Below are 144,179 nucleotides of genomic sequence, written 5' to 3' on the forward strand. Positions count from 1 at the left end.
AGGGTTTTCTCATGTTTTTTGTGACGTGTTTTTTTTATTTGTCATTTTCTGGTTGTTTTCTTCACTCCATTGAATAATGAAAAAAAACTAAATTTATTTTATAAGAAAAAACAATGCCAAAATGCTCCAAAAAAAATTCTGGTTGTCTTTTGAGCTTTCCCATTGACTTGTATTATGAAATACTTCCGAACAGAAAACGTCAAAAGAATGGACGTCACTTTTTTCAGGTGGTTTCTGCAGCTGAACCCACCTGAAAAAGACATGATTTGTCACATAAAGAAGCCTCCTGTTCTTATCCCTGCTCGGGACCCTCATTACTTTTCTACTCAACATAATTTCAGTAGGAACATACATAATACAGGGTGGAAATGAACTATTATGTATGCATTGCATAAATTCTTGCACCCTACACTAGTGTGTAACTTTGTGTCCACACCCTTCCATTACATTGTTCTTTTGTTATCCCCTGACTTACACCAATGTCCTGGAGGCGAGAAGGTTAATGGTCTTCTGGGGACATTAAATTGCACACCAAAAACAATAATCCGACCTGTATGGGGCATCTTGGCCGTCCCCTGAAGACGGATGGGGTCATGTATTGCGAGATTTTGGCCAACAACCTCCTTCCCTCAGTAAGAACATTGAAGATGGGTCGTGGCTGGGTCTTCCAGCAAAACAATGACCCAAAACATACAGCCAAGGCAACAAAGGAGTGGCTCAAAAAGAAGCACAGTAAGGTCATGGAGTGGCCTAGCCAGTCTCCAGACCTTAATTCCATAGAATACTAATGGAGGGAGTTGAAGCTCCGAGTTGCCAAGCAACAGCCTCAAAATCTGAATGATTTAGAGATGACCTGCAAAGAGGAGTGGACCAAAACTCCTCCTGACATGTGCGCAAACCTCATCATCAACTATAAACAACGTCTGACTGCTGTGCTTGCCAACAAGGGCTTTGCCACCAAGTATTAAGTGTTGTTTGCCAGAGGGATCAAATACTTCTCACTGCAAAATGCAAATAAATTTATATAATTTATACAATGGGATTTTCTTGATTTTTTTTGGGGATATTCTATCTCTCAATGTTAAAATTAACCTACCCTTAAAATTATAGACTGTTCATGTCTTTGTCAGTGGGCAAACTTACAAAAACAGCAAGGGATTAAATACTTATCTCCCACACTGTATACACTGGTGCGAAAAAGTGTTTGCCCCCTTCCTGATTTCTTATTCTTTTGCATGCTTGTCACTTAAATGTTTTAGATCACAAAACAAATTTAAGACAAAGATAACACAAATAAACACAAAATGCAGTTTTTAAATGAAGGTATTTATTATTATGGGATAAAGAAATCCAAACCTACAGGGTCCTGTGTGAAAAAGTGATTGACCTCCCCCCACCCTTAAAACATAAATTAACTGTGGTTTATCACATCTTTGGGAAGCTGAGTTCAATTTCCCTAGCCACACACAGGCCTGATTACTGCCACACCTGTTATCAATCAAGAAATCACTTAAATAGGACCTGCCAGACAAAGTGAAGTAGACCAAATGATCCTCAAAAGCTAGACGACATGCTGCGATCCAAAGAAATTCAGGAACAAATGAGAAACAGAGTAATTGAGATCTGTCAGTCTGGAAAAGGTTATAACGCCATTTCTAAAGCTTTGGGACTCCATCGAACCACAGTGAGAGATATTATCCACAAATGGCAAAAACATGGAACAGTGGTGAATCTTCCCAGGAGGGGCCGGACGACCAAAATTACCCTAAGAGCTCAGCGACAACACATCCAATAGGTCACAAAATACCCCACAACAACATCCAAAGAACTGCAGCCTCACTTGCCTCAGTTACGGTCAGTGTACATGATGCCCCCATAAGAAAGAGATTGGGCAAAAATGGCCTGCATGGCAGAGTTCCAAGACGAAAACCACTGCTGAGCAAAAAGAACATAAAGGCTCATCTCAGTTTTCCCAAAAAACATCTTGATGATCGCCAAGACTTTTGGGAGAACACTCTGTGGACTGACAAGACAAAAGTTTAACTTTTTGGAAGGTGTATGTCCCATTACATCTGGTGTACAAGTAACACAGTATTTCAGAAAAGGAACATCATGCCAACAGTAAAATATGGTGGTGCTAGTGTGATGGTCTGGGGTTGTTTTGCTGCTTCAGGACCTGTAAGACTTGCTGTGGTAAATGGAACCATGAATTCTGCTGTCTACTAAATAATCCTAAAGGAGAATGTTCGGCCATCTGTTCGTGACCTCAAGCTGAGGCACACTTGGGTTATGCAGCAGGACAATGATCCAAAACACACCAGCAAGTCCACCTCTGAATGGCTTAAGAAAAACAAAATGAAGACTTTGGAGTGGCCTAGTCAAAGTCCTGACCTTAATCCGATTGAGATGCTCTGGCCGGACCTTAAAAAGACGGTTCATGCTCGGAAACCCTCCAATGTGGCTGAATTACAACAATTTTGCAAACATGAGTGGCCCAAATTCCTCCAGAGCGTTGTAAAAGACTCATTGCCAGTTATCGCATACACTTGATTGCAGTTGTTGCTGCTAAGGGCGGCCCAACCAGTTATTAGGTTTAGGGGGCAATCACTTTTTCACACAGGGCCCTGTAGGTTTGGATTTATTTTTCTCTCAATAATAAAGACCTTTATTTACAAACTGCATTTTGTGTTTACTTGTATTATCTTTGTCTTATGCTTAAATTTGTTTTGTGATCTGAAATAGTTAAGTGTGACAAACATGCAAAAGAATAAGAAATCAGGAAGGGGGCAAACACCTTTTCACACCACTGTATATATATGTATGTTGTTAGGAATCGTGGTTCTGTGCTCCCACCTGAGAATGGAGTACCACCACATAGAACTTATGACTGTTCCATCCAGCTCATTGGTAAAGTTACCTAAGGGCAGAGTTTTTAACCTGTCAGAACCCGAGAGGCGAGCCATGAGGGAATATTTATTCAGGAAAATTTGAAAAATGGGTTTAGTCGTCCTTCTAAATCCCTGGTTGGAGCAGGGTTCTTTTTTGTGGTCAAAAAGGATGGCGGTTTGTGACTGTGTATTGACTATTGTGAGCTCAATGGCATAACTGTACGTAATCAGTACCCTTTCCCACTCATCCCTGACCTCTTTAAGAAACTGGTGGGGGCAAGCTGGTTTACTAAGCTGGATCTCCGGGTGGGAGGGACTAAAAATCTGGTTCGTATTAAGGAGGGGGATGAGTGGAAAACAACCTTCAATACCCCCGAGGGTCACTATGAGTATTGTGCCATGCCCTTTGGGCTCTGTAACGCTCCATCTGTGTTTCAGACACTTGTAAATTATCTTTTACGTGATCTTTTGGGTATATATGTCATTGTTTACATCGATGATATCCTTATCTTCTCCAGAGACCTGGCTGCGCATGGGGACCATGTGCGCACCATCCTGAAAAGATTAGAGGATCATTTCTTTATGTCAAAAAAGAAAAATGTGCTTTCGAAGTGCAGGAGTTAGGGTTTCTGGGACTCACTCTGTCCCCCACGAGGTTTCAGATGGACCCCGAGAAGGTGAGGGCGGTGTTGAAGTGGGCATAACCGGTTAACCTTAAGGGATATCAGCGTTTTTTGGGGTTTGCCAATTATTGCTGGAGGTTTATTAAGGGTTTTTCCAAGGAGGTGAAACCCCTCACCGATCTTACCCATAAGGCGGCAGACGTGTCTAATTGGGGACTGGAGGCCATTAAGGCCTTTAATACCTCCACTCCAGTTTTTGTCCAGCCTGATGTAAATAAGCCTTTTGTGGTGGAAGTGGATGCCTCTGAAGTAGGGGTGGGGAGCGGTGCTCTCCCAGGGTTCCACCAACCTATCGCACTTTGAGGCCTTGTACGTTTTGTTTCTCAGAAGTTCTTACCTCCAGAGCTCAATTATGAGATCGGCAATTGTGAACTTCTTGCCATAAAGTTAGCTCTGGAAGAGTGGAGGCATCTCCTTGAGGGAGCTAAGCACCCATTCACGGTGATTACTGACCATAGGAATCAGTTTTTTTTAGCGAATGCTAAGAAACTGAACTCGAGACAAGCCCGATGGGCCTTGTTTTTTACCAGATTAAATTAATCTCTTACCTCCCTGGGACCAAGAATGTTCGGGCAGATGCTTTCTCACTGAGTCTTTGTTCTAGTGAGTCTGAAATTACGGAACCTGATTACATTCTTCCAAAGGGCATTGTAGTCTCTTCTGTCAATTTTGACAACAAGCTTGGGAGGTGGTTAAGGCTGTGTCATGACTCGGTCACACTGGGCCTCTTGGGCATTAAGGGGACTTGTCACCTGTTGAGAAGAAAGTATTGGTGGCCGTCCTTGGGTAAGGAAGTTGAAGCTTATGTTAAGACATGCGAGATCTGTGCCAGGAACAAGATGCCTAGCGTCGCCCTGGCAGGGAAACTTCTCAGGGCCCGAAGAGGGATAGAGATGAGGAGCTAGAAGGCGACGAGATTCTGGATTTCAGCCAGTTTGCTGCTGCTGTGGTCGACGCCCAGGAGACCAGAGAGGAGCCGAGGCCCACTCAAATTCTGGGCCGCTCAAGAGACGAGTGGATACATCTGCAACAATCCGACCCAGAGCTGGCAAAGCTGAGAGAATTGGTCGCCCTTGGTCAAAGACCCGACCAGGAAGCAACGGCCGCTTCCCTTCCAACTACCCTACAAATCCTAGGCCAGTGGGAGAGGCTCTTCCTGAAGGATGGCTTGCTATGCCGAAGAATCCAGCTACCTCGAGAGTTTGATGTTACCTGGCAGGTAGTAGTTCCAGAGGCGCTGGTAACGCAGCTAGCCCAGAAAGCTCATAGAAGAGGTGCTCACTTCGGTGTGGAGAAGACCTTTCGGTGGTTGCAATGGCTGGTGTATTGGCCTCAACTGTGGCAAGAAGTCGAAGGGGTCTGCTGAACATGTCGCCAGTGTGAGTTGAACAAGCCCCCAGAACAAAGGGCTCCCATTCAGACCATCCAAACTTCTGCACCCTTGGAAGTCCTGATGATTGACTATCTGATGATAGGAACTTCATACAATGGTTACGGATAGTGTTGAGCGAACATGCTCGACACTGCTCGGTACTCGCCCGAGCATCACGCTACTCGGGATGTTCGGCGAGCACCGAGCATTTCCGGGTTACTCGGGCGGGAGCTCGGGTCTCCGCCCTGCAAGTTTGGCGCTCTTTACAGAGCCAATGAACATGCAGCGATTGCCAGCCAGTCACTGTAATGCCGCAGCCATGTTGGTTGTGGGCATTACATTGATTGGCTGGCCGCACAGCGTCACCTCGAGTATTTAAAACCGGGCACCGCCATCTTGGACACAGAAGGCTGGGATCAGACAGTGTAGGGACAGCGCTGCTGATTTAGGGAGAGATATGTACTGCGAAATAGTTAATGTGGGGTCTGTAAAGGCTGCCAGATCAAGCAAACAGTCCTTCTCAGGACTAACATCCATCCCAGATATCAGGCAGGCAGGCAGGCTGTATAGAAGACGCAGTGGTTATACCAGCAAACGCTGCATTACAGTCCTGTGTGCTCCTGTTGCTGAAATTGCTGGACTTAGCTTCAGGTCTCGGGGGCCAGGAAAAATCCTTTTTTTTTCATCTAAATCCTCTTTTTTTTCCCTCCTTCACACTGTACAAATACCCATCTTATTAACCTTTTGGTGTCCCCCCCCCCAAAAAAAAAAAAAAAAGGGTGTCTGTGACAGTTCAGACACAAATATCTTTTTTTAAAAGAGTCTGGTGTAGGCCAGAGAAATAGAAGTGTGGTTTTGCAGTTTCACGGTTCAAACCTCTGTATTATCCACTTTTGGGCCATTTTTACCTAAAAAAAAAACAGTTTGAGTGTGTCGTCCACTGTTCAGCCGCAAATACAGTACAGACCAAAAGTTTGGACACACCTTCTCATTTAAAGATTTTTCTGTATTTTCATGACTCTGAAAATTGCACATTCACACTGAAGGCATCAAAACTATGAATTAACACATGTGGAATTATATACTTAACAAAAAAGTGTGAAACAACTGAAAATATGTCTTATATTCTAGGTTCTTCAAAGTAGCCACCTTTTGCTTTGATGACTGCTTTGCACACTCTTGGCATTCTCTTGATGAGCTTCAAGAGGTAGTCACCGGAAATGGTCTTCACTTCACAGGTGTGCCCTGTCAGGTTTAATAAGTGGGATTTCTTGCCTTATAAATGGGCTTGGGACCATCAGTTGTGTTGTGCAGAAGTCTGGTGGATACACAGCTGATAGTCCTACTGAATAGCCTGTTAGAATTTGCATTATGGCAAGAAAAAAACAGCTAAGTAAAGAAAAACGAGTGGCCATCATTACTTTAAGAAATGAAGGTCAGTCAGTCCGAAAAATTGGGCAAACTTTGAATGTGTCACCAAGTGCAGTTGCAAAAAACATCAAGCGCTACAAAGAAACTGGCTCACATGAGGACCGCCCCAGGAAAGGAAGACCAAGAGTCACTTCTGCTTCTGAGGATAAGTTTATCCGAGTCACCAGCCTCAGAAATCGCAGGTTAACAGCAGCTCAGATTAGAGACCAGGTCAATGCCACACAGAGTTCTAGCAGCAGACACATCTCTACAACAACTGTTAAGAGGAGACTTTGTGCAGCAGGCCTTCATGGTAAAATATCTGCTAGGAAACCAATGCTAAGGACAGTCAACAAGCAGAAGAGACTTGTTTGGGCTAAAGAACACAAGGAATGGACATTAGACCAGTGGAAATCTGTGCTTTGGTCTGATGAGTCCAAATTTGAGATCTTTGGTTCCAACCACCGTGTCTTTGTGCGACGCAGAAAAGGTGAACGGATGGACTCTACATGCCTGGTTCCCACCGTGAAGCATGGAGGAGGAGGTGTGATGGTGTGGGGGTGCTTTGCTGGTGATACTGTTGGGGATTTATTCAAAATTGAAGGCATACTGACCCAGCATGGCTACCACAGCATCTTGCAGCGGCATGCTATTCCATCCAGTTTGCATTTAGTTGGACCATCACTTATTTTTCAACAGGACAATGACCCCAAACACACCTCCAGGCTGTGTAAGGGCTATTTGACCAAGGAGGAGAGTGATGGGGTGCTACGCCAGATGACCTGGCCTCCACAGTCACCAGACCAGAACCCAATCGAGATGGTTTGGGTGAGCTGGACGGCAGAGTGAAGGCAAAAGGGCCAACAAGTGCTAAGCATCTCTGGGAACTCCTTCAAGATTGTTGGAAGATCATTTTCGCTCATCAAGAGAATGCCAAGAGTGTGCAAAGCAGTCATCAAAGCAAAAGGTGGCTACTTTGAAGAACCTAGAATATAAGACATATTTTCAGTTGTTTCACACTTTTTTGTTAAGTATATAATTCCACATGTGTTAATTCATAGTTTTGATGCTTCAGTGTGAATGAACAATTTTCAAAGTCATGAAAATACAGAAAAATCTTTAAATGAGAAGGTGTGTCCAAACTTTTGGTCTGTACTGTATATCTATTTAAAAAAAGTCTTGTATACACCAGTAAATTATAACTGTGGTTTTGCTGTTCCACAGTAAAAAATCTCTATTATCCAGCTTTTGGTATTTTTTCTGTAAAGACAAACTGTAATAGTGTTTCCTGATTGTTCAGACACCAATATATCTGTTTAAAAGAGTCTGGTATACACCAGTAAATTATAACTGTGGTTTTGCCATTTCATGGTGAAAAATCTCTATTATCCTGCTTTTGGCATTTTTTGCCGTAAAGAAAAACAGTAATAGTGTCTCCTGATTTTTCAGACACAAATATATCTGTTGAAAATAGTGTGGTGTAGGCCCGAGAAATAGAACTGTGGTTTTGCAGTTCCACGGGTCAAATCTCTGTATTATCCTGCTTTTGGCATTTTTTGCCGTAAAGAAAAACAGTAATAGTGTCTCCTGATTGTTCAGACACAAATATATCTGTTTAAAAGAGTCTGGTATACACCAGTAAATTATAACTGTGGTTTTGCCGTCCCACGGTAAAAAATCTCTATTATCCAGCTTTTGGCATTTTTTCCGTAAAGAAAAACAGTAATAGTGTCTCCTGATTGTTCAGACACCAATATATCTGTTTAAAAGAGTATGGTATACACCAGTAAATTATAACTGTGGTTTTGCCATTCCACGGTAAAAAATCTCTATTATCCTGCTTTTGGCATTTTTTGCCGTAAAAAAAAAAATTTATTAGTGTCTCCCTGATTGTTCAGACACAAATATATCTGTTGAAAATAGTGTGGTGTAGGCCCGAGAAATAGAACTGTGGTTTTGCAGTTCCACGGTTCAAACCTCTGTATTATTCACTTTTGGGCCATTTTTACCTAAAAAAAAAACAGTTTGAGTGTGTCGCTCACTGTTCAGCCGCAAATATATCTATTTAAAATTGTCTGGTATACCCCAGTAAACAATAACTGTGGTTTTGCCATTCCACGGTAAAAAATCTCTATTATTCAGCTTTTGGTATTTTTTCCGTAAAGAAAAACAGTAATAGTTTCTCCCTGATTGTTCAGATTGTTTAAAAGAGTTGGGTGTAGGCCAGAGAAATAGAACTGTGGTTTTCCTCTTCCACGGTTATAATCTACTTTTTATTACCCTTTTTCCATTGATAGTGCGAGTGTAAGCTATTTTACTTCCTTTACAATGGGCAGGGGACGTGGAACTGGACGTTCTGGTGATGGTGCGTGCAGAGGATGGGGCCGTGGCCAAGATGAAAATGTGCCACAACCAACAGCCACATCTTCTCGCTCCCACTTCTTGACCGAATTACTAGGGAAGCACAGAACAACACCAGTATTGCGAACTGATCAGTGTGAACAGGTTATTAATTGGATAGAAGATAATACTTCCAATTACCTGGGCACAACCACCTCTGGTTTGTCTTCCACACGGTCAAATCTTAGTAGCCGTGAGTCTCGACCGCATACTCCTCCTCACCCTGATGCTCCTTCCTCCCACCATGCCAAGTGTCGTCAGACAGCTACTGATCCCACACTTGGGCACTCTGAAAAGCTGTTCACTGGTCCATTTCCAGATTTGTGCCCCTCGCCTGCTCCGCTTGAAGTGGTGGAAGAGGAGATCTCATGTAGCGATGCCCAAATATTTGAACAGCCACGACCACAGGAAGTCGACGCTGGCAATTTGTCACAAGAGGTGGACGATGACGAGACACAATTGCCAGGAAGTGAGGAGGAGGATCGTGGTGCGCAAGTGGAAGAGGAGGAGGTGGTGGATGATCTAGTAACTGACCCAACGTGGCAGGAGGACATGCAGGTCGAGGCCAGCAACACACAGGGTGAGGGAGGCAGAGTACCCCAACAGGCAGGAAGAAGCAGTGTGGTGGCCGCACACAGAAGGCAGGCAACAGTTCCCTGTAACACCAACACGAGGGACGTTGCAAGTACAACCTGTAGGTCTTCCAGAGTCTGGAATTTTTTTAAAGACTCTGCTGATAACCCCAAAAAGGCCATTTGTATCAACCTGCCATGCCAGCAGCAGCAGGGGTGACAAAACTACCAGCCTGACCACCACCAGCATGATCAGGCACATGGCATCAAAGCACCCGACTTTGTGGGGTGAACCCCAGGGTCCACGACCAGTGTCAGCGGGTGTCACCACTGCTTCTTCCGCTGTTGTACGTGCAATAGAACCTCCTGTTGTGTGTGCAAGGCAATCCCCTGTCCATACTGCATACAAAGATGCCCCCTCCTCTCAGTCTTCACTTGTTATGGCAGTTTCTCAAGAAACAGCATCAACGTCCACGTTGACGTCCCATCGCAGCGTTCAATTGTCCATATCCCAGACCGAAAGCGGAAATTCGCAGCCAACGCCCCACAGGCCACAATCCTAAATTCGCATATTTCACGACTGCTTGCGTTGGAAATGCTGCCTTTTAGGCTGGTGGAGACGGAATCCTTCCGCAAACTTATGGCGGTGGCTGTCCCTCGGTACTCGGTTCCCAGCCGACACTATTTTGCCCGGTGTGCCATCCCCGCACTACACAAGCACGTGTCCCAAAACATCTGCCGTGCCCTCAACAACGCAGTTACTGGGAGAGTCCACCTGACAACGGACACGTGGACAAGTGCTTGTGGCCAGGGACGGTACATCTCCCTGACGGCACACTGGGTAAACATAGTGGAAGCCGGGACTCAGTCGGACCTTGGGACGGAACACATTCTCGCCACACCGAGGATTGCGGGCCCTATGTCAGTCAGAGTTGCCCCCACAGTGTACAGCTCCTGCGCATCATCCTCCTCCTCCTCCTCATGTTCAGCCTCCATCTCAGATATCACCACATCAGTTACAAGCTGGAAGCACTGCAGTACTGCCTCCGCCAAGCGGCAACAGGCTGTGCTGAAACTCATAAGCTTAGGTGAGAAACCTCACACTGCTTGTGAGTTGTGGACAGCTGTGAAAGAGTAGGCAGATCTGTGGCTGAGACCGCTGAACCTACATCCAGGCATGGTCGTGTGTGACAATGGCCGTAACCTGGTGGCGGCTCTGAGGCGAGGCGAGATCACACACGTACCATTCCTGGCTCATGTGCTTAACCTCGTGGTTCAGGGGTTTCTTAAATCGTACCCCGAGTTGCCAGATCTGCTCGTCAAAGTACGCTGCCTATCAGCTCATTTTCGCAAGTCGGCTACAGCTTCCTCCGCCCTTGCTGTGTTGCAGCAGCGTTTGCAGCTTCCGTCACACCGACTGGTGTGTGATGATGTCCCCACACGTTGAAACTCTACCCTCCACATGTTGCAAAGGATTTGTGAGCAGAAGAGAGCAGTTGTGGAGTACCAGCTGCAACAAGGCCGTCGATATTCAGGTCAGACTCCACACATAAGACCTCAGGAGTGGACCTGGATGTCTGACATATGTACCATCTTGACAAACTTTGAGGAGTCCACCAAGATGGTGAGTGGCGATGACGCCATCATTAGCGTCAGCATTCCACTTGTCTGTTTTTTGCAACGCTCTCTGCAGAGAATTAAAGAGGAGGCATTGCAGCCAGAGTATGATGAGATGGATCAAGAAGCCGTAGCAGTCGATTACACACAGCCTAGCCTCATCTCATCCCAATGTGCATTGGGGTACAATGAGGGAGAGGAGGAGGAGGAGGAGGAAGAACAGGAGCTTGTATCATGCGCTGTAGACGGTAGTACCTGTACAACTGTCATACCGTCGGTTCAGCATGGGTGGCCTGAGGACAGGGGGGAGGAGGAGGAGGAGGAGGAGGAGGAGGAGAGCATGGTCAGTCGTCATCTTGGTGAGGACACGGAAGTCTTGCCCGTTACCAGTCTGACACGCATGGCTGACTTTATGTTACGCTGCCTTAACCGTGACCCTCGCGTTGTCAAAATGTTGGGTGACAGTCATTACTGGTTGGTGACACTTTTAGACCCCCCGCTACAAGGAGAACTTTCACTCTCTTATTTCTGAGGTGGAGATGACGCGCCCCCTGGGCCAGTGTTGTTAGGGATACCCGGAGCCGGATCAGATGGGGGTTGTAGTCTCCGAGTGGCGGTGACCCGGTCCGTGCCCAGGGTGTCAAACTCAGTGTGTGGCAGTCCTTATAGATGTTACTAGATGTTCTTTTGTGTCGACTACGCCACCCGTTGAATTGCGGTCAATACGGCCGCCGCTGCAGCAGGGTCCACTGAGGCTGGTGATGTGTGTGCAGCTTAGGTAGTATAACCCCCAACGGGAGGGGTATAGCCTCAGGGGGTCAGCCGTGGAGGATGGTGGTTGTGAAGGTGCAGCAAGGAGACTCAGAGGCATAAAATGCAGTTCCAGGGTTTTACTTACTGGTGTTGCTCGGGTCACTGTGTACAGCAGTGACCACCCAAGCCGTGCTGCGTCCACCAGGTCCTGGACTCGGTCAACTCCCAGGCAACTCCGGAGTGTGGTCCTGAGCTCCTTTCTGTCTCTCCCTTCTTCTGGCCGTTCCCACCAGGGATCCACCTAAGTCCGGCTCCCTCGGGCCTCTTGTTGGTCAAGCCTCCTCTGGGCTCCCTGACCCTATTCTTGGTCTGCCTTCCGGGTGGATTTAGTGGGTGATCGTGGCAGATCCTGCCCACGACCTCCGGTTCCTGGCTAAGGTGTGCTGTAGCCTCTGCCAGCTTGGGATCCGGTACCCTGTTGCCGACCCTTCACCCTATTAGCTCTCTTATGGGCTCTTGGGGTCCCCTCTGCGCCTCTGGGTCTCTCTCTCTTCTCCTCTGCTCTGCTTCTCAGGTTACACTCTGACAGACTGACGTCTCACAGACTGACAACTGACTGACTGACCCTGATCTAAGATGGTGCCCACCTTATATACTCCCTCTATGTGTGAGCTCAGGTGACCAGCACCCAATGAGCTCCTAGCTTTACCCAGGCTGCTCCCCCTATCTGCCCCTACACTACTGGGATGTTCCACCCCCCTCCCACTCCAGCCAGGAACAGACACTGTCGTACCTGCACATTTCTCTAGTGGGAGTACCATCGGTCTGTTCCCCGGAAATGGGATGTGTGTAGTGCATGCAGCCTACTAGCTCAGTTCCACACTCCATCCTTACCCGGGAGTGGAATACCACACCTCTGGGTTGAGGTGCAATACCCCTGTAGCAGCCGAATCCTCAGGGTGCTACAGAGAGGTCTACAAAAATGGGGTAGTACCAGAAGGCCCTTGCTGCAGAACTGTTCAAAAAATTCCCATCTGAACACGCTAGCGGCAGAGGTCACAGTTCGTTGCCCAACCAAGGCGTACATGCGAGTTAGACGCAACTCCAATCCAGCAGAGGCAGGGGAACACTGTCAACGTTCTGGGACAGTTTTCTCAGACCCTCCCTTCGAACAGACCCTTAGGCGCAGGGTACTCTCACAAGGAGTGGAAAGTTTCAAAAGATGGTGAGGGAGTACGTTGCCGACCGTACTAGCGTCCTCCGTGATTCCTCTGTGCCTTTTAATTATTGAGTATCCAAGCTGGACACTTAGAATGAACTCGCTCTGTACGCCTTGGAGGTCCTGGCCTGCCCTGCCGCTAGCGTGTTATCGGAGCGTGTTTTTAGTGCCGCTGGTGGAATTATAACTGATAAGCGCACTCGCCTGTCAACTGACAATGCTGACAAGCTGACCCTTATCAAAATGAACAAGGGCTGGATTGGGCCAGACTTCTCATCACCACCAAATGACAGCAGAGTAACATAAAGTCAAATCCACTGTGTTATTTCGGGAGGTGTATTCACATGCACCGCTTCACACCCACACATGGGTATACGCTTCCTCATTTCGGCTGTTTTATGTTCTTCTCCTTATCCTCAGCCTCCACCACCACTATACCACCAGGGTGACCGTGGTCCGTGTTGCCATTATTGAAAGTTCCCTGTCCTTATTTTTGTCAGCTTTTGCTTGGAAGGCATAAGCAAAGACTGTGGGAGACCCACTCCCCAATAATGGGAATAATATTTTTAAGATGCTGTGCTGTATGGCTCTTGTAAGGGGCATTAAAACCGTCTTGTTAAGCTACTGCGACCTCCACGTTTCTTCCGAGGGGCATTAAAAACATCTTGTTAAGCTACTGGGACCTCCACATCTCTTCCGAGGGGCATTAAAACAGTCTTGTTAAGCTACTGGGACCTCCACGTCTCTTCCGAGGGGCATTAAAAGCGTCTTGTTAAACCACTCTGAACTCCACAGCTCTTCCAAGGGGCATTGAAATGTTGTTTTTAATTAACTCTAACCTCCACGACTCTTCGAACGGGTATTGCATTCCCTTCTAATTTTTGGCAGCTTTTGCTTGGAAGGCATAAGCAAAGACTATGGGAGACCCACTCCCCAATAATGGGAATAATGTTTGTAATATGCTGTACTGCATGGCTCTTGCAAGGGGCATTGCAAGTTCCTCCGTCCTAATTTTTGGCAGCTTTTGCTTGGAAGGCATAAGCAAAGACTATGGGAGACACACTCCCCAATAATGGGAATAATGTTTGTAATATGCTGTACTGCATGGCTCTTGTAAGGGGCATTGCAAGTTTCTCCGTCCTAGTTTTTGGCAGCTTTTGCTTGGAAGGCATAAGCAAAGACTATGGGAGACCCACTCCCCAATAATGGGAATAATGTTTTTAAGATGCTGTACTGTATGGCTCTTGTAAGGGGCATTAAAACCATCTTGTTAAGCTACTGCGACCTCCACCACTTTTCCAAGGGGCATTCAAACCGTCTTGTTAAGCTACTATGACCTCCACCACTTTTCCAAGGGGCATTCAAACCGTCTTGTTAAGCTACTGCGACCTCCACCACTTTTCCAAGGGGCATTCAAACCGTCTTGTTAAGCTACTATGACCTCCACCACTTTTCCAAGGGGCATTCAAACCGTCTTGTTAAGCTACTGTGACCTCCACCACTTTTCCAAGGGGCATTAAAACCGTCTTGTTAAGCTACTGCGACCTCCATGACTCTTCCAACGGGCATTGCATTTCCTCCTAATTTTAGTCAGCTTTTGCTTTTCAATGCATAGGCGAACACTAAGGGAGACCCACTCCCCAATAATGGGTAGAAGGTTTTTAGTACGCTGTAATCCACGTCTGTTTCAAGGGGCATTGCAGTTCCTCATAATTTTTGGAAAGCCTTTCATTCACTGCTTAGGCCAACAGTGCACAGGAGACCCAGTTGCTATAAATGGAAAAAATGGTTTCGTTAAGGCCCTCTGACCTCCATGTCACTTCCAAGGGGCATTGGAGTGCCTCGAAATTTTTGGTAGGCATTGCACTCACTGTATGCCCTATAACTGTGTAGCCGAACCACTCCTTTTGGTACAGAAACATATCCTACAAGACATGTGTGGTTGACTGGCCTGATATTGATGTGAATGGTCCCTGTTCCTCCTGCTCTTTCTCCTTTGCCACCACCTCATCCATCATTTATCACCTGAAGCTTTGTTTTAACGGGAGTCATAGAACTGGGATAGTAGCAGGAAAACATCCAGCAATCCTCGGAGGAGGTAGGATATGCGCCAAAACGCTGACCACCTCAGGCCTAGCTGCTACTACATACATGCGCTTGCATTCCTAGAAAACAAAGCAGATGCTAACTTCTATCATCATCATCATGCTCCTCACCTTGGTACTCTCAACTCCCCTGATGGAGAAGACAGGGCCCACCGGAGGTGTCTGGTTCTCTGGTGCGCTCGTCCAATGCTGCCCTAAAGCAGGCCAGGCTAAGAAAAGTGTGTGGGAAGGTGACAGGAGAAATAGGGGTGGTTGGGGACCGTTTATGGACACCCGGCCGCCCCCAGGCGGCTGGGGACCGTGTGTGGACACCCGGCCGCGGGGCAGCTGGGGACCGAGTATGGACACCCGGCCGCCGGGCGACTGGGGACTGAGTATGGATACCAGGCCGCCGAAGCAGCCATGAGGTAGTGGCCAGCTTCGGCCTCCTCCAAACTAAAAGGCCCCATTTCAAGTGCAAGGTAGCAGTATGGCATTGCAGCCTGGGGGTGGATGGGTGGCAGGCTGCACACTTACGCTTGCATTAAAAGAAAACAAAGCAGATGCTAACTTCTATCATCATCATCATCATGCTCCTCACCTTGGCACTCTCAACTCCCCTGATGGAGAAGCCAGGGCCCACCGGAGGAGTCTGGTTCTCTGGTGGGCTCGTCCAATGCTGCCCTAAAGCAGGCCAGGCTAAGAAAAGTGTGTGGGAAGGTGACAGGAGAAATAGAGGCGACTGGGGACCGTGTGTGGACACCCGGCCGCGGGGCAGCTGGGGACCGAGTATGGATACCTCGCTGCCGAAGCAGCCATGAGGTAGTGGCCCGCTTTGGCCTGCTCCAAACTAAAAGGCCCCATTTCAAGTGAAAGCTAGCAGTATGGTATTGCAGCCTGCGGGTGGGTGGGTGGTTGGCTGCATATTTGCGCTTGCATTGCAAGGAATGGGGGAGGTACAATTGAACACTGCCCTGGGACAAGGACTTGCACGGGGATAGTTGCAAGTCTGCATCTTCTGATGCGGCAAGGATCACTTCTGATGGGCACACTTTTAGGCAGTGACCTGGGAGTCAGAGATGCTTCCATGGGTCTTCCCCATGCTGTTCCCATGTCTTTTCAGCACTATATGCATGTGTCACACAGCACATGGCCAGATAAGGTTGTAAAATGTTAAAATAACATTTCCCGGTGAATGCATTTGTCACGGTTGAAAGCAATACAAAAGTGCAAAAACGCATGAAAAATGCTACTTGTGAACATAGCCCAAGGTGTGGAGGAGTATTTTTGTTTTTGGTTATTTATTTTACCTTATACACAAGTCTTTACCCTGGAAAGGAAATTCCTTAACATATTTCACAGGAAAGCAGTTTCAGTTTAGTTTTTGAACGTTTTATTGTGAGCCCGTAAAAGTTGCTTAATACCTCTGACCACGTTGTTGACAGCAGTGACCTGGGGGTCAGAAATGCTTCCAGGGGCGATCCCCATGCTGCCCCCATGTCTTTTGAGCACTGTCACTATCGTTTTGAGCACTTTTTAGGCTTTCTACAGACTGCCGGGGGTGCCACCGCAAAAATGCTGGGGTCTCCCATAGACTAACATTGTGCTCGTTGCTCGGGTCGAGCACCCGAGTATCACGGTGAGCTCGGCCCGAACTTCGAGCTCCCGAGCATTTTAGTGCCGTAAACACTAGTTACGGACAGTGTTTGGTAATGACTGATCATTTTACCAAGTTCGCAGTAGTGACGCCTACCAAAGACTAGACAGCAGAAGCCGCAGCTAAGGCCATCTGTCAGGATTTCATCTGGATTTATGGGTGTCCGAAGCGAATACATTCTGACCAAGGGGCCTGCTTCCAAGGACGAGTGATGGATGAACTATACCGTATCTATGGGATCGACCGATCCCGAACAACGCCTTACCACCCTCAAGGGAACGGCGCATGCGAGCGCTTCAACCGAACCCTGTTGCAAATGTTGCGAACACTGGAAGCGGACAAAAAGATGAAGTGGCCCGAATTTGTGTCCGAGCTGGTATGGGTGTATAATAATCGAGTTCATGCGACTACTGGCTACACCCCTTTCATGTTGCTGTTTGGAAGGAGTGGACGAGAAATTACTGAACTAGAGCTAGACTCAGAAGACTCCGGCCCGGGCAGTAGCCCGAGTACCTGGATTCGAGAGCACAAGCGCCGGCTTCATACGGTGAGAAGATTGGTCGTTCAGAAGTTTCAGGAAGTAGAGCATGCAGATCGGCCCCTGGCCTCAGGTGGATCACTCCAGTCAGGAGACCTTGTGCTGGTCAGGGCCAAACGATTTGGGAGTAAACTGGACCATCGTTGGGAGGCGATACCATATCGGGTGGTGAAGAAGATTCACCCCGACAACCCAGTCTACGAGGTCAGGCCCGAAGGGGATGACGCCGGGACACCCAGGGTGTTGCACCGTAATATGCTGCGACCTTGCTCTTCTGAAGCAGAGGCCTGTAACGAAGTTGGGCCTTCAAACGAATTGGCTGAGGAGCCGCATACAGGAAACTTGGGGGATGAAGAAGAATGGGCCACAATGCAGTTGTGCCCATCAGAACCTTCGATGCCAACCCCGAGTGTGACCCAGAATGAATCGAGAAGTGACTAGCAATCCCCAGTGGTTGACTCATCGGATATCCCGGAGTCACCTCAGCAGGAGGAGCCCCGCAGAACTGAGTGGGCTAATGCCGGAATTCCTCCTAACCGGTATGCTCAAGAAGAATTTATCTGGTCTCAGATCCAACAGAAAACGCAGGAGTGTGCCCAACTCCTGTCTGAGCTTGCACTGCCTAGAAAGAGACATCAATCCTGCAAGAAATCCACTCGCCCGAGGACTGGCGAACAAAAAGGAGGGAGGAATCTAGTAGAGGCGAGAGAGCCTTTAAGAGAACTCTTACATGATGCTTCAAAGATGGAGAGAGACTGCCATCTGCTGGCCAGACAAAGTCAAGCGGAACCAAGATATACAAGAGAAGTTGAAGGGAGAGCAGATTTAGACGCTGGACCTCTGTCAGGTGACTTTCAGGAAGGAGTTCCTGGAGATAAGAGGCCAGTGCGCCAAGCCTGAGTAGTTTTCGGCGCCAAGCAGCTGAGAGGAGCAGACGTGCTCCCTGCGTGCTGAGAAGCCCGTGTGTCAGGCCTAAGCCGGAGGCCTGCGAGGTGCCACAGCCGGGCGCCGGTGGATGAGCTCCGGATCCCTCACAGATGTGACCCGAGTGCTGTGCCTACTGAGGAGAGTCGGAACCTGCTTGCGGTGCTGAGTGAGTTCGCGGAACCCGACGTCGCCCGCCGACAGACGAGGTCTGGACCCCCCTATCCACGGCTTGAGAGACTGCCTCCAACGGCCAGGAAGAGAGGAGTTGGGAGACTGCTGAGCCAGTGGAAGCAGCTGAGAGCTGCATACGTGAACAAGGCCGTCACTTCTACTGTTCACTCACGGTACCGGGGCCAGTTGGGTTTAGGTACTCGGGTTGGGAGGGGAACAGTTGGGGCGGAAGAAGCTAAACTTGCTTTAATTGATTTTGTCCAGAAAAGACTTGCGGCCTAGCGGGAATAACCGGTGACACCCCGCAAGGGCCATATACAGAGATAAAGAACTGACGTGGTGACTCCCTTGACTGGGTGCACCACATTACTTTGAGAGACTTCGTATTTTGCTAATATTTCAAATTACCGTTCAATACCCTTGTTATCCCCTTGTTCAAAATACCTGTTTTATATATACATAAACTGTTTATAATCATCTCCGACTGTCCCTGCCTTGTGTCTCTGTTCGTTGCATTCCGGCACCTGCATTACAGCAGTGTCCCTGCTTAAGAACAAGTGCTGAGCTGGGAAAAGCTGTGTGGCTCTTTGGAGTTTTGTGGAAGTCCATGCTGAGTGGACTAGAGACTTTGTGCTGAAGGAGCCAAGTGTCGAGTGAGAAGGGAAAGAGACTGAGGAATCCATCTCTGTGACGGAGCACATGGTCGGTGGTCTGGAATAGAGTGAGTGACTGCGAGAGGAGAGAAGGGGTCCGGTGCCATTCACATTGAGAGGATACTGACAAGCCTTGTGAAGAGATCTTCCCAGACCTTAACCTGAGGCTACAGGACTAAAGTCCCCGGCGTGTGGGCTCGGCATCGGCCGACAAGACAAGGAACCTTTGCTGATTTTGTGAACGTTGCTTTTGTTTTGGCGCCAAAGTTTTCCGGGACTAGCTGCAGCCATCGCGATTCACAGGCCTGTGATAGACTACATCTGAGTTTAACGGTACCATAACTTTAAGATACCCGGGTATCCTTATAATAGGTGTATAACAGCAATTGGTATAGTTTCATGCATTGTTATTGTTAATAGTGGTAGGATTGTACTCAGTGTGCCATCTCAGGGGGTCCCTATAGACCGCCCTCACTAGGCTGACACTGTGTTTAGGTAAAATTGTTCCAGATCTTTAGAATAATTCACATAAGCTGGAAACCTTGAGATTGGCACATTGATTTCAGCTTTTGCTGATTGTGTGTATTTAGTAGGGACAGTGTCCCAGGTAGAACTTGAGACTGATTCATGCAATACTGAATTTTAGTCTAATCCCTGTTTTAGTAAAGAAAGTGTTGTTTATTTCTGTCTCTGTCTCAGTTTGTGACTCACTGGATCTCTCTTGGACCTCCGGTCATTACACGGGTTCCCAATGTTTTTCACAAGACATTATTAAAGACGTTGGCTAACCCGCTTGTGGCCCAGGATCCTCCTCCTCCTATTCTGGTAGATAATACTGAGGAATTTGAGATAAAAAGTATTGTGGACTCTCGTAGAGTTTGGAACTCCATTCAGTATTTGATTCATTGGAAGGGCTTCGATCCTGAGGAGAGGTCCTGGGTCTCGAGAGGTAATTTACATGCTAATCACCTCATCCCTGAGTTTCATAAGAGGATTCCAGAGAAAATGGGTGGTGAGAGTCGAGAGGTTTCTCCTAGGGAGGAGGTACTGTTAGGATTCATGGTTCTGTGCTCCCACCTGAGAATGGTTCAGGTCCGGTGCTACGCTACTGCGGTTGCAGGCACCGCCATTCTCCTGACCCTGGAGGCGGGGCTGCTACGCGTGCATGGAGACTGTCCCAATCTTATGGAACATCGCGTTCTGGTGTTTTAGGGTGTGTGAGGATGTGGGACGCTGTGTCTCTCACTGATTTCTCCAGTTGGCAGGCAATGCAGGACGCTGCGGTGTCTGGCACTATGTAGTAATGGGATGTTGTCCATACTGCTGTTCAAACTAGCAGGGAGTGGCTGACTGAGGATGATTGGGAGGTATTCAACACCTAATCATTAGGCAAGCTATTTAATCCTGCTCCCTGCTCAGTCCGTTGCTGTTTATTGCAGTTCCTATGTGCTTAGTGGTGAGTGGTGCTAGCATTACTGTTGCTATCTATTCTGGGGTTTTCTCATTTTTTCTTCTTGTTACACTTCCTGGGGTTCTTGCAGAGGTACTCACCTGGTCCTCGACTAGGCACCAGCCGCGTCACCAGACACCAGCTGTCCGGCGACAGTGGGCCTGGGAAGGGCTCTGACAAAGTCCCCCTCACATTTACTGGGAGCTCAGTGAAAAATATTCCCGGCCCTCAAGGGCTCACCTAACTGGATAGCTTGTGCCAAGTGCATCTGTGGCTGCGCCTTTGCAGGTTTGGTGCCAGTCTTGCTGGGTCCCTCTGCAAAACACATAACATATATATAATCAGGATGGGGGACCCCAGTCCAAATCTTGCCATCAGACTCTAGTTACGCCACTGCATACAGACATGGAGGGGGCGTTTGGTCTGTATGAGACCAGACCTCAACCCCATCCAGCACCTATAATGGAGATTGTGAACCTGGCCTCTCCCCAACATCAGTGTTGGCCTCACAAATGCTCTTTTGGATGAAGTCCCCACAGACACCTCCAAAATCTTGTAGAAAACCTTCCCAGAAGAGCGGGAGCTGTTACATCTGCAGAGGGGCCAACTCTATATTTATATCTATGGATGTAGAATGGGAAGTCAGAAAAGCTGTCCTTCGTGTAACGTGGAGGGGGCACATGCTTTTGTCCTTGTGGATTTCAACCTGTTGCTTTCCTGACATGGGTGAAATTAGATGAATTATGAAACAAAAAGTAACTGCGGTATCTGGCTGCTCTCCATGACTGGATATGTGATTTTGTCATTCTTTTCGCAAACTGATGTTTTCCGCCCTGCCCCCTCTTCCGGTCTCTCACTCTGTTTGCCTTTGGCAGTTTCATGTCTTGCAGCATCACCTGGAATCTGAGTCATCAGTATTGTCAGGAACAGTGGTCTGCAATCTGTGACATTCCAGCTGTTGCAAAACTACAACTCCCAGCATGCCCTCGCAGTCTGTCCTTCTTGGTCAATTCTGACATATGAAACTGATATTGCTGAAATTTTCATTATTGGAAACCCCCTTTAAGAGCCGCGAACCAAAGTTCAGCACAGTTTTTCAGATGTCGGGAAAGGGGAGGGGTACCGGTCCCTACTACATTCCCTTATGTCTGATTTCCAAGCCTCGGGCAGATGGAGGGGAATATTACCCAATCTTCTTGCCATCACCTGCCTTTACATTTTGCAAGAATTTTAGGTAATTACCATCAGGTTTTTATGCGATGGGATCATAATCATCATATCTACGTTCTCCGACACTGATAAAATCGAAAACTGAATGCAAAAAAAGTAAAAGAAAAGGCTCAGTAGAAAGACTACGTGGGAACTGTGTTAAAAAAAATCCTCTTTAAAGAGGACCTGTCATTTGTAATATTTTTTAGCTGGTGTAAATGCTGCTGTCCTCCTGAATCTGGCGATGTTTTTCTTTTGTTCCTGCGCCTCTCCATTCCTGAGATATGGCCTCTTCTTCCCAGTATAAAAATCTAGACAAATGGGTGTGGAGACAACTCCCACTTGGCTAAAAAGGATACAGGAAAGAGTTGGCCGTATCTCAAGAATGGAGAGGTGCAGGAAAAAAAGAAAAACATCGCCAGATTCAGGAGAAAACAGCATTTAGACCAGGTGAAAATAAAATACATATTTGTGACAAGTGACAGGTCCTCTTTAAAGAGGACCTGTCATTTGTAATTTTTTTAGCTGGTGTAAATGCCGCTGTTCTCCTGAATCCGGCGATGTTTTTCTTTTGTTCCTGCGCTTCTCCATTCCTGAGATATGACCTCTTCTTCCCAGTATAAAAATCTAGACAAATGGGTGTGGAGACAACTCCCACTTGCCTAAAAAGGATACAGGAAAGAGTAGGCCGTATCTCAGGAATGGAGAGGCGCAGGAAGAAAAGAAAAACATCGCCGGCTTCAGGAGAACAGCAGCATTTAGACCAGGTAAAAATAAAATATATATTTGTGACAGGTCCTCTTTAAAGGGGTGGTTTGGTATTGCAGCTTGACAACATTCACTTGAATTGGGATGAGCTGTAATGCCAGACCAAGCCTATGAATAAGGGTGGCACTGTTTCAATTTTCCTTTATTTTTTAATTAGGGAAGTGATCCTATACATGTGGCTGTCTTGCTGTCGCAAAACTACGACTATGCAAAAGTCAGGTCATACTAGGAGTTGTAGTTCCTTTAAAAGTTCGAGTCTATTCATTAATATGATGTCATCTCTCAGTAGGAGACTCTTGGCCTGGTATGTATTTCTTGCATTTTTACGACCTACATCATAAAAAATGTGTAAAAAAAAAATGCAGAGAGTAAATGAGAGCTGTTGTCTTGTGAGGGGCCGGGCCTGGAGGATTCCTTCACAATGGTAGGAGGACGGAGTCAGCGATGGTTGATATCATATTGTATTATTATATTAAAGCAATCTTCTATCTTCTTCAGTCTTTGGCCAGAAAACTTTGAGCAAAGGCAATCGCTACAAACTAGTGGTAAGTGTCTGACGTCTGGAGGATACCACCAGTCCTCAATAATGGGAGTTGCACCTTGAGCAATTTTCTGATATATTGCCATTAATAGGTCTTCTCTGCGCTATGTTACCAATTTCCTACCGCCATCCTGTGCCACCATGCACACTGTGTACGGCAGGCAATATTATGTAAATGAGCTACCCTGCAGTGTGCCAGTGCCATCTTTACTGTGCCTACAAGACCGGAAGAGGATTATATTTTCTCATAAGAAGCAATAGATTATATTAGGAAATTGCCCATAATGTCTAATCCTCACACTTTGATGATTTGCTTGTGACTGCTACACACCTGTCCCGGGTATTCTGGGTTCCGCTTCCTTCTCCTGAGTGCACTGCCCTCTGTTGTGCTCCACGTCTGGTTTTATAAGTTGTCCGGTGTGTATCAACAACATCATTTCCCCAGACCTATTTAAGGCTCATTAAGACACACACCTGTGTCTTGGGACTGAGACTCTAGTCCTATGTTTGGTGTGCTCCACCACCTGTGCTTTTTATTGGTGTTTGTACTTGCATCTATCCCTGTTGGGTTCCACTTTAACTGTCCTACTGCTCATGAGATTGCCGTGTGTGCCAAATCCTCGCTGTCCATGTGCCTTCCTGCTTGCTGCATCAAAGCCCGGGGTCCGTATGCCCACCCAGACCTAAGGCTTAGAGGATACCTCACCTGTTGAGCCTTAACAGAATTCCAACAGTGCCAGGGAGGAGAAATTTTGACACAGGTGTCCACCACCATTTGGCAAGCGATGGGTCTAGTCCCTTCTCCATGCTTCAACTGCATGAGTGCTAGACCTCCATGCTTCAAACTGGCACCTTGATTCTTTAGTTAAATATTAATTATCTGTCTTGAAACATTGCACCACCTATCCATTTTAAAGGGGAACTGTCACCAATGCAAAAGTATCCAATTTTTGCTGTTATTTCATTCCCGCTGCTCCCCTGATTATTATGTTTTTTGTTTTTTTTCAAATCTGCCATACGGGTCCAAAGATATGGGCCTTCTTATTTAGGCTATGTGCCCACGTTGCATTTATGCAGCAGAAAATTTCTGCTGCATAAATGCAAGTTCTCTCCCGGAAAAACGCATGCGGAATTCCGCACGCGTTTATCGCGCATTTTTCGCGCGTTTATCACGCGTTTTCCACATGCGGAATTGCCTTGCGTTTTTTATGCATTGGACAAAGGCAATTCCGCTTGCGGAAACGCAAAATTAAATGACATGCTGCGGATTTTTGAACGCGGCATAAACGCTGCGGAAAAATCCGCAGCATGTGCATAGAACTTGCGGAATCCCATTGGGGAACATGGGGTGCGGATATACATGCGTTTTTCAAGCGTTTACGCTGCGGAAATTCCGCAGCATATACGCTTGAAAAATGCTACGTGGGCACACAGCCTTAGTGCTTTTAAAGTCTGTACTAAGGGGGTGTGGCTCACAGGATAAAACATGCAACGTAGCCTAAAGACACGCCCCCAAAGATCCCTATGAGCCACACCCTCTTAGTAAAGACCAAAAAATATAAAACTAAACAAAAAGGCTCATATCTCTGGATCCGTATTACGGATTTGAGAAAAACAAAAAGTGTAATGCTCAGGGGAGCAGTGTGCACAGCAGTCATCAAAGCAAAAGGTGGCTACTTTGAAGAACCTAGAATATAAGACATATTTTCAGTTGTTTTATACTTTTTTGTTAAGTATATAATTCCACATGTGTTAATTCATAGTTTTGATGCCTTCAGTGTGAATGTACAATTTTCATAGTCATGACACTACAGAAAAATCTTTAAATGAGAAGGTGTCTCCAAACTTTTAGTCTGTACTGTATATATATATATATATATATATATATATATATATATATATATATATATATATATGTGTGTGTGTGTGTGTAGCACCCTGAGGATTCGGCTGCTACAGGGGTATTGCACCTCAACCCAGAGGTGTGATATTCCACTCCCGGGTAAGGATGGAGTGTGGAACTGAGCTAGTAGGCTGCATGCACTACACATGACGCGCCCCCTGGGCCATATTCTTTTAGGGGGAATATCCGGAGCCGGATCAGATGGGGGTTGTAGTCTTCCGAGTGGCTGTGACCCGGTCCGTGCCCAGGGTGTCAAACTCAGTTGTATGTGGCAGTCCTACAGATGTTATTAAGTTCTTTATTGTCGACTACGCCACCCGTTGTATTGCGGTCACTATGGCCGCCGCTGCAGCAGGGTCCGCTGAGGCTGATGGTGTAGGTGCAGCTTGTGATGGTATAACCCCCAACGGGTGGGGTATAGCCTCAGGGGGTCAGGTGCAGAGGATGGGGGTTGTGGTGGTGCAGCATAGGTGTTAAAGGAAGACAGAGTCGGGTTATGCAGTTAAGGGTGTTTACTCACTGCTGATGTTCCGGTCACTCTAGCTTCAAGTGACCACCCGAGCCGTGCTGCATCCACCAGGTCCTGGATCCAGCCAACCCCCAAGCGAGTCCGGAGCGTGACCCTGAGCTCTCCTTCTGTCCTTTCTCTGGCCGTCCCCACTATTGATCCACCCAGGTCCAGCTCCCTCGGGCCTTCTGTTGGGAGACCCTTGGCCTTGGGTTCCCTGACCCTCCACGTGGTATGCCTTCGTGGTGGATATGGTGGGTGGCCGTGGCAGACGCTGCCCACGGCCTCCGGTCTCTGGCTGGGGTGTGTTTTTGCCCCCACCAGCTTGGGTTCCGGTACCCTGATGCCGACTCTTCACCCGTGGATTGGATTTGGGGTCTTAGAGTCCTCTCTTCTGCTTCCCCCTCTGGGTCTCTCTTTCTTTCTCCTCTCTCTCTCTCTCTTGGGCTGCTCTGCTCCTCTGCTTCTTGCTCTGACAGACTGACCCTGTTCTTAGTTGGTGCCCACCTTATATACACCCTCTATGTGTGAGCTCAGGTGACCAGCACCCAATGAGCTCCTATCTTTACCCAGGCTGCTCCCCCTATCTGCCCCTACACTACTTGGGATGTTCCACCCCAGGGGCGGACACAGACTGTAGTGGGCCCCTGTGCAAGAAATTTTTTGGGCCCCCCCCCCCTGCGCTTCATAAGGCAACAAAGTTATCTAAACATAACCCCCCCCATGTGCATCTCTCGCCCCCCCATGTGCAGCTCTCATCCCCCCCATGTGCAGCTCTCATCCCCCCCATGTGCAGCTCTCATCCCCCCCATGTGCAGCTCTCATCCCCCCCCATGTGCAGCTCTCATCCCCCCCGTGCATCTCCCATCCCCCCCATGTGCATCTCTCATCCCCCCCATGTGCATCTCTCAACCCCCCCCATGTGCATCTCTCATCCCCCCCCATGTGCATCTCTCATCCCCCCCACTCCTAGTTAACTACTTGTATTTAAAACAAATAAAACTTGTTATACTTACCCCCATGCGATCCCTGCAGAATCCTGGCGCTCGTCCACGTCGCTGCCACCAGACGGTGCCACATGCATAGCCATCAGCTTTTGTTTTGGCCAAAAGATTTTTAAAGCCGCCACCACGATAAGGTAGACTCTTCTGGCAGGGCCCTACTCTAACCTATTAAAATTTTCTTAAAATATCCAATACTCTTTTTAGATATATTTTTATTTAGTTTTCTTTAAGGGAATGTGTCATATACATTTTTTTTTAAAAATGACCAATAATACCACATACAGGGAATACTGCCACACCATGAACAGACCACATATTACCACAACATAGTGACCGAATAATACCACACAGAAGGGGGAAAAACTGCCACACCATGACCAGACCACATATTACCACCACATTACTAATATTACCACCACATTACTAATATTACCATAAGTGTCATTATGCACGGGAGCTCTATACATGGTATGTATAATGTAAGTGTCCAGGTAATCTAGTGATCACCAGTGACATTATACACAGGAGCTCTGTATATAGTGTCAGTGTACAGGTAATACAGTGATCACCAGTGACATTATACACAGGAGCCCGGTACATAGTATATAGTGTAAGTGTACATGTAATACACTGACTCACTGGTGACGTCTCTAGGTGAAGTCCTTCAGCTACGCTTTTCTCCTTCATCCAGCACAGACCGCCATTACGTCTTCCAGCCAGGACTCGTCTCTGCATAAAATAACACAGTTATCTAGAGCACATTCCCCAACTTCTACATTACGCAGCTGAATACAGACGTGTATCCACCATCAATATATGGTTAGTTATTATACAACCTACCATTCCAAATATAAATTGTAATCCACCACGGTGCCCCCATTAACTGTAAATAGGCACTTAATATATAATTTAATTAGAACCTCTACTCTTTCCGCCAATTTGTTACCAGTTACACTCCTGCATCCGCAACGCCCCCTACTCTATACTTCCTGCTCCCCGCATTCATTATTTACATGCACCCCCTGCCCCAATTCATTATATCATGTCCTGCTCTCCCCACCCCATCATCATTTATCATTTACTGTCCCCCACCCCACATTCATTATGTGCAGCTCATTATCCCCCTACTCCCAATTCCCCCATGTGCAGCTCATTTTCTCCCAATTCCCCCATGTGCAGCTCTCACCCCCCCATGTGCACATCTCTCATCCCCCTCCCCCACATGTGCCCCTCTCTCATCCCCCTCCCCCACATGTGCACCTCTCTCATCCCCCTCCCCCACATGTGCACCTCTCTCATCCCCCTCCCCCACATGTGCACCTCTCTCATCCCCCTCCCCCACATGTGCACCTCTCTCATCCCCCTCCCCCACATGTGCACCTCTCTCATTCCCCCTCCCCCACATGTGCACCTCTCTCATCCCCCTCCCCCACATGTGCACCTCTCTCATTCCCCTCCCCCACATGTGCACCTCTCTCATCCCCCTCCCCCACATGTGCACCTCTCTCATCCCCCTCCCCCACATGTGCACCTCTCTCATCCCCCTCCCCCACATGTGCACCTCTCTCATCCCCCTCCCCCACATGTGCACCTCTCTCATTCCCCTCCCCCACATGTGCACCTCTCTCATTCCCCTCCCCATGTGCACCTCTCTCATCCCCCTCCCCCACATGTGCACCTCTCTCATCCCCCTCCCCCACATGTGCACCTCTCTCATTCCCCTCCCCCACATGTGCCCCTCTCTCATCCCCCCCATGTGCACATCTCTCATCCCCCTCCCCCACATGTGCACATCTCTCATCCCCCTCCCCCACATGTGCACCTCTCTCATTCCCCTCCCCCACATGTGCACACCTCTCATCCCCCTCCCCCACATGTGCACCTCTCTCATCCCCCTCCCCCACATGTGCACCTCTCTCATTACCCTCACCCACATGTGCACCTCCCATTCCCCCCACTCCTAGTAAATTGTATTTAAAAAAAAAAAAAAACTTGTTATACTTACCCCCATGCGATCCCTGCAGAATCCTGGCGCTCGTCCAAATCGATGACACCAGGTTCTCCTGACTTCCGTTCATGTGACGGTGCCGTCACATGACCGGAAGTCAGGGGAATCATGAAAGCGCTGCCGCAGCAGCGCAGCGCTGAGATGTTCCGGCCCCGGCGCTTAGCATGGGGCCAGGGGCCCCATGAGGAGAGAGACGCACAAGAGGGGGGCCCCCAAGGGGGCCCCTACAGGCTGGGCCCCATACTGGAGTCAGGGCAGTCATGCCCTGATGGCGGCCCTGCTGGAGGCTGAAGGGGCCCCCTCTCCCTCGGGGCCCCCGTTCAATGAACCGGCTGCACGGGTGGTAGTTCCGCCCCTGTTCCACCCCCCTCCCACTCCAGCCAGGAACAGACTCGGTCGTACCTGCACATTTCTAAGTGGGAGTACCGTCGGTCTGCTCCTCGGAAATGGGATGTGTGTAGTGCATGCAGCCTACCGAGCTCAGGTCCACACTCCATCCTTACCCGGGAGTGGAATATCACACCTCTGGGTTGAGGTGCAATACCCCTGTAGCAGCCGAATCCTCAGGGTGCTACATTCCCCCCTGGTAAATCACAGCACGTCCTCGGGCTGTAAGACATAAAACAACACCAAAACATACAAATTTTTTTTTTTTCATAAACATATAAAACATATAAAACAATATATATATATATATATCAATATAAAACATTCTCGTCGCCTCTGGCTCCTCCTCCGGTCACTGTGCAACGTGTGACCGGGTAAAGTGCGACAGTTTTTTTTCTTGAAAAATGGTTTTCCTTCAAAAACCGGTAGGGGGCGCTTTAGGACGCGCAACTATATACAGGGATAGTGGCCGCTCTCAGTCCTCGGCCAGGTATTGGGGAGGAATGACCGCTCTCAGTCCTCGGTCAGTGGGATTAAGGGAAAAACGGGTAACAGTTCACACTTGCTGGTCCCAACGGGGACTATATTAGCAACAACAGTTTCAGTTTCACGGTTTCAGTTTCAGTTTCAGTTTACGGTGCCCCGACGGGCAACTATATACAGCTTCTGCTTCGCTGTCCTTAGCGACGGCGTCCTCCTGCTCTTGCTTTTTGGTTACCTTTGGCTCTAGTTTCAGACCCGTCCGGGTCCTCTTGTTCTTCCTCCTCACACCGCAGCTCTTCCTCCGTCAGGCGATGCACATGGAGGGCGTAGGGACCTTTGGCACACTTGTGCCGGGTGAAGGTGACCTCGTCCCCGATGTAAAGGTCACGACCTCTGTGTCCCTCCGGTAGGTGGGACTCAACGTCTCTCCTGGTTACGAAGACGTCGCCTAGGGTGTGATGGTCTCGGATGAAGCCCCACCCATGCTGCAGGTTAAACTTTATCACAGTCCCGGTGGTGCGGGGACTATGCGCTGCACGGGGGTCTCTCCTGGCCCGGCTCTTCTGCTCCGCGCTCCTTATTTGAGCTCGCTGTTCCCGGACCCGCCTCTCTCTCCGCTCCCTCTCGAAGTCCTCGAGCTGTTGGCGGCAGCACTCAGCACGCTCCGCTGCAGCTGCCCGAGTTTCTTGAGTGAACCCCATAAGATCTTCTCCGGTGGGGTCCCACTCAAACTGCGCTTCCGCTAGCGGGGGCGAGATCCTCTTTACGGGCTTTGGAGCCGGGATGAGGGGTTCATCCAGGGGTCTCTCTCTCCGGAGTCGGGGATGGTGGAACTCCGGTGGCCATATAAATGGCTGCCCATCCGGGCACGTGTGCTGGGCGTACAGGTCCTCTCCCAGATGCGGCACTCTTGGTCTTATGGGCGCGGTGGTGTTAGCGCCCGGGTTGCCCGGGCCTTGCGGCCAGGCCTGGGGTATCTGGAAGGTAAAGGGCACCGTAAGGACGGCGGCGCCCTGGGCTACTTGGCCCTGCGACCAGGCCGGGGGCTCCGCGGAGGTAGGGGGCGCTGTTGGTATTGCGGCGCCCGGGGGTACTAGGCCTTGCGACCAGGCTGGTGGTACTTCCTGCTTGGTCACGCTCGGGGTCGAGGCGTGTGACGTCACAGGGGTCGCGGCTCCCGTTTGAGGCCTAGTCTGCGGCGGTGACGTTGCAGCGACGGGCACGGCAGGATAGACTTCGGGCTCTGCGACGGGGAGCTGGGGCAGGTACGCGGTTTCCCGGTTTGGGGTATAGACGTCCCCTTTACCTGCCTCCACTCGTTCGGCTCCCTTCTCGGCGCCGTCTCCGGCCTTCAATCCTCCCGCGCCATCCTCAGAGGCGGTCTGTTTCCTCATCTCGGGTGGCGTGCTCCGCTGACAGGTCTCGGTCTGCTGGGCCATCTCACGGCTCCACTCCGCCAACGTCTCTCGCTGCACCCGGGCCATCCTCCTTGCGAGGCCCTCCAGAGCGGTCTGCGCACACTCCCGGTCTCGGGGGAGCTGTGCTAGGACCTCCACTAGGCCTAGTGGGGTCGTTGTTTCCAGCAGGCTCCTGACCAACGGGTCGGTGCTGCTCTGCTCTCCTACAGTTGTCTCCAGCAGGCTCCTGGCCAGCGGGCCGGTGCTGCTCTGCTCTCCCTCCTCGGTTTCTAGCAGGCTCCTGGCCAACGGGCCGGTGCTGCTCTGCTTTCTCGCCATCTCCGGGTAAGCTCCTCCGATATTCTTCTCCAGGCTTCTTGCCTCCGGGTGCGCTCGCTCTAGACTGCTCCAGGCGGCACCCATCTTTGTTCTCTCCTTTCGTCTCCTCCCCCCTCGAGGGCGGTCCCGGGGCCACTTGGTGACTGTCAGCTCCAGGGGCAGTTCTTTCACGCTGACAGACACCTCTAGCATCACAGTCTCTGTTGGTGGGGGCGGTTTCCACTTTTGGCGCCATTTTCGGTCCCGGCCCACGATGGGAGGTGGCCTCTCGCCACCCTCTGGCACGCCCATAATGGCGTCCGCTCTTCCAAGGCGGGAAACCTTTGGAAATGGCGGGAATCGCTTCCCAGTGGCGGAAACTCTGCAGATGGCGGGAAAAAGCTGTTAATGGCGGACAACCGGCGGGAATCGACTGGTGATGGGGTCCGATGGCGGGGACCCTCCGGAACCGGCAGGAGACTTCTTTTTGAGGTAAACTCGTTCTTTTCTTCAGGCACGCAGTACCCGGTTGTTGCGGGCACGTAATCCTGCCGACTACGCCAAAGTTGACGCGCCCCCTGGGCCATATTCTTTTAGGGGGAATATCCGGAGCCGGATCAGATGGGGGTTGTAGTCTTCCGAGTGGCTGTGACCCGGTCCGTGCCCAGGGTGTCAAACTCAGTTGTATGTGGCAGTCCTACAGATGTTATTAAGTTCTTTATTGTCGACTACTTGCGGAAACGCAAAATTAAATGACATGCTGCGGATTTTTGAACGCGGCATAAACGCTGCGGAAAAATCCGCAGCATGTGCATAGAACTTGCGGAATCCCATTGGGGAACATGGGGTGCGGATATACATGCGTTTTTCAAGCGTTTACGCTGCGGAAATTCCGCAGCATATACGCTTGAAAAATGCTACGTGGGCACACAGCCTTAGTGCTTTTAAAGTCTGTACTAAGGGGGTGTGGCTCACAGGATAAAACATGCAACGTAGCCTAAAGACACGCCCCCAAAGATCCCTATGAGCCACACCCTCTTAGTAAAGACCAAAAAATATAAAACTAAACAAAAAGGCTCATATCTCTGGATCCGTATTACGGATTTGAGAAAAACAAAAAGTGTAATGCTCAGGGGAGCAGTGTGCACAGCAGTCATCAAAGCAAAAGGTGGCTACTTTGAAGAACCTAGAATATAAGACATATTTTCAGTTGTTTTATACTTTTTTGTTAAGTATATAATTCCACATGTGTTAATTCATAGTTTTGATGCCTTCAGTGTGAATGTACAATTTTCATAGTCATGACACTACAGAAAAATCTTTAAATGAGAAGGTGTCTCCAAACTTTTAGTCTGTACTGTATATATATATATATATATATATATATATATATATATATATATATATATATATATGTGTGTGTGTGTGTGTAGCACCCTGAGGATTCGGCTGCTACAGGGGTATTGCACCTCAACCCAGAGGTGTGATATTCCACTCCCGGGTAAGGATGGAGTGTGGACCTGAGCTCGGTAGGCTGCATGCACTACACACATCCCATTTCCGAGGAGCAGACCGACGGTACTCCCACTTAGAAATGTGCAGGTACGACCGAGTCTGTTCCTGGCTGGAGTGGGAGGGGGGTGGAACATCCCAAGTAGTGTAGGGGCAGATAGGGGGAGCAGCCTGGGTAAAGATAGGAGCTCATTGGGTGCTGGTCACCTGAGCTCACACATAGAGGGCTGCATGCACTACACATGACGCGCCCCCTGGGCCATATTCTTTTAGGGGGAATATCCGGAGCCGGATCAGATGGGGGTTGTAGTCTTCCGAGTGGCTGTGACCCGGTCCGTGCCCAGGGTGTCAAACTCAGTTGTATGTGGCAGTCCTACAGATGTTATTAAGTTCTTTATTGTCGACTACGCCACCCGTTGTATTGCGGTCACTATGGCCGCCGCTGCAGCAGGGTCCGCTGAGGCTGATGGTGTAGGTGCAGCTTGTGATGGTATAACCCCCAACGGGTGGGGTATAGCCTCAGGGGGTCAGGTGCAGAGGATGGGGGTTGTGGTGGTGCAGCATAGGTGTTAAAGGAAGACAGAGTCGGGTTATGCAGTTAAGGGTGTTTACTCACTGCTGATGTTCCGGTCACTCTAGCTTCAAGTGACCACCCGAGCCGTGCTGCATCCACCAGGTCCTGGATCCAGCCAACCCCCAAGCGAGTCCGGAGCGTGACCCTGAGCTCTCCTTCTGTCCTTTCTCTGGCCGTCCCCACTATTGATCCACCCAGGTCCAGCTCCCTCGGGCCTTCTGTTGGGAGACCCTTGGCCTTGGGTTCCCTGACCCTCCACGTGGTATGCCTTCGTGGTGGATATGGTGGGTGGCCGTGGCAGACGCTGCCCACGGCCTCCGGTCTCTGGCTGGGGTGTGTTTTTGCCCCCACCAGCTTGGGTTCCGGTACCCTGATGCCGACTCTTCACCCGTGGATTGGATTTGGGGTCTTAGAGTCCTCTCTTCTGCTTCCCCCTCTGGGTCTCTCTTTCTTTCTCCTCTCTCTCTCTCTCTTGGGCTGCTCTGCTCCTCTGCTTCTTACTCTGACAGACTGACCCTGTTCTTAGTTGGTGCCCACCTTATATACACCCTCTATGTGTGAGCTCAGGTGACCAGCACCCAATGAGCTCCTATCTTTACCCAGGCTGCTCCCCCTATCTGCCCCTACACTACTTGGGATGTTCCACCCCCCTCCCACTCCAGCCAGGAACAGACTCGGTCGTACCTGCACATTTCTAAGTGGGAGTACCGTCGGTCTGCTCCTCGGAAATGGGATGTGTGTAGTGCATGCAGCCTACCGAGCTCAGGTCCACACTCCATCCTTACCCGGGAGTGGAATATCACACCTCTGGGTTGAGGTGCAATACCCCTGTAGCAGCCGAATCCTCAGGGTGCTACACACACATCCCATTTCCGGGGAACAGACCGATGGTACTCCCACTAGAGAAATGTGCAGGTACGACAGTGTCTGTTCCTGGCTGGAGTGGGAGGGGGGTGGAACATCCCAGTAGTGTAGGGGCAGATAGGGGGAGCAGCCTGGGTAAAGCTAGGAGCTCATTGGGTGCTGGTCACCTGAGCTCACACATAGAGGGAGTATATAAGGTGGGCACCATCTTAGATCAGAGTCAGTCAGTCAGTGGTCAGTCTGTGAGACGTCAGTCAGTCAGCCACAGTCAGTCAGTCAGACAGTCTGTCTGAGAACCTGAGAAGCAGAGCAGAGGAGAAGAGAGAGAGACCCAGAGGCGCAGAGGGGACCCCAAGAGCCCATAAGAGAGCTAATAGGGTGAAGGGTCGGCAACAGGGTACCGGATCCCAAGCTGGCAGAGGCTACAGCACACCTTAGCCAGGAACCGGAGGTCGTGGGCAGGATCTGCCACGATCACCCACTAAATCCACCCGGAAGGCAGACCAAGAATAGGGTCAGGGAGCCCAGAGGAGGCTTGACCAACAAGAGGCCCGAGGGAGCCGGACTTAGGTGGATCCCTGGTGGGAACGGCCAGAAGAAGGGAGAGACAGAAAGGAGCTCAGGAACACACTCCGGAGTTGCCTGGGAGTTGACCGAGTCCAGGACCTGGTGGACGCAGCACGGCTTGGGTGGTCACTGCTGTACACAGTGACCCGAGCAACACCAGTAAGTAAAACCCTGGAACTGCATTTTATGCCTCTGAGTCTCCTTGCTGCACCTTCACAACCACCATCCTCCACGGCTGACCCCCTGAGGCTATACCCCTCCCGTTGGGGGTTATACTACCTAAGCTGCACTCACATCATCAGCCTCAGTGGACCCTGCTGCAGCGGCGGCCGTATTGACCGCAAATAACGGGTGGCGTAGTCGACACAAAAGAACATCTAGTAACATCATAAGGACTGCCACACACTGAGCTTGACACCCTGGGCACGGACCGGGTCACAGCCACTCGGAGACTACAACCCCCATCTGATCCGGCTCCGGGTATCCCCAACAACACTGGCCCAGGGGGCGCGTCAACTTTGGCGTAGTCGGCAGGATAACGTGCCCGCAACAACCGGGTACTGCGTGCCTGAAGAAAAGTTCACCGTTACCTCAAAAAGAAGTCTCCCGCCGGTTCCGGAGGGTCCCCGCCAACGGGCCCCATCACAGGTCGTTTCCCGCCGGTTGTCCGCCATTTGCAGCTTTTTCCCGCCATCCATGGAGTTTCCCGCCACTGGGAGACGATTCCCGCCATTTCCAAAGATTTCCCGCCTTGGAAGAGCGGACGCCATTATGGGCGTGCCAGAGGGTGGCAAGAGGCCACCTCCCATCGTGGGCCAGGTCGAAGAATGGCGCCAAAAGCGGAAACCGCGCCCACCAACAGAGACTGTGATGCTGGAAGTGTCCATCAGCGTAAGAGAACTGCCCCTGGAACTGACAATCACAAAGTTGCCCCGGGACCACCCTCGATGTGGGCGGAGACAGAACAAGAGAACAAAGATGGGTGTCGCCTGGAGGAGTCTGGAGAGAGCGCACCCGGAGACAAGACGTCTGGAGGAGAGTCCAGAGAGAGCGTACCCGGAGATGGAGGGAGAGTCAGGCAGCACCGACCCAGTGGTCAGGAGCCTGTTGCAGGTCGCCACTCCAGAAGGCCTGCTGGAGATCCTAGCACAGCTCCCCCGAGACCGGGAGTGTGCACAGACCGCGTTGGAGGGCCTCGCACGGAGGATGGCCCGGGTACAGCGAGAGACGTTGGCGGAGTGGAGCCGAGAGATGGCCCAGCGGACCGAAACCCGTCAGCGGAGCACGCCACCTGAGACGAGGAGACAGACCGCCTCTGAGGATGGCGCAGGAGGAATGAAGGCAGGAGACGGCGCCGAGAAGAGAGCTGAACGGACGGAGGCAGGTAAAGGGGACGTCTCTACCCCGAGCCGGGAAACCGCGTGCCTGCCCCAGCTCCCCGTCGCAGAGCCCGAAATTCCCCCTGCCGTGCCCGTCGCTGCATCGTCACCGCCGCCGACTAGGCCTCAACCGGAAACCACGGCCGCGACCCCTGTGACGTCACACGCCTCGACCTCGAGCGTGGCCAAGCAGGAAATACCACCGGCCTGGTCGCAAGGCCTAGTACCTCCGGGCGCCGCAATACCAACAGCGCCCCCTACCTCCGCGGAGCCACCGGCCTGGTCGCAGGGCCGAGTAACCCAGGGCGCCGCCGTTCTTACGGTGCCCTTTGCTTTTAGGGTGCCCCAAGCCTGGTCGCAAGGCCTGGTCGACCCGGGCGCCGCTACCATCAACGCGCCCTCAACATCTAGAGTGCCGCACCTGGGTGAAGACCTGTTCGCCCAGCATACGTGCCCGGATGGGCAGCCCTTTGTATGGCCCCAGGAGTATATTCAGCTGGAACTCCAGAGAGCAAGGCCCATGTGCGAGCCCCTGATTCCGGCTCCGAAGCCCGTAAGGAGGACCTCGCCCCCACTAGAGGAGATCCAGTTCGAGTGGGACCCCACCGGAGAAGACCTCATGGGGTTCACTCAGGAGACTCGGGCGGCCGCAGCGGAGCGTGCAGAGTGCTGCCGGCAGCAGCTCGAGGTCTTCGAGAGGGAGCGGAGAGAGAGGCGGGTCCGGGAACAGCAAGCGCAGATAAGGAGCGCGGAGCAGAAGAGCCGGACCAGGAGGAATCCCCGTGCAGCACATGGTCCCCCTTCCACCGGGACTGTGATAAAATTCAACATGCAGCACGGATGGGGCTTTATTAGAGACCATCAGACCCCCGGCGACGTCTTTGTAACCCGCAGAGACGTAGAAAGCCATCTGCCGGAGGGACACAGAGGTCGTGACCTGTATGTAGGGGACGAGGTCACCTTCACTCGGCACAAGTGTGCCAAAGGACCCTACGCCCTCCATGTACATCGCCTGACGGAGGAGGAGCTGCGGTGTGAGGAGGAGCAAGAGGACCCGGACGGGTCTGAAGAATCTAAAGAAGGAGCAGGAGGACGCCGTCGTTAAAGTACGGTAAAGAGACTGTACATAGTTACCCGTCAGGGTATAAGAACTGTTCTAGTTAAAATATAGTCCCCGTTGGGACCAGTCAATTGAACTGATGCCCGTGTGTCCCTAGTTCCTAATACCTGGCCGAGGACTGAGAGCGGCCATATTCCCCTTGTATATAGTTGCGCTTCCTAAAGCGCCCCCCTACCGGTTTTATAGGGAACTGTTTTCTTCAAGAGACTGTAGCACTTTACCCGGTCACAAGTTGCACCGTGACCGGAGGAACCAGAAACAAGAATGTTATTTATATGAAAAGTTTATTGCTGATATATATATATGATGTTTTCTATGTTTATGTTTATGAAAAAAAATTGTATGTTTTGGATGTTTATATCTTACAGCCCGAGGACGTGCTGTGATTTACCAGGGGGGAATGTAGCACCCTGAGGATTCGGCTGCTACAGGGGTATTGCACCTCAACCCAGAGGTGTGATATTCCACTCCCGGGTAAGGATGGAGTGTGGAACTGAGCTAGTAGGCTGCATGCACTACACACATCCCATTTCCGGGGAACAGACCGATGGTACTCCCACTAGAGAAATGTGCAGGTACGACAGTGTCTGTTCCTGGCTGGAGTGGGAGGGGGGTGGAACATCCCAGTAGTGTAGGGGCAGATAGGGGGAGCAGCCTGGGTAAAGCTAGGAGCTCATTGGGTGCTGGTCACCTGAGCTCACACATAGAGGGAGTATATAAGGTGGGCACCATCTTAGATCAGAGTCAGTCAGTCAGTGGTCAGTCTGTGAGACGTCAGTCAGTCAGCCACAGTCAGTCAGTCAGACAGTCTGTCTGAGAACCTGAGAAGCAGAGCAGAGGAGAAGAGAGAGAGACCCAGAGGCGCAGAGGGGACCCCAAGAGCCCATAAGAGAGCTAATAGGGTGAAGGGTCGGCAACAGGGTACCGGATCCCAAGCTGGCAGAGGCTACAGCACACCTTAGCCAGGAACCGGAGGTCGTGGGCAGGATCTGCCACGATCACCCACTAAATCCACCCGGAAGGCAGACCAAGAATAGGGTCAGGGAGCCCAGAGGAGGCTTGACCAACAAGAGGCCCGAGGGAGCCGGACTTAGGTGGATCCCTGGTGGGAACGGCCAGAAGAAGGGAGAGACAGAAAGGAGCTCAGGAACACACTCCGGAGTTGCCTGGGAGTTGACCGAGTCCAGGACCTGGTGGACGCAGCACGGCTTGGGTGGTCACTGCTGTACACAGTGACCCGAGCAACACCAGTAAGTAAAACCCTGGAACTGCATTTTATGCCTCTGAGTCTCCTTGCTGCACCTTCACAACCACCATCCTCCACGGCTGACCCCCTGAGGCTATACCCCTCCCGTTGGGGGTTATACTACCTAAGCTGCACTCACATCATCAGCCTCAGTGGACCCTGCTGCAGCGGCGGCCGTATTGACCGCAAATCAACGGGTGGCGTAGTCGACACAAAAGAACATCTAGTAACATCATAAGGACTGCCACACACTGAGCTTGACACCCTGGGCACGGACCGGGTCACAGCCACTCGGAGACTACAACCCCCATCTGATCCGGCTCCGGGTATCCCCAACAACACTGGCCCAGGGGGCGCGTCATGTGCATATATATTTATGTGTGTATGTATATACACTGGATGTATTACACAGTACAGTACGACCTTGGTCTGACTATACTTTTCTGCAGAGACCCAGCCTCTTATCAATCTACAGACCAAAGTCCACACCACAAACAGTAAGCAGTTCATGCTACAACCGAGCGCCAACTAATCGAGTTTCCAGTTTAAATATAGATACGTGTCCGAGTGGTTGTTTTCGCCGTCAGATACAATTAGGGGCGGTTGATTGTTTCATAGCGCCCAGCTTACTGCGTTATTTTCGCAGGAGTATAATGGATAAGTGGGTTAAAAATCTTGGCTGCGGGGCATGGTCGTCCCCAGTCACACCCACCTGTCCGTTTTCATTACCTGCATGGCTAAATGCACATTTCCACCCATTAATATGGGGCAGAGAGAGAGAATAATTACTGTGAAACTGGACAGATGTGTGTCTTGGAGACCCTAGAGATACCATTATAAATCATTAGGTAGGGAGGTAGCTATAGGGAAGAGGAACATGTACCCTGCGTCTTGGGTGCATGGCGGGGGTCCAACGAGCCAGTCTTCTTTGGCCATGGGGATTTAGATACAGGTCTTGTCTTGGACACTGAACTAAATCTTTACCCAACGTGCTGGAAAGGAGGAGACTTAATTACAAAGTACAACAAATTTACATTATGAAACTTTTCTTCCGTTCCGTCCAGTCTTATATAAGTAAAATCTAATCATAGGATATTAGGGTCCCATTATAAAAACAAAACAAAACTTTTCACTTTCTCACTGGATATTGTTGTATGGTATAGTCAATGACAACATCATAAACCTTTTTTTGTATTGTCACAACATATAGCAGCCTGATTGTACTTATGGACTCCATCGGGTTAATAAGGCTCTATGGAGATGCTTGGTTTGTTGCAGTCGCACGCAACATTCATTGCTATAGGTAAATGAATGGAGACGATATCCTTTAAGGATGAATTTATACAATTTATTTGCACAGCTGAAAAATAACCAAACATAGCAATAAACTTTTACTCAAATTTATCAATTGATTATGATCCTATAAACTGTACAAGTATTGTTCCTAGGAACGCTTGTTTCATTATAATCGTGCTCAGGGGTGGATTAAGAGTAGCAAGGGCCCCGGGCAGTTTTGAAGGTGCGGGCCCCCCCACACACACCTGATGTATCACATGTCACATGATCCCCTGTTATAGATCATGTGATAGTTCACGTGAAATTAATTTGGCACAATATTAATATATTAATTATAATAATTTCTTTTAGGCTGTGTGCCCAAGATGCTTTTTTTAAGCGTTTCCGCAGCGGCAATTCTGTTGCAGAAACACTTAAAAAACGCATGGTAGAAGGCCTGCCATGTTCCCCAATGATAATCCGCATGTGCTGTGTACATGCTGCGGAAATTTCCGCTGCGGATTATCAGTGCGGAAAAATCCGCAGCACTACCAATTATTTTGCGGAAGCTCGGCATTTTCGCCGCCATTGATTTGCATTGGAACTCATGTAATCCGCATCACTGGATCTGTACATGCAGAATCCATGCGTTTCAATGTGCGGATGGTACCCGGATCTGGAGTAGAGGAGAGTCTCCTCTGGACCCAGGTACCATAGAACCTGTAAGAAAATGAATAAAATAAAAAATATACATTATACTTACCTTCTGATGGCCCCCGGTGTCTCTATCCAATGCGTCCTGGCTTGCCGGCAGCTCGCGGTAGACTAAAGGACCTGTGGTGACGTCATTTAGTCATGTGACGGGTCACGCGACCGCTGACGTCGGCAGGCCATCAGAAGGTAAGTATATATTTATTTTTAATTTTTACAATTCTTTTACGTTCACACTATATAAATCCATGCCGGTTGCATGGATTTATATACACCGCGTGCAGAATTATTAGGCAAATGCATATTTTGATCACTTCGATACTTTTTATACATGTTGTCCTACTCCAAGCTGCATAGTCTTGAGAGCCAACTACCAATTAAGTAAATCTGGTGATGTGCATCTCTGTAATGAGGAGGGGTGTTGACTAATGACATCGACACCCTATATAAGGTGTGCTTAATTATTAGGCAACTTACTTTCCTTTGGCAAAATGGGTCAGAAGTGAGATTTGACGGGCTCTGAAAAGTCCAAAATTGTGAGATGTCTTGCAGAGCGATGCAGCAGTCTTGAAATTTCCAAACTTTTGAAGCGTGATCACCGAACAATCAAGCGTTTCATGGCAAATAGCCAACAGGGTCGCAAGAAGCGTGTTGGCCAAAAAAAGGCGCAAAATAACTGCCCATGAATTGAGGAAAATCAAGCTTGAAGCTGCCAAGATGCCATTCGCCACCAGTTTTGCCATATTTCAGAGCTGCAACGTTACTGGAGTATCAAAAAGCACAAGGTGTGCGATACTCAGGGACATGGCCAAGGTAAGGAAGGCTGAAAAACGACCACCTTTGAACAAGAAACATAAGATAAAACGTCAAGAATGGGCCAAGAAATATCTTAAGACTGATTTTGCAAAGGTTTTATGGACTGATGAAATGAGAGTGACTCTTGATGGGCCAGATGGATAGCCAGAGGCTGGATCAATAAAGGGCAGAGAGCTCCACTCCGACTCAGACGCCAGCAAGGTGGAGGTGGGGTACTGGTATGGGCTGGTATCATCAAAGATGAACTTGTGGGACCTTTTCGGGTTGAGGATGGAGTGAAGCTCAACTCCCAGACCTACTGCCAGTTTCTGGAAGATAACTTATTCAAGCAGTGGTACAGGAAGAAGTCGGTATCGTTCAAGAAAAACACGATTTTCATGCAGGACAATGCTCCATGACATGCATCCAACTACTCCACAGCGTGGCTGGACAGTAAAGGTCTAAAAGAAGAAAAAATAATGACATGGCCCCCTTGTTCACCTGATCTGAACCCCATAGAGAACCTGTGGTCCATCATAAAATGTGAGATCTACAGGGAGGGAAAACAGTACACCTCTCGGAACAGTGTCTGGGAGGCTGTGGTGGCTGCTGCCTGCACACAATGCTGATCGAAAACAGATCAAGAAACTGACAGAATCTATGGATGGAAGGCTGTTGAGTGTCATCATAAAGAAAGGTGGCTATACTGATCACTAATTTTTTTTGTTTTTGCATGTCAGAAAAGTTTATTTCTAAATTTTGTGCACTGATATTGGTTTACCTGGTGAAAATAAACAAGTGAGATGGGATTATATTTGGTTTTTATTAAGTTGCCTAATAATTCTGCACAGTAATAGTTACCTGCACAAACAGATATCCTCCTAAAATAGCCAAATCTAATCCCACTCCAACTTCCAAAAATTGGGAGGCCGCACGTAGCCGTATAGACACAGCGGGAGGCCGCACGGCGCCATCTATACACAGCGGGAGGCCGCACGGCGCCATCTATACACAGCGGGAGGCCGCACGTAGCCATCTATACACAGCAGGAGGCTGCACTTAGCCATCTATACACAGCGGGACGCTGCACGTAGCCATCTATACACAACAGGAGGCTGCACGTAACCATCTATACACAGCAGGAGGCCGCACGTAGCCATCTATACACAGCGGGAGGCCACACGTAGCCATCTATACACAGCGGGAGGCCGCAGGTAGCCATCTATACACAGCAGGAGGTCGCACGTAGTCTTCTATACACAGCAGGAGGCCGCACGTAGCCATCTATACACAGCAGGAGGCCGCACGTAGCCATCTATACACAGCGGGAGGCCGCACGGCGCCCCCCCAGAGACAGCGGGAGGCCGCATGCAGTCACGCACACACAAACATACAGTACAGACCAAAAGTTTGGACACACCTTCTCATTTACAGATTTTTCTGTATTTTCATGACTATGAAAATTGTACATTCACACTGAAGGCATCAAAACTATGAATTAACACATGTGGAATTAAATACTTAACCCTAGAACGCATACCTGGGGCCTTGCAGGCCCGCCCCGTTAATTGTTTTCTATTTTCTGCGACATTACTTTAGTTAGAATTTTGAAACTCTAGGTATTCCTCAGGTATATAGTTGTTTGTCATTTTTGTTTGAGTTATTCCATGTTATTTGCACACGGGCCTAAAAGGCCCCAGGTATATGAAAAAGTAGATTTTTATGGTCATGCGTTCTAGGGTTAACAAAAAAGTGTGAAACAACTGAAAATATGTCTTATATTCTAGGTTCTTCAAAGTAGCCACCCTTTGCTTTGATGACTGCTTTGCACACTCTTGGCATTCTCTTGATGAGCTTCAAGAGGTAGTCACCGAAAATGGTCTTCCAACAATCTTGAAGGAGTTCCCAGAGATGCTTAGCACTTGTTGGCCCTTTTGCCTTTACTCTGCGGTCCAGCTCACCCCAAACCATCTCGATTGGGTTCAGGTCTTGTGACTGTGGAGGCCAGGTCATCTGGTGTAGCACCCCATCACTCTCCTTCTTGATCAAATAGCCCTTACACAGCCTGGGGGTGTGTTTGGGGTCATTGTCCTGTTGAAAAATAAATGATGGCCCAACTAAACGCAAACCGGATGGAATAACATACCGCTGCAAGGTGCTGTGGTAGCCATGCTGGTTCAGTATGCCTTCAATTTTGAATAAATCCCCAACAGTATCACTAGTAAAGCACCCCCACACCATCACACCTCCTCCTCCATGCTTCACGATGGGAACCAGGCATGTAGAGTCCATCCGGTCACCTTTTCTGCGTCGCACAAAGACACGGTGGCTGGAACCAAAGATCTCAAATTTGGACTCATCAGACCAAAGCACAGATTTCCACTGGTCTAATGTCCATTCCTTGTGTTCTTTAGCCCAAACAAGTCTCTTCTGCTTGTTGCCTGTCCTTAGCAGTGGTTTCCTAGCAGCTATTTTACCATGAAGGCCTGCTGCACAAAGTCTCCTCTTAACAGTTGTTGTAGAGATGTGTCTGCTGCTAGAACTCTGTGTGGCATTGACCTGGTCTCTAATCTGAGCTGCAGAAGCAGAGGTGACTCTTGGTCTTCCTTTCCTGGGGCGGTCATCATGTGAGCCACTTTCTTTGTAGCGCTTGATGGTTTTTGCAACTGCACTTGGGGACACTTTCAAAGTTTTCCCAATTTTTCGCACTGACTGACCTTCATTTCTTAAAGTAATGATGGCCACTCGTTTTTCTTTACCTAGATGCTTTTTTCTTGCCATAATACAAATTCTAACAGTCTATTCAGTAGGACTATCAGCTGTGTATCCACCAGACTTCTGCTCAACACAACTGATGGTCCCAACCCCATTTATAAGGCAAGAAATCCCACTTATTAAACCTGACAGGGCACACCTGTGAAGTGAAAACCATTTCCAGTGACTACCTCTTGAAGCTCATCAAGAGAATGCCAAGAGTGTGCAAAGCAGTCATCAAAGCAAAAGGTGGCTACTTTGAAGAACCTAGAATATAAGACATATTTTCAGTTGTTTCACACTTTTTTGTTAAGTATATAATTCCACATGTGTTAATTCATAGTTTTGATGCCTTCAGTGTGAATGTACAATTTTCATAGTCATGAAAATGCAGAAAAATCTTTAAATGAGAAGGTGTGTCCAAACTTTTGGTTTGTACTGTATACAGAGATATACATACACGCATAAACACATTTGAAACACAAAAATACATATAAACAGACATCACACAATGATATCTGCCTGCACACACACACACTCACTCAATCACACATACACACACTCTCACACACACTCTCACACACACACTCTCTCACACACACACTCAGACACACACACACACTCAGACACACACACACACACACACAGACTCACCATCCCCCGGCTCCACTCCAGTCCTCCTGCTGCTCCTCTCCGGTGCAGCAGTGCAGGCCGGGCGCGCACTGCGTAACGTCACAGCTAAGAGACACGGCCGTGCACAGGGCCGTGTCTCCTAGCAGTGACGCGGCCCGGCCAGCACAGGGAAGTTAACTGCTGCAGTGCTGGCCCGGCCGGAGAAGTAGCAGCGTCCGTGCGTCGCTGCTGGGGGAGCGGTTCGGGGCCCCTCGCCACTGTCTGCCAGTATGTGCCGCAGCGCCGCACATATAATGAGGGCAATCTGGCCATAGACACCCCAGAGCCCCGGGCCACCTGGAGGCCCGAGGCCCCGGGCGGTAGCCCGGATTGCCCTCATTATAATCCGCCTATGATCGTGCTGATTAAACAGGCTGCCAATCACCTGACAAATCAATCTTTTGGTTTGCACAGAAGTTCATCATTCTCGGCAGTGCATCATCTTGTGTAAAGAGGACTTTTGTGCCGAGAACACACTGATCTATTACTGATCATTCAGTGCTCGGCAGCGCATCGTTTTGTATAACCTGGACCCGTGCTGCCGAGAACTATAGCAGCCTATGCGCACTGATCTATTTCTGATCATTCAGTGCTCAGCAGCACATCGCCTTGTGTTATCTGGACTTGCGCTGCCGAGAACTATAGTAGCCTATGCGCACTGATCTATTACTGATCATTCAGTGCTCGGCAGCACATGGTCTTGTGTAAACAAGACTCATGTTATATGCACACCACTAGGTTCAGATAGGGGTGAGACAGGTTACATGAATTTTTTGGAATCCTGGGGGAACCATTACTCAGGGCGACCATAGACCATGTGCTGCAGCTTCTATCAGGCACACAGGGGTATTGACCCTCAGGCACAGACACGTAGGTTGTTTCACTTGCTGACCAGACATACTTGACAAGAGTCTTCATAAACGGTAGAACAGTAGCATTTAATAAGAAGCCGCACAGCCAGTGCAAGTTAAGTCTTATGAGCAACAGGCTCCAGTGACAAACAGTACAGTTTCCTTAGCAGCACAGCACTTCACAGTCTTTCCAGTAGTACAGGACAGCGCAGTTCTAATGCAAAGGCACATTAATGAACACAGCATTCTTTACAGCACAGTGAGCTAGAGAAGGGGGGAGGGTTTGCTGAGGAAGATAATCCCTGTGACACCATTTCTTACAGTCCTTATCTTTCTGCTAGTTCAGGAACTCTACCTGACTTGTGCTTAGCTTCATTCTTGACTTGAATCCTTTTCACTTGCAGGGGCACTTCTGTCAGATGCAGAACACACACACCACCTTTCTCTTCAGCTCCAGACAGACAGTAAACAACTTCCCCACAATCCCCCTGGGGCTCTGCTAAAACACTCCCCTTTTCCTGTGACTGTGTTAACCCCTCTAGTTGCTGGATGCTTCTGGAGCACAACATTTCCTGTCTCATGTGCTTGTGTTACTGCTAATAGTTGCTGAATGCTTTTAAAGCAACAGCCCTACTTCTGCATGTCACACTCTGCAACAGCACTACTTCTGCATGTCACACTCTGCAACAGCACTACTTCTACATGTCACACTCGTGCTACCGAGACCAATAGCAGCCTATGCGTACTGATCTATTACTGATTGTTCAAAATGCTTCTGAAGCAAGTTCAAACATATTGACGTTTGGTGGTGGCTTGACACTCTAAATGGACCCTTAAGCCCCCCCATAAACTTTAGACTAAAATTGTCCGAATTACGCAAATATCAACAGGTTCGGCTGACAGTCTATTGTGTAAGGGGACCCTGGACAGATGATGTCGGGGGAGTTAAGGATTAGACATGTCCGATTTTGGATTGGTGATCCTTTTGTTCTCCCTGAAATAAGCCGCCACTGGAGGAATCGGCCAGCGGTTTTCTCATAGACAACATAGGAGCAAAGGCAAAGCCAGCGTTCCTATGTATGGGAGAGACGGCTGGGATGACTGCCGGTTGAACAAGCCATCTAAGGTGTATGGGGGACTTTCTTTTCTTGCACTGAAAAGCAATCAAAACAATGGAAAAAAAGATTAGAAACTTTTGAAAATGCCAATATGGGGAATATCAGAGTTTATTATCCTGTAATGTAAGGTAACCTATAAACGAGCAGCCCAGACAGTGGAATAAATAATGAATTGTCGGGACGTCGGTCTGAGTGGGTCCGAAAACGTAAACTGAGGATAAGTGGAATGTGTCAGTTCTGCGCTGGTTTACAAATAGGCAGATGTCCTGTCATCAGGCAGCGTCGTCCTCAGTTACATTCATTATTACTCGGACACTCCCTGCTTTTACCACTAATGGAGAAGTCAGAGTAGTGAGATGAGAAGACTCCACAGACACTGTCCTGCCACAGAGAACAGATTGCAACCCACTGCAGATTATCACACAGCTCCTGCAATATCTGACACCTCCTACTTGAACTATCATGATGACTAATCTGCAGTCACTGATACTGTGTTGTACCCACCCTGATACAAACTGGTAAAGTCACCACCCACTGATTACTCTACCTGGCCACCCCCAGGTGACCACACCTGGAAAAAAGCCCTGCCCAACCCAGGAGAGCAGTGAGAAGACTCAGGGCACAGTCACACTGTGAGCAGAAGTCTGCAGGGGATACTTCAAGGTCTGAGGACTTCTGGGACAACTTCTTACAACTTCCTCTCACCTGGAGTCCCCCATTGGGATGAACAAGAGGAGCTGCCATGGACTTCTGCTGCTGGGTGTCCTCCTGCAGGTCAGTCATAACTCCTTTATAACCTAATGTCCTAAATAATTTGACTATTGGCAACTTATGACCCTTGGGCCATTGACTACAGAAGCCATCTGTCTGGTCTGCTGTACTGTTGAGCTTCCTAGCATATCTGATCAAAGTATCTACTACTTTTTCAGGAAACTAATATCTACTAATATGACTCCTCTTTTCCATATATTAGGACCCTTTATTGATACGTTCAGTGTCTTTAGAAGATAATTACTGACAGATTTTATAATAATATGATTCAGTCCTTATATTCTAGACGTTATATTATAAATATATTTCATATATATGCGTCTCTGTGTAGGTATAGACAGCCAAACCAAAGAAAGACAGCGCCCCTCACCCCTCACCTTGACCAGTACCACCTTCGAACCCCAAGATAAGCTGCATAGGTTATATAAGACATGTATCTATATTGAACCCCTTTAATTTAGGTTATAGGAGTCATGTATCGATATTGAACCCCTTTAATTTAGGTTATAGGAGTCATGTACCTATATTGAACCCCTTTAATTTAGGTTATGACTCCTGTATCTATATCGAACCCCTTTAATTTAGGTTATAGGAGTCATGTATCTATATTGAACCCCTTTAATTTAGGTTATATGAGTCATGTATCTATATTGAACCCCTTTAATTTAGGTTATATGAGTCATGTATCTATATTGAACCCCTTTAATTTAGGTTATATGAGTCATGTATCTATATTGAACCCCTTTAATTTAGGTTATGACTCCTGTATCTATATCGAACCCCTTTAATTTAGGTTATGACTCCTATATCTATATTGAACACCTTTAACTTAGGTTATGAGTCGTGTATCTATATTGAACCCCTTTAATTTAGGTTATATGAGTCATGTATCGATATTGAACCCCTTTAATTTAGGTTATTTGAGTCATGTATCTATATTGAACCCCTTTAATTTAGGTTATAGGAGTCATGTACCTATATTGAACCCCTTTAATTTAGGTTATAGGAGTCATGTACCTAATATTGAACCCCTTTAATTTAGGTTATATGAGTCATGTATCTATATTGAACCCCTTTAATTTAGGTTATATGAGACATGTATCTATATTGAACCCCTTTAATTTAGGTTATGAGTCGTGTATCTATATTAAACCCCTTTAATTTAGGTTATGACTCCTGTATCTATGTTGAACCCTTTTAATTTAGGTTATGACTCCTGTATCTATATCGAACCCCTTTAATTTAGGTTATGACTCCTATGTCTATATTGAACCCCTTTAACTTAGGTTATGAGTCGTGTATCTATATTGAACCCCTTTAATTTAGGTTATATGAGTCATGTATCTATATTGAACCCCTTTTATTTAGGTTATCAGACATGTACCTATATTGAACCCCTTTAATTTAGGTTATGACTCATACATCTATATTGAACCCCTTTAATTTAGGTTATGACTCATGCATCTATATTGAACCCCTTTAATTTAGGTTATATGAGTAATGTATCTATATTGAACCCCTTTAATTTAGGCTATATGAGTCATGTATCTATATTGGACCCCTTTATTTTAACCCCCACCCATTCAGTCATGGTGAAGGAGATAATACTAAGTATTAACCACTTGTATGGTATAGTCCAGAACCCACTCCATACATTGACCTTCTGCATGTACCCCCAAATGTATCCATTGCCCAACTACTGTATAACAATTTATTGTACACCGGGAAAGTTCTGATATTAAGTACCACATAGGAGATGGAATATAGTAAAACATATATACTGTATATTATACTAGTTCTGATTGCAAACCCATGTTTGTCTCTGTGACAGATTGCTGGAGGATTGGCAGAATGGGAGATTTGTGTATTCGGATTCACGGACAAAAATTACCAATTCATCGTTCCCAAGTCCTTGGAAGAAGGAACAGTAGTGGGTCAAGGTAAGAATAGAAGTGGTGGATTATTTTTTTTCCACTTGACCAGTTGATGTCTTACAAAAATGGAAACCCAATTTCATATGCTCCATTAAGGCATGATCTGATTATTGGATAAGGCTGTGGCGTAAGCACAGCATTGAAAAATGAAATGTTTTCCATGGACGCCCTCTCTCACTTTAGTTTTTTCTGCCTTAGTGAACAAATGTTTAAATTGAACAAATCCAATTAGAAGCTCACATTTCTTATTGAAAAGTGGATTTGAGCTCTTGATCAGTTCTGGGGTCCAAGGAACCCTTTGTATCTAGGAGTACACGATTGCCATTCGTTGTTTGCATTGAGCTCCCCCAGTTGGGTTGACCCTGCCTATTAGCTAAACATGAATATAAGAGCTTATGATATAGGCTGACCCTGAAGAAGACAGAACCTATTCACATACATGATGGCCAGAAAACCAAATTGCATGACCCCCAGCATATCCTAGTGAGTGCCGATAGCCTGGTAGAACTAGTTATCACCCTGATCAGCTAGTTGGGAGGTCTCGGGTGATAAATACTGTCCCTCCTGTTTATGGTTCCTCTAATGTGTGTTATCTTCTCTTTTTGACTCCTGTGCAGCTCCACAATCCCTTAAATGCCCCCTGGTAACTAATTCAGTGTCAAAATTCCTCTGTTCTGGGCAATACTGAAAATTTAAGGTAGAGATGAAGCCTAAGATATGCACAGTGGTTAAATTTAGCACATTTTGGGGTCTTCTTCAAAGAAGGGAAGGGAGATCCATATGGAGTCCATTCTAGTGTGGATTATTGCTTCTTCTCCAATACTCCATATCCCCACCACCATCCTTCATGTATGACCAATGGCACCAACCTTACCTTCATCTCATTAGACATGACCACCTCCTCTTTTCCGTAATTACGGCACAGAGGCAGAAAGCACAGCTGGTGCTGGAACTATTCACCATTTTGGCTCGGAATTTCCACTTCTACAGCAGGTTCTCCATGGAGAATTTCAACAGTTTTGGTAAACTCTTGGGTGACTTCTTTCTATAGCTGATCACGACCAAGACCAAGACCCAACAGATATTCACTGAATGACACTTTTACGGCAAGTGCTCCACGGATAATTTCCATAGTTTTGGTCAACTCTTGGGTGACTTCTTCATACAAATGATCATGACCAAGACAGCTACCCAACAGATATTCACCGAATGCAAGGGAATTGCTTCTTTTATGGCCAGTGATCCATTTATAATTTCCACAGTTTCGGTCAACTCTTGGGTGACTTCTTCATACAAATGATCATGACCAAGACCGCTATCCAACAGATATTCACTGAATGCCATTTTTACGGCAAGTGCTTCATGGATAATTTCCATAGTTTTGGTCAACTCTTGGTCATGATCATTTGCATGAAGAAGTCACCCAAGAGTTGACCAAAACTATGGAAATTATCCATGGAGCACTTGCCGTAAAAGTGGCATTCAGTGAATATCTGTTAGGTAGCGGTCTTGGTCATGATCATTTGTATGAAGAAGTCACCCAAGACCACTACCCAACAGATATTCAATGAATGCCACTTTTACTACAAGTGCTCCATGGATAATTTCCATAGTTTTGGTCAACTCTTGGGTGACTTCTTCATACAAATGATCATGACCAAGACCGCTACCCATTCAGTCACTGAATGCAAGGGAATTACCACTTTTTTTTAAGGCAAGTTCTCCACGGATAATTTCCACAGTTTCGGTCAACTCTTTATACAATTGATCAATATTGCTATCCAAAAGATATTGACTGAATGCAAACATACTGTATCTTTGTGAAAGTAAGCCTAGGTCTGAGCTGGTGTGTGTGATAGAAAGCTTCTATGGACTTTGTATCGGGGAGTCAAAGCTTAATGTGATCATGTAAGAGCTCGTAGGACAACTTTGACCAATCTTTGGAGTAGTTGCAGCAGTCGAATTCCATGTATTGGTAGAAATTACTTTCTTCCTTCTGCCCCCAGGTCTGGGCTGGGTCAGTTTTTTTATTTTTACTGTTCCCTTACAAGAACATTACCATAGCTTCCTAGCTTCCGCCTGCCCTGTACCTGGGAGGAGCCGTGCAACTGAACATAATTATATCATATGGACATTGATGAGGTAGAGAGGAGTCGTAAAAAGCCTCGTCACGTGATTACCATGTATAATTCAGAGTCATTTTGTAACTTAGATACATTGTGTCCATTTCTATTTCTATCGTTAATGACTGCAGGAACTGATGTATGGTGCTCTCTATAAGATTCAGCTCTTCATGTACCATTTAAAGGGAATGTGTTGTCAGGAAATTACCTATTTATTTATTAATCCAATTTCAGTTCTCAAGATTTTATTGATGCTTTTTTTTATTTTCACATTGCTATACTTAAAGAGAATACTTAAATCTTAAAGTCCTCCCGCTGGTCACTGAGTTTCATAATCTGTAGAGATCACTTTTCAGCAGTCTCATTATCAACACAGAAAGAATTACACTGGTAACTAACACCTGTATATAAATAACACAAGATCCAGTATTCATAATGGGTGGCATCACAGCTCACCTCCTCCTCCTGTACAATGACTGATAACACTTCTATATACAGTAGATAACACAGGATCCTTCATTGATAATAGGTGATATCATAGCTCACCTACTCCTCCTCCTGTACAATGACTGCTAACACCTCTATATACAGCAGATAACACAGGATCCACAATAGGTGATGTTACAGCTCACCTCCTCCCCTTCCTGTACTATGACCGATAACACTTCTATATACAGTAGATAACACAGGATCCACAATAGGTGATTTCACAGCTCACCTCCTCCTCCTCCTGTACTATGACTGATAACACCTCTATATACAGTAGATAACACAGGATCCACAATAGGTGATGTCACAGCTCACCTCCTCCCCTTCCTGTACTATGACTGATAACACCTCTATATACAGCAGATAACACAGGATCCACAATAGGTGATATCACAGCTCACCTCCTCCCTTTCTTGTACTATGACCGATAACACTTCTATATACAGTAGATAACACAGGATCCACCATTCACAAAAGAAGATGTCACAGCTCACTTCTTCCTCCTCCTGTACAATCACTGATAACACCTCTATATACAGTAGATAACATAGGATGCACCATTCACAATAGTTGATGTCACAGCTCACCTCCTCCTCCTGTACAATGACTGATAACACCACTACATACAGTAATTACACAGGTTCCATCATTCACTATAGATATCACAGCTCACCTTCTCCTCCTTCTGTACAATGACCTTTGCACAGATCTCAGAGTATACCCACCATACTCTCCCATGGATGACCATGATCATGTGCAGATTATAGTTTCCTATGACCAATGTGGCTCCATAAAGCATATCTCTGAATACTGTTAGCGGCTCTGGCAATATGGCTGATGTTAGCGTTCCTAGTGTAATCATATCTCAATACAAAATGCCTGGTGAATGGGCCACCTGAGCCCATTAGTAAATATTCATGGCTGGATTATAGGGAGGGCACAATGGGCACCACCCTAATCATGACTTGTAAATGACAGGTGGCGCAGAAGCACGGACCTGCAGTTTTGTCACCTGTTGGGCCATGTGGCACTGCCTAATTGCCCAACCGCTTAATCCTCCCCATGTAACGTATCCAAGAAGTAGTCACCTGTAGTTCCGCCTGCCCTTAATATAGCCATGTTTATACAATCCATAAATAATCCAGGGCCAACACTAGGTGTGTCAGGGGCCACATGTCAGCTCGGACAACGTGCGTCCCAGCCCAGTAGGCCCTGGCATCTTCCGAGCTTTGCTTGGTGCTGCAGTACCCCTGAAGTTGCAGCACCCCTGAAGTTGCAGTACCCCTGAAGTTGCAGCACCCCTGAAGTTGCAGTACCCCTGAAGTTGCAGCACCCCTGACGTTGCCGTAGCCGAGGTTGCAGCACAGCTGAATTTGCAACACCCCTGAAGTTGCAGCACCCCTGACGTTGCACCACCCCTGACGTTGCACCACCCCTGAAGTTGCAGCACCCCTGAAGTTGCCGTACCCCTGAGGTTGTAGTACCCCTGAGGTTGCAGTACCCCTCTAAATGCCGCCATCTCAAATGAGGAAGATTTTGTTAACTCCATTTTTTGAGAGTGACTGAAGTGAGGGGACTTTTCATAGAAACTCCCGACAGATAGAAACATGATAAATCATGGATCTTTTATATCCCGTCTGATATATTTATTTCAGTTTCTATTCTGCGGACGCTCTCAACATGGCGTCCTGTCCGTCCGCACCTTCTATTTCTCCAGACCTTTGTCTCTTGGCGTGTGCAGAGACTTGTTATCACAGGCCCGCTGCGGTCATGGGTGTGTATTGTGGGCCGTGCTGGAACAGTTCTAGAAAACCAGTTGTGTGACATTCTGTTTTCCTGGGTGTCTGGGAATTAGAAGCGGAGTCCATGCCTTGCCCTAATCTGAGGGCTGCAAAAAATAATATTATACAGCTGTGTTATTACGGTATACATTAGCATAATATCAACTAAACATAATTATAGAAAGAGATGCTTGTGGATAGCCGGATGTCGGGCGATGCCTGGGAGAAGTTGCAAAGAAATTGTAGTAGCGAATAAAAGGGATGGTTTATTGGATAAAAACAACGCGTTTCGGGGCAGGATCTGCACCGGAACGTGTTGTTGCTATTCAATAGGTCATCTCCTTTATCTCCTACCACAACTTCACGTCATCCCCTCCCAGGCATCACTCGACATCCGGCTATCTACAAGTCGCGCTTCCCATCCTTGGAACGCCGGCAGCGAACAGCCCTACGGGGCAGAAGCCTACACCTGCGGAAGGTGCCCTCATCCCACCCAACCTGGCTTTATTTTACCATCCAAGACTAGCACCACCATGCCTTTTTCCATTCGAGCTTGTCCCATAGGATATTGCACAAGGGAGCGTCCCCTTTTCTTTTTTTGCCTTTTCATACAGCACATTTATAGTACAGGAATTGCTAAATATTTAGCCGGATGAGTTATGCCGGGGTTTGCCGAGTTCCCATGTTTCGCCTATGTGACGAAATCTGTGATGGCGGTTCCTATTTATGATATCAGAGCCGCCATCACAGATTTCGTCACATGGGCGAAACATGGGAACTTGGTGAACCCTGGACAAAGACATGGACAAAACCTAAGGTTCATCTTATGTAACTATAACCCTGTTCATCTATAAGAAGCTGGAGATCCACATTAATTCTCCCCGTATTCTTTTACTTTGGTTGCATCATTTCTTCTCATCGCCTCTTTTTAAGAGTCAGGCAGAGATGCAGCCTGTGAAGCTTTAAAAATCCCAGATCTAAGCAAAAAAGCTAAAATGATCCAATGTAAAAGTGAACCTGAGCGTGATACATACACTACAAGCCAAGTGTAGGATCTCATCTACAACAAGCATAAAAGCAAATTACACATGGACACTATTTAGAAAAGTTTTATTAATAATTTTCCATAAGAAATGGCTGTACACAATAAAAGTCATATATACAGTATGTAATTAACCAAAAACGAAACTAAATTGCCTTCTTAGTATCAATAACAATATATTTTCATTGAAAAATAATACACAAAATGGAAAAGAGATATAAAAACAGTAGTATGCTGGTGCCAGATACCTTTTGGTGGCAGCTTTTCTCCTGTAAGAACAAAAGGATAGGGCATATCGATTTCCAACATGCCCCACCTTTCTTCTCCTTGACATATACTTTTAGGGGGACAGTCAGCACAGCACTAGATATGTTAGATAAAAGTCTAGTCTTACCAAAATCAGTGGCGTCGGCCAGCATTAATCTAATGGACATCTCTGTGGACACGTTTTTCTATTCGATTGTCTCCTCCAACTCCAACATTCTGCATAATTTTTCCCAAATTCAATACGCCCCCTGGAACTTGCCTTAATATAGGAATTCTGGATTTCGTTTTGGATCTAGAACCTTTATTGAATTCTGTAATTCTTTGTAGGAGCTACAGCTTACATTGGGCCAATCTTTAAACTTCAGGACATCTTTGGTCATAATTACGGCCAGGTCGTTGCCATTGGAAGGATAGGTGCAGAGTTGTTTGGTCAAGATATTTCTCCGGAAAGTTTCTCTTGATCTCGGAGATTTCTTCTGGAAAGATTTTATTATTTAGAAGTGGAGACAGAATGGGGAATATCACTTTTCTTCAGCTGTTATGACTTAAAGAGTTAGAAACATAGAAAGGTAGAGTTGGAAGGAACCTCCGGGGTCATCGTGTCCAACCTCCTGCTTGATGCAGGATTCACCAAACCATCTCAGATAGATGTCAGTCCAGCCTCTGTTTGAAGACTTACATTGAAGTCCAGCCATGGGAAAATTTTCGACAAGCACAGAACATGTGTTAAAAATCTGTTAGGTCTGGGGTCTTGCTTGCCGGTGCGAGCGGTCATCATGAGACCTCAAATATGAGATTTGCAGCCTTACGGTCATGTGCCAACTAGGTTCTCGTCCTCTTCTTCTCCATAGAAGATTCAGAGAAGTGGATGAGAAGCTAGTCAGCACGCGATTTGACACTTGCGGTCACAAGATGACTGCTGGAAAAGGCAAGCAGAGCCAAGTCCTAAAAATGTGCACATTGCAGACTGTTAGGATTTGGTAACCTGCACTACTTGTCAAAAATATCCCCAGGGCTGGACAACACCTTTGAGAATCCCCTAACTTTCTATGAGGAAACCAAGCGGATGCCCATCCTCTTCTTACATAGCGAAGTCTTCAGTTTCACTTTCTCTTAGTCTCGAATTAGAATCATAGAATCATAGAATGGTAGAGTTGGAAGGGACCTCCTGGGTCATCTGGCCCAACCCCCTGCTCAAAGCAGGATTCACTAAATCATCTCAGACAGATGTCTGTCCAGCCTCTGTTTGAAGACGTCCATTGAAGGGTAACTCACCACCTCTCGTGGCAGCCTGTTCCACTCATTGATCACCCTCACTGTCAAAAAGTTTTTTCTAATATCTAATCTGTGTCTCCTCCCATTCAGTTTCATCCCATTGCTTCTAGTCTTTCCTTGTGCAAATGAGAATAAAGATGATCCTTCTAAAATGTGACAGCCCTTGAGATATTTGTAGACAGCTATTAAGTCTCCTCTCAGTCTTCTTTTTTGCAAGCTAAACATTCCCAAATCCTGTAACCGTTCCTCATAGGACATAGTTTGCAGACCGGTCACCATTCTGGTCGCTCTTCTCTGAACTTGCTCCAGTTTGTCAATGTCTTTTTTAAAATGTGGTGCCCAAAACTGGATGCAGTATTCCAGATGAGGTCTGACCAAAGAGGAGTAAAGTGCGATAATGACTTCACGTGATCTAGACTGTATGCTTCTGTTAATACATCCCAGAATTGTATTTGCCTTTTTTGCTGCTGCATCACACTGTTGACTCATGTTCAGTCTAGGATCTATTGTATACCTAAGTCTTTTTCACATGTACTGTTGCTTAGCTCTATTCCTCCCATTCTGTATATGCTTTTTTCATTTTTATTGCCCAGATGTAGTACTTTGCATTTTTCCCTGTTAAAACCCATTCTGTTAGTTACTGCCCACTGCTCCAGTTTATTTAGGTCTTTTTGAAGCCTCTCTCTCTCTTCTCTAGTGTTAGCTATCCCTCCTAGCTTTGTGTCATCAGCAAATTTAATCAGTTTACCCTCAATTCCTTCATCTAAATCATTGATAAAGATGTTGAACAATACAGGTCCCAGGACAGAGCCCTGTGGTACCCCACTTGAGACATTCATCCAACTGGATGTGAAGCCATTTACGACCACTCTTTGAGTCCGATCACTAAGCCAGTTATGAATCCACCTAACAGTTGCCTTGTCCATTCCATACTTGGTCATTTTTTCAATAAGGATGGTGTGAGATACTTTGTCAAATGCTTTGCTGAAGTCAAGATATACTATATCTACAGAATTTCCCTGATCCACCCAGTCAGTGATTCTGTCATAGAAGGAAATTAAGTTAGTCTGACATGACTTGTTAGTTACAAACCCATGCTGACTCTGGTTAATCACTTCATTCTTATCCAGGTACTTACATACATGTTGTTTAATAATTTGTTCAAAGATCTTTCCTGTTATAGAAGTCAGACTCACTGGCCTATAGTTCCCTGGGTCCACCTTCTTCCCCTTTTTGAAGATAGGAACAACATTTGCTCTTCTCCAGTCTTCTGGGTCTTCTCCTGTTCTCCAAGAATTTTCAAAGATTATGGAGAGTGGTTCTAAAATTTCTTCTACGATCTCCTTCAGTACTCTGGGGTGTAATTCATCTGGACCTGGAGACTTGAACTCATTTATGTTAGGTATATATTCCCTCACACTCTTTCTGTTATTGATAACCTGGACTCTTCTATTCCTTTAATAGGACAGTGAAGATTAGTTGATGTTACATTTTCTTTCTGAGAGAAAACTGATGCAAAATATGAATTAAAAAGTTCGGCCTTCTCAACATTCTTTCTTACCTTTTCACCATTTTCATCCAGTAAAAATCCTATAGCATCGTTGACTTTTCTTTTACTTTTGACATACCCCCAAAATCCTTTTTTATTGCTTTTGACATCTCTTGCAAGCCTTAATTCATTGTCAGCTTTAGCTAACCTGATACGTGCCCTACAGGTTCTGCAGACTGCATTATAATCTTCTTTAGATATGCCTCCCTCTTTCCATTTGATAAACATTTCTTTCTTTCTTTTTAGCATGTGTTTAAGTTCTGTGTTCATCCATCCTGGTTTCCTTAAATGCTTTCCATTCTTCCTACTTTTCGGGATTGTTAATGATTGTGCTTTGAGAATCTCATTTTTAAAAATTTCCCATCCTTCCTGGACATTTTTGTCCTTAAGGACATCCAGCCATTGGATCCTCCGATTCTCTTTCTGAGTCGCTTAAAATCTGCCTTTCTGTAATCTAACCTTGAAGTTTGAGTCTTCACATGTCTTCCTCCTCTAGTTATCCAAAATTCTATAATAGCATGATCGCTGTCTCCTAGGGTCCCAGCCACTTTTACCTCCTCAACCATTTCCTCCCTGTTTATAAGGGTTAGATCCAAAGTAGCAGATCCCCTTGTTTTCTCCCCTACCTTTTGGAAGATAAAGTTATCAGCAAGAGAGGATAAGAATTAGCTTGACCTGTTAGTTTTACTTGAGAGAGATTCCCAACAAATGTCTGGATAGTTGAACTCTCCCATGACCACTACGTCAAATTTTTTGGAGAACTTGGTCATTTGATACATAAAGAGTTCATCCATATCTTCAGTTTGCCCAGGTGGCCTGCAGTAAATGCCTACAATGGTGTCCTTTCCGTTGTTCTCTCCCTGTATTCTTACCCAAACAGTTTCCACAGAACTCCCAGTCTCTGCTTCAATCTCTGTGCAGATATACGCTTTTCTAACATACAAAGCGACACCTCCTCCTCGTTTATCAAGTCTGTTTCTTGCAAATAAGTTGTATCCTTTTAGCCTTTTATTCCAATCATGTGTATCATCCCACCAAGTTTCAGTGATTCCAATGACATCATATTTCTTTTCCAGCGTTAGTAGTTCCAATTCTCCTTGTTTGTTTCCCATGCTTTGTGCATTTGTATAAAAACATTTTAGTTTGTGATTGGTTTATCTTCCTCCCATATTTTTATTATTTAGATTTTTTTGTCTTTGTTCTTTCTTTCCACTTCCAATAGCTGAGATCTCAATAGTATTTGTCAGCTGTATAGCTTTTTCTGGCCTTTTGCTTCCCTTCCCACATTGTTCTAGTTTAATTCCAGTAAGTTCTCAAACATCAGAATGATCACAGACATAGTTATAGGGGCAGGGGTGTAGCTAGAGTGGCCGTATGGGCTAGAGTGATGCTAGGGTACCCAAAAGGTCCCTTTGACCCATATGAAAAGGCCAATAGTATTAAAGACCCCCGTGATAGCTGATCTGGTATAATTTGCATCCTAGCAATCTTAAGAAGTCATCATTTATAACCAGGATCCAAGATCATAGAGCATGAATCCAGCCTTGAGTCAATGTGACCAAAAGCTGTAAGTAGTTAAAAATCTCACATCTAAATTTCAATGTGTAAATAAAGGATCACCTTTCTCCCAGTCCTGTGTTTCCTGTAACTCCAGTTATGACAAGGGCAGGGATATGTGATTTGTTCACCCTTAGCAGGTAACATGCGGGGGCTTGAGATCGGCCAGCAGTGTCTTGCCTTAGTTGGTGATTTGGAGTCATTCATCCTCTGTGCATAGAAGCAACATTTGGGACATTGTTTTAAAGAGGTTTTCCAGTTTCGCAAAACCCCTCTACCCCTGCTTCAGTATGTTTAAAAAAAAATAAAAACATCTTCATTCTTCACCCTCCCCAGGTCCAGCATTGAGTCTCTGCCGCTGCTCTCTGTGTCTGTTTTTGTCTGGAGCGTTGCATGAGCCACTCAGAGTTGCTGAGCTCATTTTATTGGCTGTAGTTCTTTCGGCGTGATGTCAGCGCTACAGACAACAGGAGCATCAACAGAGATTCAGTACTGGACCAGGGGAGGGTGAGTAAGGCAGAGTTTGTTTTTTAAATTGCAAGAAACCCCTTTAAGGCATTTTTTTTTCAGGACCATGCTGCTGTATAGTCGGGCAAATCGCCCACATAGTAGTCAAACACCTTCTGGTCTCTTCCTTATGAACATGCAGCCAGGCACAACTTCTTGCAGCAAGGTTAAAAGTTGAAAAAGTTCAAGCTGATCCTCTTCTCCCAACATCAGCTGAACCTATAGACCCCAAAGTGTCATAGACAGAAAAAAAAAAAAAAATTAAAGGGACACTCAATTTTTCTGCATTTTAGGCAGCAATATAATATCAAAATATATAGGGGGTGGTGCCGCGACTGAAACGGCTAACGACGCAGAAGTAGCCCGCATTGAAGGGATTTATTGTCCTATATTTGGAAAAGTTGAATAGTGCTTCAGTGCTCGAAGGACGTAGTGTTAGGATTCCTGTTTGCCTGAGACAGAGAGCAATTATCAGGATTATTAGTGACACGGCTCCTGGTGGGATTCCAGCAGCTCTACAAATTCCTGAGCCATTATGAGACTCCTGCAAATTGGCCGTAGCACAGCGTGCCTGTGTAGCACCCTGAGGATTCGGCTGCTACAGGAGTATTGCACCTCAACCCAGAGGTGTGATATTCCACTCCCGGGTAAGGATGGAGTGTGGAACTGAGCTCGGTAGGCTGCATGCACTACACACATCCCATTTCCGAGGAGCAGACCGACGGTACTCCCACTTAGAAATGTGCAGGTACGACCGAGTCTGTTCCTGGCTGGAGTGGGAGGGGGGTGGTACATCCCAAGTAGTGTAGGGGCAGATAGGGGGAGCAGCCTGGGTAAAGTTAGGAGCTCATTGGGTGCTGGTCACCTGAGCTCACACATAGAGGGTGTATATAAGGTGGGCACCAACTAAGATCAGGGTCAGATGCAGAGGATCAGATGCAGAGAGTCAGTCAGCTGCAGAGAACAAGTCAGGAGCAGAGGAGAGAAGAAAGACAAAGACCCAGAGTGAGAGAGGAGAAAAGAGAGAGACCCAGAGCACAGAAGAGAAGGACTCTGAGATCCCAACTAAAAGCACCGGGGGAAGAGTCGGCATCAGGGTACCGGAACCCAAGCTGGTGGGGGTAAAAACATTCCCCAGCCAGAGACCGGAGACCGTGGGCAGCGTCTGCCACGGTCACCCATCACATCCACCCCGAAGGCACACCACATGAAGGGTCAGGGAACCCAGGGCCAAGGGTGTCCCAACAGAAGGCCCGAGGGAGCTGGACCTAGGTGGATTACTGGTGGGGACGGCCAGAGAACGGGACAGAAAGAGAGCTCAGGGCCACGCTCCGGACTTGTTTGGGGGTTGGCTGGATCCAGGACCTGGTGGACGCAGCACGGCTCGGGTGGTCACTAGCAGCTGGAGTGACCAGTACAACATCTGCAGTAAGTAAACACCCTTAACTGCACAACCCGACTCTGTCTTCACTGCCGTCTGCACTACACCACCACAACCCCCATCCTCTGCGCCTGTCCCCTCTGAGGCTATACCCCTCCCGTTGGGGGTTATCCCACCAAGCTGCGCATCCACCATCAGCCTCAGCGGAACCTGCTGCAGCGGCGGCCCCAGTGACCGCATCACAACGGGTGGCGTAGTCGACACAAAAGAACTCTTAATAACATCTGTAGGACTGCCACATAACACTGAGCTTGACGCCCTGGGCACGGGGCCGGGTCACAGCCGCTCGGAGACTACAACCCCCCATCTGATCCGGTGCCGGGTATTCCCCTCAAAAAGGAATATGTCCCAGGGGGCGCGTCAACTTTGGCGTAGTCGGCAGGATTACGTGCCCACAACAACCGGGTACTGCGTGCCTGAAGAAAAGTGCAAGTTTACCTCAGAAAGAAGTCTCCCGCCGGTTCCGGAGGGTCCACGCCATCGGACCCCATCACAGGTCGTTTCCCGCCGATTGTCCGCCATTTCCAGCTTGTTCCCGCCATCTGCAGAGTTTCCCGCCACTGGGCGACGCTTCCCGCCAAATCCGAAGATTTCCCGCCTTGGAACAGCAGCGGACGCCATTATGGGCGTGCCAAAGGAGGGCAAGAGGCCGCCTCCCATCGTGGGCCGGGACAGAAAATGGCGCCAAAAGTGGAAACCGCCCCCACCAACAGAGACTGTGATGCTGGAGGTGTCTGTCAGCGTGAAAGAACTACCCCTGGAGCTGACAGTCACCGAGTGGCCCCGGGACCGCCCTCGAAGTGGGAGGAGACGAAAGAAAAGAGCGAAGATGGGTGCCGCCTGGAGCAGTCTGGAGCGAGCGCACCCGGAGGCAAGAAGCCTGGAGAAGAATATCGGAGGAGCTCACCCGGAGATGTCCAGAGAGCAGAGCAGCACCGGCCCGCTGGCCAGGAGCCTGCTGGAAGAAGAGCAGAGCAGCACCGACCCGTTGGTCAGGAGCCTGCTGGACACCACGACCCCACTAGGCCTAGTGGAGGTCCTTGCACAGCTCCCCCGAGACCGGGAGTGTGCGCAGACTGCCCTGGAGGGCCTCGCACGGAGGATGGCCCGGGTACAGCGCGAGATATTGGCGGAATGGAGCCGGGAGATGGCCCAGCAAGCTGAAACCAAGACGCAAGCTGAAACCAAGACCCGGAGCACGCCAGCCGAGATGAGGAAGGAGACTGCCTCTGAGGATGGCGCGGGAGGACCTAAGGCCGGAGACGGCGCCGAGGAGGGAGCCGAACGCATGGAGGCAGGTAAAGGGGACGCCTATACCCCAAGCCGTGACACCGCTTACCTGCCCCAGCTCCCCGTCGCAGAGCCCGAAAGTCCCCCTGCTGTGCCCGAAAACGCCATGTCACCGACGCAGACTAGGCCCCAACCGGAAGCCGCCGCCGCGACCCCTGTGACGTCACACGCCTCGACCCAGAGCGTGACCAAGCAGGAAGTACCACCAGCCTGGTCGCAAGGCCTAGTACCCCCGGGCGCCGCAATACCAACAGCGCCCCCTACCTCCGCGGATCCTCCGGCCTGGTCGCAAGGCCAGGTAGCCCAGGGTGCCGCCGTCCTAACGGTGCCCTTCACCTTCCAGGTGCCCCAGGCCTGGCCGCAAGGCCTGGGCAACCCGGGCGCCACCACCACCGCGCCCGCACCCGTAAAACCAAGGGTGCCGCGTCTGGGAGAGGACTTGTTTGCCCAGCACACGTGGCCGGACGGGCAGCCTTTCATCTGGCCCCAGAAGTATTACGAACTGGAGCACCAGAGGAGGGTTGGGGCCATGTGTGCACCCCTGATTCCGGCTCCGAAGCCCGTAATAAGGATCTCGCCCCCGCTAGCGGAAGCACAGTTTGAGTGGGACCCCACCGGAGAAGATCTAATGGGGTTCACTCAGGAAACTAGGGCAGCTGCAGCAGAGCGTGCGGAGTGCTGCCGCCAACAGCTCGAGGAGGTTGTGAGGGAGCGGAGAGAGAGGCGGGTCCGGGAACAACAGGCCCAAATAAGGAGCGCCGAGCAAAAGAGCCGGACCAGGAGGGACCCCCGTGCAGCGCACAGTCCCCGTACCACCGGGACTGTAATCAAGTTTAACCAGCAGCACGGGTGGGGCTTCATCAGAGACAACAACACCCCCGGCGACGTCTTTGTCACGCGCAGAGACGTGGAGTCCCATCTGCCGGAGGGGCACAGAGGTCGTGACCTCTACATCGGAGACGAGGTCACCTTCACCCGGCACAAGTGTGCCAAAGGACCTTACGCCCTCCACGTACACCGCCTGACGGAGGAGGAGTTGCGGTGCGAGGAGGAGGAGCAAGAGGACCCGGACGGGTCTGAAGTAACAACCAGCTATAAGCAAAGAGCAGGAGGAAGACGCCGTTGAGTGCGGCAGAGAAGTGATGTAAATAGTTACCCGACCGGGTACCAAAGAAACTGTTGATACTTATATATAGTCCCCGTTGGGACCAGCTGAGTGAACTGTTCACCCGTTTAACCCCTTAATCCCACAGGCTGAGGACTGTGAGCAGCCATTCCCTTCCCTCTACCTGGCCGAGAACTGAGAGCGGCCAACTTCCCCTGTATATAGTTGCGCGTCCTAAAGCGCCCCCTACCGGTTTTATAGGAAAACTAGTTTTTCTAAGAGACTGTCGCACTTTTCCCGGACACACGTTGCACAGTGTCCGGAGGAGGAACCTGAAACAAGAGACGACGAGAATGTTATATGAAAAGTTTTATATATATATAATGTTTTATATGTTTTATATGTTCACATGAAAAATTTGTATGTTTTGGTGATGTTTTTTGTCTTTACAGCCCGAGGACGTGCTGTGATTTACCAGGGGGGAATGTAGCACCCTGAGGATTCGGCTGCTACAGGAGTATTGCACCTCAACCCAGAGGTGTGATATTCCACTCCCGGGTAAGGATGGAGTGTGGAACTGAGCTCGGTAGGCTGCATGCACTACACACATCCCATTTCCGAGGAGCAGACCGACGGTACTCCCACTTAGAAATGTGCAGGTACGACCGAGTCTGTTCCTGGCTGGAGTGGGAGGGGGGTGGTACATCCCAAGTAGTGTAGGGGCAGATAGGGGGAGCAGCCTGGGTAAAGTTAGGAGCTCATTGGGTGCTGGTCACCTGAGCTCACACATAGAGGGTGTATATAAGGTGGGCACCAACTAAGATCAGGGTCAGATGCAGAGGATCAGATGCAGAGAGTCAGTCAGCTGCAGAGAACAAGTCAGGAGCAGAGGAGAGAAGAAAGACAAAGACCCAGAGTGAGAGAGGAGAAAAGAGAGAGACCCAGAGCACAGAAGAGAAGGACTCTGAGATCCCAACTAAAAGCACCGGGGGAAGAGTCGGCATCAGGGTACCGGAACCCAAGCTGGTGGGGGTAAAAACATTCCCCAGCCAGAGACCGGAGACCGTGGGCAGCGTCTGCCACGGTCACCCATCACATCCACCCCGAAGGCACACCACATGAAGGGTCAGGGAACCCAGGGCCAAGGGTGTCCCAACAGAAGGCCCGAGGGAGCTGGACCTAGGTGGATTACTGGTGGGGACGGCCAGAGAACGGGACAGAAAGAGAGCTCAGGGCCACGCTCCGGACTTGTTTGGGGGTTGGCTGGATCCAGGACCTGGTGGACGCAGCACGGCTCGGGTGGTCACTAGCAGCTGGAGTGACCAGTACAACATCTGCAGTAAGTAAACACCCTTAACTGCACAACCCGACTCTGTCTTCACTGCCGTCTGCACTACACCACCACAACCCCCATCCTCTGCGCCTGTCCCCTCTGAGGCTATACCCCTCCCGTTGGGGGTTATCCCACCAAGCTGCGCATCCACCATCAGCCTCAGCGGAACCTGCTGCAGCGGCGGCCCCAGTGACCGCATCACAACGGGTGGCGTAGTCGACACAAAAGAACTCTTAATAACATCTGTAGGACTGCCACATAACACTGAGCTTGACGCCCTGGGCACGGGGCCGGGTCACAGCCGCTCGGAGACTACAACCCCCCATCTGATCCGGTGCCGGGTATTCCCCTCAAAAAGGAATATGTCCCAGGGGGCGCGTCACCTGCACTTGTCGTCACCCTGCACCCTGCTGCCGGGGATAAATAGCTTTGCTATTGACACATAATTTGTGTACGTTGATACAGATAACAAATTAAATGCAAAATGATCGTCTCAAATCCTGTAGGTTTTTTTCTTGCTTTTTATTAAATAAGAAATAGCCCAATATTTTGGTAACTTCGCCATTCTGGTCCTACAGATAGGACCCCCTTTGTTTAGCTAGATATATTGAAAATGGAGGCCAACAAGGAACGATATTGGGCTTTGACAGGTGAATAGGGACCTAGGATGTTAGGTGTATGTGTCAGTGATAGAGTTGGTGCAAATCGACTCAGTTGACCCAGTGTCTCGACCATAACAGTGGATGGGAGAACCATCTCTTACCTGACGGCATCCAGGACTCTTCTTCTTTTGATTAGCCAATGTCACTGTTACAATCTTGCAATTTTCACTCTGGCCACTAGGGCTTTTTTTAGACTCATACTTCCTGTAGTTTTAGGAAATTCACATGTACATTAGCAGCAAAAAAAACAGGCTCTGACCCTATCTGTTTTGAAGCATCTAATGAGCGTGTGCAAAAGTCATTGTGAAGGGAGGAGGAGCCGTGACATCGCCTATTGTGACTGCTGGACCCTGAGTTATCACCTGTGTTTAGAGGTGTTACTTGTCATTGTAATTCTGCCTCTGATGATAATGAGACTACTGAAAACTCAGGAGATATGAGTACAATAGTTGATTCATATGCACCATTGACCAGATTTGTGTTTATCTCAGCGGGGCCTCCAACCAGGTCCACAGCAATACAGGAATCCAAAGAAGCCGAGGCAACAAGGCAGAAAATTCCTTATAAAAACTTTATTTTTATTCCATATTAGTTAAAAAGCAAACTACGATAAGAAGACGAAACAGGCAATGTTTTGGCCATAGTCGGCCTTTCTCCAGATATAGATGTATTTTTTTAAGCTTGAGAAAGGCCAACTATGTCCGAAACGTTGCCTTTTCCGTCTTCCGTGTCGTAGCTTCGGCTTCTTTGGATTCCAAGACAGGAGATATGAGTCTAAAATAGGCCAGTATAAAAATTGCAGAATTACGATTTTTTTTTTATGCAGATCATAATAAAAAAAAAATGGCAACATTAAAAAAATAAATAAATGTAACACAAAGACCTGATTTAAACAATAGTTCATTTTCTGGTGACACATTTCCTTAAGGCTATGTGCCCGCGATGCAGAAATGAAGCAGAAAATTTCTGCAGCATTTCTGCATCTCCCTGGCAGAAAAAAACGCATGCAGATTGTGCATGCGTTTTTCCTGCAGAATACATGCGGATCCACATGCGGGTTCACATGCGTTTCCGCATGCAGATTGACAAGCACTTTCCAGGCGATAGCATCACTTGGAAAGTGCTTGACAACTAGGTCACACTGTATAAATCCATGCAAACAGCATGGATTTATACAGTGTGAACCGTAAAAATTAAAACAAATAAAGCTATACTTACCCCGAGGCCCCGGCGTGGCTGCAGCGCTGCTTCCTGGCTGGTTCCCGGCTGCCGGCATATCGCGAGACAGAGCGGTGAAGGGCCTGCGGTCACATGACTGTGTGCCCACGTAGCGTTTTTCAAGCGTTTATGCTGCGGAATTTCCGCAGCGTAAACGCTTGTTAAACGCTAGGTAATCCGCACCCCATGGTCCCCAAGGGGATTCCGCATGTTCTATGCACATGCTGCGGATTTTTCCGCAGCGTTTATGCTGCGTACAAAAATCCGCAGCATGTCATTTAATTTTGCGGAAGCGCAGCGGAACTCCCGCCATTGACTTGCATTGAGACGCACAGAAACCGCGACTGTACATTTTTACAAGCGGCTTCTATGCGTCTCTATGTGCGGATGGTACCCAGTTCTGGAGGAGAGGAGACTCTCATCCAGACCTGGGTACCATTGTACCTGTAAAAAAAGAATAAAATAACAAATAAAGTTTATACTCACCTGTCCGGCGTCTTCTCTCTGAATGCCAGCAGCGCTGAAGGACCTGCGGTGACGTCACAATCATGTGACCGCAGGCCCTTCACCGCTCTGTCTCGCGATATGCCGGCAGCCGGGAACCAGCCAGGAACGAGCGCTGCTGCACACACCGGGGCCTCGGGGGTGAGTATAGCTTTATTTGTTTTAATTTTTACGGTTCACACTGTATAAATCCATGCTGTTTGCATGGATTTATACAGTGTGACCTAGTTGTCAAGCACTTTCCAAGTGATGCTATCGCCTGGAAAGTGCTTGTCAATCTGCATGCGGAAACGCATGTGAACCCGCATGTGGATCCGCATGTATTCTGCAGGAAAAACGCATGCACAATCTGCATGCGTTTTTTTCTGCCAGGGAGATGCAGAAATGCTGCAGAAATTTTCTGCTTCATTTCTGCATCGTGGGCACATAGCCTTAGGCTGTTATCTAAGGAGTAAGGTTTCTCCTTGTGGAGAGTGACATGCCAGGTCTGGCTCACCAGTATGAGGAGACTTAAACGCCTTGCATGCTCCTCTGGCTGTTGGAAGGTATGTCTAATGTTTATGATGTGACTTGACTTATGGCAAAAAGTACAGACTGAGTGACTACCAAAGATGTCTTGAAGCTAGGAAGATGTCAATGCTGTTCTGTCTTAGGACAAAGTAGCTTTTCTGAAATAATACTATTTAGGTTCACTTCCTTTTTTTATTTTTCACACAACATCCAGACTTTTGGGTAAGTGAAGAATTTGGGAAAAAAAACATTTGTGTATGTAAATAACATGCAAATGATAGAAACTGCAATGTGATTGGCTGCTACTGATGACTCTCGGTTTTAGCTGCACAGTTTTTGGGAAGTGAAAGCAGAAACTTTTTTTCTCGAGCCTCTAACTTTCCCACTGTCTGTTTCTAATAAATTTTACATTTGAAGCAATTATCATATTTTCTTTTTCTCGCTTTTTTTTTTAAATTTATTTTTGCAAAATTTCTACTACTGTTTCCGAAACCTGGTCTATTATAAAAGTGTAAAGAAGAGACAGACGTGAATAATTAACGAATATAAGTGATTCTAGCAGAGATCATTAGTGGACACTGGAAAGTGGAATTGAAAGTTTTTCCTGTTATGAGAAAAATAGATTTAAAAGCTAAAATTAATAAAAAAAAATTTCAATATGGTTATAACGATCAATCATTCTCCTGATCTCACTACCAATATTGCAGGGAAGTGATCCCCAACAGGTGGTTCTCCAGCCACTACAAAACTGCAAATCCCATCATCTCCTGACAGTCACAACCTGAGATGTTTATATCAGATCTTGATTATTTCAATGGGACAAAATGTGCTCCAATTCAGGTTGGCATTGTCCCTGCTCTTTGTTTTCCTGCACATTCAACTTTGATGTGGTCATAAATCAGCTGAGAGGAGCTCAGCAAAAATAAAGAGTTACAAATTCCCACAGAATGAACTTACTGACAGGTTCTCAATTAACTCATTCTGCAGCCAACAATAGACAGTGTAATACAAATGATGTAGAATGCAACAGTGCAAAATTTGTAATGAAACCTAATTGCAAAACCGAATCTCAGTCTCGAATACATGCATTTAAGTTAAAAAAAATATGTCCCCTTAACTGCAACCTATGTCTGTGGTTGCTATCCCTCCTTTAGGCTAGATGCCATCTAAATGAACACAAATCATTGACTCTCCTGCTCGGGTGATATATTGAAATGCATTGGCGAAGCCATGCAAAGTGTCTGGCAACTGCTACATTTGCATCATCTGATAATTTCAGGATATGGTTTAGAAGTAAGGAGGATAGATGCATGGAATTTTTGGCAAATCCAGAGACTAGAAACTATGTGAGGCTGGAGGAAACGCTCAAGCTTCTAGTGTTTTAATTTTGGGCACCATCTTCCAATGGTCATTCTGATACTTGTAACCCTGACCGACCAACCACTTTATAATCCTCTGCTAATATCGAAACAATATAAACCTATATACACATATATATATATATATATATATATATATATATATATATATATATATATATATACTTGACTATAATTAGTGACAGCCTGCTAAGGAATGTGGTGTATCTGATATTGCACAATGCCATGATGTTGTGCCCCAAGGCGCAGGGAGGGGTATTGTGCTGCGGCCAAACCCAGGGGTTATAAAGGCAAAAACACATCTTCAGCCAAGTTACCCCACTTCAAAGAGACCTCTCCCATGCTAATGAAGTAATTGCTGAGTAAGTGGGGAAATGTTCAAAGCGGTTGGATGGTATCTCTCTGCTCACACTGTAGATCTGTATAATTACACCATATGGTAATGTGTTGTCCTGTATGACCACTGATAGGAGCGACTTGATCTAGCATCAAAAGAAACTTTTGTGAAACATTACAGCTGATATTTGGTAATCAGTCCATTATTAATAGGATGCAAAATGGGTCGTACAATTAGACAACGTACAGACTCGGTGCATTCGTTGAGAATTTTCAGTGTAAATTTCACACTATGAAAAACATACCCAAAATACTAGAAAGATTGGATGGGAACAATGTAAATCCCATACCCATGTTAAGGTGTTTTGTTTCAATGAAACTTTTTTTTAATATGCCCTATTAGTGTATTTTAGAGGGGGGGTCCTCTGTTTGAGATCCCCATCTTTTAGCCAGACTCGGAGCATCTCTTGCTCTGGAGGACCTGTCCAGTTCTACATTATGCGGGCAGCCCTTTAAAAGGGTTTTACAACAAATTCAGATATTACTCACCCTCTCCCAGTCCAGTGTCAACTTCCCGCCGCTACTCCTTTTTTTTCTTTGTTTTGGCTGCAGCAAAGATATCATGACTACAGCGCACATCACCGCTGCAGCCAATCACTGTGCTGATGTAGATATCATGAGCCAATGAGCTTAGTAATTTGCATTGTACTTGTAGCTTCACCATATGTAGCCAAATTACAGAGATAAGAGCTAGCACTTGACCAGTGGAAGGTGAGTGCTACCTGTATTTGTTTTTTTTTATTTTTATCAATAATATCAGATCATTTGGGGACCACTTTTCTAAAAGTGAAAAACCCCTTTAAGTTGAATGGATGTTGTCTAAAGCACAATTTTCCCTCTTTTGGCGCTACGGGGAATTTTAACATTTAAGACCCCAATACACAATAGATAACGATGGGCTGGACCATCACTTGGCCAACAGCTTCATGTACCTACTCCCACACACCAAAGCGAATCTGTCGGGGTAGAGTCGGGGGCAGATTTGTCGGTGGCTATACAGTTGGGTTTGGCTGAATTTGTCTTTAGTGCCAAGGTTTCACACTGAGTTCAGTAGATCAATGGAGGTCCCAGCAGGAAAACACTGTGATCAACTAGGACCCTTCTAAGTAGGAATTGTCCAAAGTGGAGAACCCCTTTAAATGCATGGCCATCATGTAATCAATAGGACTGACCACTGGACCAGTGTGCTAAAAAAAATCTGTGTGCATGGACCCTGTATGTCAACACAAATAGTTAATACAGGATTGTATTACGTACCTGCGGTATTACAGATTGACATTGAGGGCATGAGGCCTAAAAGTGGAGCTACACTATAAAACTAAAAAGATGTAATGCATAAAAGCAAAGCTATAATAATGGCTTGTCTGTAACAAATATTTTCCATCCCTCTGTCTTCAAAATTCCTGGTCTAGAATATTGAGTTTATAGGATTCTATAGGTTCAATTACCCTTCCTCACCGTACTTTCCACTTGCTTTTGTAGAGTTTATATAATGAGTAATGTTGGAGTCAATAGACTTTACCCTAGTATTTTTATAGGCAGGTAATAAAGTCATGGCTGCTCCCCGGCAGGCGCACACTTTCCCTTTATCCTCATTGCTGCCTTCATTAATCATTAACTTCCCCATAGTTGATGTTTAAATGAAAAGTTCCTCTTTGACTTCATGATAAGGGTGTTTTTTAGAGTTATTTTCCCAGGGTTGTAGAGAGCTAATCTATGCCTTTAAGGGTCATTCCACATTTTTATTTATTGCATTTTAAGTAGTATATCTGTTCCTACTGTCACTATTGAAGAATGATCAATTTTGGAGCCGAATATGGTCTGCCCCCTCTAACGTTTGGGTCACTTTGATTATTGTAGAATTCTGTATCCTCGTTTGCATAATGTGTCATTGGAATTTTTTAAAACGCCAAAGGACTTTAAATTTTTATTATTTTACATTTATGTTATTGTTGTGTGCAATGTATAATAGATGCAAGAACGTCATCTCGTTTTGATAAAAATCCTACAAATTTTAGCTGTGAGAACAATTATTTAGTCCATATAGAAAGCTGGGAAAAAGAAGTTATCACCTATACACAGGATAGATTGGTGGGTGTCTGACCATTGGGACCCGCATCGATGGCAAAGAATGAGACATTTTTATCCCTGTTAAAATGGAGTGGCAGTACGCATGCTCAATCGCGGCTTCATGCATTCACTATTGGTTTGCTAAGCATAGCGCTTGGCCTTTTCCGGCAGTCCTATAGAAAATGAATGGAAGGGCGGTTGAAATTGTGCACTGCCACTCAATTCTGCCACATTCTGGAAATCTGTGGACATCAGATCCCCACCGATCCCAAGGACAGTCATTGGACAACCCCTTTAACTTGGTGCAAGTTATAGCTTTATGTTCTCAGTGGACTATCCTTCATTGGAAACTCCCCATATGGAAATACATCAGAAATTTTCACTTTTGATAAGCAGCTGAAACTTGTGCAACTATATACATACTAATGAATGGCATTAATGTATTTTTTTCTAGAATTCTAATGTTGTGGGTCCTTTAAATTAACATATAAGCCGATTTAAATATGTTTTTGTATCTGAAAATATCAATTATTTCTAACAAGTAATGGTGCTTTTGAGAAATACCTATTACAGAACGTTGTTGTAATCAATACTGTGTAATACATTACTGGCGTGTGCACTTAAGAGACTAGTCCTATAAAACATCTACTTATGGACAAGAAGGAAAGAAATGCAATTACTTAGTCAGCAAATGTAGGCTCTGTATGACTATTGTCTCTTTTTTTTTAAGTTATTTTTCTCTTTTCAGTTTGTTTTCATCGTATTCAATGTAGAAAAAAATCTGTTTCTACCCGGAAACCATCAACAAGTGACAAATTAGTTATGGCTCTATTTACGCTGCATCTTGTTGCATGCACCCAAAACTCCACTTGCCGTGATGCCTTACCACTGTACGGTTTGGAATACAAATCGTATGGTCCTTGTACAGGAAGGGGTTTCTGACCCAATGTAACAAGATGCAGCGTCTGCCATCACCTTAGATAGTTAGCGTAATTAGCGCCATGACTAATTTGTCTTCTTGTTGATGGTTTCTAGGTAGCAACAGATTTTTTTTTTCACTTTACGTTATAAAAATCAACTAAAAAGAAATAAAAAATAACTATAAAAGAATTTCATACAGATACTTCTACTCATTAACACACAAACATCTAAATAGTCTGACACTTGATTTCCATATTAACCAGTTAATGTGAAAGACTGCAGAGGTAACGTACTTAACGGGGATATGTAATACAAATAGCAGATCTGTCAATGGTAGCATGGTGATGGTTTCCACCATCACCAGCAAAATAAGCTTTTTTACAAAGTAAGAAGTAAACATCAAAAAAAGGTTATAAATGATGTAGACATTACATTTGATGAGCTTTATTTTAAGATGCATTCATCAAAAGATGGCTGGGGCTTCACTGAGACTATGGTCGCGATAAAGATTACCATATGGCGTTGCTATGCTGAAGCATAGGGGTCCCATTGCGACCCTCAAGGTACCGCAACGAGCAAATTGCAAAAAGTCGAATTTTTATTTTTGCAACTTGCTTGTCGCTGTCGTGATACCTTATGGACCACAATGTGACCTCATTCACTTGCTCATTGTAGCATACTGAAATCTTCGGCAGTGCGGCCTGTATCGCCATATAGCCCCAGCCTAAATAGTAGATTATTGGTGTTTTATACCCATCTGGGGGACACGGTTTAAGGTCTATCCACCTTGTTTTTGAAGTCAGGAGGGTCTGTATATTGCTTTTATTGCCCAACAGTCTTTATGGATTTTACTACTAGAGCAGTAAAGCACCCGCCACATAGTAAGAGGTGCCAAACTATAACTCCCAACGTCTCATGAGCATGAATTAATTATGAAACACAATAAACGACGTTAAGCCTCCCGGAGGATGACTCCTGCCACGGATCAGTCAGTTCTTGTGAAGTGGTTGTGTTAGCCCAGCGCTGACACATTAATATATACAAGCTCTCAGTCATATGCAAATATTATGGCTCTTCAAAGCACCTACATCGCCATACAATGAGCTGAGTCAGTGTGGGACATAAATATTTAATGGCCACCTTATTGTGTAGGAAGGGACAAGGGTCGGCCTCCAAGTACAATTGTAATGGTAGAAGGAGTAGGAGGAAAACACAATGTGCTCAGTGTGCATGCTGAGATTACAACAATTTTAGCAAATGTGGAATTTCACTTTATGACAGCTGACGTTTGGTACAATGTGTCAGTGGAAGGCTTCAAGCATATGGCAAAGCTGTGTGCACCGTGCAAGCACAGTGGAGCATAGGCTTGTCATAATTCTGTATTACGAAGCTTCAGACGCTACCTATGGTGCATGTATTTTCTCTAAATGCATACAGCAATATGGCTGCTGTATAATTGTATCTCTGTAACCTATAATTTGGTTGTGACCAGTGGCGTAACTTGAAGCTCATGGGCCCCAATGTGAAAGCTCCAACAGGGTCCCCAATTTTTGCAAGTCTTTAATATTATTAGTCTTTTCATACAGGCAAAAGGGACTGTTTGGGCCCCTTAGGCTCCAGGGCCCGGGAACGATTGCAACACTTGCACCTATTTTAGTTACGCCCCTGGTGGTGTCTCTGGGACCAAAGTGAGGGACATCAGCCTGGGGCTACTCATTGTGAACTGCTTAGATTAGTAATAACTAGTTGCAGACAGAGGTCTGTAAAGCTTTTGAGTATAAACGTGAATATTTCCATTCACTAACAGCAAACAGAGCTAGAAAACAATAAGGAAAAAAGGCCTATTTTATTAAATCAGGCCATATTGCCCTTAGCAACCAATTAGAGCGCAGCTTTCATGTTTGTGAACCAGATATTGATATGAAAGGTGAGCTCTGATTGGTTGCTAGGAGCAACAGGGCCTATTTTCATAAAGAAGCCTTAATTGATCAAAATGGTGGGGCCTTGCTGCCCTTAGCAACCAATCAGAGCCCAGCTTTCATGTTTGTGAACAAGATATTGAAATGAAAGGTGAGCTCTGATTGGTTGCTAGGAGCAACAGGGCCTATTTTCATAAAGAAGCCTTGGATGATCAAAATGGCGTATGCCAGAATTATAAATTTGGCGCAGCAATCCAGACATATTTATCCTCTTATGCCAAGTGATGACTAAAAGGGTTTTATACCAATATTATGAAGCAAAAAAATAAACCAGACACATACTGTTAATAAATACGACCGCTTTGGTGTTGAGAAAGGTGTGAAAAGTGTGTAGAGGACATAATAAATTTAGTGCTTGCAGTGTACTAAATGGCTACTGCATAATTTGTTAAAGTGAGCAGCAGTATGAGGGTTAAATGCCTTCCTCCTTATCAGTGAGATACTAGGGTTTCATGGGGAGGCTGAATTTCCTGTTGTTTTTGTCTCTCCCCCCTGGGCATGGTGATTCAGACCTGGCTGTGTGATTTGCAGGCGCTGATGTCATCGTTTCACCTGAACCGGTGTTACTAAGATGTATGAAAAATTACAGAACAAACATCCTGGAAACTCAGCTCGAAACGCGACAGAATCGTCAACCCTTCCCAGGAATGGCCATATATGGCTCGGGAACGTGACAGGTGTGACCGGCCCGTCCTACCCGGCCATAACCCTCCTCCCTACATAATGGGGTTAGTGTAATTGGGATCCTTTTTCCTCTGTTATTTGGACATAACTCTATTATGTAAACTGTTACTTACACACTATATGACAGTCACCATTATGTGGGCATTGAAAATGACTGTTGTGAGCACTGTATGGCACTATTATGTGGGTACTGTATGGCGCTGTTCTGTAGACACCGTATGGCAATATCATTTGGATATTGTATAGGAACTGTATGACACTATATTATGTGGGGTTGTGTGTCAGTACTATCTGACACCATTATATAGGACTGTATGGCACTGATGTGAAGACTGTATAGAACTATTATGTGGGTACAGTATGTGGCACTATTCTGTACCATGTTTTGTATGTTGACTACGGGACAATATTGTAATTCTGTATGACATTCATTATGTAGGACACAATTATGTGAGACTGGAAGACATTGTTATTTAGACAATAAAGTGACACTTATGTGGGTACTGAAAAGCACTATTGTGAGCACTGTATGTCACTATTATGTGGGAATGTATGGCACTATTCTGTAGACATTGTATTTCATTATCATCTGGGTATTGCATAGCACCAATATGTGAGGCTGTGTAGCACTGCAATGTGAAGACTGTATGGCACTATGATGTGGGCACTGTGTGATAATGTTCTGTAGACACTTTATGACACTATAGTCTGGGTGTGTTGGTACTGTATGGCACTATGATGTGAGTACTGCATGGCAATGTAATGTGAAGACTGTATGACTCTATGATGTGGGTACTGTATAGCACAATGATGTGGATATTGTATGGCACTATGATGTGGGTACTGTGGATCACTATGATGTGGGTACTATATGGCACTATGATGTGGGTACTGTATAGCACTATGATGTGGTACTGTATAGCACTATGATGTGGGTACTGCATGGCAATGTGATGTGAAGACTGTATGGCTCTATGATGTGGGTACTAAACGGTAATGTTCTGTAGACACTGTATGACACTATGGTCTGGGTGTTGTATGGCACCATTTTATGGGTACTGTAAGACACTATTATGTGGGATTGTGTGGCAGTATTATCTGTACTAAGTGGCACTATTATGTAGGACTGTATGGCACTTTGATGTGAAGACTGTGTAGAAGTATTATATGGGTATTATATGGCACTGTTCTGCATGTTTTTATGTTGACTATGGGACATTGTTGTACTGATGTGAAAACTTTATGGCACAATTATGTTGGACTTTAAGGCACTGTTATTTAGACACTATGATGTGAGTACTGAAAAACAGTATTGAGAGCACTGTATGGACCTGTTCTGTAGACACTATTATCTGGGTACCTTATGGAACTATTATGTGAGACATTTAGGCACTTTTATTTAGTCACTATATGACATAATAGTGCCATACAGTATTCACTATAGTACTAAAGAGCACTATAGTGAACACTGTATGGCACTATTATATGGGTACTATATGTTTCTCTCGTATAGGCACTCTATTGCACGGTCATTCACAATCCACAATCATTTGGCAGCATGTGTCGGTGTTAAATAGGCACTGTATGATACTATTATTTAACAGTACCCCTGGGATCTCTACATCTGTATTTTAGAAGAGACAATAATCAGCAATCGTGTTAATCAGAGCTTGCTAACGTCTACATAAGCCTATGCATATGGATCTTCGTGCAGAACATTGCAGCTCTATCGTTAGCAATTGGTATAAGTTTATAGATATCGAAATTCTTTTTTTTTTTACATTTTCTCTTGTTTATTTGCAATTGCTGCATGTCAATGGTCTTTAGATGAGCTTGTAATTAGAGCTGAGCATTCTGAATATTGATACGGGTGCATCATCTCTGGGTGTGCCTGCCTTCATTATCAGTAAGTGCTGGTTTCTGCCTGTTTGTACTGTTTGGCTTACGTGGGAGGAGGTGGTCATTCCTGTTCATGGAGGTAGCCATCTACTCCTGGAAGAGCGTTTGCTGATTTCTGAAACTTTATAATCCTATGCAACATCTACACTTCCAACCCAGACACATTGAGCAATAAGATACTGCTATTTTATTGATTTACACATATAAGGAAATGTCCTGTCAGTAAAACGTCATACGGAGCTTTCATAGGTCAAACGGGGCATCAATTTAGAGCCACGTAAAAAATGTCACCCTTCCGGAAGCATTAAAAAAAACATGGTGACTTTCTTTCAAAAACAAAACCATCCCTCTCCACAGGTTGGGTGTGGTAAAGCTGCTCATCCTCACTGGAGTTAAGGTGCAATACCAGACACATCCTGTGGGCACGTGTGGCGCTGTTTCCAAACAAAGCAGTCATGTACTTTTATACCACTATGGTACATAGATGAAAGTTTAGAGACCCCCTGTACTATGGCAGTATTTCCTAATAGGGTATACACAATGCATCCAGGGTACAGGGTTTTTCCAAAACTGGAAAACCCCTTTAATTCCAAAAATGGCTTCGTTTTTAATGGTTAACTGAGAATTTCTCTCTTAAAGGGTACTTTGGTTACAATAAGTTATCAACTATCCATAGGATAGGTAATAGCTGCTATATCAGTGCGGGTCTGACCTGCTGAGACCCCCTCAATTGACAGTGCCAGTGGAGGGGTGTACATCCATGCGCACTTCCAGTTCAAGGTCTGTAATAGCTGTGCAAGGGCAAATAGTAAAGGTCTGAACTGGGGCTTCGCCATGGACCACTAAATAACCCATTGGGTTCCCATTAATGCTTTGCGTGGTCCTATCTAACCACTTAGATGTGGTGGTTGTTATTCATTACAGCATCTAAACTGCTGCGACCAGCGCTAGCTCCGATTGCAGCAGTTTCAAATTGGTGTCTGCTGTGAAAAATTGCTCAGAGCCACCTCCACTGGGGGACTGGAGGGGCGCTCAGCACCAGGCATCCCTCTGCTCATGGACACCATAGCAGTCGCACGGCCTGCCGCCATTGGCTCAACTATTTCCAGCAGTCCCATAGAGAATTAATGAAGTGGCAGCGCACCTGCATGACCACCGCCCTACCTAAACCCACAAGCCCCCAAGATCCAGAGCAAAATCCCATAGCTGTAGGGCAACACATCACTTCCTCCTTTGCTTCAGGAGTAGAGCGATTAACCCGAATATTTGTGCTTTTCTCTAAGTAAACCTGCATTTGCGCTGCTCATACAAGCATGTCGTCACACGAGGACCCTTCAGGCTTCTTAATTGTCTTGCAGGCGTTGTGTATATACGGCGCTGTTTTACCAGTAATATATTTTTTTTTCCAATGGGCGAGGACATCGACAACAGAATAAAAGTGTTGATTTAAGGGGCTTACACCTATCACAACAGGGACATTTCATAAACCATTGTATCGCTGGGTATTTCTAATATTAGGTGTTTAGTGGAGAGCGGCCGCAGCTTTCGGTCATGCCCAGGAATTCCACAGTAGCCAGAAGAGGCAATGTGCAGCTTCCCCTAAATAGTTGATAGCTGCTGTTTTCAGTAGTTGGACCCCCTACAATCACTTGGCTAGAAGGAATTTTATATTCAGGACCACGAGAGCGTGCGGCTACACAATGTTCCCATTGTATCATCATTGATTGCACTACGACCTTTGTATCTTGAGAAAAAATTGGTGCCTTATTGACCTCTGGATTGTCGCAGTTAACCTGAGACTGATAAATCACACTACATGGAGCGTATGAGGCTCCGTCTCCCAAAATTAAAACACATAAATCACCGATATGTGCCATCTCGGCAATCAACTAAATGGCTAGAATAATTGACAAGTCGATCAGCGCTCATTAAGAAGAACCATGCACAACGGCTGATACAAACTACAGTATATGGCACAGGGCAATCATTAAAGGGGTATTATCATTCTTGAAATCTATCCTTGGGGGCGCGCAGCTATTCCGAGAACCAGAGCAGTGGACGAGCATGCAGACTACTGCTCCATTCAGGGGCGCCGGAGATTGCCGAGGGCTTCATTCAGCTAGTCTTCGGCACTCCCATTAGAATGAATGGAGCAGCGGTACACATGATTGACTTCTGCCGATTGGGCTGCGGTGGTTGGAAAGCAAAGCGTTAATTTTTCTGGTCGCAAGTGGCATGCGACTTTTCCATCAGAGTACAATCTAATTCTGACCTGTATCCAAATCAATATTTTTTTTAACAACCGAATGATCCAAAATTTTTGGGTTCGTGATTTGATGTCCTGAAACCAAAGTTGCCGTCTAACCCACTCCCCCATTTACATACAATCATAAAATCCCCTCCCTATGAATAGTGCTACAAACAGGTGACAGGTGCGCTATAGAGTGCCGCCGCCTACCAGGAAGATCAGATGTCTGTTACTCGGCTTGTTTTCACACAATGCACCGTAGGTATTTTGTTACCCCCCAATCACAGGGTAGAAGGAATTATCTATGAGCGTCCAGGAACTTTCCCTGCCTGTATCTTATTTCTCTTGTGATGTTTGCAAACGCCGCTGGACGCTATTCACTGCTGGTCTAACAAAGCCAAGACAAGTGGTGCATTGTGCCCGAGACATGTCCGGTTACAAGGGAGAACTTTGATTGGGGTGTCAGCTTACAAGGTGCAGATGCAGGTACATAGGGATTGTCTTGTCATTGACACTGAGTGTGTTGTCCTAAGCGCCCGTAACTATTCAAAAACTTTTAAAAAGCACAGAGGAACTTGGAGGAGAAGTTACAGTAAAGGTCTGTTAGGCTGCAGATAGTTCTGAGAATAAGTCATATGCTTGCAACATTCCTGTTCTATCGGTTTATAGGTTCATTGTGTACATAGATAAACATGATTGCAAATATCCTTCTAAAAGTTACACTTCCCCTCCCTGCCGGGTTTCCATCTCCAGGAGTGTGCATTTAGATGCCAGGGTACTGTCTAATGATGGAGCATCCCTGTAGACATGAACCAGGATAGGATCCTGGAAAAAGAGAAGACATCTCAGACTCCCGGAATAGTGTCAAACAACTCTTTCGGGAGTCACCTTTTGCCAGGAGCCTGATGGACAAGTTGACAAATATGACTGACTTGAATAGTGGAATCTCTATAATGGCCTCGATGTGAATGGTGATTTGGTTACTTCCAATGTCCCTATGATAGAACTGAACAGCAAAGGCACTCAGTGTTGTCATAAGTCAATAGGAATAGAGAAGCTGTAGACTTGATGGGGACATCTGTAAAGAGGGTAAGAGCGTGCTCGGTCATGGTAATGGTGTGGCTTGGCCACTGTACCAAACTCAGTGGCTGAGTATGTCATCACCTATATTGACCGCACACTTCCATTTGCTGTATTTCTGCAAAAATCTATTAAAAGCGTGCAATTATTTCCTTCCGTGTCTGGGCTCTGCTTTGTGAAACATTATCTCTTGAGTTGATGCAAGAAGCAGAAGGATTGTGAAAAGCTAATGGCAGTGTCGGCGACTTACAGACGGCAAAACCTCAACTTTTTTTGCACCCCTTGCAGAAAAAATTTGCAAGGCTGGGTGACATTTTGCTATAAAATTCGGTTCTGCTGAGCTACCGTGCTACATTCGGATGCGCTGCTGCGGAATGGTGGGAGTCTCCGTTTTTGGAATCCCATTGATGACCTGTGCTATAATCGGTTGTAGAAAGTCCCTTTAAAGGAGTTACTCAGCCTTGTTTTTAATTTCTGGCCTTTCTTTAGGATCGAATGGGGGTCTACGAGGTTAGCTCCTTCGGTGACTTGTAATTTTATAACATTATATAATGGGAATATCCAATTATTATGCGGTATGCTCCAGTGCGCCCTCTGGTGGTGGGTGTAAGCAACCACAAATTTATAGTTTATCAGCTTAAAAAATGGCAACTTCGAGGGTGTAGACCATATTTGTCCCACACCAGGGAGACATTCAGCATCCCCAAAGACATTCATTAATACTACCTGCTATGGATGCACAGTGTCACATTAAATCAATGAATAGGATTAGCAGTAAGTGCAGAGCGCACCCACCCCATATAATCCCCTGATTTGATAGAATTATCCATCTATTGTAGGTGAACCACATGAAATAATTAGATCGTTGTGTATCCAGAGATGCCTGATTTTCAAAACCTTCATAAATTACATCCTGATTCTTGACGCAGAGATGACAATGTCAATTGTAATTACTTCTTCTGTGTGCCGGACTGTAAGCAATTCAGGATAAGTGTCACATGGCATTCCTGGAAATACTATTCAACTATTATACCCATTCCTGGAAAAGCTGGATGATCACCATTCCTCTGTTATTCCTCCTGGAACAAATTGACAGCTTGGTGTTACCATTCTCTTTGTCGATAGGGTGTGCTCCTACATCGTCCTATTTCCAAAATGTGAAGTTTTGACTAGCAGAATGGGGTGTAAGGGGTACAATTTTTCTTTGTGAAGATTGACAACCCAAGCCTGGCATGTCAATGTGAGGAGACTTATAAGCCATGCATGCTCCTCTGGGAAATTAAATATGAAAATTGTCTATTCAGAGAGGAAAAGGATTAGCGCTCTAGCGCCACCTATTGGAAGCAGCGATCCTAAAAGTCAATATCGACTCCTTAACGAGACTTGCAATATGACTTAGGATAACTGCCAAAGCAGAATTTAAATTTGCCTACAAGGTGTTTCGGGGTTTTCAATTTATGTAAACATTTGTAGGAGGAATAACAGGGGAACAAAGGAATGCAAAATTGTTCCAGAAACATTATTTTATCAGGAATATAAGTATTAACTACAGCAGACATGTTCGGAGTGGGGTCAGGTTCACTTTACGTCTTCGATAGGGAATTTTATCATATATGTTTGGGTAGGCCCTTCTCTAACAAAGCTGGTACATTAGTGCCCCCTACACCCCGCCAAAAAAAGTTTATGTTCGTCTTATCCAAGAGATCGATTCTTCTTCTCACCTGTACTTATATATAGTGATCCGGGACGCCGATGTCTTGTTGCCCGTAGGCAACAACCAACAGGACAGAGATTGGCTCCCTGCTCTACCATAGGATCCAACTGTAATGGTACCATGCTGACATCAATACAGTTAAAAATGTAGATTTTGGGGGAACCAAGCCAGAAGTCTGGGGCATGTACACTTCCAAAAGGGTGCAATATAAAAAAAATCAGTAGTTTTTGGGGTTGTTTTTTTTTATAATTTTGAGTACCCAATAATTTTGAGCTCAGGGCATCCATCTGCGCTACGCCTCTGCCAGCTACTGTGCAACCGTCCACTACTACAGGCTTTGCTAATGGCTGGGGTGATACTATGTGGCACCTATTAGGAGAAGGCACCAGATATTAGCACCCAGGTTGGAAAACAGTATTGTAATGTGGATAAACCGGCAGCTGCTCGCAGGCAATGTTTTATCCAAGTGACCCTAGAGTAAATCACTCTGATCAGTCTCTTCTCTGTATTTCTTCTAGTGAATTTTGAGAAGTGCGAGGCTCAGATTGTGATAAACTATGTTTCCGAAGACCCCAATTTCCAAGTCCAAGCAGACAGTACAGTCACAATGAAGAATCACGTAAAGCTTCGGACACAAAGAAAGTTCCAGATTGTTGCTTATGATGAGAAGACTCAAGTGTCCTCCACCACTGTGACCCTGAAGAAGGAGCATGCTCACCACAGACAGGTGCGTGGGCAACTTCAAAGAATGTCCCATAGGCTGCATTCACTCTAGTTTTCATTAATATTATATTTGGCTTTTGAGAAGAGGTAAGAGCGCCCACTCCCGTCTCCAAAACAGCAAGGAGCTTCTGTTATAGCCAGACCTATTGGACTGTAAAGGGTCTATATACTGTTCTTGCACAGGGGCCCTTTTCTGTGTAAGTCCACCATTGGCGTGCAGTGAGCGCCCACCTGGAGTTGCTTATGCAGAATGCGACAGGTGAGATGATGCTGTTTTCAGCTGCTGTGCTCTGCATAGGCAGCGACCGAAATTACAAAACTCAGTATAATGAAGTGAGCTTTGTCATCTTGGTCACTGCCTACGCAGACTGCAGCAGCCGATGACAGAATCATCTCCACTGCTGCACTCTGCATAATCAGCGACGGAGATGGCAGAAAATTGGGACGTAAAGAATGAAAACAGTATTGAATCAAGTGCACTGCACATTACGCAATACTGTCTCCGTTCATTCCCAAATCTGCTTTTATATTTTTACATTACAAAGTGTAAGGATTGGTTTGGAGTTAGACTTAGGGCTAGGGTTAGACTTAGGGCTGAGGATTGGGTTAGGGTTATTCTTAGGTCTAAGGATTGGGTTAAGGTTAGTCTTAGGTTTAGACTAATCCTTAAGGATGGGGTTAAGGTTATTCTTAGAGCTAAGCATTGGGTTTGAGTTAGGCTTAGGACCAAGGTTATGGATAGGCTTAGGGTTAGACTTAGTGCTAAGGTAATAAAATGGTTCCATAAAAAAGATGTAAGAAAAAAAAAGAAAATTTTTTTTAGAACTTTTTATTTTTTAAAAGGCAGAAAAAAAAGTAGGAGGTTAAAGCACAAACGATAAAACTATAATCACATCAGTATTTCCTCATATTACTTGGGGGGGATAAGGGGTTCAATATCGGACTCATTGAAGGGACTCCGGGAGCACAAATTTTTTGCGGCTTCAAGGGTGCAAAATACTAAACTTGCCTTGTCCTGGACTCTGGCGACACACACAATGTCACTTCTCACATGGGTGTAAAAAATTGGGTGCACTAGGATAGAAAACACGATAGATCATTTTTTTACTTTTGATCTTTCCAGTCTGAACATGGCCACCACCACAAAAACTCTGAACTCAGCCACAGAAGACAGAAGAGAGACTGGGTCATCCCTCCGGTATTCGCACCTGAAAATGAGAGGGGTCCATTTCCCAAAAGGGTTATCCAGGTAGGTAGTACGTGGAAAAAAAAATACATACATAGCTACTACTGCCATTATTTATTGTGGCAGGGGCCCATGTAAGTAAGTAAAGCTCCTTCCTTTACTTAGAAGGAATCTTCCTTGTCTTGTATCGCAGATTAAATCCAGCAGAGCCGATGAGATAAAGGTATTCTACAGCATCACTGGCCGCGGGGCTGATTCCCCACCTGTGGGACTCTTCATCATGGAGAAGTCTACTGGTTGGTTAAACGTCACCAAGCCAATGGACAGAGAGGAGATACCGAACTACAAGGTAAGTTCACCATCAGACACAAAGCGCAGATCTGTGACGTGTTCATGGGCTGTGTTTTCTGATGGGTATCTGTATTCCCAGATCTTTGTTTATGCCGTATCCGCAAGTGGACAAAGCTTGGAAACTCCGATAGAAATTCTCATCACGGTCACGGATCAGAACGATAACCGCCCGTACTTCACCCAGTCAGTCTTTGAAGGCGAAGTGGCTGAAGGTTCCATGCCAGGTAAAAGACCGCAAGAGAAAAAGCCCCCATTCACAAAGTTGTTGGAAACTAATTGATATTGGTGGGAACATCCAAAAATCTAGTGCATATGGGGGCATCCCTACTCCTCCCTGACAGATTATGTTGGATTTCCTACAGCCAATCCTTTTATTCTCTGTGAGATTAGCCCCCAACAGAGATGTCTAGTAGCGGCGGTCTCTTAGAGACAACAGGAGTGCTTGTCAGATCATATAGACAAAGATGACGTACACGAACATATTCTATTCCAAAAGCTGTTAAATTTATTAGTACATATCAGTAAAAAAGACAAGATATTAATTAGAAAAGTAGCACAAATAAAAAGAAGTGCTTGTCAGAGTAGATATCTGCCGGCCAAAGAATTGTTCTGCTGACAGCTATCTAATGTATGCATCTATTGTACCACTGTGTCAGGGGTGGACCGATTAATCGGGTATTTTAGCAGTGCCCAAAGGTCCATATCCCCAAAGTCAGAAGCAATAGCCCCTTAAGAGTTGACCACTTTGGCCAATTTCCACTTTTTATGGTACACATAAGAGTAAAGTTGGACCAGCTAGCTATCTCAAGAAGGGTTGAGCAAGTCAAAATTCAACATGCTTGATCATTTGTTTGTACTGGAGATAAGCAGCCATCGAAGGAGTTTGGCAGCGGCTTACTCCCCTATCCCTATGAAGAACACACTCAACCGAACATGTGTATGAAGGGGTCGCTAGTGGAGGCAACATGAAAAAGATTTCTCGACAAAAAACTGATAACTAAGTGACCCTCCTGGAACAGCTATGGTCTCCTGGAAAAGCTGACATCAAGAGTAGAGATGAGCGGTGTTCGACTAGAACTGTTCGCCAATCTCAAATTCGAGCTGTTTTGGGCGGTGTTCGAGTTGTTCGACGAACCCGAACGATTTGCAAAAAATTCGGCTGTTCGAGGTTATGTTCGATAACTGTTCGTGCACCAAAAGCGTGTCCTGCATGTCTGGCGCTATTTAGAGCACCAATCATGCAGGGATTGTCTGCCACTCACTGTAATGCCACAGCCATGGTGGTTGTGGCATTAGAGTGATTGCCCAAATCGATGGGAACTGTGCTCACAGTGAAACATGAAAGCCGGCAATTCAGCAGCGGCGTACACCGGTACCCGACAATTTAGAACCGAAAGAATAGAGCTTCACACATAGATTAGATAGATAGAAACATGTCAGTCACATATATAAGAAGTACAGTGACAGTGTTGATTACTGTACTTGCCATTTAGTGTAAAGGATTTATTAAAAAAAATAATAGTGTTTTCGTGCACCGTCTCTTTAAAAAAGCCGGCCGGCAATTCAGCAGCGGTACCCGACAATTTAGAATGGAAGCAATAGAGCATCACACATAGATTAGATAGATAGAAACATGTCAGTCACATATATATGAAGTACAGTGACAGTGTTGATTACTGTACTTGTCATTTAGTGTTAAAATAAAGGATTTATTTAAAAAAAAATTGGCGTGGGATCCCCCATAATTTTAGTCTCTAGCGGAGGTTAAGCAGACGGCTGGGGCAGATGTTTGAAGCCTGGGAAGGGGTAATACCCACGGAGCTTCCCAGGCTACTAATATCAGCCCCCAGCTGAATGCCTAGCCTTTACTAGCTATTAAAATGGGGGACCCCCCAAAAAATTGACGTGGGGTCCCCCCTATTTTAATAGCTAGTAAAGGCTAGGCAGACAGCTGGGGGCTGATATTAATAGCCCAGGAAGGGTGCCATGAATATTGGCCCCCTCCCAGGCTAGAAACACCAGCCGTCAGCCGCCCCAGAAATGGCACATCCATAGGATGCGCCAATTCTGGCACTTAGCCTCGCTCTTCCCACTGCCCTGTAGCGGTGGCAGTGGGGTAATAGGGCTGGGGTTGATGTCAGCTTATAATGCCAGCTGACATCAAGCCCAGGTTAGTAATGGAGAGGCGTCTATAAGACACCCCCATTACTAACCCCATAGTCAAAGTTAAAAAAAAACACAAACACCCAGAATAAAGTCCTTTAATTGAAATAAAGACACAATTCTTTATTGTTCTAAATTAAACCATACTTACAATCACGCCCATTCCAGCTGAAGCCAACGATCCCCTGCAATAAAAGAAAAATAATAAAGCAACATAATCCTTACCTTCCCATGGTTCCCACGACAGCTTCAGCTCTGCTACATCGAGATGACAGGCTGGACCGCAGCAGAAAGCTGCCATCCAGCCTGTCATCCCGCAGACACTGAGAAGCGCAGGCTTGCTTGCGCTCCTCAGCGTCTCTCTGTGACGGCATCCAGATGAGCCGAGCTCATGTCCAATGAACTCGGCTCACCTCATGCACGTCACTGACAGCGTGGGAAAATTCTCACGCTGAAGCACTGAGTGCAGGAGAATTCTCCCACGCTGTAAAGAATTGTGTGTTTATTTCAATTAAAGGACTTTATTCTGGGTGTTTGTGTTTTTTTTAACTTTGACTATGGGGTTAGTAATGGGGGTGTCTTATAGACGCCTCTCCATTACTAACCTGGGCTTGATGTCAGCTGGCATTATAAGCTGACATCAACCCCAGCCCTATTACCTCACTGCCACCGCTACAGGGCAGTGGGAAGAGCGAGGCTAAGTGCCAGAATTGGCGCATCCTATGGATGCGCCATTTCTGGGGCGGCTGACGGCTGGTGTTTCTAGCCTGGGAGGGGGCCAATATTCATGGCACCCTTCCTGAGCTATTAATATCAGCCCCCAGCTGTCTGCCTAGCCTTTGCTAGCTATTAAAATAGGGGGGACCCCACATCATTTTTTTGGGGGGGTCCCCCATTTTAATAGCTAGTAAAGGCTAAGTATTCAGCTGGGGGCTGATATTAGTAGCCTGGTAAGCTCCGTGGGTATTACCCCCTTCCGAGGCTTCAAACATCTGCCCCAGCCGTCTGCTTAACCTCCGCTAGAGCCTAAAATTATGGGGGATCCCACGCCAATTTTTATTTTAATAAATCCTTTATTTTAACACTAAATGACAAGTACAGTAACCAACACTGTCACTGTACTTATTATAAATGTGACTGACATGTTTCTATCTATCTAATCTATGTGTGATGCTCTATCTTTCTGTTCTAAATTGTCGGGTACCGCTGCTGAATTGCCGGCCGGCTTTTTTAAAGAGACAGTGCATGAAAACACTATCATTTTTTTAAATAAATCCTTTACACTAAATGACAAGTACAGTAAGCAACACTGTCACTGTACTTATTATATATGTGACTGACATGTTTCTATCTATCTAATCTATGTGTGAAGCTCTATTCTTTCTGTTCTAAATTGTCGGGTACCGCTGCTGAATTGCCGGCCGGCTTTTTTAAAGAGACGGTGCATGAAAACACTAATATTTTTTTTAATAAATCCTTTACACTAAATGACAAGTGCAGTAACCAACACTGTCACTGTACTTCTTATATGTGTGACTGACATGTTTCTATCTATCTAATCTATGTGTGATGCTCTATTCCTTCTTGTCTAAATTATCGGGTACCGGTGTATGCGCTGATGAATTTGCTGGCCGGCTTTTTTAAAGAGAGTGTCTTCTGAGCAGTTTGTCAGCTTTTGGACACCTTTGCAGGTGTTTTCTATGTGTTTCTATGTGTTTTTGTTTGCCTGCCATTGGTTTTAACAGTGTTCGACGGTGTTCTAAGGTGTTCGACGAACAGTTCGACGAACAGTTCCTCGAACATCCCGGTGTTCGACGAACCGAACCGAACCCGAACACTACGGGGGTGGCTCAACACTAATCAAGAGTTCAATTTACTTGCAGCTCCATCACACAGTGTAATGTTTAATTTCCCCTGCGGAGGCGCTGCATATCAACTGAACACTTTCTATCAGGTTAACCCACAGATTCCAGTCGAACGCTGCGGGTCCCAGCAATACGGGTGGTGCAGAGATTCCTTCTTTGGACTCTAAGGGTTGCCTTTTGTTATCTGCAGATTATCAAATAATTTTCTAATAAGTAAAGATTGTTCAAAGATGAGAAACGCTTTTACTTTAAGCTTCACCCACTGGATGAATCCTAGTAAATTCACTTCTATACCCCTTTGTTTTTTAAGGTACATCTGTAATGACGGTGGAAGCATTAGATCTAGACGATTCAGAACTCGTGAACAATGGGATTGTCGCCTACAGTATCACCAGTCAGGAGCCACAACTTCCCTCCTCTAATATGTTTGCAATCGATCCCGTGTCCGGTGTGATCAGTGTTTTGCAAACTGGTCTTGATCACGAGGTACGAGTCAAATTCCATGACATAAAAATAAAGACGTTCTATATGTTTTATTATTGACATGTCTCACATTTTTGTTTAGTTTTTTTTCATGCAGATTTAGAGCGCCTACTAGTGTTCTAAAACCAGTGTGAAAAAAAGCAGCAAGGGATAAGATTTTAAGTCTCATTTTACTAAGGTTCTTTGAAATATTAAATCCATGTTTTACTTGGATGCTACGCGTTATACACTGTTACTGGTATCCGGCCACAGTCTCATTATTGGAAAACACATGTCCGCTTATATTTTTTAGGAAATTGAGACAATTATTATTAGAAAATCTGATCTAGAACAAGCGTGTGTATGTGCAGTTCTCTTCATTGTTGACAATAGGGGGCAGTGTGACAACAGGTATTACTGGTAAAGACATTCAAAGACAATGGGTACATGAGAGACTGTAACACAGGGTATAAGCTGTGAAGAATGTAGGGGATATAATATAATGCCAATCGACTGTATCATATCCGGTTCAAGATTATAGGCCTCCTTCATTATGTGAAGCTGAGACATGACACCTGGCTTAGCAGGTTGTCCAGCTTCAACAGCTCCTGGCGGGAGTCCAAGCTGTCTAACTGCTTCAAAAGGTTCCCACCCAGATGTACGTGAGCTGTAATTTCATAAGAAGTTATAGAGTTATCGTACATCCTAGCCATCTACCGGTTACATTTTCAAGATCTCGGGAAAGGGCTGAACGCCTGCCGGGGTCTCGACCCGTTCTAGCACCCCAGGGTGGAGAGATACGTAGAATGGTTAGTAGAAACCAGGCAGCAAAGACGTGTTTGGTCTTCAAGTGTAAAGGGGTCCTGGTCGGATCCAAAGGTGCCAAAATCGCCGTCCTATGACATTTTTTCCATTGACAGAAATATCCACAATACACCCTAGTAATCACAGCAACAGATCAAGAAGGCGCCGGCTTCGAAACGAAGGGTAAAGCTGTGATCATCGTGACGGACACCAATGACAACCCTCCAATCTTTAATCCCATAACAGTAAGTAGAGATAGTAGAGATACCCCCTTTTATTTCAATGAGAAGCTATTTTTTCCGGGGCTGTGGGTTCACTTTTTTTTTTTTCAATTTCCAGTACAGAGCTGAGGTTCCCGAAAATCTCGTTGGCTTTGAAGTTACGCGGCTGACAGTCACAGATGACGACACTCCCAACACAGACTCGTGGCGCGCTGTCTACAAGATCATTAAAGGCAATGAAGCCAATGTTTTTGGGATAAGCACCACTGCAGACAACATGGGTCTCCTAACAACCGTAAAGGTAAATTCTTGTAATTGGTAATGTCCCTAGCAGCACAGAGTATTTCAGAAGAGCGTATATAACATTCTTTTGTTTCTTTTTCTTTGCAGGGGTTGGACTTTGAGGCAAAGAAGGAGTATATTCTGCTCGTGACTGCTACAAACAAGGCAAACTTTTCGGTGACTTCTCTCCTGACCTCCACAGCTACGGTGACTGTGGTCGTTACCGATGTCAACGAGGCCCCAGTGTTTGATCCAATGGAAAAAAGAGTTTCGGTCTCGGAGGATTTGCCCAGCGGCCAGGAGGTGGCATCCTATACAGCTGTAGATCCGGACAAGGTTCAGAATCAAAAGATCACGTACGTTGGTTACATATTATTTCATAGATAGACCATTTTATCATTAGTACTCTAAATCAAGAAGGAAGCTCTACTGGCACCCCCAGCGATCAGCTGTAACCTGTGGAGAATCTGGTGGTAAATGTTCAGTATTCCTGCAACGCCCTCTAGGGGGGGAATATAGAATCACTGTTCTTAAAGAAAGCCACATGCATCTGGTGGATCAGGGTAAGTGCAGGGGCCCACTATGTCTGCAGATCCCACTTGGCTCAGATGCTGCAGGACACGTATGGTGGTTGACTGCATGTGTGGGCGGGCTCCGGAGCAGCACCATACAGCACAGATGCCGGCTGTGTTTTACAGCTGGAACTCGATCCTGCAATACCTGTTGTGATCAGAATTAGCAGCTTAGTTTAAACCCTTAGATGCCGCTTTCAATTGTGACAGTGGCATTTAAAAGGTTGGAAATAGGCAGAGGTATCCCAATGCCTATCGCCAATGGTGTTTAATTGCCAATGGCATTGTGATGGCAGCCATGTTGTTTGTGCACCAACCTGTGACTAGGTTTAATTGGATATTAGTCATTTTAATAGTACACTGCAATATTATAGTATTGCAGTGTATTGTTCAAGTCCCCTAGGACATTTAATAAAAAAAAATGTAAAAAAACAACGAAAAATAGTTTAAAAATGAATTCAAATATAAAAAGTTCATGCATAAGTGTCCGATCTAATAAAATAGGATAGTTATCCCATACCTTAAATTCCGAACAAAAAATAAAAAACAAAAATAGAAAATTGCTGTTTTTTAGTAATTTCACTAAAAAGAGATTATAAATGGTAATAATAAAAAAAGAACTACAGCTCGTAGAGAAATAAACAAGCTCTGATACAACTCTATCGACCGAAAAAATAAAAAAGATATGGAGGAAAAATGGAAGGACCCACTGAGAATCTGTTTTCCTAGGGGCCACATAAACCAGGCTGGGGCCTCCATATAGAGACACTAGTTGTAATATTTCACCACTTTGGTTGTAGATAATGAATGGTGCATTATTCATAGGATGCAGCATTGTTTTTGCCAAATAGGTCACATCGTTCTTCATGACCTTGGTTTATGTCCCCTGTAGGTATTCTATTGGTCTTGACCCCGCTGGGTGGCTGTCGGTGAACCCAGAGAATGGCATTATCACTGGAAACGGCCAGTTGGATCGAGAGTCGATATTTGTCAAGAACAACACGTACAAAGCCATCATCTTGGCTGTGGACAATGGTAACTATCAGTTTATACCTGGAGCTTGATATGGAGATGCTGCTTACATTGCTCTTGTATACAAATAAGGGCGGACCCTGGCAATGTTGGTGGAAACTGTCAGCAATCCCATGCCCATAGACCATATCACACTTTGTGCAAACAGTAGATTCAGTGATGCAATCTCATCTTGTGCAACTATGCTGCCCGAGCCTCAATGACTGAGGCCGAATTCAGATGTCCGTGTATCATGGCCTTGACGTGCCCCCTGGGCCGTGGGGGGTACTCGGTGCCAGGCCAGTCGTTTGCTAGGGGAGATGTCACACTGGCGGTGACCCGGTCCGTGACCCAGCGTGGTCAATAAAAAGGGGGAAATTATCTACAGGGGAATTGATGGTTTTGGTAGAAAGAGTTTGTGACGCCACCTGTGGTATGCGGCTAAAAGGGAGCCGCCACTGCGGAGCAGGTCCTCTGGGGCTGATGTTAGGGCAGCAGTGTTGGTGTAGCCCTCCACAGGCAGGGCTGAGCTCCAGGGCAGTGTCGATGTTGTAGGTGGAATGCTGGGCGTTGTAGTGCAGGAGTGATGATGGCGCAGCGGCAATAACGGACAGAGACAGTGGAGTGCAGTCATCCGAGTTTACTCACAGTTCTTTTTTTTAGGTTCCTCAGGTACACTGTCCAGGTGTCAGACTCCCGCGTCGCACTGCGTTTGCCAGGCAGGGGTTAAGCAGTCCCCCAGGCCATTCAAGGGTACTTGGCGGGACCCCCTTTCTTTATGTTCCTTTCCTCAGCCGACTTCCCGCGCTGGGTCTTCTCCCTCCTGCCCTGCGCCTTGCAAACTAAGTCCCAAGATGGTGTCCTCGGATCCTTCAGGGCAACCTAGAGTTCCCTGGTCCTAAATGGCTACCTTTCTTGGCCACTCGGATGCGAGTGTGGCGACTGCACCATAAAGGTCAGAAGCCTCCGGTTTTCTAGTCAAGACCTGAACTAACACGACTAGTCCAGGGACCGGTTCCCTTCTTGCGGCCTGATCCCTCTGACTCTTGACATATTCGGGCGTATGGGTGCCGTCCTGCACTCTCCGTACCCCCTGGGATCCCTTCAGTTACCGGAGCCTTTCTCCTCTGCTCCCCTCCTGGGCCTTTCTCACTAGGCCCCGCTGATGGAGCAGAGCTCCTGATGACACTCTGCTCTCCTCCTCTTTCTGTACTTGCTTACAGCACTCGACTCCCTAACTAAGATGGCTTCCCTTTTTATACACCTGCTATTCACGTGCTCCCCTGTTCTATGTCCTCCACCCACACCCACTACTGGTTCCCCCTCACTCTGGTTCCCCCCACTCCAGCCAGGGACAGGGCTCAGCAGAACACAGCGCATCTTGCCCTTCCAGCCAGCCTGGAGTAGTGTAGTGTTGAATGCGGGTGTTGGGGTCCGGGCAGTACCCTTTCCTTACCTGAGAGTGAGGCACCACTAGATGTAGTACCTCTGTGACGACTGAACCCTCAGGGGCGCCACAGTCTGAGTATGGATGGTGGACTGGCCGCTGTGGGTCTCCTAACCAGAACTCGACAGCCTCATGGACTGAGGCCGAATTCAGACGTCCATGTATCACAGCCCGAGTGCGGATGAGGATGGATGGACTGACTGCTGTGGGTCTGCTAACCTGAACTCGACAGCCTCATGAACTGAGGCCGAATTCAGACATCCATGTATCACGGCCCGAGTACGGTTGAGGATGGATGGTGGACAGACTGCTGTGGGTCTCCTAACCTGAACTCGACAGCCTCATGGACTGAGGCTGAATTCAGACATGCATGTATCACGGCCCAAGTATGGATTAGGGTGGATGGTGGACAGGCTGCTGTTGGTCTCCTGACCTGAACTCGACAGACTCATGGCTGGTGAGTCCGGGTTGGGAGATTCACAGCCGGTTCGCGCATCGTGACTTGTGCTCGGACCGTCTGAATTCGGCCTTTGTTGTATAACGGAACATTCTGCAACAAGACATCTACTTGCTCTCAGTGAATCAAACTGATGCAACATGGTTGTGTAACGTTCTCCATCAGACGTATTGTTGTACCTTACATTTTGCTTGTCTATACAGGTTCTCCAGCGACTACTGGAACAGGGACCCTCCAGCTTGTGCTCCTTGATGTAAATGATAATAGTCCCTTTTTGGAGGACGATAAAATTACATGGTGCCTGAAGAACCCTGATCCTCTGCTTATCAACATCATTGACAGAGATGAAAAACCATTTACATACCCCTATGTGGCGGAAATCAACCGCGAGGCCCGGGAAAACTGGACCATCGCGGTGGTGAATAACCGTAAGTGGATCAAAATTTACCAAAAAATAGACCAGGTGGCCATTGGCCGTCCGTGTACATAAAATTCCTTCTGCTGAATGATTCTGGTAATACAAACTTTTTTACATTTTGTTGTTGATGCAGAGTTTGAGATACAACCAAAGAGGGAACTGGAAGAAGTATACACCGTTATGGTCACCATCCTTGATGCCGGAGGGATTAAAAATACGACTATACTAAAGATAGAAGTGTGCCAATGTGATGGCACAACGTGTAACGGGCCAAAGGCGCTGGCTGGAGCGTTGGGGATACCTGTGATACTTGGCATACTTGGGGGCATCCTGGCACTTTTGAGTAAGTCATTCTCTCGGTTTATACGGCACAAGACATTTTGACTTAGGGCACTAACAGTGGCTCCAATTCATTAAGATTAGTGTTTTCAAGGGAGCGCTGGCGAAAATTCATCAAATGGTGCACTCCTCTTTAATTAATGTGGCTCAACTTTCAACTGCCATGCACCAGGGGCGGAAATGTACCCCAGGCAGGGGCTTGTGTAAATTTGTTGCAATTTATGGCACTATGATGAATTTGTCGGGGGCGCTAGACTACGTCTAGTGCCCTCCAAGCTCTGCACACTTGTCACCAAATTTGAGAATCTAGCATGAAAATGGCAAAAGTTATGAATTTACCGCAAAGTATTTCAAAGAGGCTACACCTAATTTTAGGCATTTAGTGCCATGCGGTTACCCAGTTATTTATGGTAAACCACGCACCTGCCAACCATTTCATGCCACCCGTTATGCTATGCCATGTAGCTGCCAGCAGGTGCCGACTGTGTTACACAGCCAACACTCTCTAGTAGCAGCAACCGGAGCTAGCTGCAATCGCTGCTGTTTAACCCCATATATGCCACTGTCAATTTCTGACAGCGGCATTTAAAGCACTGAATCCAAGTGGCACGCCATTTCGAGCGCCCATTGCCTCCTTTTCCTCATGACGCAATTGGGGATTAAAAGTCCCACAGCAGGGAGACTGTCATTTACACTATATGTTGTAATGCCATCACATTGCAGTATATAGGATAATTGATCAAATGATCACAGGTTCAAGTCCCCTAAGGGGACTAAAAATAAATAAAAAAATAAAAAAAAAAGTTTCTAAAACTATAAAATAAATAAAATATAAAAGTTTTGCCCCACTTTTTTCAGTTTAAGAAAAATAATAATAAAAAGAATTAAACATATTTGTTATTGCTGCCTCTGTTAAAATCCAATTTATCAAAATATTAAATTATTTAGCTCATACAATGAACAGCATAAAGCATAAAAAAAAACTAGGTTAAAGCGGGAAGAGCTTACAGTTTTTCTAAAAAAAAAATAAAAAAAATGGAGGAGCACAAAACACATAAACAGACACCTACTGGTGTAATACAGTATATGATAGTAATGAAGAAATTGATGAATTTTGACAGCTTTTTTTTGGACTAGGTTGTTTCATATTAAAACAGAAAAAAAACCTAAATGGATAATAATGTTTTTTTTGGCTTCTGTATTTCTAGTTCTGCTGTTACTTCTCCTGCTGTTCGTGAGAAAGAAGAAGGTTGTGAAGGAGCCTTTATTACCCCCAGAAGATGAGACGCGCGATAATGTATATCACTACGATGAAGAGGGCGGAGGAGAGGAGGACCAGGTATCGTACCACGAAGATGCGCTCTTACAAATGTCCTCTTTTTACCAGATGGCTTTTAATGTTCTCTTTCTCTTAAAGGATTTCGATCTGGGTCAACTTCACCGTGGTCTCGATGCTCGTCCGGAAATCATTCGTAATGATGTTGCACCTACGCTGATGCCGGCTCCTCAGTACCGGCCACGTCCGGCCAATCCTGATGAAATAGGAAACTTCATTGATGAGGTAGGAGAGAGGTTTTAGTTAAAGGGGTTCTCCTTTTTCATATGCTTGGAAGCAAGAGATGGTCATGGTTCTAGTAGAGCCAGACAGCCCCCTTTTTTAATGAAGGTTCAACCTTGAAGACCTGGAACAAGCTTCCTGACAATCCTATTGGTTTGGCCAGAGTATCTACTGAGGCCAGTTGTGTATTGTCCTCTCCTGACTATCATAACATGTGTCCAGGGACCTATTGGCCATATGACCACAAGGCTCCAGTGGAAGTCAATGATCAGATGACCCTATTTCACAGGCCTTACATAGACCACAATGTTGAGGGTTTCCTAACCTCATAGGAATATATGAGGTTTGTAAGTTTGGGACAGGAGACCCTCAATCAGTCTGGACACTGTGGCCCATATACTGACCATGAAATATGCCAGACTAGACCCGGTCTAATTTAGATATGTGATTACAAGTGAACATATATTAGTTTTTATTGGAACGGTGGGCCTCAGAATCCTCTTATCTGATAGGCCCAAGGAGCTCAAACCTAAAGGGCCTTTTATGATTGACTTCTTTTTAAACTTGTAGGCCTGCACGCTAAGTGATTAATCTTTCTGGTCATCTTGGCCCTTTCCCTCTAGCTGGGCCCAATCAATTTTTTTTTAAAAAAGTAGGGGGTACAACTCATAAACATTGGAAAAAAGTTGGACATTTTTGCTCAAAACTGGCATTGGACAAAATTGTTTACTGTTTTTCTTCCAAAAAGTAGCATCCAGACACAAATATGCCCGATCTTCTCGCTGTCAGGGGCGATAAATAAGGGACAAAAACAGGTGGATATTAAAAACCACACACAAAAAAAAAACGACGAGAGCTGAAAAGAAGTGGAGGAAAGACCATAATGAATTTGGCAGAAAAATAAAAATGCCTAAAGATTGAGGTTTTACTTAAAAAAAATAAAAATAAAAAAAGAATGATAAATCGGGGCCGTATATATTAGCTTTTTCACAATATAATGGTGGAAATGATAAAGATAATGAGTAATAAATCTAATAAAATGCATTTTTTTCTTGACCAGAATTTGAATGCGGCTGACAATGACCCCACCGCCCCTCCGTACGACTCCCTCCTTGTGTTCGATTATGAAGGCAGCGGATCCGAGGCTGCCTCTCTCAGCTCCTTGAACTCCTCCAATTCAGACATGGACCAGGATTACAGCGGTCTGAACAACTGGGGTCCACGCTTTAGTAAATTGGCGGACATGTATGGGGGAGATGAGGACTAGAATGTGGCTGACACCTGAGAATAAGAACAGATGAAATTGGGACTTTTTTATCACTTCGCACTGTAAAAAAAGTTGCCTGGACGGGAGTTTGCTCAGCTCTGCTGCCCACTTATCTAAAGCTGGGGTGTCGTCACAGGACAGTGGTCGTACTACTACTCCTACTACTACAACTACTATTGGATCTCTTTAAGAAAAGCAGCTGTAACTTCTATCAAATTCTATTATTTTCTTTGTCCTTTGTGCCTTTAAAGCAGTCATCTCCAACCTGTTACTCTCCAGCTGTGGAAAAAGACAGCTCCCATCATGCCCCGGCAGTCGCAGATTGTGAGAGCATGCTGGGAGTTGTACTTTTCCAACAGCCGCAGGTTAGAGAAGCAATGCTGTGTGCCAAAAATATACCAGTTGTCTATATTGTGCTTATACAATTTTTTGTCATTTTATACAATGTGATTTAGTCTCTTTATTTAATTTATCCTTGGGGTGTGTTAATTATATTAATGAAGGCGCGATAAAAATTTTATCTAGAGAACTATATTTTTATGCCTACCCATAATCTATCTGCAGGTGGTGATGTACCGAAATATTGTTGTTGCCCGTGACATTGTACAACTTTGCAATTTTTCTACTCTTACCCCTTTACCTCTGCAACTATTCATTCTGCAACTATTCTACCCTTACCCTTTTACCACTGCAACTATTCTACCCTTACCCTTTTACCACTGCAACTATTCTACTCTTACCCTTTTACCGCTGCAACTATTCATTCTGCAACTATTCTACCCTTACCCTTTTACCACTGCAACTATTCTACCCTTACCCTTTTACCACTGCAACTATTCTACTCTTACCCTTTTACCGCTGCAACTATTCATTATACAACTAGTCTACCCTTACCCTTTTACCCCTGCAACTATTCATTCTGCAACTATTCTAAACTTATCCTTCCACCCCTGCAGCTATTCATTCTGCAACTATTCTACCCTTACCCTTTCATGCCGGCAACTATTCGACCCTTACCCTTTTACCACTGCAACTATTCTACTCTTACCCTTTTACCGCTGCAACTATTCATTATACAACTAGTCTACCATTACCCTTTTACCCCTGCAACTATTCATTCTGCAACTATTGTAACCTTATCCTTCCACCCCTGCAGCTATTCATTCTGCAACTATTCTACCCTTATCCTTTTTCCCCTGCAACTATTCTACCCTTACCCTTTTACCCCAGCAAATATTCTACCCTTACCCTTTTATGCCTGCAACTATTGTACCCTTAACCTTTAACCCCTGCAAGTATTATACTCCTACCCTTTTACCACTGCAACTATTCATTCTGAAACAATTCTCTCCTTACCCTTTTACCCCTGCAACTTTTCTCCCCTAACTCTTTTACCCCTGCAACTTTTCTCCCCTAATTCTTTAACCGCTGCAACTTTTCTCCCCTTACCCTTTTACGCCTGCAACTCTTCGTTATGCAGCTATTCTACCCTTACTTGCAGAATTTAATCTTAAAGTGCCCCCTCAATAACTGCACTGTCTCTTCGGTATATAAGATAAGTGTGTGGAGTTTGACACGTTTGGTGTCTTGGGAAAGTAGGTGTCATAGAGAATTGCAACCACTGCCTGCTACAATATAGAAACCATACTGTAAAGGTGAATATAGAAAGCATAAAACGGGTCTTATTAAAAGCAGGCAGTGGTTGAGGTCACATCCATGCTCTTGGGCTGGGACTATGTAAGGAAATGATTAGGCTATACGGAGCTACATAGCGACTGTGGCCATGACACAGGTCGCGTGAGCACAGATCGCTCTCCTGCCATATTGCAACTTAATGCAGGTGTATAGTCCTATTGGACACGCAGGGTACCATGACCAGTAAGTCGCAAGTCCGAACCAGTTGGATTTTTTTTGTGACTTATTTCTCGCTGTACCTTAAGGGTTGTATTGCAACCCTAATTACCTGCATTGCGCTGCCATGTAGCAGCGGCACAGAGTGATCTTTCGCCCCGTGGCCTGTGTGGTGGCCAAAGTCGCCATTTAGATATAGTCTTAAAGTCTATTACCCCTGATGATTCCAGTTTCCAGATCAGCTGCAGTTCTCTTGACCTGAACTCAACAACTTCATAGGCATACAGTATATAAGGTTGTTGATTTTGGGGTCAGGAGGCCCACACCCAGTTTTGAAATCGCGATCCATACAAGACCGTGAATCATTGGCAAGTGAAATGCCTTGAGTCCCATCTTTAAGTTTCGCCTCTGGCACAAAAAACAACAAAATTTGCTTAGATTTTCCAAAAACTGCGGCTCACCAGACGGAATGTCTGTCTACTTCAAAAATTGTATTGAAAGCTTTAGATCTTCATTGTTTATACTCGCTTATATATTTTTTGTACAAAAATAAAATTGTTTATATAAAATAAAATGTTTTACAGTAATCATTAGGTTTCCGCTCTATTCACTAAATATAAAAACATTAAAAGAGCATCTGAAGCCAAAGCTAAATCCATAGGGTTTCCATGTTTGAATGTCGATTCAAATGGGACCTGTCACCATAAATATGTATATTTTTTTAACTTGGTGTAAATACTGCTGTTCTCCTGACTCCGGTGATGCTTTTCTTTTGCTCCAGAAACTCTGTTCCTGAGATATGGCCCCTTCTTTCCTGTATGTTAATGTAGTATTTTTAGCCAACTGGGTGTGGTACTAAAAAAGACTCTCACAGCCCAGGAGAGGATTCATATTAGGTTAGGTTCCCAGCAAAGAGGATCGCCTTGTCGTTGGCTACTGGGCATAAATGAATTGGCCAATTTATGCTCTAAGTATCTTTGTTTTTTCCTATTTTCTAGAGCAGTAAGGCAATTCCTATTTCATATATTTCTTGTTTGCATGCTATAGCGTTACAGAGTGCTACTTTATTTGTTAGTTTCACTTGGATAAAAAGGCTAGATTTACATAAGGGAAGAGGAATGGAGACGCACAAGAACAAAAGAAAAACATCACTGGATTCAGGAGAGCGGCGACATTTATGCCAGGTGAAAAAATACCTATTTCTGGCAAGTGACAGGTCCTCTTTAAAGGAATATGACAGTTATAAAAAAAATTATTTCATACTCAAATGTTGAGCAGTTTTCAAGGTTTCATCTTGCATGCACTCAGCTTTTTTCATATCTGCCATGACAAAAAAAAAGAAATTGTCTTCACTGGTGTGACCTACAACACTAAAGTGTTTGACTGTTTCTACTCCAGTACAGTTGCAGTAAGAATGCTGAATGCATGCTCAGCCTAAGTTACATACAACATCTCCTCACTGTGGTTCTTGCCATCGTTGTTGGTCGCAGCAGCTGTAGGAATAATTGGAAAACTCCTTTAGTGTTCGCTCACATCTGCGTATTAAAAATCGCTCCAATGTTCATCCCGAAAAGTTGGACGAGTGTCATGCGTATGTCATCTAACATCAGTATGCAATTCGTTTTTATCATCTTTTACATACTATAATTCTTTATGTAACTTAAAGCTAGTTTAAAAAACTATTATATAAAAGATATAGATAGATGATGATAGATAGATAAATAGATAACTTCACAACCCCCTACATATTATAAACTTGCACCCTTTAGTGCCTTTGATGTGGAGTTTATTGTACAGCATTTTAGGCTTGGTTAACATAATAAATAAATAAATGAATGAATGAATGAAAAAAACGATGTGGGGTTCCTCCTTTTTTATGAAACCAGCAAAGGTAAAGCAGACAGCTGTGAGCTGATATTATCAGACTGGGAAGGTCCATGTTTATTGGGCTCTTCCCAGCCCAAAAATACCAGCCCGCAGCCGCCCCAGAAGTGGAGCATCACATGAGATGTTCCAAGTCTGGCACTTTGTCTTTTTCCTCTTTCCGATTGCCCTGGTGCATTGACAATTGGGGTAATGGTTTTGGGATTGATTAATTAACTTTTATATTAAAATTGTTCATGGGATAACCCATTCAAATTCCCGGAGATTCAAGATACATCTCTGCAAACACAAACTCGCATATACTACGCATATAGTATACAATAAAAACACACAATATGAACAGATAAATGAGTTGCACAGAGTATGACTATGAAGCTCTGCCCATGCTTTTCACATTGCGCACGAAATGCCTGACTGACATGTTTTTTAATATATTTACACCAGAAATCTGTATTAAACCCATTTATAAATCTGTTTTTTTAGACACCTTTCTAACAATGAGCTAGTGGTCACAATTGCACTCACTGAATACCAACCCATAACTCTGGATCAATAGGTCATAAGGACGCGTGAGCTGTATATAATTTACAATCAGTATATTAGAGTATATCACAGTCATCATCACTGCTCCTATTCACCACAAGATGGCGCTCTAATCTTGTACAGTATATTAAAATAAAAAAAGTTTCCGGAGTTTGATAAAGTTAGAGTAATGGAAGACCTGCCTATATACAGCAGGTATTAAGGACAATAGGCATTGTATACAGACTGGACGTATAAAAATATTAAAGATCTCTGACTGCGTAAATTACCAAATGTCAGAGCACCCCATAAATCATTACATGTAATGTCTCACTACAAAATTGCGATCTGTATTGTATATGACCAAAGTTTGGCTGACAGTGATGGCCAAATACTATACTCAGTTCTCTTGGTTTAAGTCCCATAGGCGTTAAATAGACTTCCATTCAAACCGATTGGAGACCCCCTTCACCAACCTCTGCAATGTGAACTGGGCATTAATGTTTCAGCTCCTCTACTAATAAACTAATTTAATAAGCAGTAATAAAATTATAAAGAATAAAGATGAGTCAGATGAATGATGGTGTGAACAGACAAGACTGACTTTTCCTCTGATCATAAATGTCAGGAAAAATGGGTCACGTTTGCTGTAATTATACTTTCATGGAAGGGCTATCCCAAGAGATTTTAGGTTAGACCTCAAGGTTCTAAGACCTCAACATGGCGACCTTAATTTAGGGGCATTTTTGCATCTGGATTATGGTTGTAAGAAAAAGAAAAAAAGGAAAATCCAGAATTATCGCTTATCTGTCGCCGCATTTCCCACCAAAAATTAAGCAATTTACCCTAATATGGTATTAATAAAAATTGCAGCTCGACACACAAAAAAAGTGCTCACACAACTCTATTGACTAAATAATTAAAAACTTATAAGTAGGGATGAGCGAATCGAATCTGCGTCAAATTTTTGGGAATATGCTGAATTTGAACAATTTGCAATTGTCCTTTGGCATTATACACATATCAGAAGATTGCTTATAGCACAGTCAATCAGGAAGGACTATCAGCCTGTATAAAAGCAGAAGCAGGGAATGCAGCAGCCATTAAAAGGTGAATCTGGATAGTGAAAAGATATCACAGCTCACAGCTATAGAAATAGTGAGAGAAAGCCACAAACACTGAATAAACTATACAGATTGTGTATGACAGCACAGCAGTGAAGAATATCAGTGTCTGGGGAAAAGAAAATAGTTGGATATATATATTTTTCTGGGCAATTGGAAGTTTTGAAGTAGTTTTGATTTGTGACGAACTGGGTTTCCTGTGAAAATTCAGCTACTATTTGTAATGATTCACTTAAATCTAGTTATGTCTCATAAATGGTGACACAAAACATTTTTTTTTTTTTTTTTACAAAGTTCTGAATTTTTTTTTATAACCATTAAAATAACAAAAAAACTATAAAATGTTGGTATTATCGTAATCGTACCGACCTGAAGAATTATATTGTCAGATATTTTTTACCACACTATGAAACCTATAAAAAGGAAACGCAAAAAAAACAACAATGGCGGAATTGCGTTTTTTTCACCATTGTACTCTACTTGGATTTTTTTTCTCATTTTTCAGTAGTTGATATAATGAAATGAATGGCGTTTAAAACTACATATCGTCGTGCAAAAAAAAAACCTCGTACGGATATGTAGATAGAAGAATAAAAAAGTTATAGCTCTTGGAAGGAAAAAAAATAAAGCACATAAAAAAAAATGGCCATGGTGGATAGAGGGTTTAAGGAGCTTTAGAACAGGACAATAAAATGTAAAGCTGTCCTCTAATATATTGAACATATAATGAGATATCAGTGATAGAAGTTACAGGCCCAAAGCCTGAGGCTGCACTACTTCTGCTGACATGTCCCTCTCACATTTCTGTCAGGAGCTTTGTTGTCATGGAGACCATGTGTCATGGCAGATCACCACAATATGTGATATATTCTATCTGAAGTGGAAAATAAATGTATTTTCATGTGTTGAACATGGAAGTGGTTGGTAAAATCAGAGTCTAATATGTTTTCATCAGATTCAGTGGTGCAGCCTTAGGCTTAGAGGCCTTAATTTCAATACATGGTATCCCAATATGGAAGTAATCCACATTGTATTCATTCTTCTGAGGAACTTGTATCCTAAGGCACAGGTGCAGGATACATGGCAGGAGACGATCCACGCTTCTCAACCCAACCCCTGGGTGAATTGGCACAACGTAGACACAATGGAGCCCTGCAAAGTAGAAGGGCGCTAATTACAGCCGCTCCCATTAATGTGCGTACACAAATTAACCCTTTCACTGGCTGGTAACCTCTCTCCATAAATATCTCTTCCCTGAATTTCCCTACATTTCTAAGGCTTATTTGGTTCCAGGTAATGGCAGCCATCTCCGCTTGTCTGCCTGCGAGGTCTTCAATAGGAGTGCGACATTAACCCTTTACATATGGAAGGGTTACCTATAATATATAAAACTCCTGAGAGGCCAAAAGAGCCATAAAATGTGAAAATGTATTTTTTTTGATTACCCTAGAAAATCTCAGAAGGAAGTTTTCTTCTAAAGCAGGAATGTCAAACTCAAATACACAGAGGGCCAAAACTAAAAACTTGGACAAAGTCAACCATGATATTTATTAAAAACACTAGCAGCCCGAGTTCCGAAACAAATATAGAAAAGTGTGCTCTACATAATAAACACTAAGTCAAATTACCCATGTCTATTCACCTTCAGCCATTTTACTCGATAAACAAAAAAGTTGTCATAATTAATAAATTATTAAATGGTATTATGGAAAACAAACATAAAATTTAGAAGATTACAGAGATGTTCGCCGATTCAAAAAGTGAATTGCCCAGGGCAGATCGAGAGGAAATCTCTGTATGCTGCTCCTCTGACCTACTGAAGTAGACGTATGCATGGCCGCCTCATCCCCAATCCTGGTATGCATGGCCCCCTCATCCCCAATCCTGTTACGTATGGCACCCCTCATCCCCTATCCTGGTATGCATGACACCTCGTCCCCAATCCTGGTATGCATGCTCCCCATCCAGGTAAGAATGGCCCCCATCTTTGTATGCATGGCCCCCTCATCCTCAATCCTTGTATGCATGGCCCCTCATCCTCAATCCTGGTATGCATGGCCCCTCATCCCCAATCCTGGTATGTATGGCCCCCTCATCCCCAATCCTGGTATGCATGGCCCCTCATCCCCAATCCTGGTATGTATGGCCCCCTCATCCCCAATCCTGGAATGTATGGCCTCCTCATCCCCAATCCTGGTATATATGGACCCCCATCACAGCACACATGAAAAAAAATAAACACGTACTCACCTTCCTTCCTCACCTCTGCTCCAGCGCTGCGTCCTGTCTACCAGAAGCTCATGTCAGCATCTGAGCAGCCCATGACATCACTGCCATGTGCCCTCAGATGCCGAGTTGAGCTGCGGGAATATTCACTTCTCTCCACGCTGGGACTATGTGCGTGGAGAGGACTGAATATGCATTTTCTTTAATAGCAGGTACTGTCAATCGCAGCCTCTGTGCCCACAATTATATAAAATGCATATTCACTCTTCTCCACTCCCATGGGCGCGGAGAAGAGTGAATATTCGTTTACCTTTAGCAGCAAGTACATGTGGTAGATGCAGCAGCGTCTACTGACTGTGCACCGCTCCTCCGTCGCCGCAACCCCCCCCACCACTATCCACCACCGGAATGTATATACTCGAGTATATACCCGAGTATAAGCCAAGAGGGGCTTTTTCAGAACAAAAAATGTACTCTAGTATATACGGTACAACATCAGCTGATGCTTTTCTCGGACTCACCTCAACATTAAGCTCTTTACAGTACAGACCAAAAGTTTGGACACACCTTCTCATTTAAAGATTTTTCTGTATTTTCATGACTTTGAAAATTGTACATTCACACTGAAGGCATCAAAACTATGAATTAACGCATGTGGAATTATATACTTAACAAAAAAGTGTGAAACAACTGAAAATATGTCTTATATTCTAGGTTCTTCAAAGTAGCCACCTTTTGCTTTGATGACTGCTTTGCACACTCTTGGCATTCTCTTGATGAGCTTCAAGAGGTAGTCACCGGAAATGGTTTTCACTTCACAGATGTGCCCAGTCAGGTTTAATAAGTTGGATTTCTTGCCTTTTAAATGGGGTTGGGACCATCAGTTGTGTGGTGCAGAAGTCAGGTGGATACACAGCTGATAGTCCTACTGAATAGACTGTTAGAATTTGTATTATGGCAAGAAAAAAGCAGCTAAGTAAAGAAAAACGAGTGGCCATCATTACTTTAAGAAATGAAGGTCAGTCAGTCCGAAAAATTGGGAAAACTTTGAATGTGTCCCCAAGTGCAGTTGCAAAAACCATCAAGCGCTACAAAGAAACTGGCTCACATGAGGACCGCCCCAGGAAATGAAGACCAAGAGTCACCTCTGCTTCTGAGGATAAGTTTATCCGAGTCACCAGCCTCAGAAATCGCTGGTTAAGAGCAGCTCAGATTAGAGACCAGGTCAATGCCACACAGAGCTCTAGCTGCCGACACATCTCTACAACAACTGTTAAGAGGAGACTTTGTGCAGCAGGCCTTCATGGTAAAATAGCTGCTAGGAAACCACTGCTAAGGACAGGCAACAAGCAGAAGAGACTTGTTTGGGCTAAAGAACACAAGGAATGGACATTAGACCAGTGGAAATCGGTGCTTTGGTCTGATGAGTCCAAATTTGATTCCAACCACAGTGTCTTGGTGCGACGCAGAAAAGGTGAACGGATGGACTCTACATGCCTGGTTCCCACCGTGAAGCATGGAGGAGGAGGTGTGATGGTGTGGGGGTGCTTTGCTGGTGACACTGTTGGGGATTTACTCAAAATTGAAGGCATACTGAACCAGCATGGCTACCACAGCATCTTGCAGCGGCATGCTATTCCATCCGGTTTGCGTTTAGTTGGACCATCATTTATTTTTCAACAGGACAATGACCCCAAACACACCTCCAGGCTGTGTAAGGGCTATTTGACCAAGAGGGAGAGTGATGGGGTGCTACGCCAGATGACCTGGCCTCCACAGTCACCAGACATGAACCCATTCGAGATGGTTTAGGGTGAGCTGGACCGCAGAGTGAAGGCAAAAGGGCCAACAAGTGTTAAGCATCTCTGGGAACTCCTTCAAGATTGTTGGAAGACCATTTCCGGTGACTACCTCTTGAAGCTCATCAAGAGAATGCCAAGAGTGTGCAAGCAGTCAACAAAGCAAAAGTTGGCTACTTTGAAGAACCTAGAATATAAGACATATTTTCAGTTGTTTCACACTTTTTTGTTAAGTATATAATGCCACATGTGTTAATTCATAGTTTTGATGCCTTCGGTGTGAATATACAATTTTCAAAGTCATGAAAATACAGAAAAATCTTTAAATGAGAAGGTGTGTCCAAACTTTTGGTCTGTACTGTATGTAGTAAGATAATTAAGGACATTTTTCCTTATCATTCCTTACAGAATAATGGCTCCACATAGTCCTCCATACAGTATAATGGCCCCCCATAGTCCTCCATGCAGAATAATGGGCCCACACAGTCCTTCATACAGTATTATGGGCACCACATAGTTCTCCATACAGTCCACATAGTCCTCCATACAGTATAATGGACCCCACATAGTCCTCCATACAGTATAATGGACCCCACATAGTCCTCCATACAGTATAATGGACCCCACATAGTCCTCCATACAGTATAATAGGCCCACATAGTCCTCCATACAGTATAATGGACCCTACATAGTCTTCCATACAGTATAATGGGCTCCACATAGTCCTCCATACAGTATAATGGACCCCACATAGTCCTCCATACAGTATAATGGGCTCCACATAGTGCTCAATAGAGTATAATGGCCCGCATAGTCCTCGATACAGAATAATGCTCCCCACATAGCCCCACATAGTCCTCCATACAGAATAATGGCCCTACATAGTCCTCCATACAGAATAATGGACCCCACATAGTCCTCCATATAGTATAATGGGCCCCACATAGTCCTCTATACAGTATAATGGGCCCCACATAGTCCTCTATACAGTATAATGGGCCCCACATAGTCCTCCATACAGAATAATGGACCCCACATAGTCCTCCATACAGTATAATGGCCCCCCATAGTCCTCCATGCAGAATAATGGGCCCCACATAGTCCTTCATACAGTATTATGGGCACCACATAGTTCTCCATACAGTCCACATAGTCCTCCATACAGTATAATGGACCCCACATAGTCCTCCATACAGTATAATGGACCCCACATAGTCTTCCATACAGTATAATGGGCTCCACATAGTCCTCCATACAGTATAATGGACCCCACATAGTCCTCCATACAGTATAATGGGCTCCACATAGTGCTCAATACAGTATAATGGCCCCGCATAGTCCTCGATACAGAATAATGCGCCCCACATAGCCCCACATAGTCCTCCATACAGAATAATGGCCCTACATAGTCCTCCATACAGAATAATGGACCCCACATAGTCCTCCATATAGTATAATGGGCCCCACATAGTGCTCCATACAGTATAATGGCCTCACATAGTGCTCCATACAAAATAATGGGCCCCACATAGTTCTCCATACAGAATAATGGACCCCACATAGTCCTCCATACAGAATAATGGACCCCACATAGAACTCCATACAGTCCACATAGTCCTCCATACAGTATAATGGACCCCACATAGTCCTCCATACAGTATAATGGACCCCACATAGTCTTCCATACAGTATAATGGGCTCCACATAGTCCTCCATACAGTATAATGGACCCCACATAGTCCTCCATACAGTATAATGGGCTCCACATAGTGCTCAATACAGTATAATGGCCCCGCATAGTCCTCGATACAGAATAATGCTCCCCACATAGCCCCACATAGTCCTCCATACAGAATAATGGCCCTACATAGTCCTCCATACAGAATAATGGGCCCCACATAGTGCTCCATACAGTATAATGGCCTCACATAGTGCTCCATACAAAATAATGGGCCCCACATAGTTCTCCATACAGAATAATGGACCCCACATAGTCCTCCATACAGAATAATGGACCCCACATAGAACTCCATACAGTATAATGGGTCACACATGAAAAAAAGATTAAAATACAACTACCCAGGCCCCTCGCTTCTCCGGTCGTCAGGATGCCAATACAGTTGAAGGTGCAATGCCGGGGAAGGGGGGGGGGGATCACATAGGGAATTTACCTACATATGCAAATCTTGAGCACTAGTGAATGAGACTTCCAAAATCTCATGTGCACGCAGAGGTGTTTTTTCCTTGAGTTTTTTAAGCGGCTGGACTTTTTTTTTTTTTATGAGCAAAATGACAATTCTTTTAGCGTTTTCGCAATTTTTTTGTCTTTTCAAATGAAAGGAAAAAAATGCAAGTAAAAACGTTGCAAAAAGGCAACATAAAATGTGTGTGTTGATTACCGCGTTTTTTCTACCATCACTTTGATTTTTGATGCAGAAAAAAATGATGCAAAATGCAACGTGTGAACATAGCTAAGCAGCTTCCCATACTTCAGCTTCCTGAACCACTGATGCAGTGACATACTATATTAACAGCAGTAATATAGCTAGGGAATTCACTTACAGTTTCATATACACAAGTCTTGAACACTGGCCCAATGATTAAAATGCCGAAAATATAAACAATGCTAGCTATGAGCTGGCGTAGATTTGCATAAAACTTTATGCAAATTATTGGTGTAAAGTATAGAAAATCTGTAATACTATCCTATCCCCTTGCTTCTTAACTCTTAAAGTGGCAGAAAAGTTGGCAAAAAGTTGTAAAGATGTGAGATGTGCCATAATTTGCAACTTTTTTAATACAAGTCCCTGCATATAAGCTTATATTAAGATTTTTTTTGCCGTATGAGTTTAATACTGAACACATTTTTGGTCGCACTGCAAGAACAGGAACACAACCGCTACATGGGAATATACAGATCCTAGACCTTTACATCATGTTCTTTCTAATATTTTATGACTTATTGCATGTAGAAATGTGGCATGCGGACATTGATCAGCTTCACTGATAATAGCGGGGCGGGAGGTGGGGAGTACACATAGTGGCGGTTGTTGGGGGGATCCATGAGAGCCCCCATTGTGGTAGTCACACAATACAACCTATGTTTGTAGTCCTTCTCAGGTTGTAGAGCAGGAGTTGAGAGGGCAGCAGCCTTTCATCTCGCCGCTGAGAGGCCTCTCACTAATCATTATTAAAAAATACTCTTAGGGTGGTGCCTCGCTTCAAAGAAACACTCTGAGGCACCTATGGGGCATTTTGCCCAAGGTAAGGTTTATGGAGAAGTGCTAGAGGAGCCCAGGTCGCCTTCATCATGAGCTAATTATGAGCTTAGGATCGGAGACGTCACCTGTTTTGTCTCTGGTTTTCAGCTTGTGTGACATGTTTGTGCGTTTTTCCTTGGATTGGCCATTTTTCATTGCTCATGGTACTGCTGACAAAACAGGCAAACTTTATCAATTTTTTAAAATCCACTGAGATTTGTAGTAAAAACACGTTTTGGCTCATTTTTTTTTTAATCTATATTGAGGCTGCACCTCAGCTAGCAGGGACCGCCACGCGTATCTGTACCATTTGTTATTGAGGCAGATTTATTAAAGTTACCATATCCCCCAACTTTGAAACACAGAAAAGAGAGACACATTTTTTTACAGCTAGCATCACCGCTAACCGTGCCCAATCCTTTTCGTGTCCCAAGTGATATCTTAGATTGATATCACCTTTTTGGCCCTTACACAGTGTGATGCTCCACAGTGCCCTTCCACACAGTATGATGCCCCAAAGATGCCCACAACACACACTGATACCCCACAGTACCCTCTTATGTACACAGTATGATGCCCCCTTTGCTCTTATACACAGTATGCGTCACGCAAGGTATGGGAAGAACCCAATGTATGATGACGGGAAAAGGGGGGAAGCCCAGCAACTAGGGAAAGGGGGAGTGGAGACCCCTAAGCAGATCTAACAACACCCTGACTCCCCTATCATCCCTAAATAGGTTCTGCACCTATCGCTGAGCAGGATACCTAAACCCTGGCTGTCCCTAAAGCTGTGCCCTAGATTGGGAGGGGGAGGAGTGAGCACTAGTCAGGCCCACTGCAACTAATGACAAACCAGGGAAACAGATAAGGGGATACACTTAGCTTTGAGAAGACACCAGAGAGATCATGACTACAATCCACAAAGGAACTCCAAGGAGAATCTAGAATTCCAGACCTGAACAGAGGAATTTACTCTATCACAAGCAACTCTCTGTAGAAACTGAGTGTATTTAAAGATCCAGCATGGGTGTGTTAATTAGCAGCAGAAGGTGGAGATCACTGCTGGGTCCTAGAGAGGGAGGGATGATGAAAGGATCAAGAAGGTGTCTGCAAGGCCAAGAGCAGCGACCTTCTGCAGCCAGATCCAGACTGACAGTCTGTCAAACCTGACACACCCATGACAGTATGATGCCCCAAAGATGCCCACCACACACACTGATGCCCCCACAGTACCATCTTACATACACAGTATGATGCCCCTTTGCTCTTATACACAGCATGATGCCCCAAAGATGCCACCACACACACTGATTCTCCACAGTACCCTCTTACCTACACAGCATGATGCCCCCTTTGCTCTTATACACAGTATGATGCCCCAAATATGCCCACCACACACACTGACGCCCCCACAGTACCCTCTCACATACACAGTATGATGCCCCCTTTGCTCTTATATACATTATTATACACCAAAGCTGCCCCCATACCCTGCCACACATGATGCACCTACAGTGCATCACCCACTCATAAACCACCCACGATGCCTCTCTTACACACTGATTCCCCCACATTGTCCTTGGGATGTGTGGCGCCCTGCTGCGCATTGGTGCCACAGAACCCAGAAGGGTGCATGGCTGGACTTCTCCACAAGAGGCCCTCACACATTCACACACCTCCACCCTACCACCTCAGACCAGCAGAGGGAGCCCTTTAGGGATATATATAGGGAGGGTGGAGCCAGGCAGCTCAGTTAGTTTAGTGTTCAGAGAGGAACAGAGCTCAGAGTGAGCTGAGAGCGTGCTGACGCTCAGAGAGCAGCGAAGAGGCAGCACGCTGGCTGCTGTGCTTAGGCGAGCCAAGGCCTACAGCACGTGTGAAGGCCTAGTGAGGGCCTTGAGTGTGGCCGAAGGCGAGAGGAAAAGGAAGAAGTATCAAGGGGGCAGAGGAGCATACCAGGCTCACCCCGAGATATATACCGGACACCGGGTCCGCGCCTACAGGGACTCTTTACACCCAGTAGGGACTACCGGAACCCCTGGAGGACTACAGGCCCCAGGTTTGCCAAACGCTGACTACAGTACCAGGGCTAGGAGTCACGGAGGCCCCAGCGTCCAAGGAGAGTGATCTCCAAGAGAAGGCCCTACCACCAGCTCAGCAGGTGTAAGGAAGAGAGAGAGAGAGAGACAGTAATCAAGCTAGGCCTAGTTCCAGGCAGGCCATAAGCTTAGAGAGAAAAGCCACGGATCAGGAGGCCCTATACCCGCTCACTGGGGAGAGTCCAAAAGTGCACCCTTCACCCGGAGTACCCTGGACCGTGCCTGCACCATCACCAGTAAAGGCACTGAAGCTTACCCCCGTGTGAGTGTCCGTCTTTCCTCCAGGACCGTCCTGTCTCTCCCTAGCATTCACCATTTACCCCTACGCTGCCCTGGAGCTAGCTCTACCTGTGGAGAGCCACACCAACCCTGCTGCCGTAACACCAGCTCCAGAGGACTGCTCCGCAGCAGCGGCACCCCTATTTCCGCATTCCACAGGTGGCGTCACGAACTTTCCAAATCCCCTATAAAAATTCCCCTTTTTACTGACCACCCTGGGTCACGGACCGGGCCAGCCACCGTGATATCCCCCACCGGCATACGCAGAGGCCCGGCTGCCGAGTACCCCACGGCCCAGGGGGCGCGTCAGATGCCATCGCAGTGCCCCCACACATTTTGACGCCCCCACTGCTCCATACACAGTATGATATCCTCTTTATCCCCCACAAAGTCTGATACCCCCAGAGTACTCCCACACAGTAATGTCCCCACAGTCCCCCACATAGTAATAGTGTGCAGCAGAAATTATGGAAATAATGGTGACTCATAAAACAATTTTATGGTCAAACTTCTATCAAGTTTCCGGGACTTTTCCTGTTCATGTATCACACATGTTACTGGGAGGAATTGTGTAATTTTTTTATGCTGCAGGTTATAATTATAATTTTTATATGATTTATAACATATTTGTTGATACAGTATCTCATTAGATCTGTTCATAAAAGCTTCAAATTCTCGTTTCCTCCACACCTAGATTAAAGGAACAGTAACCCTACTAGTAATCATCCTGTCGACATACGGTGCAACGTAGAACTTTCTTCATGCAGACGTTGCAAAGAAAATCAGAGGGTCCACACAGATGGAGTCATCAGTCATTTATGGCACACCCAGCGGATAAACAGAGAATATCTAAATTGGGGAACACCAGGAGAATTTTCACATCTGAGGATAAGGCCAGATGGAGCGGCCATGCTGCAGCAATGATATGGCCGCAAACCACAGCTGTGATTAAGCGCTACTCTTCAGTGATGGTTTAATAAGCAATCACTTGATTTTGTAACGGAACGGCTGTTTCACACCAAAACCGTGCAGCAATTACAATCGGTCTCACAGTTGCACGGTAGAAACAGGTGATCAAAACAAAGAGATTGCTGAATTTTGCCACAAATTCTAAACAAATCCACGGTAAATTTAGTCACTAATTTTACCATATACATTGCAAAAATTTGCGTCTGCACAAGAACGAGCATAATGCAAATTTGATAATCGGCAGTATGCTCTGCTTTTCATACAGAGTTTTTTTTGCTGCAAGACTATTGCTTTTCGAAAGCAAACCCCGTTTATTTGGCTAGCTCCGACACAGGTTGGGTGGCAAAATATAATTTAATGCCACTGCTGCATTGCAGTGTGATGCAGATGAATGGTGTCGCATTGTGTCTTGCAAGGCATTGCAAACGGCGGGACAAGAAAGTCGCAAAAAAATCCAACTGGTGAAGTATGTCTATTCAGCAGATGCCATGCTGCAGGTAGCCATCAATTATTTAGGGATCTGCAGATCAGTTTGTATGGTAAAAGTATCTCCTGGCTCATACACTCACTGTGGTGTGAACACAGACTAATAGGGGTTCCTGTGGAGTAGCCATATTGCAATCTGGTCCTTGTGGATGTCACTGTTTTGGCATAAATTGGGTCTATTAGGTATATTCAGACCTGATCAGTTAATAAGGTTGAAGGATCTCCTTTCTCATACTCATCCTGGTATATAGCCCCCATTCTGCCGCTGTTCTTTATTGTATATAAAAAAATAAACCATTATACTTACCAAGGGCATATATAGAAGTCATGGGGCCCCATAGCAGAAGTATAATGCACTCCCCATAGTCCTCCATATAGTATAACGCAAACCCCATAGGCCTCCATATAGTATAATGCACTCCCCATAGTCCTCCATATAATATACTGCTCCTCATAGTCATCCAAAAAGTATAATGCCCCCCCCCCATCCTGAATTAACTATATATAACTTGTATATACGCCCTCCATCCTGGTATTGGTATATATGTCCCTATGTCCCTCATCCTGGTACATATTTCCTTCATCCTGGCCCCATCCTTGTATATATATCTCCCATCCTGGTACATGTCCCCCATTTTCTGCCACTGGTCTTTAATGTATAGAAAAAAATAAACCATTACACTCACCAGTGGTTAGCACTGCAGCCTTGCAGTTCTGGGGTCCTGGGTTCAAATCCTACAAAGGACAACATCTGCAGGGAGTTTGTATGTTCTCCCCATGTTTGCATGGGTTTCCTCCCACACTCCAAAGACCTACTAATAGGGAATGTAGATTGTGAGCCCCAATGGCACAGTGCTGAAAATTGTTGGAATTGTAAAGCGCTGCTATGGAATATGTTGGCGCTATATAAATAAAAATATTATTATTAAAGAATAATGTACAGTTCATAGTCATCCATGTAGTAGTATGGTCACTGATTAAAATAAATAAATAAATATGCCCTTCCCTTTGCTCCCCCGCTGCGCCACATCCTCTTGTGAAGCCGGCAGCTGACTTCAGCGTGTGACGGGAGCACATGATGTCACTGCCATACGACCCCGGTCACGTGCACGCAGACGTCAGCTGCTGGCCTCTGATTGGTCGGCAGCGTGTACTGCCGCGCACAGGTCCGATGGGTCTGTGCGGTGCAATACACTTCAGCTAGATGTGTGTCCGAGGACGCACACCCAGTTGAAGTTTTGGCTGGCGTCGTCGGGTCCCTGATTCGCCGGACCCAGTCGCAGTGGTAACCGCTGTGACTGTTGTCATTACACCACTGACTGCAAGTGTCCCGGTATACAACCCCTGGCAAAAATTATGGAATCACCGGGCTCGGAGGATGTTCATTCAGTTGTTTAATGTTGTTGAAAAAAAGCAGATCACAGACATGGCACAAAACTAAAGTCATTTCAAATGGCAACTTTAGGGCTTAAAGAAACACTAAAAGAAATCAAGATTAAAAATGTGGTACTAAGTAAGGGTAATTTTTTTTCAGACGAAGAAGAGGGAAAAATTATGCAATCACTCAATTGTGAGGAAAAAATTATGGAATCATGAAAAACAAACACACAAAAGAACACTCCAATACATCACTAGTATTTTGTTGCACCACCTCTGGCTTTAATAACAGCTTGCAGTCTCTGAGGCATGGACATAATGAATAACAAACAGTACTCTTCATCAATTCGGCTCCAACTTTCTCTGATTGCTGTTGCCAGATCAGCTTTGCAGGTTGGAGCCTTGTCATGGACCATTTTCTTCAACTTCCACCAGATTTTCAATTGGATTGAGATCCGGACTATTTGCAGGCCATGACATTGACCTTATGTGTCTTCTTTCAAGGAATGTTTTAACGGTTTTTGCTCTATGTCAGGATGTATTATCATCTTGAAAAATTATGTCATCATCTCCAAACATCCTTTCAATTGATGGGATAAGAAAACTGTCCAAAATATCAATGTAAACTTGGGCATTTATTGAAGATGTAATGACAGCCATCTCCCCAGTACCTTTACCTGACATGCAGCCCCATATCATCAATGACTGTGGAAATTTGCATGTTCTCTTCATGCAGTCATCTTTATAAATCTCATTGGAACGGCACCAAACAAAAGTTCCAGCATCATCACCTTGCCCAATGCAGATTTGCGATTCATGGCTGAATATGACTTTCATCCAGTCATCCACAGTCCACGATTGCTTTTCCTTAGCCCATTGTAGCCTTGTTTTTTTCTGTTTTGGTGTTAATGATGGCTTATACTTAGCTTTTCTGTATGTAAATCCAATTTCCTTTAGGCAGTTTCTTACAGTTCGGTCACAGACATTGACTCCAGTTTCCTCCCATTCCTTCCTCATTTGTTTTGTTGTGCATTTCCTGTTTTGGAGACATGTTGCTTTAAGTTTCCAGTCTTGACGCTTTGATGTCTTCCTTGGTCAACCAGTATGTTTGCCTTTAACAACTTTCCCATGTTCTTTGTATTTGGTCCAGATTTTAGAAACAGCTGACTGTAAACAACCAACATCTTTTGCAACATTGCGTGATGATTTACCTTCTTTTAAGAGTTTGATAATCCTCTCTTTTGTTTCAATTGACATCTCTTGTGTTGGAGCCAGGATTCATGTCAGTCTACTTGGAGCAACAGCTCTCCAAGGTGTGATCACTCCATTTTAGATGCAGACTAACGAGCAGATCTAATTTGATGCAGGTGTTAGTTTTGGAAATGAAAATTTACAGGGTGATTCCATAATTTTTTCCTCAGAATTGAGTGATTCCATAATTTTTTCCCTCTGCTTGATCTGAAAAAAGTTACACTTACTGAGTACCACATTTTTTATCTTGATTTCTTTTAGTGTTTCTTAAAGCCCTAAAGTTGCCATTTGAAATAACTTTAGTTTTGTGCCATGTCTGTGATCTGTTTTTTTTTCAACAACATTAAACAACTGAATGAACATCCTCCAAGCTCGGTGATTCCATAATTTTCGCCAGGAGTTGTAGTATGGATAATACAGAAACTAAAATGCTACTGATGCGCCCCCTGGGCAGTGGGGTACTCGGTGCCGGGCCGGAGATGTCACAGTGGCGGTGACCCGGTCCGTGACCCAGGGCGGTCAATAAAAGGGAATATTTACAGGGGAATTAAAGTTCTTATATAAAGTTTGTGACGCCACCTGTGGTATGCGGCTAAAGCGATCCGCTACTGCGGAGCAGGTCCTCTGGAGCTGTTGTTAATGCAGCAGAGATGGTTCAGCTCTCCACAGGTAGAGATTAGCTCCAGGGCAGTGTAGATGTTGCTGTTATGGAAGTAGCACTCGTGGTGCAGTGTAGTGCATGGGGTGATGGCGCAACAGTAATACTTGACAGAGACAGTGGGGTGCAGTCTTCCGGATTTACTCACAGTTCTTACTTTGCTCCTGGTTACAACTGCAGATCATAACTTCCCACATCGTGCTGCGTTCACCGGGCAGGGGCTCAGCCAACCCTCAGGTACCTCCGGAGTACATAGCGGGACCCCCTTCTGTGTGTTCCTTCTGGTCGTCTCCCTGCACCTCACACCTAGTGTCCCAATCCAGTGACCGCGGACCTTGCCGGGCGACGTCTTCTCTGTCCCATGGGTCCTCTATGGCTACCTTCTTGGTGAGACAGATGTGGCTTGTGGCTGCAGTACCTGAAATACTGCAGCCTCCAGTTTCCTAGTTGAGGCTTAAAGAACTCCGCTAGTTTAGGGACCGATCCCCTCTGTGCGACCTGACCCCTCCACCTCCTGACAGATTTGGGCGTACGGGTGGGCCTCCAGCACTACCTGTACCTCTGGGGTCCCTTCCACGTTCCTGGAGCCTTTCTCCTGCTCCTCTCTCTCTTCAGTCTTGGGCCTCTCTGGCTAGGCCCTCCTCCTGAGCAGAGCTCCTACAGAGCTCCTGCTCCTCTCACTGTCCTCCTCTGACTGGAACTCTGACTGGAACTACACTCCCAAGATGGCTTCCCACTTTATACTATTCCCAACAAGTGCTCCCCTTATTTACTTCCTCCACCCACACCCACTACATGGTTCCCCCTACTTTGGTTCCCCCCACTCCAGCCAGGGACAGGGCTCAGCAGGAAAGCGACGCATCTTGCCCCTCCTGCTGGTCTGGAGTAGTGTAGTGTTGGATGCAGGTGTTAGGGTCCCGGGCAGTACTCCTTCCTTACCTGAGAGTGAGATACCACACCTCTGGGTGAGATGCAGTACCTTTGTGGCGACTGAACCCGCAGGGGCACCACACTACTTTCATGAAGCAATCTTTAAAAATGTCGCCACACCACCAGCTGACAAGCCTATTCAGAGTTTTTGTTGCATCACTTAATATTAGCTTTGTCATCGTACCTACATGTCTGAGCATCAGACATTGTAAACTAGCAAGTAAAAGCAGAAAAGTCTGAGGAAATGTGGGAAAAGACGCTTTGATGATGTTAGGAGTAATGTCCTGGGTGTGAAACCATCAGTATCCCATGCTGATTCTTAGTCATTCAAACAGGTGTCTGGAAGCCAGGGGAAAGCCCACATGGAAAATCCTAATATTCTATCTCTCCTGCAGCGTTAAAACATCCGTCACCAATAATCTGAACGATGCCCACACTTAAAGGTTTCTGCAGCGCTCACTGATTAAAACGGGGAAATGGTTAAACCTCTGCACATTACAGGGTGATGTGAGACTGGGAATAATGATGGGCAATTTCTTAAAGGGTTTCTCCGGGAATAGAAAATACATTAATAAAGTAATTATAAGTTATAAATACATTCTTAAACCGGGGTGCTAAGGTAAGAAGACACTGCTCACACTGTTGTCTACTGTGTATATCTGATCTAATACTGGAGACACCAGAATGCTAAAGTAAAAAGAGGCTGCACACACTGCTGTCTACCCTGTATATCTGGTCTAATACTGGAGATATCAGGATGCTACAGTAAAAAGAGGCTGCACACACTGCTGTCTACCCTGTATATCTGGTCTAATACTGGAGATATCAGAATGCTACAGTAAAAAGAGGCTGCACACACTGCTGCTTAGCCTGTATACAGGGGCGGACACAGACTGTAGTGGGCCCCTGTGCAAGAAATTTTTGCCCCCCCCCCCTGCCCTTCATAGGGCAACAAAGTTATGTAAACATAACCCCCCCATGTGCATCTCTCACCCCCCATGTGCAGCTCTCATCCCCCCCATGTGCAGCTCTCATCCCCCCGTGTGCATCTCATTCCCCCCATGTTTTGCTCTCATCCCCCTATGTGCAGCTCTCATCCCCCCCATGTGCAGCTCTCACCCCCCCGTGCATCTCATCCCCCCTGTGCATCTCATCCCCCATGCATCTCATCCCCCCCGTGCATCTCTCATCCCCCCATGTGCATCCCCCCCCCCCCCAGTGCATCTCTGATTCCCCCCACTCCTAGTTAATTAATTGTATTTAAAAAAAATAAAACTTGTTATACTTACCCCCATGCGATCCCTGCAGAATCCTGGCGCTCGTCCACGTCGCTGCCACCAGGTTCTCCTGACTTCCGGCCATGTGACAGAGGAAACAGAGGAAAGCAGCGCTGAGATGTCCCAGCGCTTAGCGCTCAGCATGGGCCCGGGGGCCCAGGGCCGGCTCCAGGTTTTTGTGGGCCGGGGCGAAAGAGTCTCAGTCGGCCCCTTTAACACATACCATGATTCATGATGCACAGATACCGAAGAGAAATATATATATAGTACAATGCAAAGATTTCACTTCTTACATTACATGATACCTATTACGTGATATCTATTGTAAATTCCACAATAGCTCAGAAACCAGCGAATCGCTCCACACAGTATAATGGCCCCCATAAAATGCTCCATACAGGATACTGGTCCCCATATAATGCTCCATATAGGATACTGGCCCCCATATAACGCTCCATACAGGATACTGGCCCCCATATAACGCTCCATACGAAATACTAGCTCCCATATAACACTCCATACAGGATACTGGCCCCCATATAACGCTCCATACGGAATACTGGCCCCCATATAACGCTCCATACAGGATACTGGCCCCAATATAATGCTCCATGCAGGATACTGGCCCCCATATAACGCTCCAGACAGAATACTGGCCCCCATATAATGCTCCATGCAGGCTGTTCCCCACACATAATGCCCCACGCAGGCTGTTTCCCCACACATAATGCCCCACGCAGGCTGTTCCCCCCACATAATGCCCATGCAGGCTGTTCCCCCCCATATAAGATGTCACCCCCCTTATAATGCCCCATGCAGGATAACACTCCCACCCCTTCCTTATAATGCCCCATGCAGGATGTCACACACACCCCCTCCCTTATAATGCCCCATGCAGGATGTCACACACACCCCTCTCCCTTATAATGCCCCATGCAGGATGTCACCCCCCCTCCCTTATAATGCCCCATGCAGGATGTCACCCCCCCTTATAATGCCCCATGCAGGATGTCACCCCCCCCTACCTTATAATGCCCCATGCAGGATGTCACCCCCCTCTTATAATGCCCCATGCAGGATGTCACACACCCCCCTCTCTTATATTGCCCCATGCCTTTATACAATAAAAAAAAAAATCAAATACTCACCTCACATCTCACCTGCTGCCGCTGCTCCGGACTCCAGCGTCGCCGGCCTCATCCTGCTCTGCGCTGTGACTGCTCAGGAGAAAGCGCGGTGTAAAGACGTCACCGCGCCCTCTGACCTGAGACGTCACAGTGCAGCAGCCGCGGAGGATGCAGGAGCTGCTGCGGTGGCACGGGGAGGGGTAAGTATTGTGCCGGGTGCCGGGGCCCTGAGCAAGCAGGGGGGAGCGGGCGCTGACACCGCTCTCCTCCGCTCACGGGTCACATATCGCGTGGGGTGCCCGACGGTGAGGGCCCCACCTGCTCAGGGCCCCGGCATTTGCCCGGGTGCGCCGGGTGCTGACGCCGGCCCTGCGGGGGCTCCATGAGGAGATGCACAAGAGGGGGGCCCCAACGGGGCTCCGACCGGCCGGGCCCCATACTGGAGTGAGGACAGTCATGCCCTGATGGTGGCCCTGCTGGAGGCTGGAGGGGCGCCCTCTCCCTCGGGGCCCCCGTTCAATGAACGGGCTGCACAGGCAGTCGGTCCGCCCCTGCCTGTATATCTGATCTAATACTGAAAATACCAAGGGTGCTAATGTAAAAAGAGGCTGCTCAAACTGCTGTCCACCCTTTATATCTGATCTAATACTTGAAATACCAAGGGGGCTAAGGTAAGAAGAAGCTGCTTACACTGCTGTCCACCATGTCTGTCTAATCTAATACTGGAGATACCAGGGGTGCTGAAGTAAGAAGAGGCTGCTCACACTGCTGTCCACTATGCCTACCTGATCTATTACTTGAGATACCAGGGGTGCTGAGGGAAAGAAGAGGCTGCTTACACTGCTATCCACCATATCTATATGATCTAATACTAGAGGTGCCAGGGGTGCTGAGAAAAAAAAGAAGAGGCTGCTCACACTGCTTTCCACCATGTCTATCTGATCTAACACTGGAGATATCAGGAGTGTTGAAGTAAGAAGAGGTTTCTCACACCGTGCTCCAGCCTGTCTATCTGATCTAATATTGGAAATACCAGGGGTTATAAAGTAAGAACAGGCTGCTCACACTACTATCCACCCTGCCTATCTGATCTAATACTGGAGATACAAGGAGTGATGAGGTAAAAAGAGGCTGCTCACACTGCTGTCCACCCGGTCTATCTTATTTAATGCTAGAGAAACCGGGGATGCTGAGATAAGAAGAGACTGCTCACACTGCTGTCCACCCTGTCTAGTTGATCTAATACTGGAGATACCAGGGGTGCTTAGGTAACAAGACATTGCTCACACTGCTGTCCGGTCTGTCTATCTGATCTAATACTGGTGATACCAGGGGTGCTGAGGGAAAGAAGAAGCTGTTCACACTGCGGTCTATCTGATATAATACTGGAAATACCAGGGGTACTAATGTAAGGACAGACTGCTCAAACTGCTGTACACCCTTTCTATCTGATCTAATACTTGAAATACCACGAGGTAAGAAAGGACTTCTCACACTGCTGTCCAGCCTCTCTAACCGATCTGATAATGGAGATTCCAGAGGTACTGAGGTAAGAAGAGGCTTCTCACACTGCTGTCCACCATGTCTATCTAATCTAATACTGGAGATACCAAGGGTGCTGAAGTAAGAAGAGGCTGCTCACACTGCTGTCCACCCTATCTATATGATCTAATACTGGAGATAGCTGGAGTGCTGAGGAAAAAAAGAAGAAGCTGCTCAAAATGCTTTCTACTGCTTTCTGATCTAACACTGGAGATATCAGGAGTGTTAAGGTAAGAAGAAGCTGCTCACACGGCTGTCCATACTATCTGATCTAATACTGGAAATACCAGGGGTTGTAAGATAAAAAGAGGCTGCTCACACTACTGTTCACCCTATCTGATCTAATACTGGAGATACTAGGCGTGCTGAGGTAGAAAGAGGCTGCTCACACTGCTGTCCACCCTGTCTATCTGAATTAATACTGGAGAAACCAGGGAGGTTGAGATAAGAAGAGGCTGGTCACACTGCTGTCCAACATGTCTAATTGATCTAATACTGGAAATACCAGGGGTTCTAAGGTAAGAATAGGATGCTCACACTGCTGTCCAGTGTGTCTATCTGATCTAATATTGGAAATACTAGGTGTTGTAAGGTAAGAAGAGGCTGCTCACACTGCTGTCCACTCTATCTGACCTAATACTGGAGATATCAGGGGTGCTTAGGTAACAAGACACTGCTCACGCTTCTGTCCGGCCTGTCTATCTGATCTAATACTGGAGATACCAGGGGTGCTGAGGGAAAGAAGAACCTGCTCACATTGCTGCCTATCTGATTTAATACTGGAAATACGAGGGGTGCTAATGTAAGGAGAAACTGCTCAAACTACTGTACACCATTTCTATCTGATCGAATACTTGAAATACCATGGGGGATGAGGTAGGAAGAGGCTGCTCACACTGCTGTCCACCATGTCTATCTAATCTTATCTAATCTAATACTGGAGAGACACCAAGGGGGTGCTGAAATAAGAAGAGGTTGCTCGCACTGCTGTCCACCATGTCTGTCTGATCTAATACTGGAAATGCCAGGGTTGCTGAGGGACAGGAGAGGCTACTCACACTGCTGTCCTCCATATCTATATGATCTAATACTGGAGATACCAGGGGTGCTGAGGAAAAAAAGAAGAAGCTGCTCACACTGCTTTCTGATCTAACACTGGAGATATCAGGAGTGTTAAGGTAAGAAGAATGTGCTCACACTGAAATTGCTGTCCACCCTGTCTATCTGATTTAATATTGGAAATACCAGGGGTTGTAAGGTAAGAAGAGGCAGCTCACACTACTATCCACCCTGCCTATCTGATCTAATACTGGAGATACTAGGAGTGCTGTGGTAAAAAGAGCTTGCTCACACTGCTGTCCACTCTGTCTATCTGATTTAACACTGGAGAAACCAGGGATGTTGAGATAAGAAGAGGCTGCTCATAGTGATGTCCAACATGTCTATTTGATCTAATACTGGAAATACCAGGGGTTCTAATGTAAGAAGAGGCTGCTCACACTGCTGTCCAGTGTGTTTATCTGATCTAATACAGGAAATACTAGATGTTGTAAGGTAAGAAAAGGCGGCTCACACTGCTATCCACCCTATTTATTTGAGCTAATACTGGAGATACCAAGGGTGCTGAGGCAAAAAGTGGCTGCTCACACTGCTGTCAACCCTGTTTATCTGAACTCAGGGGGGCTGAGTTAAAAAGAAGCAGCTCACACTGCTGTCCACCCTGTCTATCTGATCCAATACTGGTGGTACCAGGAATGCTGAGGTAAGAATAGGCTGATCACACTTCTGTCCATTCTATCTGATCTAATACTAGAGATACTAGGGGTGCTGAGTGAAGAAGACACTTCTCACACTGCTGTCCATCCTGTCTATCAGTTTGAATACTAGAGATACCATGGGTTTTAAGGTAAGAAGAGGCTGCTCATTCTGCTGTCCAGCCTGTCTATCTGATCTAATACTGGACATACCAGGGGTACTGAGGCAAAAAGAGGCAGCTCACACTGCTGTTTACCCTGTCAATCTGATCTAACATTGGACATTCCAGAGGTGCCGAGGGAAAGAAGAGACTGCTCACATTGCTCTCTACTCTGTCTTTCTGAATACCGAGCGACTGCTGTGACCTAGAGATAAATTAACAGTAGGTGGTATAGATTATCTCCAGGTCACAGCAGATGCTCCGCATTCAATATTTTAAATAGCAGAAACATATTTTTTAGGATTTTACATGGATTCATGTTGGAAGGTAATTAATAATCAATCCTCCATAATACTGTATATCAAACATATTAATAGTAGGGTCAATGTTATGCATTTCTCTCCCGCAGACATACATAATTACCATTTTATAAGATTGCATTCTGTGCCCTTTTAGCATTGCAGTAATTGGATCGGATGCCGGTGGTCTAAGACTTAATCCAACATGTCTCATTGCACAAATTAAAATGACAAAGACTGCTCGGCCTTGGAGAATATTCATCTTTATTGGCTGCTGTACTCTTCTTATATGGCATTTAGATAAAATAAACCTTGAGCGAGACGGTGCAAGAAAGATATTGTCAAATCAATAGCAGTGAACGTTTCAGTGTATTTTAATAGTACGATAGACACTGCTTTATTATCACATTTTATGAAGTTGTATTAGCAGTATTTTAAATGATTACAGAGCTCAGCATTCAGAGAACTGCTAGATCTGAGGCTGATCAAACAGTGACTTTATCAAAACTGAAGCAAGTAGCCCAGTAAGTGACACATCGCTGGAATCAGGCTTTCTACCCCTACATCATGCTGCTCTCAGATGGTCTAGAAAAAGATTTCCTTTAAAACAACACACAAGTTGATGTTTATCCTTACCCTATGCAGTGACTTAAAGGCGACCTGTCACCTGCCATAAATATATAATCGGTTGTCTTTTGTTCCTGCGCCTTCCTGTTAATGAGATATTAGCTGTATATAAGTCTAGTCTTTTTAGCCAAGTAGGCATGGTCCTCAACCTGAAGTCCAGAGATAAGAGTTGAGGATCACGCCCACTTGGCTAACAAGACGAGATTTACATAAAGTGAAGAGGAGGCCATATCTCAAGAACAGAGAGGCGCAGGAACAAAAGAAAACCATAGCCGGATTCAGGAGAACAGTGGCTCTTAAACCAGGTTAAAAAATATATATATTCATGGCAAGTGACAGATCCTGTTTAAATAAAAAAAAATTTCAGTAAAGGAAATCATTGTCTGTAACGAAACAAAGAAATAGAAAAAAATAGTAATAGTTATAACATCCAGTAAGTAAATGGTTATGTTGCAGTAGTTGCAGGTGTCAGAGATCCATCTAGGTTGCTCTTCACATCAAGAAATTGGCTAATATTGATCGTCCGGTGCCTCCCCCCCGTCCTGTGAGCTGAGTCAGCAATGTGCCGCTATACTACACCGCTCACTGACTGTCCCTGAGAGGTCAGCGTGATGGACGGGTTGTTTCTGTGAATAATTTTACATGTATTATTAGTTGTTAGCCTCCCAAAATACATCAATCACACCAGGGTCTCCAGGGCAATGGATGGGCAGTTCATAATTGCCCCAATAATACATGAGAAAAAGGTGCATTGTTATTGTCAGTAAGGCCGAATTCAGACATCCAAGAGTACAGACCCTGATGTCCCCATAGATTTTAATAGGGTGCATGAGAATTCCGGTATATATATATTTTTTACAGCAAGAACAGTAGTCCGCATTATTCTTGATGTACAAAAATACTATAAAGACAAACAAAGTCTCCCAGAGTGTGAACAGTGCTAAAAATGAATGTCTGACATTCACATAATAATAATAATATTTATTTCTATAGCGCCAACATATTCCACAACACTTTACAATTAAGTAGGGACATATACAGACAATATAAACAATACAATGTATCACATTTCAACAGTTACAGGAGGAGTGAGGGTCCGGCTGCTCGAAAGCTTACAATCTATATGGAAATGGGTGGGGGGGCACAATAGGTAGAACATGGTCATCAGCCAGTATCCATCTAAGGGCAGTTACCGTGTGGTGTTTGGTGCATGGAGGATGTGGAGACAGATGAATACGCAGGGGCAGATTAAGATTAATATCTAGGAGGGAACAGGGGAGATGGGAGAATTGGGTTGGTGAGTTGAGGTGATAGGATTGTCTAAACAGATGTGTTTTTAAAGCATGTTTGAAGACATGGGGGCTAGATATCAGTCGGATCGTTTGGGAAAGTGCATTCCAGAAAACTGGCGCGGCACAAGAGAAGTCTTGGAGACGGAGGTGTGAGGTTCGGATTAAGGAGGATGTTAGTCTTAGATTAGTTGCAGAATGGAGGGCATGGGAAGGGTGCTAGACAGGAATGAGGGACTATATATAGGGCAATGCAGAACTGTAGATAGCTTTGTGGGTGAGAGAGATGAGTTCGCATTGTATTCTGTGGTGAATGGGTAACCAGTGTAATGACTGGCACAGGGTAGAGGCGTCGGTGAAGCGGCTGGACAGAAATATGACCCTGGCTGCTGCATTCAGAATGGATTGGAGAGGAGACTGTTTAGAGGGAGCCCGATTAGAAGAGAGTTGTCGTCCAGACGAGAGTGAATGAGAACGACAGTAAGAATTTTTGCAGCATCAAAGGTGAGAAAAGGTCGGATTCTGGAGATGTTTTTAAGGTGCAGGTGACATGAGTGAGTGATTGAATATGGGGAATAAAGGAAAGTTGTGTGTCAAATATGACTCAAGACAGCGAGCTTGCTGCTTGGGAGTTATGGTGGTGCCACCCAAGGAAATTGAAAAGTCAGGTAATGTTAGGTTAGTAGAGGGAGGAAAAATAAGGAGTTCAGTTTTGGAGAGATTCAGTTTCAGATAGAGGGAGGACATGATGTTAGAGACAGTGGACAGACAATCACTGGTATTTTTTATTAGAGTGGGGGTGATGTCAGGTGAAGACGTTGGGTATCATCAGCATAGAGATGATACTGGAACCCAAATCTGCTGATGGTTTGCCCAATAGGGGCAGTATACAAGGAGAAGAGGAGGGGCCTAGGACTGAGCCCTATGGACCTGGATAGTAAGGGGAAGATTAGAGGAAGAGGAGTCGGCAAAAGATACCGTGAAGGAGCGGTCAGATAGATAGGAGGAGAATCAGAAGAGAGCGGTGTTCTTGAGGCCTATAGAGCGGAGCATAGTGAGGAGGAGCTGGTGATCCACAGTGTCAAAAGCGGCAGAAGGATCCAGGAGAAACAGCAGGGAGCAGTGACCATTAGATTTAGCTGTTAGTAGATCATTAGAAATTTTAGTGAGGGCAGTTTCAGTAGAGTGTGAGGAGCGGAAACCGGATTGTAAAGGGTCAAGAAGAGAGTTATCAGAGAGATAGCGGATTAGACGGGAGTGGACCAACCGTTCCAGGAGTTTAGAGATGAAGGGAAGATTAGAGACTGGTCTATAGTTAGTGCAGTTCTGCTCTAGGGATGGCTTTTTAAGTAAAGGGGTTATGATGGCATGTTTGAATGAAGAGGGAAAGGTACCCGAAGAAAGAGAGAGGTTAAATATTTTAGTTAGGTGGGTAGTGATAGCTGTGGAAAAGGACTGAAGGAGATGTGAGGGAATAGGGTCACTGTTGCAGGTTGTAGGGCGAGAAGAAGCGAGGAGTCTAGTCACTTCTTCTGTGACCGGCTCGAAAATGGAACGTGAACGTGAACTTGAGGTGCGTGAGGGAAGGGGATCCAGACTCTGAGGGGATTGTGCAAGAATGTCTTGACGGAAATGATTGATTTTTTTGTAGGAAATAAATGGCCACATCGTCAGCACTTAGGTTGGTGACGGGGGGTCTGTACTTTAGGGCTCAGGAGGGAGTGGAAGGTTTCAAAGAGTCGTTTAGGATTGTTGACTAGAGATGTGATGAGAGTGGTAAAGTAGACTTGTTTAGCCAGATGGAGAGCAGAGTTATAAGTTTTGAGCATGAATTTATAGTGGATGAAGTCTTCTGCTGAAAGTGGTTTTCTCCACACCTTGAGCAGCGCTGGAGAAAACGTGTTTGCATTGTATGCCGGGTCATTCTGCGTGTAGCAAGTGCTGCTTCATCCAGGGCACTCCGCAATGTGTTGCTATAGTGTCACAGGCTTCAATCCTGGATTACGCATATGGAAATGCCATAGTAATGCATGGCAGCGTACTGTCATTTAATAAAAAAAAACGCATCGCATATAAATCACAAATTAGAAAACAAAATGTTGTAAATGGAAATTCTTATGATATAGAAAAATGCACTTTTTTAACACGTGTGTGAACCTCGAACCTAAAAGTCGCCATTTAGGGTTAATTCCGTTCCCGTATTATGCAGCAGCCTGAGTATTTTGAGCTCAGCTCCTGCGTGAATTCAATTTCTTAATTACCTACTGTGATAAACTGCCAATTTCTGCCGCTCTGTTCATTTTTCAGCATTGGGGGGAGGGCGGAGGACGGGCTCCCCGGGCTTCTATTAATAGGTACACTGCAGGGATGGATGAGATTAGGAAAGTAAATCCCTGTTACAATGAAAGTGTCATTCCAAGAGCAAACACTGCTGGTCAAATATCTCCTATAGGCCTCCTTCACTCGCACAATTATAAAGCTTATTAATTAAAAATTATTCATGTTCCATTGGGTTTTTAACCCATTCCTAACAAAGCGATTTTTTCATTTTTGTGCATTTATTTTTTTCCCTCCCCTTCATCCAAGTGCCATAATTTTTTTTATTTGTTCTGTTTTTTGAAGGCCAAGTTGTAGTTTTGAATGACACCATTCACTTTACCCTATAATGTACTGAAATATGAGAAAAAAAATCCCAGTGCGGCAAAATTATGAAAAAAAAAAAAAACGCAATTCCACTATTGAAATTACCTTGGAGGGGTCAACCATAACTCCCAAGCAGCACGCCTGCTGCCTTGGGGTCATATTCGAACTAACCTTTCCTTTACTCCCTATATCCGATCACTCACTCTCTCTTGTCACCTGCATCTTAAAAACATCTCCAGAATCCGACCTTTTCTCACTTTGGAAACTGCTAAAACTCTTACTGTCGCTCTTATTCACTCTCGTCTGGACTACTGCAACTCTCTTGTGATCGGTCTCCCTCTTACCAAAATTTCCCCTCTCCAATCTGTCCTGAATGCAGCAGCCAGGGTCGTATTTATGTCCAGCCGCTTCACCGATGCCTCCACCTTGTGCCAGTCATTACACTGGTTACCCATTCACTACAGGGTCCAATATAAACTCATTGCTCTCACCCACAAAGCTCTCTACAGTTCTGTACCACCTTATATCTCCTCTCTCATCTCAGTCTATCGTCCTACACGTGCCCTCCGTTCCACAAATGACCTAAGGCTAACATCCCCCATAATCCGAACCTCACACCTCCGTCTCCAAGACTTCTCTCGTGCTGCACCAGTTCTTTGGAATGCTCTACCCCAGACGATCCGATTGATGCCTAGCCCCGATGTCTTCAAGCGCGCTTTAAAAACCCATCTCTTTAAACAAGCCTACCACCTCAACTACTCAGTAAACTAACTTTCCCCTGTTCCCTCCTAAATACTATTCAGAATCTGCACCCTACTGTTCATCTGTTTCTACACCCTCCATGCACTCGATAACTGCACTCGGTAATTGAGTATTGCACTTTAACATACAGGCTGATGACCGGATCATACAGCTTTATATGATAATCCCGACTTATTATAATTGCCAGACCTGAAATAACAAGCACTTTCCACCTACTGTGTCCCCCCCATTTCCATGTAGATTGTAAGCTTGCGAGCAGGGACCTCACTCCTGATGTAACTGTTAAACTGTCTCACCTTGTATTGAATTTATTGTTTGTACATGTCCCCGCTTAATTGTAAAGTGCTGCGGAATATGTTGGCGCTATATAAATAAAAATTATTATTAATTATTATTATTGATTTTTTTGTTTGTTTTATGGTGTCCATTGTGGCGTAAAAATGACTTGACAATTTGATTATCCAGGTCAGTATGAATATGGCAATACCAAACTTTTGGATTTTATTTTCTTTAAATGGTGAAAAAAAATTAAGAAATTTGTAAAAAAATATATATATTTTCTGAGACCCATTTCCATTTTTTCATCAGTGGACCTGTATGACAGCTTGTTTTTTTGCATGGTGAGCTGAGCTAATTATTGATACCATTTTTGGGGTGTAAACAATGTTTTATTTTGATTGAATTTTTGGGGGTGACTAAAAAACAGCAATTCTGAAGTTTGTTTTTTTCTTGTACAGGTTATGGTTAAATGATATATAGGGATGGTCTCCAGGGAAGCCTCGCATATGACTACAGCAGACCCTAAGCTGCCATTGCAACTCTTCAACGCCCAGCAATTGCATCATGGGAGAGGGCGGGCGATGGCTGCACGAAAACTGCACACCCCAGAGATTGGGCACCTAAAATGCTGCTGTCTGAGATTGACTTGGGTTTATACAGAAGTGATTGAACCAAGCTCAGATCGCTGCTGTTAGAGTTGGATGCCGGCTATTTAATACAGCCAGCATCTGCCATGTGATGAGCGGGCTCAGTTCCTGAGCAAGCTTCATACCCCGACACCCGACGTAGGACATATCAGTACATCTTAGGTTGGGAAGGTATGAATTACATTTTTAGTATTTGCTTTTTGAATTCTAGGGTCTGCCTTTTTCCAGCCATATTTTTTCGGGTGCAGCCTTTCTCATCCCTTTCTATGCGAGTAATAAGGCCGTTGGACTGCACCCACAATGTCATTCACACGTGTTTTTTTTAGATGCAACATGTCAAGTCTTTTAGCGTTTTTACTATGTGTTTTTCCCTATTGAGACGAATGAGGTTAATTTTCCACAAAAAAAGCATAAAAAATACACAAAAAAATCATTAACAAAAACATAAAATTCCATGCGGATTTGTTGCTGCAGTTTTCCAGTGGTTGCATTTTTTTCTGTAGAAGAAAAACAGCAAATAAAAATGCTGCATGAAAACAAAAAAAGCAGCGGATTGTGTTTTTAATGTGGAAATGTGCTGCATTTTACAGTTCAGTTCTATGGGGAGCCTGAAAAGAACAAGTAAAATCGAGATTGCGGTTTTAAGTGGAAATTCAATGTGATTTTGCACTAAAAAATGCATTTAAAATTGGAAAATGCATTAAAAATGCAACAGTGTGGATTTCTATGAAGTGTATTTTGATGCAGACACCTACAGAAAATATGTGGAAAAAATGCAGCATTTCCACACTAGGGAATGATGGTCTTTTATGTTATTTTTATAGTGTTTTTGAAGTTCTATAGAGAAAGACATAGTAAAAATGCCATAAAAAATGGCTTACCTAGAACAAGGAGTTTTGAAGAATTTCACAAAACTTCAAAACTGTAAAGACACATCTTGAATCCTGAGAAAGACCCATCCCATTAGTAGTATCAAAGCTACTGCCAGACACTTTAGATGGCAGCTTATTTTCCCTGAGAACAAAAGCATTAGCCATTGAAATTCAACATCTCCGATTCTTCTTTACCAGTGAAGGAAAAAAAGGACTGAACCTGTAGAAACATGCCCAAATACTTTTTCCATGTATTTACTGTTTGAAGGAGAGTTGTGAAGACCCCAAACTCATAAAATCCTCAGTGACCCAACTGAAATGCTTAGGGCTATTCTTATAGATGGCTATGCGTGCCACAGACATTTTTTTTAATGCCAAGCCCTTTCCCTAACCTCTCCCTGTTCTTTATATGCACCCACAGAGAAATATTCCTCCTAGTTAAGCCCATTAGTGTTACAACACAGTAAGATATCTTTTTCATGGCCCCCACAGTTCCTCACCCACACAGTATGATGCCCCCACAGTTCCTCCCCACACAGTATGATGCCCCCACAGTACATTCTCCCTCAGTGACCCCACACAGTATAATACCCCCATACCCACCCATACAGTATGGTGCCCCCACATCCTCCTAGACACAGTATGATGCCCCCCACTCTGTCTATATCCCCCACAGCTCTCCCACACAGTTTATGCCTTCACAGTCCAATCACACAGAGTCATGCCCCAAGAGTATATTCCACCACAGTGGCCCCACACAGTATAGTGCCCCCACAATCCCACCCCCCCCACACACACACACACACATTATTATTATTATTTTATTATTATTTATTATTATAGCGCCATTTATTCCATGGCACTTTACATGTGAAAAAGGGATATACATACAAGAACAATTACAATAATCCTGAACACAATGTGACAGCGACTGGTACAGGAGGAGCGAGGACCCTGCCCGCGAGGGCTCACAATCTACAAGGGATGGGTAAGGATACAGTAGGTGAGGGTAGAGCTGGTCGTGCAGTGGTGGGTACTGCAGGTTGTAGGCTTGTCAGAAGAGGTGGGTCTTCAGGCTCTTTTTGAAGGTTTCCACGGTCGACGAGAGTCTGATGTGTTGGGGTAGAGAGTTCCAGAGAAGAGGGGAAGCACGGGAGAAATCTTGTATGCGATTGTGGGAGGAGGAGATTAGAGGGGAGTAGAGAAGAAGATCTTGTGAGGATCGGAGGTTGCGTGTGGGTATGTAGCGGGAGACTAGGTCAGAGATATATGGAGGAGACAGGTTGTGGATGGCTTTGTATGCCATGGTTAGGGTTTTGAACTGGAGTCTCTGGGCAATGGGGAGCTAGTGAAGAGATTGACAGAGAGGAGAGGCCGGGGAATAGCGGGGGGACAGGTGGATTAGTCGGGCAGCAGAGTTTAGGATGGATTGGAGGGGTGCAAGAGTGTTGGAAGGGAGGCCACAGAGCAGGAGGTTGCAGTAGTCAAGGTGGGAGATGATGAGGGCGTGCACTAGTGTTTTTGCAGATTCATGGTTGAGGAATGTGCGGATCCGAGAGATATTTCTGAGTTGGAGTCGGCAGGAAGTGGAAAGGGCTTGTAAGTGTGGTTTGAAGGAGAGTTCAGAGTCCAGGGTTACCCCAAGGCAGAGAGCTTGATGGACTGGGGAGAGTGGGCAGCCATTGACTATGATGGATAGGTCAGTTGGGGGGGTTGAATGAGATGGCGTAAAGATGATGAATTCTGTTTTGTCCATGTTAAGTTTTAGAAATCTAGCAGAGAAGAAGGATGAAATAGCAGACAGACATTGTGGGATTTTGGTTAGTAAGGAGGTGATATCAGGTCCAGAGAGGTAGATCTGTGTGTCGTCAGCATAGAGGTGATAATGAAAGCCATGGGACTCTATGAGCTGTCCCAGGCCTAAGGTGTAGATGGAGAAGAGCAGGGGTCCTAGAACTGAACCTTGGGGGACACCGACAGATAGGGGGTGAGATGAGGAGGTGGTCTGTGAGTGAGAGACACTGAATGTCCTGTCTGTTAGATATGAGGAGATCCAGGATAGGGCCGAGTCTGTGATGCCGAGAGATGAGAGAGTCTGTAGTAAGAGGGAATGGTCCACTGTGTCGAAGGCAGATGACAGGTCTAGGAGGAGGAGGACAGAATAGTGTCGCTTAGATTTGGCGGTTAGTAGGTCGTTGGTAACTGTAGCGTCGGCGTCCCTGCCTCCTGCTAGGCAGGGACGCTGTTCCCCTCACCTCTCCGCTCTGTGCCCGGCGTCTTCCTCCCGCTCTGCTGGCAGCGCGCGCTGCTTCCCGGCCACGGTGCTTAGGGCGCGCGCGCGCGCCCCCCCTCTCTTAAAGGGGCCGCGCGCGCCGTCCTAAGGAGTCCCCGGCCAATGGCCGGAGGACTTCACCATATATAAGGCACCTCCTCCAAAATGGAGGTGCCCGAGCAATGTTGTTGCAAAGCCTTCACTCTGCTTCAGCCCTCAGGTCCCGTTTCCAGTTACCTGCCAGTCACCTGTCAGATTCCTGCCTGTTACCTGCCAGTCACCTGTCAGATTCCTGCTTGATACCTGCCAGATATCCGTTTACCTGCTTGCAAGCCTGTGGTCCGACGGTCTGCCTTCCGACACCTGTCAGTCTGTCTATGGACCAGCCTGCCCGCTCACCTGGGAGCGCCCATCTGCTGCCTGCCTGCTAGCCTACCTGGAGGCTCCGCCGTCACTTGCTGTGACCACCTGCCAGTCCAGAGACTCTTGTCTGCTCACCTGGGAGCGCTCATCTGCTACCTGCCTGCTAGCCTACCTGGAGGCTCCGCCGTCACTTGCCGTGACCACCTGCCAGTCCAGAGACTCTTGTCTGCTCACCTGGGAGCACTCATCTGCTACATGCCTGCTAGCCTACCTGGAGGCTCCGCCGTCACTTGCCGTGACCACCTGCCAGTCCAGAGACTCTTGCCTGCTCACCTGCTACCTGCTTGCTAGCCTACCTGGAGGCTCTGCCATCACTAGCCGTGACCACCTGCCTGTCCAGAGACTGTCCCTGTCACTTGCCGTGAGTACCCGTCCTTCTACCCAGAGACTGTCCCTGTCACTTGCCGTGACTACCTGCCCTTCTACCCAGAGACTGTCCCTGTCACTTGCCGTGACTACCTGCCCTTCTACCCAGAGACTGTCCCTGTCACTTGCCGTGACTACCTGCCCTTCTACCCAGAGACTGTCCCTGTCACTTGCCGTGACTACCTGCCCTTCTACCCAGAGACTGTCCCTGTCACTTGCCGTGATTACCTGCCCGTCTTCCCTGGGAGCCACCCGCTTCCTTACAAGGACCGCCCCCTTGTATAGTTGCTCAGAGGTTCCGCCTCCCAGACCCGTTACAGTTTGCTCGGGCCATGGAATCCGGTGGCACCCAAGCTCCCTCGCTCTCGGACCTATGTCATGAACTATCCTGTCAGAGGTCCCAACAGGAGTCCATCCTGAGTCATCTGTGGAGTGTCAACTCTCGCCTGGACACTCTGTCTGCTCCACCTGCAACCACCGCTAGTGTCATGACTCGCAACCCGGCAGCGCCGCTGCCCACCAATACCATGGTATCCTGTCCCGGACCCCGGCTTTCTGCACCTCCTCGTTTCGGAGGTGACTCCGCTCAAGCTCGGGGCTTCATAAACCAGTGCACCCTGCACTTTGAACTCTTGTCCCACCAGTTTATCTCCGACCGGTCCAAAGTAGCCTTTATCATGTCCCACCTCACGGGGGAGGCTCTGGCTTGGCTAAATCCTCTGTGGGAGAGAGGAGATCCCCTGGTGTCCAACCTGCCAGCCTTTCTCACGGCTTTCCGGAAAGTCTTCGACGAACCCGGGCGGAAGACCTCATCCGCATCGTCTCTGCTACGCCTCCGTCAAGGAGATCTCACCGTGGGCCAATATGCCATACGGTTCCGTACCCTTGCTTCGGAGCTGGCCTGGGATAACGACGCTCTGGTGTCTGTCTTCTGGGAGGGTCTGTCCAGCCGTATTAAAGATGAACTCGCCGGTCGGGACATTCCTACCACTCTCGACGACTTAATAACACTTGCCACCCGGATTGATATCCGATTCCAGGAGCGCGCCAAAGAGGTCACCCGTGAGAGGAGGTTTCCACGTTTAGCCCCCACCTTCCAGAAACCCGTCACTCCCTCCGTTACTCCCCAGGCACACTCACCTGAGCCTATGCAGGTCGACCAGACCAAGATGGTCAAAACCCGTCAAGACTTACGCCGTGCCGAGGGGAGCTGCTTCTACTGTGGCAGTAAGGAGCACCGGATCCGTTCCTGCCCAGAGAGGTCGGGAAACGCCTGTGTCTAGGATCGCTCAGAGAGGTCACCCTAGACAAAAGTAAACCCTCTCCATCTCTGATGCTGTCAGTCTCTATCACCTGCGGAGAGAACCGCTATTTCGAACTGGCTCAACTTGACTCAGGAGCTGCTGGAAATCTCATTTCTCAGTCTCTGGTAGAGAAATACCGCATTCCCACCAAACCTCTGGCTGTACCTTTATCTCTCGCCGCCGTGGATGGGGGCCTCTTACCACATCCCATCCAACTCATCACCGAATCCATAACTCTGCAGGTGGGAATACTGCATTCTGAGAGCATCTCCTTTCATGTTCTGCCTGGACTCTCTCACGCACTCTTGTTAGGCTTACCTTGGCTCCAGAAACATGCACCCGTGCTTGACTGGCAGACCGGAGAAGTCCTTCGCTGGGGACAGGACTGCCATAGGACTTGTCTCGTTCCCGTTCATCCTGCTCTTCCTTCTCCTACCCCAGTCAGTCTACCCGGTCTACCGGTTCCCTATTGGTCTTATGCGGATGTCTTCAATAAAAAAGAAGCAGAGACATTACCCCCTCATAGACCATACGATTGTCCAATCGACCTGATACCCGGCTCTACTCCTCCCCGTGGGCGTATCTACCCTTTGTCCGCAGCAGAGACCCGGTCCATGTCAGAATATATTGAGGAGAATCTGGCCCGGGGATTTATCCGGAAACCTACCTCCCCGGCGGGAGCAGGCTTCTTCTTCGTCAAAAAGAAGGACGGCTCACTCCGTCCCTGTATAGACTATAGAGGCCTTAACCAGATCACGGTGAAGAATAAATACCCCCTTCCGCTCATTCCGGAATTATTTGACCGTCTGAGGGGGGCTAGAATCTTCACCAAGCTGGACCTCCGTGGGGCGTATAACCTGGTCCGTATCCGTCAGGGGGATGAGTGGAAGACGGCATTCAACACCCGGGACGGCCACTATGAATACCTGGTAATGCCCTTCGGTCTCTGTAACGCTCCTGCCGTCTTTCAAGAGTTGGTCAATGACATCTTCCGTGACCTTCTCTACTCCTGCGTGGTGGTGTACCTGGACGACATCTTGGTCTTCTCTCCGGACCTTCCTACTCACCGGAGGGATGTTCGTCAGCTCCTGCTCAGGCTCAGGCAGAACCACCTCTATGCTAAATATGAGAAGTGCATCTTTGAGCAGACCTCTCTTCCATTTCTGGGCTACATAATCTCTCAGACCGGCCTACAAATGGATCCTGAGAAATTGTCTGCCATCCAGAAGTGGCCCCGACCAGAGGGGTTGAAGGCTATTCAGCGGTTCCTGGGCTTCGCCAACTATTACCGCCTCTTCATACCGCACTTCTCTTCCCGGACTGCCCCTATCTCTGCGCTCACCCGTAAGGGTACTAATCCCAGAGGATGGAAGCCCGAAGCTGAGGAGGCCTTTCTTTCCTTAAAACAGGCCTTCTCCTCCGCCCCGGTGCTGCATCGTCCGGACGGCAACAAATAATTCTTCCTAGAAGTTGACGCTTCCTCCTCCGGAGCCGGGGCGGTACTTACCCAAAAGTCATCTTCCGGAAGAATGGTAACCTGCGTTTTTTTCTCCAAACTCTTCTCCTCTTCTGAGCGCAACTATTCTATTGGAGACTGTGAATTGTTAGCCATTAAGCTGGCACTGGAGGAGTGGCGTTACCTGCTCGAGGGGGCTCTTCACCCGGTAATAATTTACACGGACCACAAGAACTTGGCTTACCTTCAGAGCGCCCAGAGACTTAACCCGCGCCAAGCCCGGTGGTCCTTGTTTTTTGCCCGCTTTGATTTTGTTCTTCATTTTCGCCCGGCAGACAAAAACATCAAAGCTGACGCCTTGTCCCGATCCTTCCTGGTATCTGATCTAGAGGAGGAACCTAAGCACATCATTGATCCCGCCAGAGTAATGCAAGTGGCTCCCGTGAATCTAAATCGTCTCCCTCCCGGTAAGACGTTTGTAACTGTACCTGATCGGAAGAAGGTCCTACACTGGGGTCACTCGCCAAAGCTAGCTGGCCACGCCGGTCAGAAAAAGACCCTCCAGCTCATTACCCGGCATTACTGGTGGCCTACCCTGCACAAGGATGTAATAGACTTTGTTTCTGCCTGTGTGTCCTGCGCCCGCAACAAAGTTCCGAGACACCTGCCAGCCGGGCGCCTTCTTCGTCTTCCAGTACCTGCTGCCCCGTAGCAGCATATTGCTATGGACTTTATAACGGATCTTCCTGTCTCTGCCGGTTGTACGGTCATTTGGGTGGTCGCTGATCGCTTCTCCAAGATGGCGCACTTCATTCCCCTGCCGGGTCTCCCGTCTGCACCCGAACTGGCTAAAGACTTTATCCGCCACATCTTCCGTCTCCATGGCCTGCCACTCCACAACGTGTCAGATCGTGGGGTTCAGTTCACCTCACGCTTCTGGAGAGCCACATGTAAGTTGCTTGACGTCACTCTGGACTTCTCCTCCGCTTACCATCCACAGTCCAATGGTCAAGTGGAGCGGATCAATCAGAACCTGACCAGTTACCTCCGGCACTTCGTTAATGCCCACCATTCGGACTGGGTGGATCTCCTACCATGGGCCGAGTTCTCTTATAATAATCACGAGAGCGAATCTTCCTCCAAATCCCCGTTTTTTTGTAGTCTTCGGTCAGCATCCTCGGATCCCATTTCCCGTCTCCACCTCGGTGGACAATCCGGCTGCGGAATCTCTCGTTCGCGAATTCTCCTCCATTTGGGAGAGTACCCGATCCGCACTCCTTCAGTCGTCCGAACGGATGAAAAAACACGCTGACAAGAAACGCCTGAATCCTCCACAATTCCGTCCTGGATATAAAGTCTGGCTCTCGTCCAAATATGTCCGGCTCAAGATTCCCTCCTACAAGTTAGGGCCTCGGTTTATCGGCCCACTGGAAGTTATCAAACAGATCAACCCGGTGGCCTATAAATTAAAACTCCCGGCCAACTTACGGATCCCTAACTCCTTCCATGTATCTCTCCTCAAACCCGTGGTACTTAACTCTTTTTCCAAGTCTACAGGTACGCCTCCTGCTCCGGTTTCCGCTGAGAACGAGTTTGAGGTAGAGAACATTCTGGCCACCAAAAGGGTAAGAGGAAAAACCTTTTTTCTGGTAGATTGGAAGGGGTTTGGTCCTGAGGAGAGAATGTGGGAGCCCCGGGAGAACATCCATGCCCCTCTCATCCTTGATAAATTTCTCTCTGGCCTAAAGAAGGGGGGGCCTAAAGGGGGGGTACTGTAGCGTCGGCGTCCCTGCCTCCTGCTAGGCAGGGACGCTGTTCCCCTCACCTCTCCGCTCTGTGCCCGGCGTCTTCCTCCCGCTCTGCTGGCAGCGCGCGCTGCTTCCCGGCCACGGTGCTTAGGGCGCACGCGCGCCTCCCCTCTCTTAAAGGGGCCGCGCGCCGTCCTAAGGAGTCCCCGGCCAATGGCCGGAGGACTTCACCATATATAAGGCACCTCCTCCAAAATGGAGGTGCCCGAGCAATGTTGTTGCAAAGCCTTCACTCTGCTTCAGCCCTCAGGTCCCGTTTCCAGTTACCTGCCAGTCACCTGTCAGATTCCTGCCTGTTACCTGCCAGTCACCTGTCAGATTCCTGCTTGATACCTGCCAGATATCCGTTTACCTGCTTGCAAGCCTGCGCTCCGACGGTCTGCCTTCCGACACCTGTCAGTCTGTCTATGGACTAGCCTGCCCGCTCACCTGGGAGCGCCCATCTGCTGCCTGCCTGCTAGCCTACGTGGAGGCTCCGCCGTCACTTGCCGTGACCACCTGCCAGTCCAGAGACTCTTGTCTGCTCACCTGGGAGCGCTCATCTGCTACCTGCCTGCTAGCCTACCTGGAGGCTCCGCCTTCACTTGCCGTGACCACCTGCCAGTCCAGAGACTCTTGTCTGCTCACCTGGGAGCGCTCATCTGCTACATGCCTGCTAGCCTACCTGGAGGCTCCGCCGTCACTTGCCGTGACCACCTGCCAGTCCAGAGACTCTTGCCTGCTCACCTGCTACCTGCTTGCTAGCCTACCTGGAGGCTCTGCCGTCACTAGCCGTGACCACCTGCCTGTCCAGAGACTGTCCCTGTCACTTGCCGTGAGTACCCGTCCTTCTACCCAGAGACTGTCCCTGTCACTTGCCGTGACTACCTGCCCTTCTACCCAGAGACTGTCCCTGTCACTTGCCGTGACTACCTGCCCTTCTACCCAGAGACTGTCCCTGTCACTTGCCGTGACTACCTGCCCTTCTACCCAGAGACTGTCCCTGTCACTTGCCGTGATTACCTGCCCGTCTTCCCTGGGAGCCACCCGCTTCCTTACAAGGACCGCCCCCTTGTATAGTTGCTCAGAGGTTCCGCCTCCCAGACCCGTTACAGTTTGCTCGGGCCATGGAATCCGGTGGCACCCAAGCTCCCTCGCTCTCGGACCTATGTCATGAACTATCCTGTCAGAGGTCCCAACAGGAGTCCATCCTGAGTCATCTGTGGAGTGTCAACTCTCGCCTGGACACTCTGTCTGCTCCACCTGCAACCACCGCTAGTGTCATGACTCGCAACCCGGCAGCGCCGCTGCCCACCAATACCATGGTATCCTGTCCCGGACCCCGGCTTTCTGCACCTCCTCGTTTCGGAGGTGACTCCGCTCAAGCTCGGGGCTTCATAAACCAGTGCACCCTGCACTTTGAACTCTTGTCCCACCAGTTTATCTCCGACCGGTCCAAAGTAGCCTTTATCATGTCCCACCTCACGGGGGAGGCTCTGGCTTGGCTAAATCCTCTGTGGGAGAGAGGAGATCCCCTGGTGTCCAACCTGCCAGCCTTTCTCACGGCTTTCCGGAAAGTCTTCGACGAATCCGGACGGAAGACCTCATCCGCATCGTCTCTGCTACGCCTCCGTCAAGGAGATCTCACCGTGGGCCAATATGCCATACGGTTCCGTACCCTTGCTTCGGAGCTGGCCTGGGATAACGACGCTCTGGTGTCTGTCTTCTGGGAGGGTCTGTCCGGCCGTATTAAAGATGAACTCGCCGGTCGGGACATTCCTACCACTCTTGACGACTTAATAACACTTGCCACCCGGATTGATATCCGATTCCAGGAGCGCGCCAAAGAGGTCACCCGTGAGAGGAGGTTTCCACGTTTAGCCCCCACCTTCCAGAAACCCGTCACTCCCTCCGTTACTCCCCAGGCACACTCACCTGAGCCTATGCAGGTCGACCAGACCAAGATGGTCAAAACCCGTCAAGACTTACGCCGTGCTGAGGGGAGCTGCTTCTACTGTGGCAGTAAGGAGCACCGGATCCGTTCCTGCCCAGAGAGGTCGGGAAACGCCTGTGTCTAGGATCGCTCAGAGAGGTCACCCTAGGCAAAAGTAAACCCTCTCCATCTCTGATGCTGTCAGTCTCTATCACCTGCGGAGAGAACCGCTATTTCAACTGGCTCAACTTGACTCAGGAGCTGCTGGAAATCTCATTTCTCAGTCTCTGGTAGAGAAATACCGCATTCCCACCAAACCTCTGGCTGTACCTTTATCTCACGCCGCCGTGGATGGGGGCCTCTTACCACATCCCATCCAACTCATCACCGAATCCATAACTCTGCAGGTGGGAATACTGCATTCTGAGAGCATCTCCTTTCATGTTCTGCCTGGACTCTCTCACGCACTCTTGTTAGGCCTACCTTGGCTCCAGAAACATGCACCCGTGCTTGACTGGCAGACCGGAGAAGTCCTTCGCTGGGGACAGGACTGCCATAGGACTTGTCTCGTTCCCGTTCATCCTGCTCTTCCTTCTCCTACCCCAGTCAGTCTACCCGGTCTACCGGTTCCCTATTGGTCTTATGCGGATGTCTTCAATAAAAAAGAAGCAGAGACATTACCCCCTCATAGACCATACGATTGTCCAATCGACCTGATACCCGGCTCTACTCCTCCCCGTGGGCGTATCTACCCTTTGTCCGCAGCAGAGACCCGGTCCATGTCAGAATATATTGAGGAGAATCTGGCCCGGGGATTTATCCGGAAATCTACCTCCCCGGCGGGAGCAGGCTTCTTCTTCGTCAAAAAGAAGGACGGCTCACTCCGTCCCTGTATAGACTATAGAGGCCTTAACCAGATCACGGTGAAGAATAAATACCCCCTTCCGCTCATTCCGGAATTATTTGACCGTCTGAGGGGGGCTAGAATCTTCACCAAGCTGGACCTCCGTGGGGCGTATAACCTGGTCCGTATCCGTCAGGGGGATGAGTGGAAGACGGCATTCAACACCCGGGACGGCCACTATGAATACCTGGTAATGCCCTTCGGTCTCTGTAACGCTCCTGCCGTCTTTCAAGAGTTGGTCAATGACATCTTCCGTGACCTTCTCTACTCCTGCGTGGTGGTGTACCTGGACGACATCTTGGTCTTCTCTCCGGACCTTCCTACTCACCGGAGGGATGTTCGTCAGCTCCTGCTCAGGCTCAGGCAGAACCACCTCTACGCTAAATATGAGAAGTGCATCTTTGAGCAGACCTCTCTTCCATTTCTGGGCTACATAATCTCTCAGACCGGCCTACAAATGGATCCTGAGAAATTGTCTGCCATCCAGAAGTGGCCCCGACCAGAGGGGTTGAAGGCTATTCAGCGGTTCCTGGGCTTCGCCAACTATTACCGCCTCTTCATACCGCACTTCTCTTCCCGGACTGCCCCTATCTCTGCGCTCACCCGTAAGGGTACTAATCCCAGAGGATGGAAGCCCGAAGCTGAGGAGGCCTTTCTTTCCTTAAAACAGGCCTTCTCCTCCGCCCCGGTGCTGCATCGTCCGGACGGCAACAAATAATTCTTCCTAGAAGTTGACGCTTCCTCCTCCGGAGCCGGGGCGGTACTTACCCAAAAGTCATCTTCCGGAATGGTAACCTGCGTTTTTTTCTCCAAACTCTTCTCCTCTTCTGAGCGCAACTATCCTATTGGAGACTGTGAATTGATAGCCATTAAGCTGGCACTGGAGGAGTGGCGTTACCTGCTCGAGGGGGCTCTTCACCCGGTAATAATTTACACGGACCACAAGAACTTGGCTTACCTTCAGAGCGCCCAGAGACTTAACCCGCGCCAAGCCCGGTGGTCCTTGTTTTTTGCCCGCTTTGATTTTGTTCTTCATTTTCGCCCGGCAGACAAAAACATCAAAGCTGACGCCTTGTCCCGATCCTTCCTGGTATCTGATCTAGAGGAGGAACCTAAGCACATCATTGATCCCGCCAGAGTAATGCAAGTGGCTCCCGTGAATCTAAATCGTCTCCCTCCCGGTAAGACGTTTGTAACTGTACCTGATCGGAAGAAGGTCCTACACTGGGGTCACTCGCCAAAGCTAGCTGGCCACGCCGGTCAGAAAAAGACCCTCCAGCTCATTACCCGGCATTACTGGTGGCCTACCCTGCACAAGGATGTAATAGACTTTGTTTCTGCCTGTGTGTCCTGCGCCCGCAACAAAGTTCCGAGACACCTGCCAGCCGGGCGCCTTCTTCGTCTTCCAGTACCTGCTGCCCCGTGGCAGCATATTGCTATGGACTTTATAACGGATCTTCCTGTCTCTGCCGGTTGTACGGTCATTTGGGTGGTCGCTGATCGCTTCTCCAAGATGGCGCACTTTATTCCCCTGCCGGGTCTCCCGTCTGCACCCGAACTGGCTAAAGACTTTATCCGCCACATCTTCCGTCTCCATGGCCTGCCCCTCCACATCGTGTCAGATCGTGGGGTTCAGTTCACCTCACGCTTCTGGAGAGCCACATGTAAGTTGCTTGACGTCACTCTGGACTTCTCCTCCGCTTACCATCCACAGTCCAATGGTCAAGTGGAGCGGATCAATCAGAACCTGACCAGTTACCTCCGGCACTTCGTTAATGCCCACCATTCGGACTGGGTGGATCTCCTACCATGGGCCGAGTTCTCTTATAATAATCACGAGAGCGAATCTTCCTCCAAATCCCCGTTTTTTTGTAGTCTTCGGTCAGCATCCTCGGATCCCATTTCCCGTCTCCACCTCGGTGGACAATCCGGCTGCGGAATCTCTCGTTCGCGAATTCTCCTCCATTTGGGAGAGTACCCGATCCGCACTCCTTCAGTCGTCCGAACGGATGAAAAAACACGCTGACAAAAAACGCCTGGATCCTCCACAATTCCGTCCTGGATATAAAGTCTGGCTCTCGTCCAAATATGTCCGGCTCAAGATTCCCTCCTACAAGTTAGGGCCTCGGTTTATCGGCCCACTGGAAGTTATCAAACAGATCAACCCGGTGGCCTATAAATTAAAACTCCCGGCCAACTTACGGATCCCTAACTCCTTCCATGTATCTCTCCTCAAACCCGTGGTACTTAACTCTTTTTCCAAGTCTACAGGTACGCCTCCTGCTCCGGTTTACACTGAGAACGAGTTTGAGGTAGAGAACATTCTGGCCACCAAAAGGGTAAGAGGAAAAACCTTTTTTCTGGTAGATTGGAAGGGGTTTGGTCCTGAGGAGAGAATGTGGGAGCCCCGGGAGAACATCCATGCCCCTCTCATCCTTGATAAATTTCTCTCTGGCCTAAAGAAGGGGGGGCCTAAAGGGGGGGTACTGTAGCGTCGGCGTCCCTGCCTCCTGCTAGGCAGGGACGCT

At 46.4% G+C, this 144,179-nt stretch overlaps 1 protein-coding gene across 1 annotated transcript; it reads left to right on the top strand.

The window, feature by feature from the left end:
* The first annotated feature begins 46,930 nt into the window (after positions 1-46,930).
* LOC141174348 (cadherin-1-like) lies at positions 46,931-98,351 on the top strand. Its single transcript, XM_073659225.1, has 16 exons — positions 46,931-47,132; positions 48,961-49,069; positions 82,605-82,813; positions 83,933-84,058; positions 84,189-84,344; positions 84,426-84,570; positions 88,685-88,860; positions 89,757-89,885; positions 89,980-90,162; positions 90,252-90,499; positions 91,608-91,750; positions 93,834-94,058; positions 94,182-94,391; positions 95,596-95,726; positions 95,805-95,948; positions 97,006-98,351. The coding sequence occupies exons 1-16, from the start codon at positions 47,082-47,084 to the stop codon at positions 97,210-97,212; spliced, it is 2,592 nt and encodes an 863-aa protein (XP_073515326.1). The 5' UTR covers positions 46,931-47,081; the 3' UTR covers positions 97,213-98,351.
* The last annotated feature ends 45,828 nt before the right edge of the window (positions 98,352-144,179 follow it).

The sequence above is a fragment of the Phyllobates terribilis genome, unplaced genomic scaffold (genome assembly GCF_046119375.1).
Source record: "Phyllobates terribilis strain yellow unplaced genomic scaffold, ASM4611937v1 Scaffold_13__5_contigs__length_258822181, whole genome shotgun sequence".
NCBI lineage: Eukaryota > Metazoa > Chordata > Amphibia > Anura > Dendrobatidae > Phyllobates > Phyllobates terribilis.

Excerpts from the sequence above, each read along its gene's own strand:
- LOC141174348 (XM_073659225.1), top strand. The coding sequence starts at position 47,082 with ATGAACAAGAGGAGCTGCCATGGACTTCTGCTGCTGGGTGTCCTCCTG. Across the intron at positions 47,133-48,960 it reads TGCTGGGTGTCCTCCTGCAG|ATTGCTGGAGGATTGGCAGA; the intron begins GTCAGTCATAAC and ends TCTCTGTGACAG. Across the intron at positions 95,727-95,804 it reads GCGGAGGAGAGGAGGACCAG|GATTTCGATCTGGGTCAACT; the intron begins GTATCGTACCAC and ends TTTCTCTTAAAG.